Source organism: Callospermophilus lateralis, chromosome 1, assembly GCF_048772815.1.
Source record: "Callospermophilus lateralis isolate mCalLat2 chromosome 1, mCalLat2.hap1, whole genome shotgun sequence".
In the NCBI taxonomy this organism is placed as follows: Eukaryota; Metazoa; Chordata; class Mammalia; order Rodentia; family Sciuridae; genus Callospermophilus; species Callospermophilus lateralis.
The window spans coordinates 164,964,281-165,108,459 of record NC_135305.1 but is presented as its reverse complement, the minus strand read 5'-3'; the positions used below and the strand labels follow the sequence as shown (position 1 = coordinate 165,108,459).

The 144,179-nt window shown below is 36.8% G+C and overlaps 2 pseudogenes across 1 annotated transcript; one reads left to right on the top strand and one right to left on the bottom strand.

The window, feature by feature from the left end:
* Window positions 1-35,835: 35,835 nt before the first annotated feature.
* On the bottom strand, window positions 35,836-93,653 carry LOC143408192 (uncharacterized; annotated as a pseudogene). Its single transcript, XR_013155369.1, has 6 exons — window positions 93,526-93,653; window positions 86,541-86,592; window positions 85,985-86,040; window positions 46,697-46,823; window positions 41,558-41,636; window positions 35,836-37,703 (listed from the first exon to the last, which is right to left on the bottom strand). The product of XR_013155369.1 is annotated as an uncharacterized LOC143408192 (transcript).
* Window positions 93,654-120,920: 27,267 nt separating this feature from the next.
* LOC143642089 (serine/threonine-protein phosphatase 2A catalytic subunit beta isoform pseudogene) lies at window positions 120,921-122,521 on the top strand (annotated as a pseudogene).
* Window positions 122,522-144,179: the final 21,658 nt, after the last annotated feature.

The window sequence follows — 144,179 nt, the reverse complement described above, 5'->3', positions numbered from 1 at the left end:
ACCCAGAGAAAGCAGGATTAGCGCTCTCTCTCTCTCTCTCTCTCTCTCTCTCTCTCTGGAGATTTCTTAAATGGAACGACTCCTTGTCTCATTCCTTGTGCGGATGCCACTCATCCTTCAAGAATCCCTGGATCCACTAAGCCAGGACCTCATAATGAAATTATAAATATAGAGACCAATCTGCTTTATGGAACTCACTGTCCCTGAAAATTTGTCTTTTATAAACTTCTGTGAACTCAAAATAACTGTGTCATCCAGTCCACAGGATGTGAGCAGAAATTCTGCTTGCTTAAGAGAAATAAAGAACTCTCAAGGAACAATCATGCTATAATAAGACTTTCTACGGGCTGACGTTATGTTGGGTGAACTGCATGCCATATAGGCTATTGATAGAATTCTTCCATGGCAGAGCTGAAGCATAAACTCACACACATCTCCCATGTATGCATTGCCTTATACACCTGCCCCTTCTCCAGGGTCTCCTTGAACTCAACCACCAATTCATGAAGCTTATTGGATGACTCTTTTTTTTTTTATCCTAGAAGAACCTAGGCTGCTTCTGGCAGCCCACCATATTGTGACAAAGAATATATTAAAGTAAATCCAAGTGGCCCTTCCCCAATCCCAGCAGATGGAGTCCAGCACCAATGCTGCCCTCCCATAGGCAGCCTAATTTCAGGTCTGACACCTTTAAGTCAGGTTCCACATACTTGATAACCATCAATATTTCTGGCCCATCAAGTAGTGAGACAACTGTCCTGCTTCCCAGAGCCCCCTAAATCCTTCAGGCCACCCTTTCACACTGGCAGCAATTGTCAAAGAAAAGGAATGTAAACCCTAGGCCTGCAGAAAAGAGACAGAATGACCACAGGGCCAATAGTCTCAAGGGCAAACATACTGGATTGGGCAGATAAGCACTACAGAGGGAACTGGAAGAGCTTCTGCCATGGTGTTCTGCTAGTGACACCACAGAAGTCAGATTACAGGTTCTGCAGTTCTGTGCAAGAAACAAAGGATGAACAATCTTGTATATTTTCTATGTTGTAAGCAACACTGCCTAGAGACCAAGCTTTGTTACATCACCTAGTCTCTACACACCTGAGCATTACATCTAATTAGGCTTCTTTTTTAAAAAAAATTCTGCATTGACAGCATAAAGGAAATAATTTATGAATGTAGATATTTGAGTGTGAATAGAGCATTTTGCAGTAATAATTGCTAATAGCTTTACTTGTTAGTTCTGGTCATTATATTAGAGTTTAAACCACCTCTAGTTATCAGATGTGCTTACTAAAGCACTGAAAAATTACAGTGACTCTATTATCTTTAAGATACTTAAAGAATAAGAAAATATTGCAACTCACTTGTAGCCCTTGGAAAAGATGCTTGATGTCATCTACCTAAAATAATTAGCACACATCACTGGATCATATGCCACAGTTGAAAAATTATTCATGGTGACCACATTGGGATAAAATATCTGGGTCAAAGGGTTGGGCACATTTCAAAATCTTTGTTCATGCATGTACACTGGTGCATGAATGTAACCCCAGCAATTTGGTAGTCTGAGGAAAGAAGATTGCAAGTTTGAAGCCAGTCTTGGCAACATAGACCCATCTCAAAATGAAAAATAAAAAGGCTGGGGGGAACAGATCAGTTCAGAGCACTCCTGGGTTCAATTTCCAATACCATACATTCAAACATACCAATATGATACAAATTTAAAAGTCCCATTTTTCTCTTAATTACTTATCAAAAATTACACACTTTTGACTCTATTTCTACGTGACCATCAGTCCATCTATCCATCTATCCATCCATCCATCCATCCATCCATCCATCCATCCAAAGGATTCTTTACTAGTTTTCTTTTTCCTGAGAGCTCTACCTGAACTTCATCTTCCACTCCCGGCATTCTTATACCTAGGCAAAGAGTTCAATATCATGTATTCTCTGAACTCCTGCTTTCTATCACTGCTCCTCTACAAATAGGAGATACATATGAGATGAACACTGAAGTGTGTTTGAGCAGTGGTGGCAACGGGGCACTGAGGTTTGGTGTATCATCTATTCCTGGTTCTCTCTCTGCCTGAGGTTTGATCTTCCTTTTTTAGTATCTTGCATCTTCTCTAATCATGTAAAGGCTTCCTTAGTATAATTATTTGGAAATCAAGGCACCTCTGCCTTGAACTTACATAAGTACCTCTATCTCAGGACAGAGAAAATACTGTACTCAAAATGCACAGGTCTCATTGTGTTGTACTGCAGGAATAAAGAAACCACATTGGCACAACAGTGTAGGCATCCTCATGTCTTTTCCATGAACAAGTTGTTCTCATGATGATCATCACTGGGATCAAAGTATACAGCCCTCTACCAGAAGAAAGTGTTAACTGAGATGGAGATGCTCATTCCATGATGAGGACCCTGAGAAAAGGAAGTTGAGAGACACAGTTACTATTGCGTCGCCTTAAGCAACCTATTTATTTTTCCTCTGAGTCTTAGTTATACTTTTTGTGCAGTGACTGATCATGATTTTCAGAACCTTTTCAGTGACAGGAGACCCCAAATTTAATTTGTACTGAAGGTGAATGAATAAATAATGTAATCCCTGTGGTGAAGATAAAAGTGGTTATGACAAGCAAGTAGAATTTAGGATTTCATAAGTTTTAGGACTTAAGGATTATCTTCTACTTTTCATTAGTATTGAAAGTGGATAGTTGGGTACCTGTGATATTTGGGGATTACTCTATTTTTATTTATGTAATTAATTAATAGGGTTTTAAAAAGACATGCATTTAACACTAATGTCACCTTTCTCCACAGTCCTCTCAAGACCAACTCCCTGCTTTAAACCTAAATATCGAGTGGTTTACATGCTTCAAACATTTTCTCTTCCATTTATATTCATCTCTGCATATAAATATAGAATGTGTGTTGCACGAGGAGAGTCACATTTTGTGGAGATTTGTGTTTGTCAGCTAAAAAAATATATAAAATATTAGATTTGAAACTTGAAGTAAATTAGGGTGGACATGATTAACTCATAATCAGTATTAATCATGCTTTAACTAATTAGGTAAGCTGCTTCATCAAGATATAATTTGCTCACCCTGAAATTCAATGATTAAAGCTCTATAGTACAATAGTTTTAATATATTCACAGATTTGTGCAACCATCACCTATCTATTTAAAAATAATTTTATCATTTCAAAATAAACTTATTTTAGTTTTCTTCTCCCTAACAACAACCACCTCAATGTTAAGAAATTATTATGTGTGTGTGTGTGTGTGTGTGTGTGTGTGTGTGTGTATAGTGGATTATGGGGTCAAGGTGTTCTCAACAGCATTATGCCCAGGTATGCCAATCTTCATGGCAGTAGTGGGGTCTGGGTCTTACTTCTCCTATGCATGGACACATAGTTCTAGCAACAGGAACTCAGGGTCATGAGCAAAATGACACCTTCTTGTCAGGGCAGGGAAATTAGTTCTCCCACAGGCAGCTGGCAGGAGAGGGTGCCCAGTGCCTTTGGAGGCCCCAGTGTGGACTCTTCCCATCACAATGAGTTAGCAAATCAAGATATAAAGCAAGCCTAAATTTTAATATCACTTAATTTCAATGTTCTTACTGAATTATAGTAAATCTCCTTCATTTAACATTTCTTCATTTGCCATAAGTTTTTGAACTATTTCCAGAAAATTACTCTTCTGTTTATTTTTTGTTTATTTATTTATTTATTCTGTTCTTCTGGGGATTGAGGCCATGGCCTTCAGCATGTTATGCAAACCCTTTGACACTGAGCTGTGCTCCAAGTCTCTTCAGGGACTTTAAAGGGTTGTTTTTTTTTTTTTTTTTCAAAATATTTTTCATAAAATTTACCAGTGTGAGGGTTTGTGAAACTTCTTAAGATGTAAAATCAGCAGTCTCTCAAGAAAATGTACAATTGTAATGCCTCCATTCTCAGTGAAATTAAAATTGTTATTTTTAATTAGTAGTATTGACACATTAGAAAGAATTAAATTCTAGCATCAGTGTCCATTTAACAAGGAACACTATTATTCATGTACATTAGAGGCTTTGAAGATGTTAACATTAATTGTGCACTTATCATTTTTTAAAAATTTTAAAATTATGTAAGAGTCACACACATGTCAATTAAATATATAAAGTTATGCAAGTATTTAAAAATTAGCACCAACAAAAATTAGAGAAAGTATCAGAAATTACAAAAGATTGATATGAGAGTGGGAAGAAAACACCATGATTCTCTATAAAGCTAATTTAGTAGATAACAATAAAATATAAACATTAAATAAAATAGCTAATGCACTGTTGATAGATTTATGTTTTCTGGAAATCTGTCTTTCCTTTATGTCACACAGTCCTGAGTACAGTTTAGAGAAACATTTATATAAAATTTGCAAAAATTTTAGCAAAACAAAATTCATGTTGACAGGTCTGTATTGCTATGAGTTTTGTTTTGGCTTCTCGTTTTTGATGGTTTATCTTTAAAAAAAAATAAAAATATTAGATATCACACAAAATCTTATGGAAGTGCATTCTTTTTGTTTCATGATGACAATTTAAAAACTATAAAATCCCTCTTTTTTTCTATCGTAATTTTTAATGTTTTCTGGTTTTCATGTATGGATTCCTGATCTGACTGATTATTGATTTTGCCGGTATACTACACTCAGACAATTCCATTCTTGATTTTGTGTGTGTATTCATGCATTTGTGTGCACATACATGTGGTTGCACACATTAGACAGAGATAGTAACAAAAATAATACTTTGAGGAACTTCCTCATTTCAAGAACTAAGTTCTTCTCAAAGATGATTGCCTAGATAACACACACCAAAACTCTTTCTCCTTTTATGGACATAGTTGTGTCTCCCCAAAATTAATCTCTTGAAGTCCTAACCAGCAACGTGTAGAAATTTGGAGATGATGTCTTTAGAAATGTAAATGAAGTCACATGATATCATAAGGATGGACCCATGATCCAAATTCCTTGGTTCTTATAAGAAATAGAGACACCAGGGATATACATGGACAGAAGAAATATCATGTCAGAATGGAACAAGATGTATGGGAGCCAGGAAGAGAGGCCTCCGGGCAAACTAAAACTGCTAACACATTGACCTCAGACTCCCACATTCTAAATATGTAAGAATAAATTTCTGTGGTTTACATCACCCTGTCTGTTTTATTACGGTAATTCTATCCAACTTCCATGTTGCATACATACATTTCCTACAGCTATCTAGATGACTCACACCAAGAATTATCAGAAAAAAATAGAAACTAAAAACTGGCTTCAAGTGATAAAAGTACTAAAAGAGACTTCAAGTGATAAAAGTACTAAAAGAGAAAAAAAGAAAAATATTTGAGGCCATTAAAAACTCAGATACACAAATAAGGAAATTAACTATATATAAAAATATAATTATATATATATATATATATATATATATATATATATATATATATATTTTTTTTTTTTTTAAAGGTCCATAAATTTCCCTGAAGGTACAGCACTTGCTTAGTACATGTGAAACCCTGGGTTAAAGACCTAATACAACAAAGTAAATAATTCTGTTAAAAAATACCTTTAAACTTATATAAGAAAGTGACAAAAGAGAACTAATTTAACTTTATGACAGCACAGAATATATTTAAAAATATGTGTGTGTGTGTGTTAAAATGCACTAAGCTTTATAGCTTTAGTAAAATATACCTCTAATAATAATAATAATAATACAATGTGTCCCACTGTTGATCCAGCTGCTCCAGGTTGCAGCAAATGAGTAGAATATGGTCTCTGAGGAAGGATTACTCCAGTCCATGAAGCAGCATACTGGGATGAGAGAAGAGGGAAAGGCAGGAATCTGGTGAGTGCCTTGGGTGTGTGGTTGTGGTCCCTAGTAAGTCACAGATATTGTATGCATACAGGACTATAGCTGCTGGTCAGGCATTGGTGGAGAAACCTGGGATGTACTTCTAGGTTGACTTGTAGATGCCACTGTGTCTTGCAACTGCAGGACAAGGTAAGGTGTCCTGCCCTACCTGTTGGAAACCCCATGCCACAAGCCAGCAACACCCTCAGGGCCAGGGTAACAGGTCACTTAAATGCCAGGGACAATTGTTTTCCTGATCCAGAAAGGTTACAGGGTCTCAAGGATCAGTTTATTTGGGAATAAATGTGGAGTCTGGAAGTACACAAGGAGCACTTGGTTTCCATCTCCACCACTGACTATCATGGTGACTGGAATGAATTACCTCACTCCTATATTACTTAATGCCTAATGGTTATAAATTTATTTCTCTCTGAAAATTGTCTTTTTACACATCTTTATTTTTAATTACTACATACTATTGGTTTCTGTCAGTATTTATTTTATTGAAATTTATATATATAGATAATCACATATGGATGTGTGTATATGTGTGTGTGTATGTGTGAATGTGTGTGTGTATACATGTTTTTAATCTGCGTGATTTTTTCACCAAAGGTCATATTTAGAGATACTTTTCTATTAACATATTTAAATCATCTTTTTGTACTCAAGTTTGAGAGTGTGTTCCAATAATGTGTCCAGGCCACAGTTCTGCAACATCCTAGTTGGTGATAGTTATGATCTCTCTGAGCTGAAGCCAGATGCATTGAGCTTCACATGCCTTTGTAGATATGTTTTTAGGTGATGTTTCCACATGGAAGTTTTGGTGGGTCAGGTCTCACTATATGATATCCTAATATTTTCTTATTAAGTGCTTCAAATTCTCCATTTTTAGCATTGCTGTGACAAAGATGCATCTTCTCTTTGCAGTTTCTGTAGTGTGCTTTTTATCACCATGCCTGTGGATGCATTACACCTGTTTTCAAGTTCCTCCTGTGATGAACAAATAATATGTTGTTGATTCTGGGTTTCCTAAATTTATTCCTCCATCAGTTCTCCAAAAATTTCCAAGAACTTCCTAGAAGCTCCAGAAGCATTCACTTGAGGATATTCTTCCCACTGGAGAAGAGCACTAGATGTTGATGTAATGCTGATTTTCTGAATAAGTGTCACCACTCAAGACCTAAGAGAAGAAGAAAGGATGAATCCTATGGTTTAGTGGAGGCATTTTGACTTTGCATTCAGGCAGAGTGGATTTGAATCCAGCACAAGTGTTTAATACTCATGAAACTTTGAAACATTCCTTTACATTAAATAGTTACATAAGCATCATTTATAAGATAATGCAGAATGATAACAAGTGTCACAATGTAGGTAATTCTTCACTCTCACCTTTGCTGACAATCTTGATGGTGTGCTTTTGCTCCTACACCTGTCAACATGTAGAATCTCTTTCCCAAACCTTTAATCTGCACTTTTCTTACTTGCCATGGTCCATATAATGCTGTGATTATGACAGTGTGTTAGTTTGGTCCCTAGGAAAAAATTCCCTGAAAGATTTTGCTTTTACTTTTATAACCCTGTCATAGGAACAAGGCACATGAGCTTTTTGGAGGATGAGATATCATGGGGAGAGAATCCAACTGCTCAGTTGACAGTCAGCTCACTCTCTGAATCAGCTACCTTAGCAGCCATGAGTTAATCACATGCAGAATTAGGACCTCAGCTGAGCCAGTCTGAATTTATCACCAGCTTAATCATGAGCAAATAAATTTATGCAATGATCAATAATAAACATTCATTTTAGGCAGGATGTCAAGATTCAATCACTTTTGGCTTAGAAGTTATAGCACAAACAAGAGGTGCCTGACAGGTGTTGATTTTTTTCTATCCTAAGTAAATTTAAATTCAGACCTCTTATTAGATGGTGATTAATTACACAGAAATGCATGCAGACATATATGCATATGATTGGTACTATAGCTTTCACAGTAACCCTCACCACAGGAGAAAACAGACATCACAACTGGTCCATTACATTCAAGTCCAAATTACAAAATAAGATTTATTTTAATCTGTTTAAAATATAATTTAAACTGTTGAGAGAATTAAGTGCATGTGGTCCCTGCCTCCATGAACAACCACCTTCATTCAGGGATGGCTCTGTGCCCAGCATGGGTGAGAAACACTAGTTGACTTCTGGACACCTCCTGTTTGGAGTTCCTGCTCACTCTCTAGGCAGCATCTCTCCCAGTCTTTTGACCTGGGTAGAACTAGTAGAGAAGAAGTGCCCCGGCCCCAACTCCTGTCAGCACGAAAAGGAGGGCTTTAGGTCTGCCGTCTCCTGAAAGTCAGGGTAGTCAGAGTGCTTCAAGCTGGAGTATCTGCTGTGACCTGAGATGTGTTGGAGGCTTAGAGCAAAGTGAGTTTTCAAGATATACCTCCAAAAATATACATACTTCTTTAGGGAGTTTATATTGGTAACATAATAATATTTTGGATGTTTGGGTTAAGTTATTGCAATTGATTTCATGTTTTTTTTAAATATTTAATGTGAATGTTTGAAAATTTTAAATTATACTTGTGACACATTTTATCAGTATTGAAAGTTGCTGCCTTAGGGGGTTGTTTTCCCTGTTCAAAGCTCAAAATCCGTCCTGATAAGACCAGAAAGCAGAAAATTTAAATTAATTTTAAATGGTCATTGTGTCATTTATATTCATGAATAATGTATACACATGTAATAAAGAAATTTACATAACCAAGGTTTATATGAAACAAGGTTAATGCAAATATCCTCCTGAATGGGCCAGATCTCACTAGTCAGAGGAAGCCATGCCTTAACTTTCTAAAGCCTGAAGCTTTGTGTTCATTTTTCAGAACCTCAGAAAATAAAAATAAATATAAAAATAAAAAGACAGTGGGGTATGACTGACAATCCAGATACTCCAGAGGCAGCTGCATAAGGATTTCAAGTTGGTGGCCAGCCTGGGAAAACTAGAAAAAAATCTGTCTCATAATTAAAAAAAATGAAAAGAACTGGGGCTGTTTATCAGGGACAGACTTCCCAGGATTCAATCCCAAGTATTGAAAAAAGGAAAAAAAAGAAACAATAAGCAAAAAGAAAAATCAGGGATCAAGAACCACTGTCACTCAGTCCTCATTCACTCTATGGTGCCATTCTTTAGGAGGAGTTGTTGTGGTGAGGGCAGCAGGGCCCTGCCTCCAGGAGTTTGGACTCAGCAGGGTGTGAGTGTCCTACTGTGGGGGCTGAGCCTCGCTTGGTGTTGGAATAGAAAGGGATACTAGACCCATGTCACACAATTTTTACTTTGTGACAAGAGTGGGGTGGGAAGAGAGGGAGAGGGAGAGGGAGAGGGAGAGGGAGAGGGAGAGGGAGAGGGAGAGGGAGGGAAAGAGAGAGAGAGAGAGAGAGAGAGAGAGAGAGAGAGAGAGAGAGAGAGCGCATGTGCTAGGTCTGGTGTGTTCAGCATCAAGTTCTGTGGCAAATGGGGATGGAAAAGAAAGTGCTTAGTCATTAAATAGATCAGTCTTCTAAGGAAACATTCTGAAATTTATACACAGTAAATTCGGGGGATTTTCAGGAATTAGAATTAAAGAGGCTATGATGTAAAATCATACATCAGAGATCATCACATTTTTTAAGTATAATTTTTGTTTCAATATTTCAATATATTTAGATGTCTTCTGGAATTTAGTACATGGGCTCTCTCTCATCCAGTGAAGAGGACTATGGAATAGGATAGAGGAGAGTATGGCTGCAGAGTCACTAATCAAGACCTCTGGAGACCAAGCAGGAAGCAGGTCTGACTTTATTGTACAGTTACCATGTATATATATTCAGGAAGTAGCTAAGCAGATTATAGGCAGCCACCAATAAAATTTCTGGCCTGTTCTTGCAATGACCAATCGAGGAGTGGGCCATAGAGCAAGCACAGGTACTGCAACATGCGGCCTCATGCCCAGGGCTATGCCTGTGATGTAAGCTGTTTGTTGCTCACATGCCTAGCATGAGGGAGTGGTTTGCCACTCAGACACCCTTAATGTATGCCATATATTCAGTAGTTCATACACTTGTTCCCACAATTTAGTATGAAATGTATTTTTTTCTTATTGGCTGAATTCCAGATGTATCTGAAAGCCTCATTTTCCTCTTATCCTAGCTGTGATATGTCTTCAAGTTGCCTTTTGTTTATTATCTTATCCACACCTTCCTAAGAAGGTGAAGTGTTGGTCTTAATTAGTCTCCAATATTCCTATTGAAAGGTTAATAAAATAGGTACTTGTCACTCCGTTTTTCTGTATGCTTAACAAAACACTATTGAAATCTTAAGAACTGTTTGCTAATCTTGTCCCCAGAATGTGCTGTCCCCAACTGCCAAACTGCAGAATGTAACTTCCCTCCCTGCCCTCTCCAAGGAAAGAATATAAGCTCTGCTTAAGCTGTTCTCAGGGCTCTTTGCTCTATTCAAGTGAGCTCTAAGCCCCAGCATGCTGGACCCCCAATAAACCCCTTGCTGTTGCATGAGAGAGTCTCTTGGTGATCTCTTCCTCCGATGCTGGACCGACCTCTATGCTATGTGTGTTTTTGTTAGACATTTTCTTGGGTGTCTTGTAATGTTGTTGTCAACTATTCCATTGCCCTGTGGATGGCATAAAGATCTCCGTATGATGGTACTCATATACATTATTCAGATCAAATTGTTGGGAATGACATTACTGGGAATAAAGTTGACAGTGAGTTGATGCATACAATACATTCGTGAGTTGATGCATACAATACATTCCTGTTGCAGTGTAGCAAGGAATTAAGATATGGACACCAAGATCTGACAGCAATGTTTTTAGTGGTTCCATGGGCCAAAGAGATGGTTCCCAAAATCTGAGACCTTAGGACCACACTTATACATAAGCATGTTTGGGGTACATCAAGAAAATAGAGTTGCTGCAATTCTATTGCAGAGTGTAGTCTACTTTTCTTTCTGGCACAGACTTGTTAACAGCCTCGGACTCTTTGCTCAAGAAGCTTAGGGTCTTTTACTGCACTAAGCCTAAAGAAGGAATGTCGCCATAGCTTTGTCTTTTGCCTCTGCTACTGTGGTTTTCTTTTGCAACTACCTGTTAACCACCACATGCCTCTATGGGAAAATGTCAGTAATCAGAGCTGCTGTGTTAGCATACAAAACCAAAGCCTGTCACCTCTTAATCTGCTGAAGTTCCTATTTCTTAGATGCTATGTTTTATTCTATTTTTTTCTGATTACATTAGAATAATGGAGCTAAAATATCTGAATACTGAGAATGAGTAAGAGAAAAAAAGATGGTGGATTTGTGGGAAGTGGTGGTTCACACAGTTTCATGACTTGGGACACAATCAGAAAAAATTACTTCTTTGGGAGGTGAGTGAAGGGTGGGGGGAAAACAGTCCACTAATACTTAATATAAGAGAGAAAGTCCTGAACCTTGGAAAGTTGAAGTACACCAGACAAGGCTAAGGAGCTGTTTAGAAGCTGAACTCCTGGTGGGAATTTGGAGTGGGATGGGAGGAAAATGTATATGTGTGTGTGTGTGTGTGTGTGTGTGTGTGTGTATGGCCCACTCCTTGTGTGTGTTTGTATATGTATATATTTATTCCTTTTTTATAACCATTTTAGAGGGTACAATTTATATACACACACACACACACACACACACACACACAGAAGACCTAAAAATAGCTGTAAGTTCTGGGATATTTGGCATGGAAAACCCCAGGACTGGAGATGCAGATTGTCTTGGGTAGATCCGGAGGCTATTTGACCAAACAAACTGCTATTCGGACAGGCATGGTTAGTCAGTCAAACACAGGAAGCTTAGACTCAAATACCTCAATGTAAAAGTGGCACAAACTTAGACTGGGTGTTTTGATTCATGAATTAAAGGCAAAAACCAGCACATAAATTGAGCAGATGCAAACTGAGAGATCTAATCTGAGCCTAGAGAATCAGGAGAATCTGGCACAGAGACAAGGTCTTGCTGAGTTGCTTAGGACCTCACTACAATGCTGAGACTAGCTTTAAACTTGCTGTTCTCCTGGATCAGGCCCTGCAAACTGCTGGGATTACAGGATTGCACCATCTTCCCAGCACAAATATTGGATTTTAAGAGAGCAGAATTGGAAATAGAAGGAAATAAATATTAAGCCGATATAAGTTTGATCTTTGTTGTTGGCATGTTTTTGTAACACTCATAGCCAGTGTGTAAATGACTCATGCTGGGTCTTATTTTGTTCAGGTTCTTCATTCTAGAGTTTGTTTCATCTAGCAGTGAGTGCCATGTGACTCACTTCTTAGGCATCTGGCTGTCCCTTTCATCAGTTGCTTCTCTGTAAACAAACACAGTTGCTTCTCTATAAAAAGATGGATCCTCATTATTCCAACAAAGTCCTCTGTCTGGAGTGCTAGATGCAATCACACAACCTGCACTAGCACATGAAAGAGAGCTAAAGCAGGAGCCAGGAGGCCAAGGGGGCCAGGGAACTGAGCTCCTGGGGCGCTGGAGCACACTGGTGTGCGGGGACTGTAAGGTTAGACTCCAGGTGAAATACAGAGGAGCACATCCATTAACACATGAAGCCTGTGTGTGATTTCCATTCTGTCAAGGAAACAGCCACAGCAGCAGGGATCACCATCACAAAATGCCACTAGGATGTGACAAAGTTTTATTTCAACCATAAGAAATATACACACTAAAAAATAAAAAAAAAAATGTGGCATTAGATGACCTTTCATAAACAGACAACTTATCAGGACTAGAGATCAGATTCACTCCAAGTGTGGCTCATGGGTGAAAGGCTTGCCATACTTGTGCCTGGCCCTGTGCTTGATCCACAGCTCTGCAAAACAAAGAAACAATGCATATTTAAGTATACTGAATTATGTAAATATAGTAAAAACTTGGCAAGTTTCAAATGTTAGTCATGATAGAGATAATACTTTTATGTATTATAATAAAATAAGCACTGAGGAAAAGAACAATTAACTGACTCTCATACACATATAGCAACAGAATGTTCATGTAAATGTACTTAAATTCAGCTCATCCAGCTGCCATCATTTATGATTTATTGCCTTATTTTATGGGTTGGGGCCTTGACTACTTTATTCTTTAAAAACTGCATGATTTTTTTTTTTTTAAATTCTGGCAAAGTGCATTTAAAACTAAGTTTACTTTTGTAACCAACTTTAGAGGGTACGATTTTGCATCATTTTGTTTATTCTTTACATATTACTTTTTATATTTTACATGCAGATCCACCAGTTCCCACCAGCAGTTATTCCTTGTTTCTGCTCCACTTGGCTCCTGGCATTTTTCATCAATTGATTTTCTTATTCTCAAAGTAGAATATAATATCACATATAAAATACACATGGAACTTTTTTTTTCTCTGATTCATTTCCCTTAGTGTACTGTTCCACAGCTACATCTCCATTGTAATATTTTAGTGCTCTCACTAACCATGATTGCTGGGTGTGACTGAAGTTTTATCTCAGAGGTAAAGTGCATTCCTAGTAGGCACAAGACCCTGAGTTCAGTTCTAGAACTGCCAAATAATATTGCTGAATAATATTACAATGCAGACATACCGATTTTCTATTTTCCATTAATATTGTGTTGTTTTCACCATCGAGTCTCATTCAGTTATAAATATTCATGTGTTAATGAGAACTCATCTGAGCACATGCTTTCAGTTATTTATGGAACTTTTTAGGGGAGGGTTCTGCTTATTTTAGTATTTTATCAAGAAATCACCAATGTATTTTCCATAGTGAATGCAAGATTTTATATTGTTATCAAAGTGGTCTGGAAACTTTTCTATAATCTTCACATTTTTTTTCCTTCATTCCTTAGGTTTATTTAAAAAAAAATATTGGACAATTATTTGTTCTCAGGACCCAAGACAATGACATTTGTATAGACAAAAGTCACCCCTACTTGTAAGTTATGATATTGAACACACAAGATTTCTGCCAGGGGGTTTTAGCCAGTGACAGGGTAAAACAAATCAGATCTGTAGAGGAAATATAGTTTGTAGGAGGTCAGCTAGACAGTAGGGCTTGTTGTTGACTGATCAGTCTCAATAATTTTGTGTGTCCTGGGATGTATACAGTTTCCCTGTAGGTAGGGTTCCTTGCTCTGGGGTGATTCTGGAGGGCACAAAGTGGCAGTGCACTGTAAGAGCCAGAGAAAAGCGAAGGCTGGGCTTTGAACTCAACTGGCTTCTCAAAAACGTCAGTGAGTGCTAAAAAGTGACTATAAACAGATCTTCAAAACCACACAAATCAAAACACCTAATGTAATTGTCTTTACTTTCCTTTTTCTTTCTTCACAGAAAAAAAATGTGTATTGCCCTGATTTAATCATTACACAATGTATACTTATGCCAACATATCAAACTGTACACCATAAGCATGTTTGATTGTTATATTTCAATTAAAAAGAAAACATTTGAAAAACAGAAAAGCCTTAAAAGAACAGACCTGCTAATGATTCAATTATATTCTCTAAGTAATATCTAGTCATTTTGGACTCCAAATAAAATTGTAATGCTATTCCAATTTTCTACTGAATTGATTAAGAGAAAATAGCAGTTGAATCTTATGGAATATTAAGTGTCAAATTTTCCTATAAAATTATAATTGCAGTTTATATTTTATACAATGAACTGTGAGTAGGAACAATCTACAGTATCTTTAAATAGAGTAGGAAAAATCTACAGTATCTTTCAGAGAAGAGAATTATAGCAATTTGACAAATTGGGAACCTGAAGCAAGGAGATTACATAACTTATTCATTCTCTGAAATCTCAATGATGGTACCACAGGAACAACTATATTAATATCATTTAATCTGCAGCTATTTTGATTCATATCACTAATTTAAAATCTATGCATTCTATTGTTTAGTATAAAATTTCACAGAAAATTTTTAAAGTCAAATTTATTTATTTGTGTGTGTATATGTATTTTTGAAGCATATCTAAGGCTCCACTTGTCAGTCTAATTCGAGAACATTTGATTTAGTACTATTTTTATTTTTATTATTTTAAATAATTTTAGCTGTTATATTTAAGTCCAGAATGATTCTGAGTTAATTATTTATATAATCCCATGTAAAATACATTATCACTCTTTTGCATTAAATATGCAATTTTATTCCTATCTTATTTGTGGAAGATGCTATTCTCACTTGAATTAACTTGAGAACCTTGTAAAAAATAAATTTGCCAGAGCTGTACTTTGTGATGCATGCCTGTAATGCTAGTGGCTTGGGAGGCTGAAGCAGAAGGATTATGTGTTCAAAGCCAGTCTCAGCAACTTAGTGAGGCCCTAAGAAATTCAGTGAGTCCCTGTCTCTTAATAAAATATTAAAAGGGTCTAGGGATGTGACTCAGTGTTTAAGTTCCTCTGGGTTCAATCATCGGTATAAAAAAAATAACAGAGTTGGGCAGCTTATTTTTCCACTGCCCATTTTCTTCCACTGATACATTTCTAGATTTTTTTTTTTTTTTAAATCAGGGATTTAACCCAGAGGCACTTACTGGGGCCAAATTACCACTCTTTTTAATGTTTTATTTTGAGAGAAGTTCTTGCTAAGTTCCTTAGAGCCTCATTGTATTGCTGAGGCTGGTCTCAAACTTGCAATCTTTCTGTCCAGCCTCCTGAGTCTCTGGGATTAAAGGTGTGCATCACCACGTCTGGACAGGCAATTCTTTAAAACACTTACTGAGGGTTAAAATAACTATTGTGCTTAAGGTGATAAGATATGCTAATGTCACTAACGTGCACCATATGTTATAATTGTAGTTCAACTTTCATTGTTTTGTAAATAAACAATAATTAGCAAGAACAACTAAAAGTAAAATTTTTAAACATTTATAATGTTTCTATTGCCTATGTATGTGTATGTGTATGTATATATATATCCACATACATAGGCAATAGAAACATTATAAATATATATATCACTAAATTTTTCCCTAAGATTTTTTTCCTTAAGATTATTTTCAGTAGATTCTTCAAGTATATGACTAAATATCACTGCTATCGTTATGGCCTTCTTGGAAATTAATATGAGTTTCATATAAATATTTTACTGTGGTTAACATCAAATAATGATGAATTATGTCACTCATCTCTGAATCTTATTATTTATTTATTTTTGTTGTGCTAAAAGAGAAATTCAGGGCCTTGCACAGGCTAGGCAACTGATCTACCACTTAACTACACCCACAGCTTTATGAATCTTACTGTTCAAATATTGGTAAGTAAAAAATTATTCAAATGTACAATTAAAATAATTTGCTATGTTTATTTGTAAGTCATAAATATGTGTGTATATATACACACACACACACACACACACACATATAAATGCATGCATACATGAAATTCCTATATTTTCTTGTGGTAAAGTTTTTTGAGGGTATGTAAATAAAAAGTGGAATTGAATATTACATGACACGATTATATATAAAATATGATATGTACACATGTAATATTAGCAAAATATGTAATATATACTACATGTAGTATAATATAATCTAATAAATATCAATGAATTTTATACATTGCATATATGTTATATAGTATATCTATTATAAAGCATATATAATAAGTAATGTGGTATATGTTATAATACTGAATTGCATACATTTTAAACATTGACTCAAAGCTTTAATAGAATGAGAAAAAATGAAAAATAAATTTTATGAATGTAAACAACGGATTTTAGAAATCAAACAATTAGTTAGTAAAAGCAGCAATCTTTCTCCTCTGATGACAGTCGTTCAGTTAGTAGTACTTGATTAAACTTGGGCTTGATTAAACTCTTGAGAATTAAGAGCTATCTTCAAATAAGAATTTCAATCTACAAAGAGTCTCTAAGGTAGATTGCAGAAAATATAGCAAGGCAACCCACACTGTTAATTTGTGAACAAAATAGGCAAGTTTTCAGTGTGTTAAACACCAAAATAAAGTATCACAAAGGGAATTTTTTGAGATTAATTTTGAAAATTTACTATCATTCTCTCAAGGCTGTAAATGCTATGGCACACATTAAAAAAAAAAAAAGAAATCAAACTGGTCATAGTAGCACTGATTCAACAATTGTATGTGTCTGTCCTCACACTATTCAGCAACTTAACTCTAGGTTTCTATCAGTGGAAGCCTGGGGTTCAGCTGCCCTCTCTGTAGGAATAAGGAAATGAAATCCTCCTTCCCACTTCCTAATTTCTCTGTTATTCAAAATCCTAATTAGCTAACGTTGCTTTTTTTATCATTCAAGGTAATATTTGAGAAGATGCCAAACTGCCATAACTAGGACAACATTTGTATAAAATTTATTAAAGTTCAACAGAGTTATTATTTCCCATTCATCTATCAAGTAATAACTTTATGGAAATAGTGTTTTTGTCATTTTGAAGGAAGAATTAGGAAAACTATTTTTAAACAGGAAGAAGTTCTCCTCCCGAGTTACTGGAAATTATTCTCATTTATTAATCTAAGAAATGTCCTCAAACTATAATTGCATGCTTTGGTAAAGTCATCATATTTGCTTTATAAAATTCTGAGTTTAAAATATTAGTAAAATTAAATAATATGAAGAATTCAAGTGCATTTCCAATTCTTTCTGATATGAATCATATTTTTTAATCTAAAATACAAAGGGTAAAATAATTGTCAAATATACAGTATAATATTTTATTTCATCATAGAAAACTCAAAACAGATAAAAAGCCACCATGGTCATTGATTAAAATTCTACTATCTTAAAAAACAAAACAAAACAAAAAAAACATTTTAACATTTTTTTATTATATCCCTCTACTTCTATTTTCCACACATTCCTATGGTATGCTAATTATTATAATTTTAAAATAAATTTATTCTACTACATGCATGTCACAGAGAATGAGAATACATCAATGTGAAATATTCTCTAAGTGTGAACTCCTTCTCTCTGAGTCCCCTCAGTCATCCTCAGTACTTCACGTGTCTGCTTCTAAGGATCATATTCAGCTCTGTTTGCCCCCAGATTGATTTTGAGCTGAACTAGAGGCCTCCTAGAATCCACAGTTAGAAAAAATAGGAAACATTCACAACCACAAACAAACCTTTACTTCCTTTCCATGAAAATGTCCAAGGTCTCTGTCCAGCCAAGGCCAGCTCCATACCTTGCCAGTTCCCCTTGTTTTGAGGGTGTGGAAAGCTGTTTAGATCTGGGCAAAGCTGGACTGGGATTCTCCTTCTTTTGTGCGAAAGAGGGAGCTGGAACATGGGGCCCTTCAAGCTGCAGAGCTGGAACACGGGGACCACATGCTGAGGACATCCTTCTGGGCTTTGGGCGTGGTATCCATAGGAGACTGGATACCTAATAATCAGCTTTGTCACATGTCCTGCCTCACACTATCAGAGTCCTCGCATGGCTTAAAGTTTCTGCAAGCTGGTATTTATTCATTTAAAGCTCAAACATCTATGCATTTCTTCAATCAGTCCTCATCACAATTACTGATCTATTCATTTTAGCTTCATGTAACCTGATATACAAAAGCTTCAGGAGATTCAGCATATGAGTGCAAACTGCCATGTTAGTCCATGGCAGAGCTGGGCTGAACTGGCATCATCTTTTTTTATTATTTTTTTTCCTCTGATTTCTCTCTCCTCTCCATAATATTATCTTTGGGTGAAGCCTCAGGGGTCACAGACCTGTTGGATGGGTTGTTAGCATTTGCTTATCAACTGTTTTCCCCTTGGCCTCCTTTGTGTTGGATAATACAGGGAGCCTGAGCCAATGATTTGGGAAGAAGATTTGGGCTTCTTTACATACTGGCCCCTAAAATGTACTGTGTTATGTACACACTGCATATAGGGGATCCCAAAGGACATTAAGAGGACTCAATGACTGAAACAAATTTAAAAAAAAAAAAAAAATGTCTCACATAGGCCCAGACCACCTCCTCCAGAGTTAAGGGTTACTGTGGTGGGAAGATCTTCATGGTGGATACCTGGCCAAGGAGAAGAGTCAGGTGAGGACAGGGCCAGTAGCAGGACAAGGCTGGGTGAGAACAGAACTAGCAATGCTTCCATTGCTTGGAGAAGTCCCTTAGAAAATGTGACCAGGAGCTGGTGTACACAGATGCCTGGGAATCATATAGAAAGAACACCCTGTTGTGAGTTATGAGGAAGAGATGATGGCAGAGAAGAGATACATGTCCAGGATTCTGACAGCAGTCTTGAGAAGAACAAGATATTGCCCGAGGTCTTCAGGCTCTGCTGTCATTCACCATGGTAAATCATGACAACAAAGATTCCTCTAAGCACAGGGGCTCATGGTAGAGTTTGTCCCCAAGAATGATTTAGGTGCTGCTTTGTGGGATTGCCAGAGATTTCCAAGCATGAGCACAGAGGTAGAGTGTACTCAGTGTTTCATGGGAAAGTGGTCCCTGAGGATGGGGGTATAGACTTGGGGGAGAAATGAGAGAGAGGGAAAGAAAGTGCAACTAGACAATTTCACTGGAACCAGAAGTGTACTTAGCCTGAATTACTTGAAACACACAGTATGAGACAGAGAAACTGAAATGATAGGAAATGAGACACTTGAATATGTTGGGTCTGGAATTTAGATTTTTATATATCCATTTTTTTTCATAGTTATTGTATGTCTTCTAACAGATAGGGAAGAACCCAAGGTTTAAAATTAAAGTCTTCTCAGTCTCTCCTAAGATGGTGCTTTCTCCATGCATGCACAGTGATGTTCTAAATTTCACTATATATGCAAGTGGTCTGGAATGTTCTAGATATTAAAAGAGTGATGAGAAAATAGGAGAGGAGGAGAAAAAATGCAGAGTTAAAAAAAAAAAAGACATGAAGATTCCAAAAGGAATCTCTGTGAAGTGAAAATGATAACTACTTTGTCTGGGATGATCATTTATATATGTAAACAGACATATATGTGTATATATACACATATATGTGTGTGTGTATGTGTGTGTGTGTGTGTGTGTGTGTGTATATATATATCATTGCATTCCTTAAACACACATTAATGATATTTCAATAAAGAACAAAAACTAAAATGACACACAATATTTAAGTTTTATCAGCTTCAATATCTATCTATCCATCTATCTATATCTACATATATATAATATTATTATAAAAATAAAACAAAAAGACAAGCTAAAAGTGTAAGTCTAATCCACTGCCTCTGTTCTTTCTTTTTTTTTAAGAGAGAGGGAGAGAGGGAGAGAGGGAGAGAGGGAGAGAGAGAGAGAATTTTAATATTTATTTTTTAGTTATTGGCGGACACAACATCTTTGTTTGTATGTGGTACTGAGGATGGAACCTGGGCCGCACGCATGCCAGACGATCGCACTACCGCTTGAGCCATATCCCCAGCCCCGCTGTTCTTTCTTTTAGTAAATCATCACAGGGCTCATCTATGAGGGTTCTGTGTTTGGGATTGGGGTCTCTGATAAACTTCATGATTGTGGCATGCTTGCTGGGTAGAAAGTTTCTGTGCAAAGGCACAGAAAGCCTGGCTGCTAGGAAGTTTCTCTGTAAAGACACAAAATGCAAGCTGGAAAACTTTTTTGTAAAGCCATGGGATGCCTCTCTGCTGTAGCAATGTCCTTTATGAAGAAGCTCTGTGTTAGAGTCTTCTCAGTCTCAACCTTGATTTTAGGCATATAATTCCTGGGAATAAAGGAACTTGCTTGCTGGGATAACTACAATGTTTTAATAAGCTCCCTTGTTCCTGGATCTGCCTGCTTAAAAGTTACTTTAGATAATGAATTTCTTAAGAGCTGCACAAAGCTCCTGACTTTGCATATTGTAACTGTGGACTACAACTGCAGAATAAACAACGTTACCGGTACTCTAAGCAATAAAAATGTAATTATGGTCCTAATTACCTAATGTAACCTATTGGTGTAAATAAACATTGTCACTTGGAAAAGCAGCCATTTTTCTTCCTGCCTCTACATCTTGTTTCTGTGTCCTCTTTTTATTTTTCCTAATACTCATTAAGGGTAAATTTTTTGTAGGTATACTTACAATTTCTATGGTTTTTAAAATTCAAAAACGTGCCATAGAAAATTCCCAACCCCAGATATTATTGAAAAGCAAATTCACTTTGGACTGGAAATCAACTTCTTTTAGTCTGATGAAACAGAACATCCACACACCCTGGGTACACGAGACAGGTTTACTACTTATGGACAGGGAGCAAGGGCATGCAGATGCTGTGGATTCATTCCAAGCTTGTCCCTGGTAGTCAGGAAGGCTCCACACAGAGGATTCAGTTTCATCCAAGTATGCTCCACTTACACCAAAGCTGAGGGACCCCAGGAAGATGTCCACCTTGGGTTTTATGCCCTAGAACCACAACACTCTCTAAATCATTAAAGGACATACTGATTCTAGGAAAACTGGAATAGAAGTTATGTTGTTCCATTTAGTTTCTTCCTAGCTTGTGGTGTTACCTTCTCAGTATATTTTGCAGTTGTCCTGAGAACTACAAGGGATAACGTGGGACTGTGAACAGGGTTGTTCCAAGTCGACTTGGAGAATGCTCTTGCCATCACTCCTGAGGTTACATTGGGTTAACTGGGGTTTAAAGACGATGCTAAGACTACTAATTGGCAGATCATAAGAGAGGGAGATATTTTTCACTTATACATTGGCGTACACACTGATGTCTGATTGTCCTACTCTATTTACATGGGCCCTTAAAGCAGAAGACAGAGATGCAGCAGAGAACACAAATCAGAGATATAAGGTATGAGAGGTTCTTTTTACATTACTGCTGGAATTGAAGACAGTAAATATGTGTGCCAATGACACTATGAAACAAAAGGAAAGTTTTAATTGATTAATTTACTATTGTTATTACTAGTAACAAGGATTGACCCAGGAGCTGTTCACTACTGATCCACATCTGCAGGCCTTTTTATTTGTAGACAGGCTCTAGCTAAGTTGCTTAGGGCTTCACTTATTTTCTGAGACTAGTCTTAAACTTGCATCTTTCTAGCTCAGCCTCCCAAGCCACTGGGATTATAGGCATGCACCACTCTGGCCAGCCAAAGGTATTTATTATTAAATGATACTAAAAAAATGTACATATTCATAGAGTATCACAAGATATTTGAATACAATGTTCACATTAGCAATCTTCAAATCAGGTTAGGCATACTTGTCTCTCAAATAGCTTTAGGGCAAAACTTCTCAAAATATTTTCCCAGATGTTTTAAAATATAGAATATATGATGATAAATGAGAGAAAAAGCATCTACTGTACATTTTCAGAAAACATTGAAATTCATTGTTTACTTTTTAAAAAGACTTAAATAACTACCAAAACATATAAAAAGCTGTTTCTGAATGGTTTTCTGATGTAAATTTTTAAGTTATTAATTGATGTCTTTGAAGAAAATGAAGGGAAACTCCTCCCTATGCATATGTCTTACTATATGCATCTATGTTTAACAGAACCTATATTATTAACATTAAATAAAGACATATAAAAGTATTTCTATTAAAATAAGAGCTTCTACTTGGTTGAAACTCATACAAACATTTGATAAACTCAGTCAGTATATTTTAAAACCAAGGAGATGTAAGCCTACAATCAATGAATCAATCATCTTTACACACATAGCAGCAGAAACTCTTACAATTATCATTAAAAACACACTGTGAAACTACAGGTGAGTCCTCATCTGATACTTCAAACTAAAAAATGACCATGTCATGTTATCTTTTTCTGTTGCAATAACCAAATACCCAAGACTGAGTACTTGACAAAGAAATTTAGTGACCTACAGTTCTGGAGATTCAAGAGTATGGTGCCAGCATCTGCTCAACTCTTTGAGGAATTAAGAGTAGGGGAAATCACAATAGTGGGAGCACATACAGAATAGAACACAGGACAGGACAGGGAGCGAGAGAGCAGAGACACCACAACTCTCTGTTAGACAACCCATTTTCATGGGAACTGATATACTCCAGACATTACCATTTATCCCTTTAAGCATGACCTCCCAATGACCCAGCCACCTTGTACTTACATCCACATGTCAAAGTTTCCACCTCCTCCAAAACCTTCATTCTGGGTGCAAAGCTTCCAGCATATGGGACTTTTTTTTTTGAGGGGGGAGGACTTATGTGTCCAGAGAGGAAGGCATGAAGAAATTAATATTCCTGCAGTTGAATTCTATTACCAACCAAATATGAAAATACAAACTACAATGAAAATACAATTTTCTAAGTCAAATATAAAAGAGTTGAAGCTGATCATTTTCATTTATAGAAAGTACACAAATGAAAGTGATCTATGGTACTTAATGTCACATACTGGTCCCTGTTGAATATGATTATGGTAGAGGCACAAAGAGGAATCTTTGAGATGGACAAGATTGTATTTTGATGTAGAAGAAGCTGAAGGCAAAAGTGTATATACTTTATAAAATTTTACTTAGTAATTTATGACTGATTTGTACATAAAGCTGCTTTGATGGTTTATTGGTGATTTAAAAATCATTTGTAACAATAAAAAATTACACCTAATGTATATTATCAAGGTGGACATGAAATATATGAAACAGAGCAGGGGTTTTTAGTGGACAATTGCTTCCCATTCTGTCCATTTCTATATTGTAGGGATTCTGACCATGGAAATATTATAGAGGAACATTCCTCTGGTGAACAAACTCCTGGGGAGTAACAAACTACTTACTACTACCCTTAGAATGTCCTGCAGTTTTTTACTAGGAACTAGTAAGATAACTAATACATGTGAACCATCTAGCTGTAATGGCAATGCCCTGCTCTGTTCTATACTCTTATCAGCCTTGACTTTGATCTCAGGCACATAGCTCCTGTGAATAAAGGAACTTGCTTGCTAGATAACCACAATGTTTCACTAAGCTCTGCTGATCCTGGATCTGCCCACCTAACAGTAACTTCACACAATGGACTTTCTTGAGAGCTGCACAAAGCTCCTAACATTGCATATTGTAACTATAGAATGTAACTGCAGAATAAGCCACTTTACTGATACCATAAACTATAATGTAGTTATGGCAGTCCTAATGTAACCTATTGGTATAAATAAATGCAGCTACTTGGACGAGCAACCACCTTTCCACTGCATCTTGTCTCTGTTTCTTTTTACTTTCCCTATACTATATTAAAAATATAGTATATGCAGAAAATATGATGGGTGAACACAGTACAAAAACCCTTTCAATTATTATAAATCCGTCCAATCCTGCAAGGACACTATTTACAATATGTCACCTTAACCAATGCTGTGAGATTTATCATACAGGTGAAAACCTGTGGTATGAATGCAGGTATGTTTTGTGTAGTAACAGTAAACTGGTATTAGATTGAAGTGGTACTAAATGAGAACATGGGGAATAAGGGGATTGGGAAATTTGATTGTGCAAATCCTGTGATGTAGAGGACACAGACAAAGTTCATTAATATCCAGGAAAAGCTCATTGGCATGACTAGGTGTAGGCACATATGGGCAAAAAGCCAAGGAACATAAAGACATAGGGCTCAGAAGGTACAAGATACATGGGGTACATGGTTTCACAGGAATTAAGGTGGTCCTGAGGATGAAGAGTGAACATGAAAAATGTTGAAGCTCACCAGATTGTAAAATTTGTAGAAGATTCAATGCCTCAGAGGCATTCATACATATGTGTGGTGAGAAGTTGTGAATAAAGCTGGGGTAGCAGGTTGTGGACTAAGTACTTGTCCAAAACAGGCCCAGAATATGACAAAGAGGTGAATTTAGAGAGACAGAATGTTTCTTGGAAGAGACAAATGACACAAAGAGTATTGGGGGGGGGGGGGAAGGAACAATGTAGGTAGAGAGCTAAGGAGGCCATGATGGTCCAAAGTGCAAGAGAAACACCAGGAAAAGCAAACTAAAAGATGTACACTTCTAGATATTAAGACTAAGTATGAGTCTTTACAACCATGTGGTATAACTAAGGGACACAAAACAATACCAGTGGAAAAAAGGAAAAGTGTCTTGATTTAAAACCAGGCACACAGGAAAGAAGTGATATAAAGAGGCATGCAACCAGAAGAAAGGTGGAGGATGGTGGGGTTTGTGGCAATCAGTTTGAAGTTTGAACTGTGTGTTGAGAATGCCTGAGAGTTTATCTTGGATATTTGGTTGTATAGGACCCAGGAGCTATGGGGATAGACTGAGGTAATGGAATTGAAAGCAAATAAAAAAGAAGGAAGAGCACTGATGATGGGTCTTGGGGTAATGGGAAGAAGAAGGACTGTTCTGAGGTTCCTAGGATAGGCACCACAGAAGAATGAACATTAAATGTCAGGACACAGTTGTGCATGTGGGAGTTGGGATGTGGAATGTCTTCATGGCTGTGAGGGATGGGTGGAAGTTCAGTGTGAAGGCTGCAGCTCAGAATGAAGAACTAAGCATGCCTGAAAAATAGGGTATGTGCAGACTCAGTCCTGCTCTGCTGAGTTGTGACCGTTAAATACATTTGTACACATACATGGTGTACAACACATGAAGCGTTCATAAGTAGATATTGTAAACTGCTTACCAGAGCCTCTTAATTAACATATCTATCACTTAAGATGTATGTGTGGTGAGGATATTTAAGATCGCACAGCAAATATCAAGTATACAAAAATGTATTATTAACTTCATTCTCCATGTTATACAGCAGATCCCCCAAATTTATCAATGTTAGAATGGAATGTTGCGCACTTTTAACAACCTCCCTGTGTCCCTCACTACCCACCTCTTTACAACCACCATTCCACTCTATTTCTATGAAATTGACTTATTAGATGTCACATAAGAGAGATCAAACTGTAATTTTGTCTGATTTATGTCACAATACTGTCCTCAGAGTTCACTTACATCAGCACAGGGACAAAATTTACCTATTTAGAAGGCTCAATAACATTCCACTGAACATTAGTGGACGTTCCACATCATCTACACACAGTCATCCACTGGTGGACACTATGTCTTTCCTTGCTTCTGACTTGCTTGTTGTGAACAGTACTACAAGAAACATGGAGATGCAGATGTCTCTGTGAGAGATAAATTATTTTCTTTCAGATGCATTCCAGGGAGGGGGAATTGCTGTATCACATGTAAGTTTTACTCTCAATTTTCCAAGGCACCTTTATGCAGTTTTCCATGGTGGGTGTGCCGATTTACATAATCTCCCAAATAACCTGCCCAAGGTTCTCTTTGCTCCATATTACTGCCAATACTTGTTATCTCTGGTATTTTTAATATGAACCTGCCCAAAATAGCGAGGTAATATCTCCTCATATTTTTGAGCATTTTACTGATTAGTGTCAGTATGAGCATATTTAATGTATCTACTGAGCACTTTGTCTTTTTTGAAAATATATCTACTCAAGTACTTGACCAAATTTTTGAAAACAAATTTTACTGTGCATTTTAAGGGAGACAAAACAATACCATAAGATAGAGGGAAACTGTCACTAGAATTGAACAAACTCATTTATCTCTTATCTCACATAGATACATATATTCCCCCATGTCAAGAACAGTCATGATCTAATCATGCAACAAAACTCCTAACTGGAATACAGTACCTTTAACATAGTCAATATATCATATACAAGATTTTCTGAATTGTTCACCCTGAGTATTTACTATTTGGTGTGTTTTTACCTACAGCCATGGGTAGGTAGATTTTTATATGGATTTCATGTGGAGCCAATTTCTACGAAATTGATGTCTCCAGGAAAGTCAAGTCGTCCCGAGTTTATGTGCCAACTTGACTATTCCCAAAATGTGAATGTTTGAGCAGTACCCTAGGCAGCTCCATATGCCCAGGGAGTCATATGTGACCTGAAGGCAGGAATAAAAAAATGCATAGGGAGAGAAATCTCTAATAGTAAGAATGTTTGAAGAAGCACTCAAATCCCAGAGCTGGGATTAAGCTGTCACAAGACTTTCTATCACAAGAAAGTTTCTCCATGGTTTCTGCCTGGGTATGTTGTCCCCTGTTTGCAGTCTAAACCTACAACCTTATTTCTCCCCCTGCATTTGTCTAGTGACTTCCCATTCTCCTGAGTACCAGTATGCTGTGTTTATCAGAAATACTTGTATGAAGCAAATTTAGTCTATGCTGAGGTTGGTGTTTAGGTTTTCTGCAAAGGAATTTCTAGTTCTTTCTTTTCTGGGTCGAGTTCACTGCTGCCTATGCCTTTATGTCCATTTCCATAAAACTTTGAAAGTGTTGGCCCTGTTATAGAAATGCATTACCTTCCCATTGGATGTGGTGTGTCTCCCAAGGTTTTTCTAATGGAAACCTGATGTCCAGTGTTGCAGTGTTAAGAGGTGATGGGGCCCTTATGAGGCAAGGCCTGTTGGAGGTGATAGGCCTTTGAGAAGTTTGACAATTGAAGTGATCAAGATAATTCTTTTAGGCCCCTGACTAATTCTGAAAGGGGTGTTATAAAAAACAGAACTTCCCTTAGTCTACTCTTTACCTTCCAAACTCACATGTGATTTCTCTCACACACATTTCTACAATGATGCTATTTATCCCCTTATGACAGCACAGGGCCACTCAGGAATTGATCCCATGTGAGTGGCATACTTGTGAGGGCTCAAAACTATGAAATAATGTTCTTCTTTCTGTAAAGTACCCAGTCTCCTGGGTTTTGTCATAGAAGAAGACAACATGCTGATACACAAGCCTTTCTGCTATATTCAAGTGAGATGAGTAAACTCTTGCCTCTTGAGTAGGAGGTCCCAATTCCATACACCCTCCATGATTCTGATTTCAGCTTCCTCACATCATATTTTATTTCACTTTGATCTACATTCTTATTCTGTATTTTTAAACAATAAAGTTTGGGGCACAGCTGTCCCAATGTCAATATGAACACACACAGAACCTAGACCTTTTACCAATCCTACAGGCACAATCTGGAGATGAGGCAGTGATATCAGGGCACAATGACTGTGACATAGTCATTACAGTGCAACAAATTTCCTGGGCACAGTGGTGCACACCTGTAATCCCTACAACTCAGGAGGCTGAGGCAGAAGGATCATGAATTTGAACACAGGCTCAGCAACTCAGTGAGGCCCTAAGAAACTCAGTGAGACACTGTTTAAATAAAATACAAAATAGAGTTTGGTGTGTTGTTCAGTGGCTAAGTACCCCTGAGTTCAATCCATGGTTAAAAAAAAAAAAGCGGGGGGGGGGGACAAGTTTAGAGTTGGCTTTAGCTTTAAGTCATGATGATGTATTTCAGAAAAGAATTATCCAGGATGTTGGCAATCATATTCATCATGGATGAAGCATGGAATGATTAATGAAACCCCTCAATGGACCATCCATCACTTCTCTTTTGAAGTCTGTATAATTGGCTTTAAGGGCTTCTCTCCATGTAGGTTGAAGACTTCAGGCACAGTATTTTCCTTGGATCTCCAAAACCTTTGATGTTTTGGGTGTTGCTCTTCCCTTGCTGAAGTCTCAAATCCCTCTGCACTAAAATGTTTTCTTAAAGTTGATGTTATCCAAGGCTCTTCATTAGCATAAACCACCTTGAACCAACAGTCCATACCAAAAACAGCAAATTCATTCTCCTATGTTTGCATACATGGAAAATGAAGAGAATTATCTTTGAACAAAGTCCATCATTTTCTTTCAAAAGTAAAACGACACTAAAAAAAAAAAAATGTTCTTTGTTTGGGCCACTATTGTCCTGGAACATTTTTTAAAAATCCTTATGTGCCTTAATTCTGCCATAACAGCACCTACAAACCACACCCCCATCTTTAAAGTACAAGCCATGTGGTTGCTGTCATGTTTCGGGGCTGCAGCAAGAATATATTATGATTGGGGAGTGCCATTCCTGAGAGATGGATTCTGTTGGTTTATTGTTTATTCAGCCTTTGAATGTACCACATGTCCAGTTTCTTCGTACAAGTTTTGATAATTTTGGTTGAAAATTGGATCTATAAATATATTAATATGGCAGCCCTTCAGTCTCAGAATGAATTCCTACATCTCCAGGTTTCTGTTTATACTCACTTTTTTTTTTTTTGAGGGGTGTACCAGAAATTGAATTCATGGGCACTCAACCCCTGAGCCACATTCCCAGCCTTATTTATATTTCATTTAGAGGCAGGGTCTCACGGAGTTTCTTAGCCCCTCACCCTTGCTGAGGCTGGCTTTGAATCATTATCCTCCAGCCTCAGCCTCCCAAGACAATGGGGTTTCAGGTATGGCCACTGCACCTGGCTCTATTCATATTCTGAATGCCAGAATTCCCTCTTTGCTTTATCAACTATCTTTTCCCCATGTTACATTTTTAAATGGTTGCGGTATTTCTAACTTTTCTCCAAGAACTGGATGGCAGTTCCTAAAGATTTTGCTTTCACTATGTGATCATTTCACGAGAGAAGAAAGAAGTGCAACTTGACAAATAAAAAAATAACAACAAAGATGTAATTTAAGATTTGTAATAAATATATTCTTAGGTCTAAAATGTCTGTTATCACCATCTATCCTAGCTGGTGAGCTAATGCTGGCTTCACAAAATCTGACTATTAAAAAATTAAGAAACCAACAAAGAAAGCATACAAACACACAAAAGTACCATCTCAAAATCTGTGATGGCTCTCTGACCTTAAAGGTCCATGGGGAGAGAGGCACTGAAATTGTTTATTCTTATATAGGAGATATACAAGGGAAGATTCCACAAAACATTCTATACCCAAAAGGGCAAAGGAGTAAGATTATAAAGGAACAGATGAGTGTAACTCAACCTCAGTGGATAACACCTAATTCTGGAGTCACGCCTTGTTTTCCGAGCTAGGGTAATGCCCAAATTACTGTGACCTGGCACTACTGTGCCAGACTAAAGACAATATCTTCAGAACCTGGTGCATCAGGACTGAAAGGGATCTTGTATCCAGGGCAGGTCCTGACATATTTCCCTTTTCTTAAAATTAAAAAAAAAAAAAAAAAAAAAAAGGCAACTGGGAATTTATGTTGTAATCACTGGATTCTTGTTCTGAGAAGATCATGACCTACCCTTGAGATATAAATAAAATTAGTAGAAAACATATCATCTCAATAATATACTATATAGAATGTTTCGGTATATTTAGGATTAAGGTCATTTAATTAGCTTTGGAAGATCCAGGTTATTATGATTACTCTGCCAAAAACTCATCAGAAGATTCTTAATCTTTTCCCAATTTTATTTGGAAGCATTCTGTTTGGCCACAGTAACACAGACATTTTTATTTGGCACAGCATTTAAGCCTTTCCGCAAACCATAGAGCAGAGGGGTCATTTGCATTACTCATTACAGAGGCTTCTAGTTTCAATCCTTCCATTAGCACTTATTTGACTATGAAGGTTCTTGGAAGTAATTTAAGTCAAATTATTAAGAAAATTTACATGTTGTAAGTTTTAAAACATAGCCACAGAAACTGTAGTATAGAAACAATGAATAATATTTTAAGTAGTCACTTCATTGATCATGAGACCAAGAACTTGCCTAGGTCTCGTTAATTGCCATGCACCTGTTTCAAGGCCTGAATTTTAACTTCAGCATGCTAGCTGGCAATAGGACAAAGAGACATTGATGAGGATCAATGTCCTTTTTATCCTACTATAAAAAGTGATAAAATTAGGCAAGTTGTACCTTTTATAGGTTACAGAATATTTAACCATCTTTCCAATTCTCACATTTAAGGAGTCTTTTAGTTCTGTCAGTAAACACTCTGAAGGTAGAAGTCAAACATCAAAACATCCTTTTGAGTGCTGTCTCACTGAAAAATCAGGTTTTAAGAGTTATGTCATCTTCATGTAATTGTAGGAGACAATTTCTAGACACCTTATGTTATATTGACAATACATAGGCCAAACCTATCCATTTAGAAAATGTGCCAATTTCTATTACAGAATTATTTGGGCAATAATACATTGTTGAATATTTTATGTAAATAACTGGCCTATATAGAAAATTTCTATTTCAACTATCTTTCTATTTTGACAATTATCCATATATATAGTCTTAATTTGTAAGGATCAGCATAATTGGCTTGTTTTGGATTCTCATACACTGTCTTTTTCTCAAAAGATACTGCCAGACAGCCTGATAACAATAAAATCAACATATAGCTACAACTGACCATTACAGTCAGTAAAATTCATGTAGTTGCATGCGTAGACTTTCCAGTCTTTACTGCAAGGAACGTAAAAGGTGGACCTGAGAGGCTGTGTTTGTGGGTCAGCGGTAGAGCACTTGTTTAGCATGTACAAGGCATTGGGTTCAACTCTTAGCACCATATAAAGATAAATAAAACTATTGTGTCCTACTAGAGTGTGTGTGTGTGTGTGTGTGTGTGTGTGTGTGTGTATTTTTCTTTGAGGGTGGACTTGAGAAATGGGTTCATGGATGTTTGCTCATAATTTTTACTTACCTGACAATCCCATGAAGCTGCATGGCTGTAAACTATGCAGCTGGAAATTTATCTTCCTGTGTGAGGTTTTTCAACCTTTCCGCAATGACCAGTTTAAACTCTCTTGAAATTTGATTTAACTTACTAATCACGTTCAGTAGCAGTAAGACTCCCAGTATCACAATTAAGAAAAATTTTAAAAATATTTTGTAACATCTATTATGTGCCATGGGGTTCTCTTTTACCATCATTTTATTTAATAAAATTGAGTAGAGGCTTGGCATAAGCCATAGTATCATTAGTTTTAAGTTATACAGGCAATGTTTAATGTAGTACAAGTATTTAAATAATAAGAAAAGATTTATTATCTCTAGCTGGTTGTGAAACTTGACAGAAGTAATTTAATGGGAACAAGGTAAATAGAAACTTACCCTTTACTAAATGTATGACTTGATGTTGACTTTAACAGAATTACCAAAAATAAAGAATACAATAAGTTGTATATAAATATTTGCAGGCTGAAATTAGGTCTAGATTAACTTAAATATTTATCTTGATTTGGAAAGAAGCAAGAGACGGAGATATTAATGTAGTAGTAGTGGTGATCTTTACTAGGGGCATGAGAAATATATAGAAATCTATCCAAAATAGGAAGTACATATGTTAAATCAGCCTAGAGAATATATTTTGTTTATTACCATTAATAAAGAATGAAATAGAGAAATGAACAGTCTTTTATCTATGAATCCATGAAAAACTGGCATTATGGTTATCAACTTAGTGTTGACCTAAGTAGGGAAAATTAGTATCTCAAATGCTAAAAGGGAAAAAACAAGTCCACAGTGTGGTTTAAGACAGTGATCTAATTTAGACTTTATATGACATTGAGCTAACAATAACATTTTTAGGGATCTATTACAAACAATCTTTGTGCATTAAAAAAAATGTTGTATGAGCACCCTTAATAACTTATTTAATGTAGTAAAATTAGCTAGTAATTATATATAATTATGGTTTTATTAATTTTAAAATATCAATGTATGTAGGACATTGTCAGATATTATTAAAGTTGAGAAAAGGTCTATTATGTTAGTTTTTATTGAAATATGCTATTGACTATTGAGCTGATTTATTTATGGCTGTTTGTCTAATATTTTAGGCGTAACTATTTTCAGACTTTTTTTTCCCTTTCTTTTTCAGTAATAAACTGTTGCCAGATGCTTGAAGTAAGGCCCTGTTTTAATGTTAAGGGGGTTTCAAAATCTGTAACTTAGGAGCAAGCATTTTACCCAGGAAATTTATTTCTCTTGGAGCTATGACTAGCATTTTAATCTCTGTGTTTGCCTTTCTGTTTCTTCATTTGGGCTGCATTTAACTATGCTGTAACATCTAAACTTGGCTAGAATTATGTTAACCTTTGTAAATCCCTTGGAATGTCTAGGGATAACAGGAGATAAACACATCTTTTCAAATGGGTGATCCCCTATAATTTTAAGGTACTGTATTGTCTTTTTAAAGTCTCTCTATGAAAAATAGTAGAATTTTTCTAAAGACTTACTAAAATTATGATTTTTAAACTCTTTAAATTTTTTTTTAGTTGTAGTTGGACCCAATATTTTTATTTTTATGTGATGGCGAAGACTGAACCCAGTGCCTCACATGTGTGAGGCAGGCACTCTACCATTGAGCTACAGCCCCAGCCCCTAAAATTATACTTTAGGCATTTTGTTTATCTGTTAGATACCAATCTGTCCTGGGGAACTGTCTGCTCCAAACTGTCAGGCTTGTCCCTATTCTGTGTTAGTGGGACATGGTTAAGATAAATCTCCTTTAAAACTGTTTTAAAGATGGTTTTCTATTTCATAGTTTAGCCAAGTAATACCATAACATTTCTCTAGGTAAGATTAGACATCTGGCATACATTCTGAAACCCTACAGTACATTTATTTGGACCTTTTAAAAAATCTCTCTGAATTTGTTTTGGTCTATATTAAGTTTTAGAGGTTCCTTCGATCTTTCAATTTTTTAAGCCCTTCTTTGATGATAGTAGTTGAGGCTAGATATGAAAATTAGATACTTTTTATTGATTATTGTAATTTCCAAGAATACAGACTAGCTGATTCATCCTAACAATTTAAGTAGAACCCCCAATCTCTGAGAGAATGTCTTAAAATTTTATCTCTATATCTCAGAATAGGTGTCATGTACAACTTTAATTTGGAGAACACTAATCCTTATAACCTCTTAAAATTACTATAGTATCTCTGCAACTTTTCTTAATAAAACAGCTATAAAAAGTTTCTAAGAGAACCTGGTGAAGGATAAAAATCAGATTTTTTTTTTTTTTTTTTTTTTTTTTTTTTTTTTTAGCTTGAGAACACATTAGGATACAGGCAGGAACATAAAATTAAATTTTGCCTGAAAAGGATATCTTTTGGTAGTATTTACAGGTGGGCATTCTTAAGTAAAATGTAGGCTCTGTGTAGCTTCTGGAGCAGCCCTGTATGAAACAGAAAGTACCAGTTAATGGTTGCAAGCCAGGACCATAAAGCCCTGTTTGGGTGACAATGAAATGAACAATGGGAAGACTGCTAGAGGTAGGACTTATCTGCCAAATTTCTCTCTCCATGTGGTTACAGAATTTTTTGTGTAAAAGCATGTAACCACAATGTACCACGAGGCTCTGTTTGAAACCTTGTGTATCTGCATGTGCCATTACCAGCAGTCCTGGCCAAACCCCATGGTAGCTTGGCCTGTACTGTCTGCTTTTGCCAGTGGTTGTCATGGTGAGGAAACAGCATATGGCCAGTGGGCAAGGCCATTGCCAGCAGCTGTGGCTGCACCTGACACTGTGGCAGTGCAAGACATGGGTTCTCCCTACTGGGGCGGGCTTCGCATCCACATTCACCCTGTGGGGGCTGGGCTTGTTGCCCACCATAGGGTTCTACTCGGGGTAAGTGCCCCGGAAACTTCCCCAATGGTTCATACTTCCTTCAATCAGTCTGCCTTCCCCCACCTGTAGTCCCTCTGCGACCCACATCTTGCGGCACTTCGCCATTCCCCCAGGGTCTGGGAGGTTGAAGCGATGACCTTGTGTTCCCCTGGCTGATGGGCCAGTTGGCATGAGGCAGGAGAAGCGGGGCTGATGGTCATGGCTGCAGCTGCTGACTCCAGCTTGGGTTTGCCCTGTGACCCTGCCCTTGTGTTTGCTCCCCAAATTTCCCCAGATGTCCAGGTCTTACTTGGTTGGTTCCTGCTTGGGATACAGCCAGGGAAGTGCCAACAGTTTATGCTGGTGCTAGTGGGCCTGTGCTTGGATGGCCATGCCAAAATTTTGTCATTTCCCACTCTGAACTGCGGAGCCAGGGTAAGCGGATAGTCTACTCTCAAAGGACCATCTCCCTGCATTTTGTTTCCTTAGTGCTCACTCTCCTGGGAGCAACTCAAAAACTCTTTTAACATAAAAAATGGGCCCCTCAGCAGATGATGCCACCATTACCAAATTCTAAGGCAACGTGTGCCCAGTTAAACTAGGGTTTTCAAGAGGCAGAATTATCTGGCGGCTCCACAGGGGGCAGTGGTCAAAGCCCTGCATCTGCCCCAAAACAGCTGGGGGAAAAAAAAAAAAAACTGCCTCTTTAAAAGTAGAAAAATCCACCCCCCCACCTTGTAACAACCTTACCATTAAACAAACAAACAAAACCCAACAACAATAAAAAACAACTTTTCTTTTGTTTTCTCACTCTCCAACTGTGGATTCTTGACATATAACACAGAAAATCTTTACCTAGTATTTCAAAATATAAAAATTTGAAAAAAATCTATAAATCACTTTTCCCATGGAAGAGGGCAAAACTTAGCAAGATATTCCTTATCACCTTAATTTCTGTGGTACTTTGAATTTTCTAATTTCTCATTTTTTATGTCTATTTATTTTCCGAAGAGTTGCAGGAAATGTATGCTGTTTCTAAAGGAAAAAAAAAATCCAGATATTGTAAGTTTAATGTTACATTGTTTTTCTTCTAATTCACTTATTTTCTCCAACTTAACTGATAATACCCTGAAATCCTAAATGGGCTTAACTTCTGGAGAAAAATACCAAACCCACTAAATTTCTAAAATTTATTCTGGAATCCCAATGGGGCCTCCATTTATTGCCATCTACCCTAACTGGAGACCCAATTCTGGCTTCACAAAATTTGACTATTGCAATAACTTAAGAAAATGACAAGGGCTGGGGATGTGGCTCAAGCGGTAGCGCGCTCGCCTGGCATGCGTGTGGCCCGGGATCGATCCTCAGCACCACATACAAACAAAGATTTTGTATCTGCCGATAACTAAAATAAAATAAATATAAAAAAAAAGAAAATGACAAAAAAAATTACAAGCACACACAGTAGTAACTTCTCAGAGTCCGTGATGGCTCTCCAACCTTAACGGTCCATGGAAAGAGAGAGCCACTGGAATTATTTATTCTTATATAGGAGATACACAAGGAGAAGTTCCATGGAACATTCTATCCCCAAAGAACAAAGGGGTAGGATTACAAAGAAACAAGTGAGTGTAATTCAACCTCAGTGGGTAACACCTACTCTTGGAGGCATACCTTGTTATCCTAGCTGGGGTAACTCTGAAGTTACTGTGACCTGGGATTACCATGCCAGACTAAAGACAGTAATTGTTCAGAACCTGATGCATCAGGAATTGAAGGGATCTGCATCCAGGGCAGTTCCTGACAGTCTGTACCATGGTGTTATCTAAGAATTTCTTTATTTCTATCACATTAACTAGTTATGCCAATTAAATTTTAAGCTACTACAAAAGTAATATCACATTCTCTATTAATATATAATCTCCCTGAAAATTATTATATTCAGAAGCATATGCAATAACACCTTGTTATATTTCTCATATATCAAAATTTTCCTCAATAATGTATATTTTCCTGATATGCAAGGCATGCAAGTTACAGGGTTTTCGGCACACATTGTATGCATTAGGTTTTGATAGAGTATGCTTTTTAAAAAAATTTGACTAAAGCTCTGATGTATCATTGGCATTTATAGGGCTTCTCTTTAATACTCAATCTGTGGAGATTTTTTAAGACGTGAACCTTCATTAAAAGCTTTGTCACACTGTTTACGTTTGTAGGGTGTAATCACTACTATAATGTCTTTGATAATTTTTAAATGGTCAGTTTTGATTAAAACTTTGCCACATTTCTTTTTAGTATAGTAAGTTGCCTTTCTAGTATAAAATGTCTGGTGATCAATAAGGTGTGTGACTGTACATTGAATGACTTTTCATTTTATAGATTTCCAAAAATTCTCAACTATGAATTCTCTGATATGACTTGAAACATACTTAGAAACTCTGCCACATTCTTCACATTTGTATGGCTCTTCCCCAGTATAAATTTTCTGGTCAACATAGAGGCTGGAAATTTGACTAAAAGTTTTGCCACATTCTTTATATTTGTATGGGTTCCCTCCAGTATAAATTCTCTGGTGACCTATAAGGCTTTGCCAAGAATGTAGGAATATAAGAATCTTTACATTCTATGTCTTCTCCAGCATGAATTCTCTGGTGTTGTAGAAGACGTGATCTTTGATTAAATGCTTTGCCACATTCTTTACAATTGTGTGGCTTCTCTCCAGTATGAATACTCTGGTGTTTATTAAGATGTGATCCTCGATTAAAAGCTTTGCCACATTCTTTACATTTGTATGGCTTTTCTCCAGTATGAATTCTCTGGTGATCAGTAAGGGTTTTCTTGAGAGCAAAAGCTCTGCCGCATTCTGAACATTTGTATGGCTTCTCTCCAGTGTGAATTCTCTGGTGACGAGTAAGGGATGATGGTTGATTAAAAGCTTTGCCACACTCTTTACATTCATATGGCTTCTCTCCAGTATGGATTTTTTGGTGATGCATAAGGTGTGATTTTCGATTAAAATCTTTACCACATTCTTCACATTTGTACGGCCTCTCTCCAGTATGAATTCTTTGGTGACGAGAAAGGTGTGCTCTTTTATTAAAAGCTTTGCCACATTCTTTACATTCGTAGGGCTTCTCTCCAGTATGCATTATGTGATGTTCAGTAATGCTTTCAAGTTTATTTAAAGCTCTTTCACATTCCTTACATTGATAATTCTTTTCTTGGATATGAAAGTTTGGATGAATACATTTTGAGCCTTTATGAAAAACTTTCTCACTTTTATTGTGTTCATAAACCTTCTTTTTTAAATGGTCACACTGATGTTTTCTAGGACTTAAAAAAAGTATTAAATTTTGATGAGTTTCACAGAATTATACTGATTTACACAAAAATAAATATAGTGCTAATTACTTAGGGTACAGACCTGTCAAAAGATCTTGAATGATTTATCATAAACGTAGAGATCTAATTATCTATATCTGAATTTATTTTAAGCAATAGTAGGTAACTACAAATCTTCCCACATTCATTAAAATTCCATGTTTTAGCACAAGGAAAAACTACACATCAGTCTTTTTGTAAAATAAGAATGAGATTGATCACAGTCAGAAATATGTTCTTTATTTTTTAACCTCTTGTCTATAGAAATGTTTAAGTGAATGTTTAGTCAATGCTATATTTCAAAGTATTCCAGTAACTAAATGAAACATAAACCGGACTCAGTAGCAAATATTGTCATTTATTTAGAGAAAGGGTATAATTCTAAGTAACTCTGTGGAGAAATATTTAAAGATACACATTTATCCTCAAAAGTGACTAACATATTTTCAGCTGCCTTCTTGGGTTCAGGGGAAGTTTCAGGTTCCCACAGCACTGCCACACACACCTCACCCACTAGCACCTGAGCCTAGAACTCTAGGACAACCTGTACCTGAACATTCCTTAATGCTTTTGTTTTGTTATTGTCTACAGTAGATGCACTGTGAACTACTCAAGCTACTTGTCTTCCACCAAAGAGTGCTTTACAAATGAGAATCTGTGAAAACCACATTTAAACAGTGTTGCATGTTGTAATACCAAGTGGTAGTTCGTATTATACTGCCACTAAAAACGTGTCAGAGAAACTTTTATGAAACCTTTAGACAAATCAGGAAGAAAAACTGATTTTTGAGTTGGAACATGATTGCATGCCCTTCCTTTAGGGACTGAAGTATTGGAAAGCTGTGCATGACTGGGTTGCCCAATCAGGAAAATTAAAATACTGTTTTCTTGTAGGCATGAACACACACACACACACACACACACACACACACAGTGTTGGGTTTGGCCCCTGGAAAGAACAATCCCATATTACATTGGCTTTAAGAACAAAAACATCAGTAATTTTCAGAGTCTTTCTTACCACTGTGGATTATTATCTCTGAGTAACCAGGTTAAAGCCATCCCAATGACAGTTGTTGCTTTTGGACTTCAGTTGTTTGCAGTGATGGCACTCACTTCTGCCTTTTGTCAGACATTACACTAGTAACTGTTGAGTGCCTCCTGCCTTCAACCTCCTGGAACACAGCCAGGTCTGTGACGCACAATAGTCACAGAAACAGGTTATATGCTGCTATAACAAAAACAAACAAACAAACAAACAAAAAAACTGGTTCCCATAATTAAAGAATGTTTTGCAAGTATCTTGGTTACTTTCCTAAGGACTAAGCAGTTTTGCTATGTGGTAACCATGCTTTCCTGTCCTAGTCTGCAACCTGGAGAGAGGTTCTATTGGAAGGAAGTACCAGGCAATGCTTTTTTCCAAAGACAAGGTGAATATATGGGGAGGATTGTATGAACAGAGCTTCCTTTTTTTTGCAGTTGGAGTAAGACAAGATAAAGTCTTCTACTTGAAGAGAAATGTGATAAGAACTGAGGGCAGTAGTCAGATACCAGTGTCTTTGTATACATTTCTTTCCCCAGCAGGCTATGAGGCCATCCCAATGACAGTTGTTGCTTTTAGACTTCAGTTGTTTGCAGTGATGGCACTCTCTTCTGCCTTTTATCAGAGAGTAACACTAGTAACTGTTAAGTGCCTAAGGATTCAGTCAGTTTCAAAATTCTGGTGACTAGATCACAGGAAGCAGTAGTTTTCTAACCCTGGAGGATAAAATGCCTAAGATCTGGGTGGAAGGTGAAACACTCCATTTGCTGTGTCATGCTGACAAAATGTTAACCCCTTGAGCTATGCCCAGGAATATACTATTGTGTCTCAAGTCCACCCTTGTAAAGGCCAACTCCTCCCTAACTAGCCCCAGTGGTTGCCAATCCACATGTCCATCTGAATCAGGCTTTTTCCTTTACCAGAATGAGTACATGTGCTGCACACCTTGGCTCATGCCAAGTTCTGGCCCCTCCTGGTGGACAAGCCAGCTGGTGTCTTGGCCAAAACCTTTAGTAACCACAGTGCTTTTCTCTCAGTTGCCTTTCTGTGTTGGATTCTTAACTATCTACCAAAAATCACTATCACTATGACTCCTGCTAAAAATCCCTGTTTAACTAGCTAACCAAAATGAGAAAGAAGACACTTTGCATTTGTTGAAGGCACATTCCTTGGGATGGCCAGATAATTAGGGCTATGGACTCAGAAGAATCTCATAACAACAGTATTAAGCTTACTGGAGACATGGATGTGATCCAGGAAGTCTCTGGATTTGACGCTTCAAATGTTTTCCTTCCTATGTATAAGAGCAAACCCCATCCTACAAAACAAACAAACAAACAAACAACAACAACAAAAAAACCCCCCACAAAATACGCAAATCTTTTCAGATTCCAACTTGGAGTTCTACTGATGATGTTGTTGCTATGGAAAGTGAAGCAATCGAATGGAGGACTTTGCTAACTTATGAGCCTTTAAATAGCACTGAATGTACACCAAGATCATTTCCAGTGGAATTAAAATTAGAAATGAATTTATAGATGCCCTTGACTCAAATTATCAAAAGTCAGGGAGAGTCCCAGAATGGAGTGTCTTAAAAAAATGTGCTTCTGAAAGTGTAGAAACACTCATGATATGCCAAAGAGAGACTGGAACACTGTTCTCTACAGTGGAGATGGTTGATGGTGAGCCATGCCTCCTTCAAAGGTCACCTTACCTGCTAAGTATGGTGGTTTTAATTTTCTGCAGAATTTTCTGATTTACAACCTTTAGTCTTTCACCTCCCCTAATCTGCCCCAACACCCATCCTGCTACTCCTTACCCAGAAGTGTTTTCTACCTCTTCACTTGCACCCAGACTTATCTCAGAAGCCTTCCCAGTATTTTAATAAGGTCCCCAAGTCTGCTTTTGGGGCTTGATGCAGACCTGTAGGCCACAGGGACTCTGGATATTCTGGGAGCCTTGTGCCAAGAATTCCTTGAGTCTTTCCTTTGCTTGAATTGCCATCCATGACAGATAAGGAGTGCACTATTTGGTGTTTTCTAGAAAGACCTAGTTGCTTCTCCTCCTCCTCTTCTTCATTTTTTTTTTTTTTAAATTCTTGTTTCATTTAAAAAGCAATGATTATCAAACTTCCACCTAAAAAAATATTTAATTACTGAATAGTTCTTGTCAACTGAAATGAACTAGTGAAACTCGCTGTTATTCTTCCATTTTTCCATAATCTGAGTGTTTTCCATGTCTGTAAGTGGAAATACTATAGGTATGTTTAAAACAGAAAGAATTCACCTATACTGTGTAGAAAATTACTTTTTTATCACACCATAGTATTTTCAGATTGGAGTACTGCAGTATTATATTAATAATTTGCAGACATTAGTCTAATGTGCACTCATGTACAGATTAGTAATCATTTTTAAAAATAACTAATTAATCAGTATTTAATCATTGTTTTGATTTCTTTATTTAAATAAATATTTCTAATCATATTTTTGAAACTGAGAGAACTGGCTGAATGATTATTTTTTTGAAGGTATTTTGAAGATAGTTTCATAATGGCCTGAAATGTTGCTTATATACGTAGTTTGACACATATTGTCACTCTGAGGAGTCTTCTAAGATGTTATATAATAAATAAACTGACTTCATTTTAAATAATCATCATGCATTTGTTACATTCATTAAGATAAATTAGTGACCTTCCCTCTGTCCCACAATTTTCCATACCTTCTTTAAAAGTAAATTTTTATTGTCATAGTTTCCATACCTTCCATTTTTCATGGTTTGCCATAAATAGTTTATTCCTTGCTCTGCTGAAATTTCTAGCATTTGATGAGGAGACATTCCTGAAAGAAATTAAAATAACAAATTATTCCACTTATTAGACTGTGGTGAATATACTCTGCAAATATATAAAATTTTACCAAGGTCAGGAAAATATCCATAAGCAGTATAATCTAAGCCCATTATTACTAAAGAAATATACAAAATCCACCCTGAAATGGTGACAAACTTGTGAGCACTTCCAAAATGATCTTAAGATTTCACAGGAACACAACACTCAAACTTTCACTATGCTGTGACAACACTGTCACATTACAGCCTCTCAGTCCAACTTTTTCAGATTCCACATGTGACTCAAATGTTGCAGAAAACAACTTTCTCCTTTATTTCTTTTCTTTTATGTTTGGGGGAAATGTAACTTAAAATAAAACACAGGGGTGTTTTATCACTGAACTACATCCATAGACTTTCTATATATACATTTTTATATGTTTTGAGACAGGATGTCACAAAGATGCAGAAGCTCATTTTAAAGTTGCAATTCTATTGCCTCAGTCTCCAAATTATCTAAAATTACAGTTATGTATCATTGCATCTAACCAATTTTTGTTTATTCAGTAACTTTCAAACCTTTTGTAAAACGACTATAATCATGTATTTTTAAAGGGATTTTAAGTGGAAAAACATCAAGAAAACTAACAACACACAAACAAAAAGAGAAAATTGACTCAAGCAGAGACACTATATAACACTATAAATTGACACTTGGGAAATTGAGAGTTGTTAATTATCTAAAGAATGCCAAGTAACCAACTGATTCATAATTAAAGAACTAATTAACAATGAAGAAAAGTGACTGAAATTTAGTTTTAAAAAATTAGCAATAGAAAAATGGAAAATTGTGTATTAGAAATATTCTTTAAGAAACAATGTCTGATAAATTAGAAATGTGGGAGAAAAAAATATCAAATTTAACAATCTTAATTAAAAGCTTCAAGATAAAGCATTTATACTCAACTTTTTAAAACTCTTCAAGAAAAATTTTTGATAGAACCCAGAAAAATACAGAAAAATAAATGAGTCATCGGTAAAGATACTTCTATTTGTTAAATAGTTGAATTCTTAGCAGACATCTTCCAGAAAGGAATTGGAGCATTTAGTCATGTGTGTTTAAAGACAAAAGACACTAATCTAGAATTCTGTATACACAAATACTATTTTTTGAAGCTAAAGAAACATACATGTTATCAAGATATGTAAATGCTCAAAAATTTCCTCACTTTTAGACCTGTTCTAAGAGAAACACTAAAGGAAATTCTTTCAATAAAATAAAGTTACACAACAGTATAAATCATAAAAATTTGAAAGGGAGAAAAGCAAAGTATACACAAATGTAAATTCCATTCTACTGTCATGGTAGTGCATAAAACATTGAATTCTGCTACAGAATTTGAAAGACTAAAGCATAAAAATTATCATAAATCTTTGTTAATTGGTATAGATTATAAAAAAACAGCTATGATATCAATAACAAATCATGACAAGACATGTAAAGTCACCGATTTTTATAAGAAACCAAAGTCAGTTCAGTTTAGAATAAAGTGCAAACTAAGTAGTTTTATTTCTTATTTGTTCATTTTTGTTAATATGACAGTGTAATGTATCTTGACATATCATACATACATGAAGAATAAATTACCAATCTTTTGGCTGTACATGATGATGGTCATAATTCATACATCAACATGAAAACATTATGCTCAACTCATTCTACCATCTTTGAAGAACTTTTATGTGACTTCAAATTTATAAAGAAATTTGTCATAGATGATATAAAGAAAAATAGGGAGGTATCAAAACATTACTTAAAAAAATATATGAGCCACAAATTAAAGTGTTTTTTTAAAAGTAGGAAAAACTATAAGAAATAACCCAAACTTCAAAAGCTTAAAGTAGTAAGTTCTTCTTCATCAGTAATTTAAGTACAAATAATCTATTATAAAAAACTAATCAGAACACATAATGTAACCAATAAGATTAAACCTAAATATATGTACTTATGTCAGATCTAAGTCTACAGGAGTTTTCCTTTAGATATAAGGTCACAAATATACTAAAACCAAAAGGATGAAAAGAATATTACATTCAAAATTATGCAGATGATAATATAAGAAATAATTAGAGGCAAAGTAGAATATTATATAATGGTAAATGTGGTCAATTTCTAGAATACAATAGTAGTAAATACACATGTAGCACAAATCATATTTTCCAAATATAGAAGGCAAACACTGAAAGAATTCAACATGATTGAAAATAACCAAGTAATACTACGGGACATGCGTCCCCAATTAATGCAAAGGAACAAAATAGTATTGGAATAGTAAACAGGGAATAGAAAATTTAAAAAAGTATTATTTACATTAAGAGTCAATTACATTAAGAGTCAATCTTGCTGGGTGTGGTGGTGCATGCCTGTAATCCCAGTGGCTTAGGTGGGTAAGATAGGAGGACTGTGAGTCCAAAGCCAGCTTCAACCATAGTGAGGTGCTAAACAACTCAGTGAGACCTTGTTTCTAAATAAAGTACAAAATAGGGCTGGCAATATGCCTCAGTGTTTGAGTGCCCACAAGTTGAATTCACTATACCACCAAAAAAAAAAAAAAAAAAGAGAGAGAGAGAGAGAGAGAGAGAGAGAGAGAGAGAGAGAGAATCTTTTCAATAGTTTATGGAAATATAATCTCAAAGGAACCAGGTAAAAAGAACAAAAAAATTAATATTGACATTTTTTTCTATTATAATTAGTTGGGACTCTGAAGGAAATTTGTAACCAAAAATTCCTCAATGTGACTTCAAAGCCAGATTTAGAAACTTAGCAAGACTCTGACTCAAAAATAAAAATTAAAAAGGGTTGTGCATGTGACTCAGGTGTTAAGCATCCATGGTAGAAGAAAAAAGGCCCTATACCACACAAAGTGATTTAATAAGCTAAGAATAACACAAAACAACTATCAAACACTCAATATTATTTTAGCAGGAAAAAATAAGTTACTTTAAAAGTGGTATGGAGTATCCAGGGTACATAAATAACTAACCATTCAAAATAAAGAAAATGTATCCTGATATAAAAATAATGAAAGCTACAATATTCAATAGTTTTATTTCAACATGAAGTTAGATGAGTAAGACATACTTAACAAAACTGAGAGTAATTAGCCTTCAATTTTAGGGCAAGCAAGAAGGAATGGTGTCTGAGATGGAAGGGTGACAGATACATGAGCACTTGTTTTGGGGATAAACGAATTTTATTTTTGTGTAAAAATAAACTTTCTAGAAATATGTTACAAAACAATTTGAATGTAAGACTGTAGGTTTAAGTATAAGTAAGTTAGTTAATGGTTTTGATCAAAATTAAAATTTGAAAAATATATAAAAGATAAACAGAATTGTGGAAATCTTTGTAAGCTACCTTTGAAATGCTTAAGTTTTACTCCTACATAAAAGAACAAATTCATTTATGTAGAGGTGATGAATATGCTAGTAATTCTAGCTGCTGGGAAGGCTGAGGCAGGGAAATGGAAATGGAAATATAAAACCAGCTTCAGCAACTTAGCAAGAATCTGTTTCAAAATAAAACTATAAAACTGGAGATGTATCTCAGTATTATAGCAACCCTGATTTCAATCTGCAGTATCCATACACATTTATATGTATTTATATAATAAAATTTAGATAAATTATATGAATAGTCAAATAAACAAAGTACTACATATAAATCATAAACAAAACAGGGATAATATTTACACAAGTATGTAAAAGCATATATAACATAATTGAAAACAGGCACATGGATTACGTGTATTTTAATTTTACTTAATATTGTCCTGAAGCAAGAAGAAATGAATATTTCTATTCAGTTATAACATATGGGTATAAAAATGAAAAAAAAAATCACCAATGTAAGAAAATGTACTGAACAACACTGAAGCTACTTTAGAATGGAACTCAGAAAGAGACACAAGAATATAGAAAATTTAACCCACAAAATTTTTAATAACTATTACTTAAAAAAATCTCTTTAAATTACAATTCTCAGCTATACTTATACAGCCACAAGGAAAAGGCATTGTGAATCATTGCTATTAATAAAATGGCAAAAATATTTCAAAGAAAATGCAGTATAAGCCTGTATAAAAAGCTCTGATAAAAAAATTTGAATAGATAAACAATATTAGAGAAACTGTTCTACAATATTATGTATTACAATGGATTAACTTAGAATTATTCAGACATATGCACAGATTTTCTAGTGATACCCCCGTGCACACCCCCACCCTGGGAAGATCAATAAACTTCTGTCAGATTATGCAAATCCTCAAAGGCATTAGGGAGTACTTTGTTAATTTTAATGTAGTGATATTATTGGAGAACAAGAGGAGCTTCTAGAATTAGGAAGCATGGTAAATACAGGGCAGGGTATGCTCTTATCTGATTGCAAAAAATAAATAAATAAACTGAGGTTTGTATAAAGCATTTCTGTTGAATTTTAGCTTCTCAATTAACATTTTAAACTGTGGCTTCCTCTTTAACAGTTTATTATTTTTTTCATTGATTTCTACACACTTGGATATATTGTTAGTGTCAATTTTCTTTCAAATTCTACAGTTATTTCTTGGGACAGCACATTGACCAAGGCAGACTGAAATACAGCAAGATGGCTTTATTGGAAAATGGAATATGACACATTTTGGTAATCTCATTGTAACTATTGATGGTTCTTAATGTTGTCCTCATTAGGAATAAAAGAAAACAGGAGATTCCAGAAAATTATTTATTTATAATGTTTTTCCTGGGAGAAGCACTAATATACTTTGGAAGCATTTTCAGTCTCTAGATTGTGAGGACTGCTTTGAACTATCAAAACTGTAAAGAAAATATAGATTAAACATAAAAAAAAATCTTTAACATTTTCATTTCTACACCAATGCCTGATCTTTATTCTAAAAAGAAGGATCTGAAAATTTTATCATGTGGAATGGAAGCTGCCAAGATATATTCTACAAAGGAAGAAAAATACCTATTGATAATGAAATTAGGGATTCAGAAGGAAATTTATGCTCACCCAGAAAGACCAGGCTTCTATAAATCTCTAACATCACATCTCTATATAAATTCTGCTGAGCAGGATTCAGGTATTTCCATTCATCTTCAGAGAAATCAATGGCCACATCCCTAAATGTTAATGGCTCCTGAAATAAAAATGAATAAATACATATAACATCAACCTTATGATCATGGTTGGCAGAGTTTTAATTTGACAAAAGTTGTGATAAATTGACAGTTTTAACTTGTCACAAGTTGTAATAAATTGATGATTTTAATTTGATACAAGTTGTAATGAGAGTTAAAAGAACTGGCTCTAACATAGGAGAGTGACCTCAAAATTCAATATACTTTTCAACAGAGTGGTGTACTCTAATGTATTACCTATCTTTGAGGAAAGAAAATGCATTCAAAAGAGAATAAAATAAGTACAAAATAAATAAGCAACAAAAACATCAGTGTATATACTACACTTCCATGAAATAAAATGCAAAATTAAGGCAAACATCAGAATATATATCTTAATTGTTATGTTTATATTTTATAAGATAAATTATGCATATTTCTCAGAAGAGAATTTTATACTGAGTTAGAAGAGTGCTTCTCAATTTTAATGTGTATAACCATGAATTGAAGAATTTATTAAAGAACAGACTGTGATTCTGTATTTCTGGGGTGCAGTTTAGGTTTGAATATGCATCAAGCTTTCTAGTGATGCAAATGCCAATGGTCCAAAAAAAGCTGATGAATATTACTGAAGTAGAACACTAAAGAAAAAATATTGCTCATAAATTAAAATTTTTAAAGAATTTTTTCTGCATTCAAATATACAAATAACAATACAAGAGTTTTTCATACCTTCATGCGTAAAAACTCAAAATAATCAATGAAGCACATGCCTGTAATTCCAACATGGGAGGATGAGGCATCAAGATGGCAAGTTCAAAGCCATTCTCAGGAACTTAGTGAAGCATTAAGTAACTTAGCGAGATCCTGCTCTAGATAAAATATAAAAAAGGGCTGAGGATATGACTTAATATTTAAGCATCCCTGATTCAATCCCTGGTAAGAAAAAAAAAAAAAAAATCTATGAAACCAGGAATACTTTTAATTTTTGAGGACTTTTTTTTTCAAACCTCCAGTATATGGTAGTTCCTTGGGTTTGCCCAAGTTTATCTGATCTATATTTTATCAAAAAAGTAATACAAAGGTTAAAATAAAGTGTGAAATTAAAAGAAATTTCAGAGCAGGGTGGTCAGTTATTTTAACTAAGAAAGGAAATGGATACACATTAAAAAAAAAAAAAAACAGGAAATCAGATTGATTGAACTGATTAAACACATGTGGCAAATGACTACCACATTTCAAGTGTGTATCTGAGCATTCTGGTTCCCATGACCTCAGAAAATGAAATGAAACCTCCATTCCTATCAGAGGTGAGAAAACATGTCTTCCTTCCCAAATCCCCTTCGTTGAACCAAATTTTAAATAAATAATTTGTATTAGACACAGCAGGGTGCTATGAGATGAGAGTCCCCAATGGCAGGCAAAGTATCCCAACTGATGCCTGGTAAGATTCAACTCCTTCCACATATTAAACTATAAACAATGTATGATGTGAACCCAAGGGGAAGGACTCTCCTGTCTTTAGATCTGTCTGTGACTTGACACTAAAATTTAGATGTGAAAGAAGAGATTAAATTTCTTACTTTGCCATTGGGCCTTCACCCTAGATATGTGCTATGGTTGTCTGTTTTTTTATTTTTATTTTTTTGTTGTTGTTGCTGCTTGTTTGTTTGTTTTGTTTTGTTTTGGTATAGAGTATGATGTGAGTTTAAATACCAGTAACATATTTTCATGTATATATGCATGTCTACATAATTAAAAATCATTTAATAGGACTTTAAACATTAAATCAGGAAAAATAAAATTAGTATTTCTTGCATTCCTATTTCTACTCAGTTAATTTGAAATCAGCATGTATTAAATTCTGGCACCCTTTTTCCATTGGGTATATTTGTTGATGAGCTATCAAATATTAGAATTTATCCCAAATAGAATAATTCAGGATTAAAATGATTAGTAAGTGGGTAAACCCAATTTAGACTGGGTTTAGCTGGGCTATATTTCTGATTTCTTCTAGCCTCCTTTAGGAATATACTTTGCTACTTAATATGGTAGCCCTGTGGTCCACTGTGGCATTTTCATTCTCATTCACGTGAGATCTTCTCCTTCTTATGCCTAATCTGAGCTTCTTCACCTTGAGATGTTAGGCTTTACAATAAAAAATCAGGGAGAATTCAAGACATTTTAGGCATAGGCATTATACCAGCACATTTACATACTCGATCTATTTTGCTGGCTGAAATATATAAGCCATTCTAGATTCAAGTCTTGGCAAACATATACTTGTCAATAAGAACAAATACAAAAGAACATTGTCAATGGCCTGGATAAAGGGAAGGATGAAAAACTGGAGCTATTTTTGCAGTTCATATCTTTTTTCCTTTTCTTTTTTTTTTCTTGAGAGAGAGAGAGAGAGAGAGAGAGAGAGAGAGAGAGAGAGAATTTTTAATATTTATTTTTTAGTTTTCATCGGACACAATATCTTTATTTGTATGTGGTGCTGAGGATGGAACCTGGGCCACACACATGCCAGGCGAGCGCGCTACCGCTTGCTTGAGTCACATCCCCAGCCCTTTCCTTTTCTTTCAGATGACATTTATGTAACTATTCTAAATTCATAAAATTTTATAAGACCATATGTTCTAAGAAGCTAGCCAGGTTTGAGATTCAGAATCACTACAGCCTGACTCAAAAACTCAAAGATTTTGCTAGGCCACAATAATCATGCAACTTTTCTAGGAATTTGTGGAACTGAAGAAGGACAACTTTGTAATAGAAGCACAATTCTTTTTAGCTTCACATCCTTTACTACTTTTTACTATTAAAAAACTTTCAAGAGAACACTGAAGACTCTTTTAAAATAGGGAAAAGTTTAAATAGATTTGGGCTATGTTTAGGAAATGAAGGTAAATGATTCATTTGTTTATTTCTCATTATGGAATAATAGTTAAAATGTACATAGCAAACATAATATATCTGCATCTTCTTTCATTCTTTTTTTTTATTTGCAGTCTACTTATAATTTTTAAACTATGCTAAACCTACAAATTCTTTGATGGAATAATTTCTTAGTATGAAAACAAGAGATCAAGATAGATCTACTGAGAAGAAATTTCCTCCATCAGCCATTTGTTTTAATAGCTGGGTATGTAAGAAAATTGTCCTTTTATTTATTTATTTATTTTCCAAAATGGAAAACCCCTTTTTTAAGAACCACCACCTAAAAAGGCTAAAATGCGCAAATTTTCAATTGTGAACCAATGGTTCCTAGTCTGGTTGAAGTGTACAATCACCTGAAAGGCTCTTCAAATTCCCCTAATCCAAATTTCATTAAAATAATTTAATCTATATTCCTGGAGAGAGGGACTTAGGATTCAGTGGGATTTGTTTGTTTGTTTGTTTTTATTTTAATTTGGAAGAAATTAGCATGTGTAGCAAAACTAAAATCCAATTCTTTGAATGAACATCTTTTAATGAATGTGTTGCAAATACATGTAAGACTTTGGCCTTTCAGACTCACCCAATTTGTTAGTCAGGGTTTTCTAACTTTAAAATGTACCTGTGATATTCAACTAATAAAAAGAAAAATCTTATTTTGAATGAAAGTTCTGGAGATTTTTGTTGATAAGTAATTGGTATTTAAAAATTATGCCTGAGGTGAGGCAGCACATTATGGCAGGAGAACATGGAAAGACTAAACTTAAATACCACAAGGGATCCACAATTTCCTTCAAGTCCTTACTCTACAATGAACTAAACAACACTCTCTATGCCTTACCTGTAAATTTCCACCACATCCAACACCCTGTGGACCAAGCTATAATACATGAACCATTAGGGGTCAGTTATCCAAACCAAATGATCATCGGTGTCTAACTGATATCCTTTGCATAAATTGATCTTTGATAGTCATTTTTTTTTCTCATTAAACCCAGTTAAAACTTATTGAGGCTAAGCACAGAGGCATATGCCTATAATCCCAGTGGCTAGGGAGGATCATGATTTGAAAGCCAGCCTCAGCAACAGTGAAGCACTAAGCAACCTGGTGAGACCTTGTACCTAAATAAAATAAAAAATAAGGCTCGGGATATTACTCAAAGGTCAAGTGCATTGAGTTCAATCACTGGTACCAAAAGATAATGTGTTTGGGCGGGGTGAGAATACACCATGCACAGGATGCAGTCCTTAATGCCTTTCATGAACAATATCATTGCAGAAAAGAATTTTATTGGGGAAATTATTACAGAAAGTGTTTTAAGTGATGTGTTATGATGCATGCCAGTAATTCTGGAAACTGAGAAGGCTGATACAGGAGAATTGAAAGTTCAAGACAGGCTTGGTAACTTAATGAGACCCTGTCTCAAAATAAAATGAATAAATAAGTAAATAAAGCTATAACTCGGTGGTTAAAGCACCACTTGATTCCATTTCCAGTACGGAGAAGAATAAACAAACAAACAATCAAACAAACAAACAAATAAATAAATGAATAATAGAATGCATACCAAATTGTGACTGAAATAAAAAGACTTACATCCAAGTGTTAGAACATGGATTTATTAAAATATTAAAATCTAAAGTGAGGGCTGGGATTCTGGCTCAGTGGTAGAGTGCTTGCCTAACATGTGTGAGGCACTGGGTTCGATCCTCGGCACCAAATAAAAATAAATATATACAACTTGAGATTTGAACCAAATCACAAACTGTTGCTGTTATTCTCATATACCTAATTACTTCACAAATATAACGTTCAAAATTTTCACTGAAATATGACATATGTATAAAAAACATACAAAGCATTTATGTAAAGGTTCAGAAATTATCTAAAATTAAACAAATTTTGAAAAGACAGAATAAATCACTTTCCCCATCTATGATATCCAAAATCAAACAGGATCTTAAGAACCAGCACAGAAATGTTTTCTCACATAAATATAAAATGTATATAAATAAAGTGAATGTTATAACAGTTATCTAGATTCAACATCTGCTTATTACAATGACATATTTATTTCTTCTATGCTTCTAATCATTCCCCAACCTAGACCAGTCCCACTCCTTGTATATTCATTCTTTGGTGAGATCATATGTACATATCTTGAATGTCACAGATATCAACTGTACAGTTTTGACAAACACATTAATAAAAACCTTCACTGCTTTTTAGCACAGAATATTTACATCATCTCAAGAAAACTATATTCTTTCCCACAAAACTTTTTGTTCCCTAAAAGCAAGTTACTATAGTGGATATTTTACCATACCTTCATTCTGCCTGAAACCATGTAGTATAATTTTAAATCCAGCTGCTAAATTATACTGTATCTATAAGAATCAATCAGGGTGTGCGTTTCAATAATGTGTTCCTTTGTATTGATTACTACTATTATATTTTATGGATGCACTACAAATTGTTCATTTCAACATTCAAGAACATTTGAACTATTTCTTATTTTGGACCATTAGGACTACAGGGCCTATGAAAATTCTTAAACAAATAATTATCCTACTCAGTTCATTCTTTACTAGTCTTTCAATGACACTCTATTCTATTTTTAGTTGTTGCTATGAGGATTATAATTTGCATCTTAACATTTCAATCAATATTATATGAGTTTTCTAAATACAAAAAATAAAAAACCTTACCCCAGACTGTTTATTTTCTTGTATCCTTTGCGCAACTACTATAAATGTCTACAATTATCTATGCATTGTAAGTCCCAAAATACACTCTAAAATTTGTGTTCAAATTAATCATAGGTTATAAAAAAAAAATCCTAAGAGAAGGGCTAGGGTTACGGCTCAGTGGTAGAACACTTGCCTAGCATGCATGAGGCACTGGGTTTGATCCCCGGCACCACATGGAAATAAACAAAATAAAGGTATTTTGTCCATCTGCAACTAAAATATATATTTAAAAAATCTAAGAGGTAAAAGTATTAATCATAAGATTGCTAATAAATGTCAGGCATGGTGGCACATGTGTAAGATCCCAGTGACTAAGAGGGAGGAGGATCATGAGTATAAACCCAGCCTCAGTAACTTTGTGAAGCACTAAGAAACACAGCAAACCCTATCTTTAATAAAAATATAAAAAGGCCTGGGGATGTGGCATAGTGGTTAAGCATCCCTTGGTTCAATCCTTGGTATCAAAAAAGAAAAAAAAATGCTAACATATTATAAAACTTAGGCAGGGAAGTAAAACTGTGACAATGATATGCCAAGAACAAATTTAATAAATAATACTGAGAAATAACTATAAAAATGTATTAGTGATGTTTTGTTACAATATTAGATGGGTACTTTTGGGAAGATTTTCTATCATATATGCCACATATTCCTTAGAATAAATTTTAAATATCATTATTTACAGGGTTAGAAACCGTTTAAACAGTGGGATATATTATTTATTATACTGACTGTATTATGTTCTACTGAATATTTTGGTTACATCTTTTTAAAGTTACAGAAAAATTTTACTGTGGTTTCAATGTCACTGAACACTACACAGTAAAAAGTGCAGAGATCCATGAATACCCACGGTGACAATACTCAAACAAATTAGAAATAAAAAAACAGTTCTATCTGGACATAGACAAATTAATACTTGATTCAAGTTTTTATCTACACAAATGGCAGCTCACCTTAGAGATCAATCAAGTAGAAACTCACCACCTTATTCAATTGGCCACAAGACCAAGAACACACACTTGGGTGGCTTTTTCATTCCTTCCCATTTTTCCTACTTTTACACAGTTCATTTTTTTGTGACCTTGAAAACATCCACTTTTCAAACTATTATTTCTCATTTGGGAAAAGAAAAAAAATTAATACAGCAAGTGATAAGAAAGCTGAAGTACCCCTTACTTTGACCAAGTTAAAAACATTGGAGGAAATCTCAAATAGCAGTACCTACAATTTAGGAAACAAAAAGACAAAACCACCAAAACATACAAACACTTTCACTCATAACAAGAGGTGAAAGAAACATAAGCCAGCAAATTTTATGTTCTCGATCAAGTAGAACATGAAGCCAAAAAGAAATCTGCCAATCTAAAACAAATAAATAAATAAAAGTCTGATAAATTTCAATCAGGTCAGTCCTACTCTTTTGCTCACTTTAAATAATAAAATGTATTCCACTTAGTTTTAGAAAAAATGATTTCATAAAAACCTACCACCTTAGCATGATTCAGTTTGGTCATATGGTCAATTCAACTTACAAAACAACAACAACAATAAAAAAACAGAACAAAACAAAAAATACCTGGATTCTTATTGCTACTAAATAACAGCTTAAAACAATAGAAACGCATTCTTACATAATTATAGATATTTTCATTATCATGACAAAGGATAAATATCAAAGTATTAGCAAAACCACACTCCCTCCAGAGGCTCTTAAAAAGAATTATTCTATCTTCTGGTGGCTGCTGGTATTCCTTGCCTTGTGATCACAACTGTTTCTCTTCTAATGGTGATATAGCTTTCAAAAGCATAATGATAGACAAATTAACTTTTTATAGAACATGGTGATATTGCAACAGATTGTAAGTTCCAAACACCACAGAATCTGGGAACCATAGCACAAAAGATGGCCAATCCTCCAATGAGCTTATCCTTACACACTGTACTTGACAGAATCACAGAAAAGGAAATTTCATTCACAGAAGAATAAAGAAATAGAAGGGACCCTGGGCCAGATGAATAAAGGTTAAAGATTCACAAATGTGAGATGGATAAAGAATGGCATCATGCACTGTCTCCAAAATCCTGAAGAAACAAAATTTGTGGACAACCAAATGTAAGCAAGCTCATTAGACAGAGTCAAACCCAGCTGTGAGCCATGTCCAGAGAGCAGGTCTTATCTGGTTTTTGCCTCAAACCATGAAAACTATCCCAAGCCCATGGAGCTTTGGATTTTTCCAACTAATACTTCATTCAACCTTTGTGCATATCCTCCGTCATCCTCTTATAATACATATGGTTGTGCTTATCTGAATACTTTGAATGGGGAATCTACGAATGTCACTTATCTCATTTATTCAATTTCTAAGATATTTCTCTGTACGTTTTTTTTTGTACTGATATCTTTGAAGGCCACTTTTTAAAATTTTAGATCAATGTACATCCAGTGATCAAAGATGGATCATGATAGATCACAAAGATAGATCAATGAACATCCAGTGATCATGATAGATCATGCTACATATGTAGCAAAAGGTTTACAAGGCAGAATCAATGAAGTGTTATATTATTGAGGAAAAAGGACATACCAAAAGAATAAAGCACAGTCAATGTGTTTCTAAATCCACTTCACATGAGTAAATATTTAACTGCCACATAAATACATAAATAGAAGAATAAATCAATACAACTTAGATAAGTTAATTCTAAAGGCAGTACACTGTTGCATACTCATCAGGAAGAAAAACAGCAAATAAAAAGGCAAAATGTCTCAATTTTTAAAAAGATTAAAAATTACAAACATGTTTAGTGAATGAATTGTCAAACCCTTCTGTAGGCTATGCAAAATTCTTTAGCCACTTTGAAAATTGGTTTGGTACTATCTACTTACTTATACCTTATAAGCCATCAATTCTAATCTTTGATAGAATAGACATATACCATAATATTCTTAGAGTGCTCCAACAGGTAGCTGCCACTGCTGCTTTTACCACCAAACTAGACTACATTTGCCACCACCTTCCAAAATACAGGCCTCCTACATCAAGGTTCTGGTACCTAAGATTCCCACAAGCCTATGTCACTAAAAAGCATAGAAAAAAAGTGGCATACTTGAAAATCAAAAATCTGAAGGACACAGTGGAAGAATAGGCAAAATGGATAAAGTAGAAGAAAAACTGGTGAAGGAGAATGGATCTGAGGAGGAAGAAAAAACTGCTAAGGAAATATAAGATGCAGAGATGAGATAAAGATGGATCCCAAGTGAGAGAAGACAGGAAATATTGTGACAGCATAATACTTACACCACTGGTCTCATATTTAGAAATCCCTAAGAACCAAAAGTTAATGGTACAATCAAACAACTATGCCACACATTTGGCTCTCTACTCTTAGAGCTTTACCAGAGGTGCCACACTTTTTGTTTTTTTCTCCCAAGCATTGTAATTTCTTTCTCTCTAGGCACTTTTCTTATCTGTTCTATCTGAGCTCTCCAGCTTGTCACCAGTAACACATATCCACTCTTTTTTCTTTCAACCCATTCAACCAATCCTTTTTTCTCAGGTAACCTCTCATAAGTGCACTCTTAATACATCAACCCTGACATTCTGAGCTATCCCCTTTTTATTGTGAGCTATCTTCATTCTGATGCCTCAAATTTGCTTCACCAGCAAAGCATTAAGCAAGACTAGGGTCAGGTTTGGTTTCCCAAATAATGAGCTACTTTATTTTATCAACCCCCTTTTTTGTATAAATAAATAAATACATAAACAAACCCACTTCTGTTTTTTATTTGTTTTATTTTAAAAGAAATAATACTTTAAACAGAACAGTTATAGTTACCACTAGGGAGACAGGAGGCTAGTGCACTTTTCTGTAGCATCATTAATGTTCTATCTCTTGATAAAATTAGTAGTTATATAGTATATTCCCTTTGTAATAATTCATTGATCTGTATAGTTTTAATTCTGGTCCAGTATTAACATTGGTAAATAAGATCAAATTCATTAAATAAAAGGTGGTATAAAACAGCAGAAGATAGAAACATTAAAATGGTACTACAAAATACTTTGGGGCAATGGATATATTAATTGATTATTGAGCTAGTTTATGGATGTGTTCATATGTCAAAAGATAAAATTATGCACCTTAAATATGCATAGTAATTATATCAATAAATCTGAAAATGTGTTATGTGTTTAAGTTGAAGTTAAAAAGAAACCATAAACTATTAAATGATAATTTTAGAATGAAAATAAACTCTTCTGATAGCTAACACCTCTATTAATAATTCAGAATAATTTCCAGTAACTTGAATGAACAATATCTTCATCCTTAAAAATACATTAATTAGGGATAGAGATATAGTTCAGTTGATAGAGTGCTTGCCTTTCATGCTCAAGGTCTTGGGTTCAATACCCAGCACCTCAAACACACACAAAAAAAATACTTTAGCTAACTGATCACAGTGGCATAAATTTATAATTCCATTGGCTTAGGAAGTTCAAAGATAACCTCAGCAACTCTGTGAGGTCCTAAGAAACCCCAAGGCATTCTGTTTCTAAAGAAATATTAAAAAGGATTAAGAATGTGGATCAGTGGAGAAGTGTCCCTGGGTTCAATCAGGTTAAAAAACAAAACCCTCCCTTTTTTTTTTCATTAAAAATTTCATGTTTGTATTATTCTAACTGGTTGTTTTTTGTTTGTCTCATAAAATTTAGTAAAAAACTTTCTATTGTGACATAGAATATGTCAGTGATATTGACATATCCTATCACCTTAAGTATGATGATTATTTGAATATTCAGTTAGTGTATATGAGAATAAGATTTACCAATAGAACAATGGAAGAAAAGTGAAAGTATAAAAGTAAACCTCACCCTTTTGGTCAATTTAATTTTGACAAGTTTTTCAGAGAAATTAAATGAAGAATAAGTAGATTCTTGCACAAGAATAATAAGTAGACTCTTCCACAATAATAAGTAGTCTCTTCCACAATAAGATTGGTATAATTGCAAATTCATGTATAAAGAAGTGATATTAGTTATACATGAAATTATGTACAATAGTTAACATGAAATGAATATTACACAATAATATGAGAGCTAAAGTTGTAAATATTAAGAAGAAAACTAGAACACATTTATGAATAAGATTTACCAGTGGATTCTTAGTTATGCTTCAAAACACAGAAAAACACAGAAAAAAATCATACCTAATGCTTTATTGTATAAACAAGCAGCAAGAATTTATTTAAAGGAGAGTAAAAGATTCAGAGCCATAGATGGTGCTTTAGAGGGTCCCCAAAACCTAGGTTGGTTTACCATTGAAGCATCTGGATTACATTCAAAGTTGGACACTAGTACTATTCTTGCACTGAAAGTGATTTGTTGGTTATGAATATCATTCCTTCCCTGTCTCCAATAGTCTTGGAAATGTGAGGAATGGATGATATGTTTAGAATCATAATTTTCAACACACTTAGCATAGACCCATTTGATAACAGAAGACACTGATATTCTGAAAACAAAGAAAAAGACACCTCATCAAGCCCTAAAGAGCAGACAAAATAAACCCTTGAGGAAAACAAACAAACAAACAAACAAAAAAACAGCAGTCATTCATTAAATTGGTTTTTAAAAAACATTTTAGTTGGTAATGCATTACTACATTAGGAAAGAGTGATGTAAATGTGATTTCAATTTTTACAGCTGTGACTGATTGCTTTAAAGAGAATATAAAAAGCTGGGTACAGTGGTATATGCCTGTAGTCCTAGAGTCTTGAGAGGTTGTGGGTGGTGGAGGGTCACTAGTTCAAAGCCAACCAGCCTCAGCAGTTTAGTGAGGCTCTAAGAAACTCAGTAAAACCCTGTTTCTAAATTTATAAAATATTTTTTTTAATGTGGTGAAGATGTGTCTTAGTGGCAAAGCATTCCTGGGTTCAATCTGTAATACGAGAGAGAGAGAGAGAGAGAGAGAGAGAGAGAGAGAGAGAGAATAAAAGAAAAACAAGTTAATCAGTGACACTCTCAGTGTCAAGAATGTAAACAATTTAAAATCAGTAGTGAGTCTATGGAAAACTCATCGAGGTTTATTAACTGATGTTTGGAAAGTTAGTCTGCTCTCTAACATAGAAAAGAGAGACGCCTAACTTAAGGTGTCCCCTAAGACACAGAAGTTTCAACAGTGGTTATATTTGACCTAGAGGTCCACTTTAGTGGTTGATTGGGGTTATGCCAAAGTGATAGATTCTTGAGCTGTTTGAAATGATATGTTTCCATCAAATCTTCATAAACCAGGATTAAGACTTAATAAAGCAGGAATGTAAAATCAATGACACCTAAAGCAACAGTGAATTAAAAAAAAATGGAATGAATGAATGAATAACAAAATGAAATTGTCAAAGATAGCTTGTAGCCATGCAAAAGTGTAAAGGTACTTGGAAATGGTGTTTTACTACCTATTGAGGCATACCATATGAAGTATAAACTCTATTCCTAGGTGTGAAGAGATAAGCAAAGAACCCATTCACCTGGCTGTCTCAATTGGGAACTGTGCCACAGTTACATTTTTCTTTCTCCCTAAATCTTATTTCTACATCCAAAGACACTGCTAGTCTACCCTCATGCTGCCATTTTAGATTCATTGCATCTGAACTCTACTGCTCATGTTTTTCCTTTTTCCTTCATTACTCTTTTCCTCCTTCCTCCCATATATTCCACCAATAGTTTTTCAAGAACAGTGGTTCCTACATACTCACTATCCACTAGTCTTGCATCCTGCTCCATCCATTTCCTGTCTTGTGCATGGATCAGTTTGAGATCCCCTCCACTCATACATTAATAGTCCAGAGTGGTCAGGGTTGGGGGTTAAATATGCAGAATATTATAAGTCCATTACATAATAATAAATCTATAAAAGAATAATCCATCTAAAACTGAGGTTAAAAGTAAATCTACACACTTCACTAGTTAAACTAAAGCATCTAGAACTCATAAATTTCAATAATTTGGAAAAGGCAATTCTGTAAAAAAGAGTAAAGAACAGAGCATCCTAAGTTAAAGTGAAAATTTTCAAGACATACAAAATGTACATATACACAGAGTGTCATAGGTTGGTGCTTCTGAAGACTAATTAAATTGAAACAGATATGGTAAATTTGAGATGTACCAATCAAATTTTAATTGCACATAACAGTAATATATATGTATCTGTACAAAATGTCCCTCATTTAATGATGGGTATACGTTGTAAGAAATGTATACTCTATTTTTTTTTTTAATGCCATAGTGAATACTGATAACTTTTGTATTACAAAAAGCTTAGGCTGCATATTATAGTTACTTGAAGTTCATCACTGACCAACAGATAATTTTACCACACATTGCTGTATACTATGAAATTATAGAAATAAGTATATACCTAATAATAATATGAATAAATAGACCTGTATAAGTAACACAGAACATTTATATATATAAAAAAAAAAAAAAACACTTGCCATTTCAACAAACTATAGAGCTTGCACACTGTGTGGAAATAGAATAATTTGATTTTTGAATATTTCTTCTACCAAAACTGGTTATTCAAGTTTCTTCCTTTTCACTTGGTACCTCTATTATTTTCTTTTTATTAAAAGTGCTTAATTATATGTGAGGTTATTAATTGTCCCACCTTGTCACTTCTCTTTGTACCTTTTAATAGCATCGTTTAGAAATACAATTTTTATTTTAATGTTGCCCAATTTATAAATTGGAAAGAATGACATTCTTTCCAAAGAATAGTGCTGGGACAGAGGAATATTTGTGGAAAATATTATTATATGCCCCTTTTTTTTTTTTTTTGACCAGGGATTGAACTCAGGAGCACTCGTCAGGGTCTTTGTGAGTTGCTCAATACTTCACCATTGCTGAGGCTGGCTTTGAACTCTGGATCCTCAAGTTTCAGCCCCCCAAGTCTATAGGATTACAAGTGTACACCACCATATCCAGCTATATATTTTCTTAACATCAGATATAAATTATTTTCAGGAATAATATATTCTTCAATGGCTCAGTGGTAGAGCACTTGCCAAGCATGTGTGAGGCAGTGGGTTTGATTCTCATATAAAATATAAATATATGAGAATATAAATAAATGAATACAATAAAAGGTTCATCAATGTCAAATACATATATGCATATATATACTTACATACATATACATATGTGTGTTTGTGTGTATATATATATATATACATATATATGTATATATATATATGGGCTATGCTACTGGTTTAGGAATATCATATATATATATATATATATATATATATAGAGAGAGAGAGAGAGAGAGAGAGAGAGAGAGAGAGAGAGCGCAGAATGTAAGGTACTCAGTTCCAACTTTAGCAACACAATAAAAGGCCAATATTAAGGGGGAATGATGTTGAAAATAATACAGAATACTAAAATTATGGACTCTCCCTGAATCTATAAATATAGTTAATAAAAAGCTATTCATGTTATCAGTGTTTCTTTGACAAAGTCATAAATACATACAGAGACTTAGAGAGACTATATATATGATACTCCTCAACATAGATTATAGAAATTACTGTACTTTTGAGCCAAATTTCTACTATATGGACCTAAATTTCTACTACATGGACCAACATAACTGTAGCCTTATGCTGTCATATAACTGCTACAGTTATGTTGGTCCATGTAGTAGAAATTTGGGTGATAGGAGGAAAGTGTAGGTACATTCAAAATGAAATAAATACTCAATTTTGAAAAAAACTGGATTCTAAGGACCAGACATGTTTTTAGTTTCATTACATCTAGTTTAATAGAACAAAATATCAGATGAGTATTATATAGAATTGATATCTGTGTAATACATAACAGGCATAGAGGCTTTCCAAAAAATATGTAGAACTTATCACAAAATAAAAATTAACACAGAACGTAAAATACTTCATAATACACACCATATATGAATAAAATTCATAAAGTTTCAAAGACAACCATTTACCTCAGTTTAATGTATAATATTCCTGCATGAAAATTTTAGCATGCTAAAATAATTTTTTCTACAATTTTTTTTTAACTTGGGAAGCAATATATGTAAAATACCCTCAAACCTCTAATTTAGAAGGCCAAACACAGTAGTCATTTTTATGTGACATTTATATGTATTTTGAAACTATATGGCAATACTACAAACCAATGCATCATAACATGAACCAAATCTGAATCCATATGTATGTCAATTTTTTATATTTGAGCCATAAAAAAGCCTACATAAAAGCAATCATGAAAAATATAGTGGTGAAACTATGCAATCTAAACTTAGAATTTGGAACTAGTGGCACAGTTCACTGGTAGAGTGTGTGTGCAGAATATGCAATGTACTTGGTTCCAACCTTAACAACACAATAAAAGGGGAAATGATGTTGAAGATAATGCAGAAATCTAAAATTCTGGACTATCTCTCCATCTATAAATATAGTTAATATAAAGCTACTCATGAGTGTTTCTTTGACAAACTTATAAATAAGTAAAGAGACTTAGTTAGATATATTTGACAATTTAGAAAATAGTTACCTTCCATCAGCAGAAAAAAATGGGGTACAATGTCATTAGTCCTGTCTCGAGCAAAGTACCACATTTGGAACCAAATCCCTATGGCCTAACATCACCCACAGTAAACAAAAATGTGGGAGAAGTGATACACAAGTATCTAGATTTTTAGGGACCATGAAAGTCTTTGCAAGTGTTCCATCAGCTGGGATCAAGGCAGAGAAATAGTCAAATATCAAGGCTTTCAGTTTATCTGAAGAAGACATTTGCCAGCATATTTTCCCAGCTGCTGTTGCTGGCAAATGAGCTTCTCACTAGCTTGTAGTATGGGTGTAATAGACAGAAATACAGTAAACCACTAATATACTGAGTGAGATGTTACCAATTCCTGAGTACTGCCCCACATCTGCTCACCCCAGTAATAAGGCCAGAACTACCAATTGCTCCTAGAAGGAGTTTCTGCACTGAGCATCTCAACTATAACATATTTTTGTTCAAGTTACTATCTCCTGAAGTTCCAAGCTCTGGAAGCAAAGGTGACTTAGCGTGTGCAGATCTCCTCAGATTGCAAACAATGTGCTTTTCCAAAACTTTTATGAACTATGATACCCAACAGTGTTTCAGAAAAAAGATTAGAAACCACAGATCCCTGTTTATTCCAACAGATGTTTACATAACATTCCTACACTGGCTCCTTCATATAAACTTGCCTCTCAGATTTAATGCATTAGTCAAATAGATTTCCTGCAGACTGTGCAGTGCTTTTAGAATGCCTATTATAAAAAATTGAGAGCAAGGTCGGGTGGCACATGCCTGTAATCCCAGAGGCTTAGAACTGTGTTTTAAAAGACAGGCTCAAAACCTTAGCAAGTCTCTAAACAACTTAGTGAGATCCTATCTGAAAATAAAACATATAAAAAACTGGGGATGTGGCTCAGTGGTGAATACCACTGAGTTCATTTCCCAGTATCAATCCAACTAAAGCAATTAATATTTGAAAGATAATAGGAAATTATCTGAGTATATATATATATGAAAAACTGTAGGTAACATTATAAAATTAATAAATATATTTTGGAAAAAAAAAAGTGTTAAGGGTTTTCAAACTCAAAATAAAAATGACATATAATCCCCTAATAATAAGTCTGTACATGCCTGTGTTCCCAGTGGCTTAGAAGGAGGAGACAGCAGAATCTTAAAACTTCAAGACAAGTCTCAGCAAATTGGCAAGGTCCTAAAGAAATCAGTGAGACCTTCCCTGTCTCATAAAAAGAGTATGTATGCAGCTGGGGTGTAGCACAGTGGTAAAGTGCACATGGGTTCATCTCTAGTACCTAAGTAAATAAAAATAGATAAATAATAATTCTGGATAAGAAAAAAGTCATAAAATCCAGTAATATTATTTCTGGCTATAAATCTAAATGAATTGGAAAACTTTTGTCAAAAAAATTACTGCACTTCCATTTTCACTGTAGCTTTATTCACAGTATCTAATAAAAGAAAAAAAAAAAATAAACTGCCAGGTGGCAGTGGTGGCAGACGCCTGGAATCTCAGGGGCTAAGGAAGCTGAGGCAGGAGGAGGAATTCAAGGCCAGCCTAAGCTTCTAAGCAACTAAGTGAGATCTGTCTCTAAATAAAATACAAAATAAGGCTGGGGATGTGGCTAAGTGACCAAGTACCCCTGAGTTCAATTCCTGGTACCCTCCACCGCAATGAACTGCATTTTAAAAAATACTTTCTTAATTACAGAAGAACACAATATCTTTATTTTATTTATTTATTTTTATGCACTGCCTCCCCCAAACTGAGCCTAGTGCCTCACATTTAAGAGGCAAGTGCTCTGCCACTGAGCTATAATCCCAGTTAAACTACATTTTAGATGAAAGTTATATCAGAAGATTCCTTCCACCTGCAGAGCAAACAACTGTTCCCCTTACATGCTACGCACTAAGAGTTCAACTGTTCCCTAAGAGGCAAGGCTCAGATACTGATATTTTCTAAATATTCCAAGAAACTTTGATATCTGTGGGCACTTTGTGTCAGACTGTTCTGTGGAGACAAGTGCATGGAGTCTGCATACATGGCATATGTTAAGGGCACCTGAGTGGCAGGCCACTCCCCTCATGCTAGGGGTGTGAGCGGCAAACTGCTTACCCTGTAGGCACAGTCCTGGACGTGAGGCCATATGTTGTAGTCCTGGTGCTTGCTCCATGGCCCACTCCTCAATTTGTCACTAGCTACTGTCTGAATGAATATATATATATATGTGTGTGTATATGTGTGCGTGTGTGTGTGTGTGTGTGTGTGTGTGTATATAAACTTCACAATAAAGTCAGACCTGCTTCCAGACTGGTCTTTGGAGGTCTTGAGTAACAATTCTGCAGTCAAACTCCCCTCTACCCTGTTCTATGGACCTCCTCTCTGGATGAGAGAGAGAGTCCACATACTATTCTAAAAGTGAGGACTGGGTAATATGGAGGTTGGAATGAGAACACAACACACAGCAAATTCTTCAATGAAGAATCTTAACTCAGACATTGTGATAACTGAAACCAGAGTTGGATATAAAACTAGATTTTCTGCTTTACTGACTTCTGGGTTATTGACTTAATCCAAACAGATATTGGAAAAATGTTAAGACTACTGGTTAAAATCTATGTAAAACAAGTATTAAGACTGTACCAAGTTATTCAGTGGCTTTTGACATTCAGATTCACTATGTACTTTAGCCCTTGTGATTGAACTTCCATTAACTAATTAATGTCCAGTCTCTTTTTTTTTCCCCCTGCCACATCAGGACAAAGAAGTTTGCTAGAATGACTGGAATGTTTCTGTGGGTCATTTGAATAAAGTGGTCTTATATATGGGAAAAAACCACAAAAAACAAATCAACAATAACAAAAAAAAAAAAACTCAATTAAGGACCAATTACATTTAAAAAAAATCTTTAATTGGGAGACATTATACTACTTTATTTAGAAGACAGTCCTTTTTGTAAATGCCACCTAATTATTCCCTGCTTTCTTCTCATGTGAAAGACTCACAAAAATAAGACTCACAAAACTAAACCAAAGTCTTTTAAAACTGCACTCCAGTTCTTGGAGAAAAAAAAAAAAATTGCAATTATGTATCTGTTTGAAATGAAACATGAGGAAATAGTAATTGATGATGTTGAAACTGGAGTTTTGAGATAAAATCAAATTCCCCACTTTGCTAATTTTCTCTTGTCTCACAAATTTTGAAGAATAAAATTTAAGGACACTCAGGGAAGGTAAGAGTGAACATAATAGAATTTATTTAAGCAAGGGGAGCTAGAACTCTGACCATGTGGGAGAGGGCATGATAGCAAAAAAACACATTTTGGTGTGCCAGCTTCTGGGTTTATATATGGTTTGTAGAGCATAAAGCAAAATCTATTTAAAATAAGTATTGAGGGCTGAAGTTGTGGAGTGCTTGCCTGGCATATGTGAGGACTTGGGTTGAATCCTCAGCACTGTATATGAATAAATAAAAGATCTACTGACAACTAAAATATATTTTTTTAAAAAAATAAGTTTTAAGAAGGCATCCTGGGTACCATCTGGGTTCACTTTCATCTTTTCGGTATCCCAACCTCCTTCCTGTAACTTTCATCTGGGTTCACCTTTGGAAAAATAATTTGGTTGAAGGTGTTCCCAAAATTTAACCTCAAGGTTTTTTACATTTGAAATAAGCCTTAATTATGCTTATTAACATATAAATCCGTTAGCCTTCAGGTGTGGTTGAAAGCTGTCCATTATACTGCTGTCTGGTCATTTTACTATCCTATTTTATCCTCATTCAAAGTGAGCAGGGGACCCTGACTTTGGGAATATAAACAGAGAGCTGGAAATTTAGGGATTTACACTCAGAACTATGGAGAGCTAAGCTGGATTTCTGGATCTCAGGTATCAATTCAAATTTGAGATACTGCTTATCCTACATTTAAAAATCTCAGGAGGCATGAGGATGGCAAGTTCAAAGCTAGCCTCAGCAACTTAGTGGGGTCCAAAGCAACTCAGGTAGACCCTGGCTCTAAAAAAAAATAAAATAAAATATTATATATATATATATATATGCACGTATATATACGAATGAATGAGCTAGGGATGTAGATTAGTAAATAAACACACCTGGATTGAATTGCTGGTACAAAACCAAACAAAACAAATAAACAAAAAACCTGAGCAAGAGCTAGAACAGGGGTTCCTAAAAAACACAGCTTCTTTCATGCAGGAACATAACTAATGGAGCTGGGAATCTCTCCTGAAAATTACCCAGTCTTCACCACACAATCAGGGGACATGGTGAGCTAATGGCACATGGATGCCCACAAAGGGCTTCAGGAAGGGGGTGAAAAAAACATACAATGATGGAACAGAATGTCCAGGGTCTCATTTGCTGATCTAAGTTCCACTAGACTATTCAGAAAAGACTGAAGCCTGAGCTTCCATAGAGGGGTCCTCTGGTCAGCAGACTCTGGAGAGACATATGAGGAGTCCCTGGTCACCAGTTACAGTTCCTGCCACTGCCTGTCACACTGGCTTCAAACAGTCTCCCTAACAGAGTCTCAAGATAAGAACATACACTTACCACTTCCTGGCTTTCAGGGTGCTGAGTGTTCTCCCTATAGTTTTTTCAGCTCCTATGTAGCACAAAAATCTGGGGCTCTTGATGAAGGACTGGAAGCCTAGAAACAGATTCAAAGAATGGCAGGTTCCAGACACAAAAAGGAACAGAAGATTATAAAAGCCTGCCCTCATCATTGGCTGTGTGTGGAGTGGAGCATTCACCTAAGAGACTGATTAGAAATGGCTTCAGGAACTGCCTCCCCAAAACTGAGCCTACTGGGCCTACTCTTTGAGCATCAGTAGATTGCATCCAACCCAGAAATAAATAAGGTCAGAAAGACAGGTTCTTGGCTGCTTGCTCCCTTTTTGTTGACAAAAGACTGGGGATCAGACCTATAGACACTCACTATAGAGCCCCAGGACCACAGATACATAGATGAATGGATGGATAGATGGATGGATGGATAGATAGATAGATAGATAGATAGATAGATAGATAAATGAATTCATGGGACAGGGTCTCAAATTCTTCTGCGATGGCTTTTCAAGTAACTGATATTAAAGGCATGCTCCACAGCCCTGGAATTTGTTGTTGTTGTTTTAGTTGCTGTAAACTACAGCAAGTGTCTCAGAATGAAGTTATTTTATGACAGTTTCCTCCCAACACTGGGATCTAGCCCAGACAGAAGTGCATTTACATTTAGCACTGTAGATAAGGTTAAATCAAATTGCTATATGTTTGTGCGTGTGTATGTTTGTATGTATGTATATATACATATACATACACACACACACACACACACACACACACATATATATATGGACACAAATCTTTATTTTATTTTTTTTATGTGGTGCTGAGAATCGAACAAAGTGCCTCACATGTGCTAGGCGAGCACTCTACCACTGAACCAGAACCCCAGCCCATGTGTACACTTTTATTAAAAAAAAAAAAAAAGATATAACAATTACTTTAATATTTTATTTAACATTTTTGTTCCCTGGTGTTATGAGAAAAAACTTGAGGTTTTAACTCAAAAGCAATTCCTTGAGGCCGCAATATCCCCAGCCCCACACAAAAAATAAGGCACAAGTAAGATTTTAAAGTTACTAGTATTAACATTCAAAATGAAAAAGAAATGGAATGTGCCCGGTCTTTAGATCTGTCAGTAGCCCAGACTCTATAGAGTATAAAAACATAAAGAAGAACTTATTTGCAATTTTGCCTTGAGGCTAATGGCAGGGCTGTGATGTCTCTTTTCTTCTTTGTTATGGGATACTGTGGGAATATCAGAACAAATCACAGGCATTTATGTTTACACATATTTTTTCTATAATTAAATACAGCCCATCAAGAGAGTCAACTTTAAATTTAAAGAAAAATTAAATCACTATAAATAAGACACCAGCTGTTCTCCATATGACTTCTGTGGAACATGTGATCAAATTCTGGCATCCAGACTATAGTGAGTGGATTAGTTATTGGTTACTGGATAACAAGTCATTCCAAATCTTATTAGTTCACTTGACCCCTGAGCCACATTCCCAGTCCTATTTTATATTTTATTTAAAGAAAGACTCTAAGTTGCTTAGCACCTTGCCCTTGTTGAAGCTGGCTTTGAACTCATAATCCTCTTGCCTCAGCCTCCCAAAACACTGGGATTATAGGAGTGCACCACTGCTCTCTACTTTGTTCATTTTTAATGCCAGCATTTCCCTCTTTGCCTTATCAACTAACTATTTTTTTCCATGCTACCTTTCAAATGGAACCAGTATTTCTAATCTAATTTTTCTCCAAGAACTAAATGACAGTTTAAAATTTTTGTTTTCTCTTTGTATTTCATATGAGAGGAAAACAGACAAGTGTAACTTGACAATTTGAAAAATAACAACAATATATCTCTCTCTCCTGCTTTTGTCTTCCCAGGCACAGACACCTTATCATAATGTCCAATTTGAAAGTCCTCCTTGAAAACTTTACTGTGTGATGTGTCCTCATTATAACCTCCCATATTTGCCTAGTTCTGGGTTTCATAACCGCCTGATACAAGGTGTGAACAGATACCATGTCTAAAGTCTGCTGGAGTTTCTAGTGAATATTCTTCTCTGGGTCTGTTCCTTCCGGAGTACAGTATGAAGTATGGAGTGAAGGCATTCAGGAGGTCTCTGGAAGCACTTCAACTGGCACAGAACTTTTAGTGAGGGCTTAAAGCCCTCTGGGGAACTGAGGTAGTGTGGAGACCACCTCTCCCACTTAAAATGCAGATATTTTTCAATCAAAAAATAAAGTTTTCAAACTTACTGCTCAGAGTGGCAGGGAATGAGTTCATTAGAATTTTTGTGAAAGAGGGAAAAGGGGACAATCTGAAGGGAGAGTGAATCCTCTCTGAGAAGAACAGCATGGCTATCTTGCACTATAGTTTTATTGGGGATCTAAGAAAAAATTCCAAACAGTCCTGCCCAGGTACACTTCTTGACTTGGACTGACAGCAGGATAAAATCAAACTCTCAAGTATCCACTGCCATGACTACTTTAGGTTAATTAGGCTCATGCTCACCTTTTCTAATTGGTTTCTTAACCATAAACTCTTGTGAATTTTATGGTTAATATGGAATATCCTTATTCTGAGTTTTGGAATTTGGTCTGTAACAGTATCACAAAAGTCTCACCTTCAGGGTAACTTGGATTCCTCTTTTTGAACATTTTTGGATATTTTTTTGAAACTGCATTTCTCCAGTAGATAACAGTTTGTTAAGAAATGTGACATATCTTATCAGACAGTACGCCAGACAAGGTGCAGGTAAATTGCTTTTAGGAATAGAAAGCATGATAAGCATACCCTTGAAAATAGTGGTATTAATATAGGCTGTGTCCACACCAAGGCAGGCAGCAATCATGCACAGTCCCAGTAAGCAGATGACTGATACCTATGTGGTCAAGAAAAATTATGCTGCCGATAGGGCAACCAAAAGAACCAGAAAGAAAACAAGACAAGACAAAACTGTTTATCAGAGCCTTGACTATCTCAGCTTGAATCAAAGCAATTATAAACCTTTTCATACTGAGGACGATAAAAGAGGCAAATCATGGAGTTTTGACTTCTGGGATAACACTACCAAGTGCAGATAGAAATCACATGGACTCATTCTTCTGCCCGAAACATTTATGTGGTCTTGATGAAACACTTCCATGAGAGTGTTCACCATGTGAAAGGTGCATTGGTAAATTTCACCAAGCTCCCCTTGTGAGGGCCAGGCCTCAAATGCACTACTCAGCAAGTGATTCAGAACTGCTATTTACACTCAAAACAATCCAAATATTAAAAGGCAGTCTACCATAAAAAAAGATTTAATATGTAAAAATAAAGCTTTTTGATGTTAGATGACTGGATTTTACTCAAATGCCCTGAGTCATATAAATCTGCAGATATTTTCTTGTACTGACAGACACCTTCTCTGTGTACATCAAGCTTATTCACCAGAATGAAAAAGACTTCAGAAATAACCAGAGTCCTCTTGAAGGAACAGATCCCAAGATATGGGCTCACCTCTTCAAGGCAAAAAGCCAATGAATTCTTCCACTACAGAAATGGCCCATGAATTATAAGACAAAATAAAAACTCAAAACTATGTTTTGGTGGCCAAAGTTAAAGAGAAGAGAAAATGGACCCCCCAAAACCCTGATGTACAAGGAAGTAGAAAGTAAAATGTATAGAAATATATAGAGAGAAATTTATAGAAATGTGTGTGTGTGTGTGTGTGTGTGTGTGTGTGTGTATCCCCCCACCAGTACTGGGAATTAAACCCAGGACTTTATGTATCATAGACAAAGACTCTGCTACTGAGCTGCATCTCCAGCTCTTCATATATTTTTGAAATATCCATAATTTCATCCAATTGGAAGCCCAGAATTTTTTTAAAATCTTACATATTAGTCCACTAATTAAAATAACAATAACAATAGTGAAAGATCAGCAGAGTAGAGGAAGTGAATCAGGAAAATGGATAAGGAGAGGGAAAGAAAATGATGAAAAAGAAGATTAAAGTATTTCTACATATGTAGAAATAGTGCTTAATATATCTGACTATTGTATATTTTTATAATGCTCCAATAAAAGTCTTAAATAATTAGGTAGTGAAAAAATAAAAGGGCACATATTGCATCTTGTGATTGTACTGTATAACTTCTAAATTAACTTTATGTTTTTAATTGATTTTATTATTTTTTTAAATACACGACAACAGTGGAATTCATTACAATCCTTATTACACATATAGAGCACAATTTTTCATATCTCTGTATATAAAGTTTGTTCAGGACAATTTATGCCATTATACATGTACTTTTATATATATATGTGTATTAAGAATTGTAATTCTAAATTAATTTTATTATCTGCTGAACTGTAGCTATTAACAAAGCTTCACTGAGATAACCAAAATGTAACTCAAATAATTTCTACATTGGCATGTCCCACTAAAAATACATAGTAATGATATTACTAGAAACAGGGAGAGCAAGAAATGAAGGAAAAGGGAAAGTACTAGGGACCAAATTGAAGCAAATTATATTCCATGCTTATATAACTATATAAAAATGAACCATAAAATGTATACATCAAATGAGCTAATAAAAGTTAATAAATAAAATTACTAATATAATTTATTTATTGTATATACATCATTTTGCCTATAACCTCAATATAATAGCATTAGCATTATACCCATTGTACCCATTGCCCTAAAATAGCCCATAGAAGCATAAATGAATTAACACAATGAGTAACAAATTATAATTAAAGATTTTGGTGGTTATAAACTGGCAGTTAAAATGGGAATTCAGAGACTCTCAGCTGAAATAGATAACATGGCCTTCAATATAATTTGAAATTATACTTTCAAGAATTGAATCCTATTATGTAAGACCTAATTAAAAAAGGAGTGATTACTACCACCCTACCTCTGTTTGACATCCCAATTTTACCTATTCACAAACCTGGGAGTGAAAATGCTATTGCATGTAAGATCATAATTGTAACATTCTATCTTATCCATTAGGATACTCCATACACAATACCTATTAAAATACTGATCCCTTTTATAAATGAGTATATATTTTTTCTGTATCAAATTTGGTTAAAATGTTTCATTCAGTGCATATTTCAACAAACTCAGCTTGCCTTTACCTCAAAAAGATATAATCTGCCTCTTATGGGGTATACTCAATAGTTTTGCACACACAAAATTATTCTTGCCACACTCATAAATATCATGTAAACCTAAAAGCCTTTAGGTTTTTAGGGATAAGGTGGAAATCTGTGCCTCAAAATTGAAGCAAATTATATCCCATGCTTATATAACTATAAACAAAAAAGTTTGTTTGTGGTGCTGGGGATTGAACCAGGGCCTTATGCATTCGAGGCAAGCACTCTATCAACCGAGCTATATCCCCTGCCCTATTTACAAGTTTTAATTTCACTGATGCTGCATTTTAAAAATCTTACATATAGCCTGCTCAAACCAAAAGAATTTTTAGAATCTATTAAGATTAAAAACAATATACACTGCCCATTGTGACTTCAGGAAATTGTTCATTTTAGAGGCTCTGGAACAATCCTTTCTGTCTTCTTGGAAACTCTGGACAAATGATGATGTACATAAGTTTCTTAAGAGATGACAAACACAAAACACATATGCAGAGGGAAGGAAGAGATGGAAAAGGAAAGTACTGGGTTCTGAGTTCCAGCAAATGATATCCATAAATGTTAAAATACACCGGAGATTATATATAAAATTATGTATAACTTCATTCAGGCCATAGTGAGGCCTAAGGATGCTTCTCTGCTCAGAGAAGAGAAGTCTCTCAAGTAGGATCAGTGAACATTGTTTTTTTTTTTTGTTTGTTTTTTGTTTTTTTTTTTTGGTACTGGGATTGAACTCGGAAGTGCTTAACACTGAGCAACATCTTCAGCCTTTTTTCATATTTTATTAGAGACAGGATCTTGCTGAGTTGCTGAGGGCATCATTAAGTTGCTTTGAATTACTTTGAACTCGAGATCCTCCTTCATCAGCCTCCTGAGCTGATGGGATGATAGGTATGTGCCACTATGCCTGGCTAATGAATACTTTTTTTAATGCAACTATGAACCTAGCTCTGGGAATTCAGAGATGAACAAGACATAACCCCACAATTCATACTGTGTGTAGTTATTAAGTTAACTGACAACACACTATTCCTTTTGGGAATGAGGAAACTCAGTGGGAGACCACAGAACATCCTCGACACTTTGTTTCTCTCCACCCTGAACAGGGTCCAGTCCTCATTTCTCCTTTTCTGTTTTGAGTTTCATTTATTTTGTTGTCTTAGAATGATTATTTTGAAAAACTTCTTGTTGTGCTTTATTTTTTTTTAGATGTAAATGATCAGAATACCTTTATTTATTTTTATATGTGGTACTGAGGGTCAAACACAGTGCCTCACAAATGCTAGGCAAGTGCTTTACCACTGAGCCACAACCCCAGCCCACCTCATTCTGCTTTCTTTTTTTTTTTTTTTTTTAAGTTGTAAATGGACACAATACCTTTATTTATTTATACGTGGTGCTGAGGATCAAACCCAGTGCCTCACACATGGTAGGTGAGTGCTGTACCTCCGAGCCACAACCCCAGACCCTCATTCTCCTTTTTGGCCTGTGAAGATTTTCTAGCTTACTATTCATAATAGATATATGTGTGTGTACATATATAATATTAAAGTTTATACTATTTTATATTAACATATTCTGACTTAATGAATTGTAAGATAATGAATTACCTGAAATAAGTATTAATTTATAATGTGGAAATAACTGCATCCACATTAATTTATAAGGCTCTTTTTATGTTATTCTCTCAATTTTTATAAAGAGAATGTTAAAAAAAAAAAAACCTGTTTTGCCTATACCTGGGTAGCTTATGACAAAATTATCAATGACACTGACACAGGCAAGCTTTTTCTCTTCAAACTTTGATATCAATACTGGGAGTTGAATATAATAAGCAAAGAGTTCACCAATGACTCAACAAACTTGTATGTCATCCATGGCTGAGAGAAGTAACAGTGGCCTTTTGTGATGATAACCACACAATTAGATTTCTGAGAGTTATACAGCAGTTGCACTATTTAAAAATCACTCATATCACCTCTATCTTTAAAAAAACATTAATTTTTCTTCTTCATTTTTAATGTATATCCACATTAAAGCACAAATTTGGTGGTTACACCCATCTTTAGACACAATATTTTTTGCTTTTATACCTAACTTTATTTTATGCATATTTTAGCATGACAGTCTTCAAACTTTCACAAAACTGTACTTTCTGGTGGCTAGCTGACTGATAAGTAAATGTACTCTGAGTTCTTGGAGAGTATGAGAGTGCAAGACATCTTGCAAGGTGCTCAGAACATAAAACCTCAAGAAACTTAAAAAGTTAATGAGGCATCAAATCAACAGAGAGAGACAACAAATATGATAGAAGAATGTGGGCGAAAGAGGGATGCACTAAGAAAGGAACAACCTTTATAACCAGAAATAATCATATTGAACATATACTGGAATGCATCATTGAGTGCATCAGTCAATGCAGTAAACCCTTTATATATCCCCATTTAATTTCTATCCTATATAATATATATTATTATCATCCCCACTGTACCAACAAGGAAACTGAGTCTCAAAGAAGTTAAGTGACTTATCCAAGACCACAGTGCTATTAAAGGGAAGAATAGAAATTCAAACTCAGATCTGTCTGCCTCCAGAGCCCAAACCACCAAAAACAGGGTATACAGTGTTCTTCCTCATTAATTTTTAATTCACCCATGTTTTACCACATTCCAAGGCCAATGAATGACATCTCCTTTAGGTTTGGCACTCACCTCTCAGATCAGCTCTTTCTTCACTGCCTGCTTTCGTGTAATGGGGAGATCAGAAATCACTGACACTCTCTTTTCCCATATCCTCTGAAATTTGTTGAGGGCCACAACCAAGTTAAGATGGCGCCTGGCAGTTTGCAGGAGGAGTGGTTTGTGAGCCAACGCCACGGAGCCATTAAGATGGTGGAGATTCCTTATTGGCTGACTGCTGTATCAAGATGATACTAATTGAATCAAGCTGTGTGTAATCAGTTAGGTATATATACCTCTGCTGTCTCGAAATAAAGCGGCTCTCTCGCTACCTTGAGTGCCTGCTCAGTTCCCACTGAGTTTCCCTGCAATAAAGCAGTTCCCGCATCAACCTTCAAGTTGCTTGTCACCTCCCGGCTATTTCACCCAGCCAGACTGTGGCAGAAACTGAGTTTATATTTCCTATGAGTTCTATAGTATTAATTCCTTCATTTAGGACTTTGATCCATTTTCAGCTTGTGAATATGGATTGAAATGAAGTTCCAAATTAATTATTTGCATGTAGATATCTAATATTCCAGCACCACTTGTTCAAGTACTATTTATTCAAATTAGTTTACAAATGGGCTTATTTGTAGACTCTCAGCTCTATTCCATCATTCCACATTTTTATCCTTCTGCCAGTCTTGATTAATAGCAAGTTTGGAAGCATGAGTCCTCCAAGTTATTTTTTTTCTCTTCCCATTCAAGATTGTTTAGGGTTATTTTGGGGCCCTTATGATTTCATGTGAATTTTAAAATCAGACTGTCAATTCCCAAAAAGAATTTTGCATTGGAATTTTAGATCAATATTGAAATGATGACATCTTAACAATCTTTGACTTCCCAATCCATGAATATTAGATTTTTCACATTTGTTCAGATCTTTATTTTTTTTTGAGAGAGAGAGAGAGAGAGAGAGAGAGAGAGAGAGAGAGAGAATGAATCATTTTTGTAGATGGACACAACACAATGCCTTTATTTTTATGTGGTGCTGAGATCAAACCCAGGTCCCGCCTGTGCTAGGCAAGCACTCTACTGCTGAGCCATAATCTCAGTCCCAGATCTTTAATTTTTAAAAAATGTTTCATAATTTTCATCATGTAACTTTTTCACTTGTTTAGTTAAATTTACTCTTAAACATTTTATTGTATTTTTAGGTGGACGTCACTCTATGTTATTAGGCTGGTCTTGAACTCATGGGCTCAAGAGATTCTCCCATATTAACCTCTCAAATAGCTGGAACTATAGAATGTGCTGCAATGAGCAAGTAATATTTTATTGTTTTGATATTACTGTAAACACAATTTTATTTCGGAAAACACTTGGACACTCTTGCTAGAAATATAAACTAGTACAGACACCATGATAGGGCGAGGGGGCTGGGATTGTGGCTCAGTGGTAGAGCACTTGCCTAGCTTGTGTGAGTCACTGGGTTCAATTCTCAATACCACATATAGATAAGTTAATAAATAAAAGTCTGTCAATGATTTTTTTAAAAATTCAAAAAAGAACAATAAAAAACAATATATTTTTTTAAAGAATTATAAGTAGAAATACCATATGACTCAGATATTTTTCTAAGAATATGCCTTAATTATTCAGGGTCCTTAAGAAAAACAGAATTGATAGAATACACAGATGCATATAGAAGGGGACTTATTAAATCGACTCACATGATCATGGGATGAATAGTCCCCAAAACCGTTGGCTGGGAAAATAGGGAAACTCAAAACAACCATAACCAAGAACCAGGAAGCCTCATAAATCAAGGAATTCAATGAAGCAGCTATGGTAAAAGACTGAAGGCTTCAAAGACCACTGGAGAAGCAATGGTATATGTCCATATTCAAAGACTGAAGAATCTGATGGCAAATGTCCACAGGTGACACCATCAGAGAAAAGGAACTCATTCAAGGAGCCTGGAGCACAAGTCAGTATCAGCTTTCCCTTCTGCATTTTTTCAAATCAAATCTATTGGATGGTCCTGTGTACAATCATGACAGCTCTTCCCTACTGCTTTATGACCCAACCTCTGGAAAGACACTCAGAAACACCAAGAGGTATTGCATACCAATTTTCTAGGCATACCTCAATCCATTCAGATTGACCACCCAAAGTAACCATTATAATAATGACAGAAAATAAAATCCACTTTTAGGAATATCTGCACTCCCATGTTAACTGCAACACTATCCTCCATAATAGCCATTTCATGAAAACATAAATGTCCATCAAAAAAAAAAACGGATATAAAAAACTAAATTCATATATAAAATCCATATGTACACATTTGTTATATATAAGTATAGACATATTTGCATAAATACATACAAATATATAAACAGATTTTTTTGTTTATTTTTAAAAATTATCTTAAGAAAGGATCATTTATGTTGAAGAGGTTGTAACTATGAAGCTGAGGCAGCCACCATACCTAGATTTTAAAAGAAAGATGCTGTAGGTGTAAGTGCTGGCAGATTTTCAAGGCCAGGCTCAGTAGTTTAGCAAGCTGTCTTAAAAATGAAAACTACCAAGGATATACCTCAGTGAAAAAGCAATCCTGGATTCAAACCCCCAAAATTTTATTTATTTATTTATTTTTTTATTGCCATTTACAATAACATGGATGAAGCTGGAGAACTTCATGTTAAGTGAAATTATCAAAGACACAGAAAGAAATACATTGTATACTCTGTGTGTGGAACCCAACCCCCAACCAAAAAGATAGATGAATGCATAGAAAGAGAATGGTATGTATTAAAGGACTATAGTTAATAGTATTGCCTCACATCCCGAAAATACCAAAGACAACATAATTTTAGATGTGAAGTAATTATTTGAGATGATGGACTTTATTAACACATCAAAAGTACATATTAATGGGATTCAGTGTGATATCTTCATTCTTACATTTGCAGGTATTAATAATGTCTATATGCCCTTATTCCATCCTTGATGCCCCAGCACCCTCCCAAGCCATAGTAATCAATATTCTATTTTCACATAAATCTTATTTTAGTTATTATATATAAGAGATGAGGGCTGGGAATATAGCTCAGTTGGTAGAGTGTTTGCCTCGCAGGCACAAGACCCTGGGTTCAATCCCCGGCACCACACACACAAAAAAAAGAGGTGATATGTTTCTTTCTGTGTCATTTTTTACTTAGCATCACATCATCCAATTTCATCTATTTTCCTTAACATTAAAAGGATTTTACTTCTATTCATGTCTGGGTAATACAACCAGTACCACTGACATACACAGTATGAATATATAATATACTTTTTCATTATTAAGTTGCTCTGCTATATCACTGATATTTCTCTTTATATGTAATATTAAGCACAGTTATACAACTTAAATTTATACAACAAAGGAACGAAGCAACAGCAATAAAATATAAGAAACTGTCCTTTGGCCCAATTTTGTCAAACTGAAAAGAAGCAATCGAAAGTATGGGAAAAAAAATACATGTCTCTTTTAAATTTATTAGTAAACAACAAGATAAAAATGTTAATCCTCTTTGTACCTGTAACACACTAAACTAATTTTGCAGTGTTCAGTACATTATATTACATTACACAGAAAGAAACTGCTTTTGTGAAAATAATGAAATAAAACATCAGTGTGATAGGAAATGTGTCATTCATACTCTTTCTGCACATGTATACATTCAAAATTCCAATTATTTGGCCCAATACTCCCAAGTTCATGTCATCCATCAAAATATTTATAATTAATATCTTCAGTTATTTGTGTGTGAGAGAGAGAGAGAGAGGGCGGGGGAGATGCAAAGACAAAGATGGTCCTGAACTTTGTGATCCATTCTGATTTCTACCACAGGCTAGGCAAAGAGTTCTGCCCATGGTGAACAGCAGAGTACCACTAACACACACATTTCTCTTCAAGCAAGGTGATGTAAGTGAGGTGAAAGGGGTGTGATGTTTGTGGGTATGTGGATGGGGTGGGAGAGTGAGTACAACTGACCAAGTTCTATCCATGATCATCTTTTAAAAATGTATCAACTGTATTGTTTACATTCTTATATATGTTCTGTGGCTTCTACAATTAAATCTCAGGGACTCTATTCTTCATAACCCGGTAGCTCAGCACTGTTTCTTAGAGTACTCTTCCAGACACTTTGAAATACTGGTTCCCCTTCCTCACAGCCCTTGATCTTTCTCAAACAATTCTGAAGTGTCTGTGGAAACTTTAAATGTTGTGTAAGGGGAAGAGGGTGAATTAATACTTAGTATTCCTGTTCCAAAGATGTGGAAAGCCATATTCTCTCTCTGTGACCTCCATTTTCTGCCATAAAAATGGCAAAAGAACTACCTAAATTTTATTCTGAGCCAATGTGTTATAATTTTAAAGTCAAGAACAAAATCCCTGCCATGTTTGTGGCACACATACATAATCCCAGTTACTTGGGAGGCTGAGTCTGAAGGATCACAATTTAGAGTCCCTTCTCAGTAACTTAGCAAGACCCTACCTCAAAATAAAATAATAAGTGATGGTGATATAGTTCACGAGTAAAGATTACTTAAGACCACTCCTTAGTACCACAGAAATAAAACACAAGTTCTGTTCTTTTTCTATAAATTTAAAACCCTCAAAAAGAAGGAAGGGACTTAGGAATGATACTAGATCTTCTAAAAACAAGCCATATATTCTATATTTTAATGTTAAAGTTTTCACAACTTTCTAAAAAACATTCCTAAGTATTTTTCTTTTGTCATAATTGTCACTAGAATTGTTTTTAATTTCCAATTTGAATATTTATTTTCTTTTGTACATAAACAACTGATAAATCTTGAATATTGTTAGTTTTCTGAGCACACACCTGTAATCCCAGCAGCTTACAAGGCTGAGGCAGGAGGATCATGAGTTGGAGGCCAGCCTTCAGAAATAGCAAGGGGCTAAGCAACTCGGTCAGACCCTCTCTCTACATAAAATACAAATGAGGGCTGGGAATGGGGCTTGGTGGTCAAGGGCCCCTGAGTTTAATCCCCAGGACCAAAAGAAAAAAAAAAACTAAAAAATTACTTTTGTCATTTTAAGTCAGTGTGTCTCCAAAGTTGAAAGTCAAAGATGTTTTAGTTAACATTTTTAGTAAAGTGTTTATAGTGCAGAATATATGAAGTGTTATTCATTTTTTAGGGGGAAGAAAGACATGCCAACAGAGTACAGCACAGATGAGAAGTTTCAAAAATAGATTTCACAAAGGAGAACATATTCAAATGACAAATAAATATATATGTGACTAACGGCCACAGAGATGATAATTGATAGGAATTACCAAGCCTGCCATGGCAAGGTAAAAGGTAAAGCCACCTGGAACATGGTGTGGTGCTATCTATTCACGAGTACACTATGAACCATTAATTCTACCCCTAAAGAGAAGTGGGAAACAAGATTCTGGGACAATGCTCTAACTGCCCCTATCACTGCTGCCTTTATCACTGGGAAAGGTCCCTCCAACTGCCACCATACTCTGAAGTGCAGGACCTTTCAGTCTGGACACTGGGACCCAGTTTTCACACCTGTCCCAACTTTGTCCCAGTACCATCTCAGAGAAGACCAGGAGGCAGTGAGACCACATTTAGTGCCAATACTCTGAAAAATAAAAAGAAGAAAGAGAAGTATAAGGCAAGCTGGAAAGAGCAAAATAAAGACGTGGAAGAGGAGGATGAGAGAGGGCTGAGGGGGAAAAAGAACTTGCTAAGGATGGAGAGTGAATAAACAGGATGCAGAAGATGAGGAAGAAGATAAAGTGAACCCCAATTGGAAGAAGACAGAAATTGGGGTGACAGAAGGAAAATCTTTCCAATGAACTTGGGATGGGATGTCACTTGGGAAGTGAGAGTGGGAGGGAAAAACTAGGGTGTGAACCTTTTACCTGCTTGTAGCCTGGAGAACTGCACCAAGGATGTCACTCTCTTTTTTCACCCCTGCCTTCATATTTTCACCTCTCCAGATGCTAACACTCCCCCCTCACTGTGCCATTGTTACACCTTCTTTTCTGCTTCATCTGAGCTTACTACTGGTCCCCATTTGCCCCCTCCTCTTCATTTCTCTTTTCTTCCCTCCTCCCTCTTGCACTCTGGTAACCTCTCTTAGCAGCCCCCAGCCTCACATCCTGCCTCAGCCCTCTCCTTCATCTCTGGATTTGCCTCACATCCCCTCCAATCAGAGAGAAGCAGGCTGGGGTTGGGTCAATGTTGGCACCACGACCCTCAGTTGCTCCTTGTCCTCCCTTTTTTGGATTAATGAGTAAAGAGGGAATCACACTTCTGTTTTTTTATAAGTTTGCTCATTTTTTTTAATGCTTTAAAGTATTAGATAGAAAAAAAATACTTACCATTGGGGATCATGGAGGAGTAATAAGAGGAAGAGGGCATGAAGGGGTTATTGGAGTACCATTAATGTTCTTTTTCTTGTAAGCAATAGAACATGGAATTTTTTTTTTAATGATAATTCAAGAATCTATATAATTTCAATATCCTCTTCTTTTGTGCTAAGTAAGATCAAGTTTATTATGTAAAAGGTTGTGGGGAAGAGCAGAAAAAAAAAAGAATGTAAAAGGGAACTAGGTAACAGTTTGCAGTAATGGATATGATAATTTTTTGATTGTAGTATTGGTTTCTTGGATATGTACATAAGCTAAAAGATAGATATATTCCTAAGATGTATACAGGTTAATGTGTGTCTATCAAACCTCCATAAATGTAAAAAAGGGAGATGCATCTAAAGGTGAGGTTAAAAAGAAAACATGCAGTCTTAGATCAGTAAGCCATAATAGTTTGGAAAAAAAGTATACTTTATAAAAATAAGACTAGAGAAAAAAAATCCTAAGAAAAAGAGAAAATTTAACAAATATTGAAAACAAACATACCACAAAAACGAATCACCAATGTCAATGCTGGTGCTTTTAAAAAGCAAATAAAATTGAAAGAAAACTGGTAAACTTGACAAGTAAAAATCATGTCCATTATATACTATATAATGACATATATATGTATGTATACAATGATGTCTCCCTTGATGGGAATACATTATAGAAAATTCACTCTAAGATAATTCCGTCATTTTCCAAACAACTGAGTATAATGATAAAAATCTAGATGGCACAGACTACTACATGGCTAGGCTATTTGCTATAGGCTTTGTTGTAAATGAAGTCTACCACTGACCAAAACACCATAATACCAACATAACTGATGTTATGGTTTGTAACAATCAGTGTCATACTCACAATGAAATGCATAAACTGTGGAACTCACTCAAGAAAAAACACTTAATAAGTCCATCCCTTGCTATTTAGACAATAATAAATAAATGATAGAGATTGCAATGCAGAGAAGAAAAATGGCTTTCTTTCCAAAGAAAGATTTCAGGATAAAGGGAAATTTGTGTGATAATAAAAATGCTATGGTACTCTTCACTCAAACCATATAACACCTCATTTTCACATACTAAATACTGAATATAAAAATAATGAATAAATAATACTAAAATATAAAATAAAACATAAAGCATTCAAATGTTGATGTAAGAAAGGGTGAGTCAGGGTGCATGTGGTGGTGCACACCTGAAATATCTAATAGTCTGGAGTCTGAGGCAGGAGGAGCACAATTTTGAGACTAATCCTATCAACTGAGCAAAACTGTCTCAAATAACTTTTAATTGAGAGGCTGAGGCAGGAGGATTGTGAGTTCAAAGGCAGCCTCAGCAATGGCACGGTGTTAAGTAACTCAATAAGACCCTGTCTCTAAATACAAAAATGGGGCTGGTGGTGTGGCTCTGTGGTTAAGCGCCCCGAAGTTCAATCCCTTGTAAAAAAAATAAATAAATAAAAATAATAATAATAATAAATAACATTTAAAAAAGGGTGAAGATATAGCTAAGCAATAGGACATCCTGCTTTCAATTCCCAGAATCACAAAAGGGAAAAAGAACAAAAAATTATACAGTTATTTATTTTCAAAGTTACACAAAATATTTTTAAATTAATGAATTACATAGTATTAAAATGAAAATTCTGTTGATCCAATACCATTAAAGGGTGCAAAATGAAGTGAAAGAGCAAAAGTAACTAATTTTCCTCACATATGATCAAACTATCAGTGGGAAAAAATACTACCAGTGGAGGGGGGGGAAAGAATGCAAAGAAAATGCATGCAAGAAAATGAATAGCCAATTTCCATGAGATATCTAAGTGTTAAATAATCATAAAAAACCCAACATAGGTAATGTAAAATAAAATGATATACCCCAAATAAAAGATTATGGATGAACATATGGAATAAATGAATAATCATGAAGGGAAGATGGAGTTTGAGTTGTTGCTATCCACGTGTGCAAACTGTTTTGCTATTGAAGATATCTGATATATCCACACCAGAAATAAACTAAAACTATAGCACATGTATATATAAGAATACAGCAGTATTTCTTGATTAAAGAGAATGAACATTAGAAATTGATAAATAATAAACTGTGGGAAATAATGGTTTCTAGAAGAAGTCACATTTTTTTCATATTAAATCTAGTGGAAAAAAATAGTATAAAGCACCATGTAACTTTTTATATGTGTCACATGAATGTTACATGACATTTATAAGGTTATAAGTGACATGTTATATGCTATGTTACTTATAAGGTAAGCATATTTTAAAAGAAAACCTTTAGAATTTGAGAAAATAAAAATACATAGAAGCACAGAGCCTCAGTTACACACCCCATTTGTAGATGACAAAACCTGTCATTATAAAGATGACCATTTCCCCCAGGTTATTCTATAATAATACCTCATAAAAATTTCAACATGCTTTACTTTAAATTGAATAAGAGACAAAATGAAAAAGTTCTAAAATTCTGCTGGAAGGTTAAATATATAAGAAATTAGCCCTGAACTCTGAACATAAGAGAAAAAGCAGCAGCTCTCATTACCTGACACTAATGTACATTATAAAACTCTAATATTGCAATAATTTGAAGACCAAGAAATTATAATGCAGAAAATTTCATAAACTCATATGTATGTACAAATCATTGTTACTGTTAAGTGCAATAAAAGAGTCTGTACAAATGCAACCATATGACAAAAAAATATTTGATATAAGTGAATGATACAACCCAACAAAAATATAGATGTTAGAACCGGAGGCACAGATCATTGGTAGGGTTTGTGTGCAGATTACGTTTGGTACTAGAATTATACCCCAGCCCCCCAAAAAAGCAGATGTTAAGAGGGATGATTTTCAAAATATAGTAGAAAAGGAGGCTCCTGACTCTCCCTCCATTCATGGATACACCAAATAAACACTTACTCCTGTTTTAAGTCACTCTCAAATAAAGGCATAAATAAATTGAGAGACTTGTGTACATTGGACAACTGAGAAAATATCTACCATCAGATGAGTAGAAAAAGTTGATGGACACCTGGACACTAGTCCTGCCTTAAGAAATGTGCCACACAATTTGGACATTAAATCCTGTCACTCTGAGTAGAGGAAGACTGACTGGGATGATAAATATAACATATTTAATGCTAGATTTCTTATAGGTTGAATCTTAGTTTATCTGGTTCATAGAGAGGAAAGGACTATATATATACAAGTATCAAGACCAGAGGAAAGGAAAATGGTGTCTTTCCATGGCCATGCAAGATCAATGAATGGGCTACATTCCCTGGGACCAGAGCAGAGGAGGACTGAAATCTCAAGGGTCCCACTTCATCCCTGGAATGAATTTGCCAGCATACTCTGCAAAATGCTAATGCTAACAGTTGAGCCTCTATCCTGCCAGTACCAAAGAGTTAATAGGGAAAACACAGTCCACCACTGGCAACCCAAGTGGGAATTCAGCACTGCCTGAGCCCTCTCTCCTATCTCACTTCATTAATAACTCCAATCCTAACCAATTGTTCATACAGGAATTTGCTCTTGCACTGAGAGTTAAAGTTAAAAACTGTAACTTTTTTCATTCAATGCACTATATCCTAAACCTCCACATTTCTGGAGCAATGGCAAATGTGCATGTGCAAATCTCCCTAGATAACAAAGGAAGGGCTTCACATTGATGTATGAGTATTTCCATGGGCTACAATCCCCACCAGGAGTAAAGAAAAAGGGCTAAAAATCACAGATCTCTGTTTCTTTCTTAGAATAGGTTCATACCACCTTCTTCCAGTAAGTACATAGCAGCCTAGATTCTAACAAACTTGCATCAGGAATTTAGTCACCAGCCAAGTATGAGAACTTCTGCATCCTGAGCACAGCTATTAGAATGGCTACTATCAAAGAGTTGAAGGATAACTAGTACTCCAATTATACGGATATGGAAGAAAGAAACACTTTCACACTGGGCTAGAATATAAATTCAATAACAGTCATTTAAAAAAAAATAGCATTAGAGTTCTTTAAAAGCTACACACTATTTCCAATGGAATTGGAATCAGTATGTTAAAAAATGGCTACATTGTCATATTCATTATAGCAGTATTCATAGAAGCCAAGATAAGGAAACAACTGAAGTGCCTTTTGGATTAAGGACACAACAGGAAATTCAGGAGACTCCTTTCAGCAGGAGGCCACTCAGCTACTTCCTTAATAAATTGTACTTCCTAAACTTCGACTGCTGTTTAACAAGATAGGACCCAAATACTGACATTCACTAGTCACTCTAAGAGACCTCAGTTGTACCAGGTGTGGGATCCTCATGTCAGGCAGTTCTGAAACACAGCACCAGGAAAATAACAAAGACATAAATTCCATAAGGGGACTTTCAGCCCAAAGACATCCTGTCAAGGTTTCTGGCCTGGGAGAGACAAAGATAGATTACACATATGCACATTTTTACAAAGGTCAAGTGATTCTTCTCTACTTTTCTCTTATGTGAAATGCTCATAAACAGAAAACAAATCTTTTGCTTTTTATTTTTCTGTGGTACTGGGGATTTAACACAAGACCATGTTAAATATGAGCTATATCCCCAGTCCTTGTTTAAATATTTTGAGACAGGTCTTGCTCACTTGCCCACAGTCTACCTAAAATTTCGAGGTTGTCATTGAAATTACAATCTCCCTGCCTTAACCACCAGTCTATGGAAATATAGGCATGTACTACTGCATATAGCCAGGAAAAAAAAAAAAAAAAATCCCTTAAAAAGGTCCATCCAGTTCTTGGTAAAACAATTAAAAAATACTGTACCCATTTGAAATGTAGCCTGGGGAAAAATAATTGACAGTACTGTGGAGAAAGGAACACTGTAATTGAGAATATGGACAGGAAGCTGGCAGTTTAGGAATGTACTGACAGATGTACAGAGGGTTAGGCTGGGAGACGGGGTTCTGGATTTGATACTTTGCTTCCCATAAATTTAGAATATTCAGGGGAATCCAGGCAGGATGGCACACACCTGTAATTCCAGAAACTCAGGAAACTGAAGAACAAGTTCAAGGCCAGACTCAGCATCTGTCTCAAAATAAAAATAATAATAATGACAAGTAAAAAGGATATAGCTCAGTGATACAGGACCTCTGGGTTTAATCCACAGTACCCCCACCCTCACAAAAAAAAAGAAAGAATAGAAAGCTCAAGAGGAAGGAAGAACTGAGACTCCTGCAGAACCATAGCCCCCCTCATGCAAGAAGACACACATGGAGCTGTGACTGATGATCATCCCACTGCTCAATTCAATTCAATACACATTCTGGGAAGGTGCTGGAATGCAGCACCTTCAGATAGGATTTCTCTGCAGGAATAAGACAGGACTCTCAGGTTCCTCATTGCTGATACATGCCCCACTTGACTGGCCAGTAAGGACTCAGGGCTAACCTGGCCCAGGGAGGACCCAGGCCTGAGATTCAAGGAACTACCAAAGGAATTCCAGTCCACAATCATCAGTTCCCACTATAATCCAGCCAATTTCAAGTAGCAATGCCCCTTGTCTCAGGAAGTCACTGCACACTCACCACTTAATGGTTTTTGAGGTGCCCAGTGTTCTCTCAGCAGATCTTTCAGTACCTGCACAGCAGAGCAAACATGAAAAAGGAACATAAATAAGAAGACTCGAGATGAATAACAATGCTGACAGGCTCAAGAGACAAAAGCCACACCAGATGGTCAAAGCCTGCTCTTAGTCATTGGCCATGTGCTTGATTTGACCTAAGGACTCCTAAGTGGACAGGGCTTATATCTTTACCCTCTCAGGCTGAGCATAGTGAGTCTTATGTTTGAGTTACAGGAGGTGACACCAAATGCTGAAAAGAATGAGGTCAGAATGACCTCTTGGCTGCAGTTCTTTTTTTTTTTTTTTAGGTATTGGGAATTGAAATCCAGAGCCTCAAGATGCAGCTGATTTAAGGCAAGGTTTCCTTGTAGTAGTGGGACCCAGCCCAGTCAAGAGGGCATTTGCATTTAACCTTTCACAGAAGATCGTTTCAATCTGTGGGTATATATGCCCGTATATTATTTATAAATGTAAATAATAAAATGACAATCCTGTAAAATTTCATTTAACTTTCCTGCTCTCTCCTCTTCTGAGGAAACAGACTGAACATTGAACTGGGAAGCAATCCCATAAGGCAGCACTTCCCAATAATAAGAATATGTGAGTCACAAGCCTAATCAAAATTTTTCTAGTATTCACATAAAAAAATAAATTGTAGGACTAGAGTTGTGGCTCAGTGGTAGAGCACTTACCAGCACTGAGTTCAATTCTCAGCACTGCATAAAATAACAAATAAAATAAAGGTCCATTGACAACGTTTAAAAATAATAAATTGTAGAAATTGATTTTAATAACACAACCCAATATATTCATTATGGTAATATTACAGTTATGGAACCAATAAAATATTACTAAAGAAATGTATGTATTTTGGGGACTACATCCTCAAAACTGATATGTCAAACCTCCAGAATATCTCAGTTCACAGAACCATATTTCAGATTTCAGAGCTATAATTCTTCTGACCTCAAGGAGATGAAGGTCCTTACCGCTCCTTTTTATGCTACAGGTGAGGGATTCAATTCCTCAACAATATTTCTCCTCAAGTCCAAAAAAATAGAAGAGACACTGCCCTGGGTGAGAGCAGAAAACATTAACCAGAATATTTCCAAAAGTAGATTTTTTTTCTCACCAAATGTTGGCCATAGTCCCTTCCATTCCAGACATCAGATAGCAAGCAAAAGGTGAAGTTCCAGAAGGTGGGGCCCATGTCTTCAGATCTATCCACAGCCTTGAGTCTATTATTTAAATACATTAAAGGTAAACTCCTTGGGGCTGGAGCTGTGGCTCAGCCGAAGCACTCGCCTAGCACATGCGACCCTAGGTTCAATCCTCAGCACCATATAAAAATAAATAAATAAAATTAAAAAAAAAAAGTATTGTGTCCAACTACATTAGACCTAATGGCCAGTCTGTGACATTCTTTTTTCCTCCAATGACCAAAGCCCCTTCAATTAATAAGCAAGTATCACCAGGTGTGGTGGCATATGCTTGAAACCTCAGTTAACAAGAAAGTTTCTAGAAGTAGACTTTTTTCCTCCAGAGGCTGAGGCAGGAGAAACACAAGTTCAAAGTAAGCCTCAGAAATGCAATGAGGCCCTAAGCAATGTAATTGAGACCCTGTCATTAAATAAAATACAAACAAGGGTTGAGGATGTATCCGAGTGCCGCTGGGTTCATTCGGTGGTACCTCAAAATAAATTAGAAATAGAAATGAATTGTATTTAATTTGAAAGCCCAAATACCTCCACCACATTACATAACTCATATAACTTTTTCTTTTTTAATTTTAGGACTTGGTTAGTGATATATATTCAAAAAAACCAAGATTTCTATGTGTGTGTATGTGTGTGTGCATATATAACGTAATGTGTGTACGTATATAATGTAAAATATCTATCAATCTATGTATATCTTTTACAATATATTTACACTACATATTAAATATATTATTTACACATGTGTGTGTTTATGTTTTTGCTTGCTGTCTGATATCTTTTTTTAATATTTATTTTTTAGTTTTAGGTTGACACAATATCTTTATTTTACATTTATGTGGTGCTGAGGATCGAACCCAATACCTCCTGTGTGCTAGGCGAGCACTCTACCACTGAGTCTCAACCCCAGCCCTGTCTGATATCTTAAGTCTTTTTGTGTATGTGAGTGTGGTGCTAGATATTGAACCCAGGGCCTTCTGCATGTAAGGCAAGCACTCTACCAACTGAGTTATATCTCCAGCCCTGATATCTGGAGTGGAAAAGACCATGGTCAGAATTTGGTGGAAAAAGTCTACTTCTAGAAACTTTCTTGTTAAAAAGTTCCCTACTCTCACTCAGGACAGTGTCTCTACTGTTTTTTGCATCTGAGAAGAAATATTGGTATGGAACTGTATCCCTCACTTCTAGCATTATATAACATCTATGCTATTATATACACAAATATATTTTATGACAAACATTCTCATAGCTAATTTGTCATGGGGCTCCCATTGCAGGACCCAGAGAAATTCCAGTTCAGACATAATCTCAGTCCTCCTTTAAAATCAGAAAATGATCCAGGTTTCTGTCATTTTCTAAACATAGGTGAACATACTCAAAACAGCAAGATTTCTGTATGTGTGTACGTGTTTGTGTGTATTACTATGTATTATATATGTATGTATACTAGTATATATAATATACACATATAATTCATAGTATATACACACATATTCTATACATAGTATATATGTACTATGCATACACATATACATAGTATATATTTTTATATACTAAGTATATATGTTTATATACTATGTATTATATATATTATTTTATGCCTCTAAGCATAAAAATCTTTTATGGAGGACATAGAGCAAATGGAGGGCAAGGAGAAACATGCAATTAGTTGCACCACCTTGAATCACCTGAGAAATGGAATCTGGAATTGCTGCGCCCCTCCCCTGACTCAGGCAATGGCAAGGCCCTACTGAGGTGGATGGCGCAAGGCGTCCATCCTCTGGAGGAGCGCAGTATGTTTCTGGGAATGGGCTAATTTGTTTTTGTATTCCTTTAATAAGTATAGTTGTGACTTCTCATATGACCATTAAGTATGAAGGAAAAAACTTGACTTTCCCAATTAATACAACTACTTCTAAAGAATGGATCTGTTTGCTCTAAATGCAATGATTCAGCTGTGGAGTGTAAATTGTTAATGTCTAATGAAAAACTCCCTGTATTCCTGTCAAGGAAGTTTTTGAGAAATTAAATTAAAATCTAGAGAAGAAAAATTAATGTTAAGAAGACAGATTAGTGCTTAGTACTGGGCAACTTGTTCTTGTTCCTGTGCACAATGGTTTGTGCTCTTACTCTTGTTTGATTAAAATTAATAACAAGTCAACCACTTGCCATAACCATGGCACCGGTTCCAGTCAGTAAGTCAAGAAAGAATAGTCAAGGTATAGGCCAATAGTTTGGGACATTTGTAATTATTATTAAAAGTTAACTAAGCAGAAACAGCTCAAAGCAAAACACGAACTGAAAGTACAAATGTTTGCTTATGCATAAGCCAAGATACATTCTTCTATTCTGATTGTAGCTAGGTAATATTTTGTTTCTTTAAATAATGATTCCTGTTTTGTAACCACAAAGTACTGTGAGCCTGCCAAAATGAAAAGTATATATGATCAAGTTCACAAGTAAAGATTGGGATCAACACCTGCATTTTGGTGTCTGTGTTGTTTCTCCACCCCTCTTTCGCCGACTCCTCACCATCCGTTCGTCTCCTGAGACCCCCTGTTGGAGCTGGTCTCCGACATGGAATTCAGATGAGGAGGACTCAACATTTTATATTTGGTCATGTGGATGACACGGGGGCTTATAATGAAAAGGTTACCACAATCTTTTAAAAGAAAATCCACATGACTGGCAGATGCTGGTTAAACTGTTAGTATCTGCAAAGTGTCTTCCAGATGCTTTGTCAGCTCTGGGCCATGGCATACACATGTATTAGTAGGCTCCATGAAGTGCATAATCCATCTGTGTCTTCTAAAATTATTCCCATTGTAGACATGAGAGAACATAAGTTTCTGGACATCTAATGGCAACTCAGCACCACATAGAGAACTACCCACAAACAGAACTATATGAAATGCCTTCAAAGCTCCACAAAGACTAGTTTGCTCCTGATATAGGGGAAGTTAGTCCCCCATTTTGAAGAGAGTGCCTAGAGAAAATGTCCCAAGAGCGACACAACTGTATTATCTTCCTTCCTGTTAAAGGGACTTTTGAGAAACAAGACCTATCAACCCAGACTCCTGATGGGGGCAAATGCTTAGAGATTACAGGGTACAAAAAAGCACACTGAAGTCCCAGAGTCTGAGTAAGACACAAGGAAGAAAATAATCTAAAGGGCTTATAAGATATTGGGGGAAAAAAATGTAACTATTTCTAAAAATAAAATCATGTCTGAATATTTCTAGGATTGGCCAAATCTTATCCCATATGATTTGTATTAAACTCCAAAATCAAGGTAATAGGATACATGATTCACTGTCAAAAATATTCAAGAAAAAAAAAACCTTCAAGGAAGAAGAGTGGATGTTTTGGTGACTGTGTCATTCAAAAATTTACTTACCAGGTGTTTTTGGGAAAATATATTCATTTTTCTGCAGTCATAGGGAAGAGAGATTTGCCTTATTTCTTTTTCTTGTTAGAATTTCCAAAGAAAAGCCCTGAAATTCCATCTGAAATAACCTCTAAAAATAAAAACAAGAAACCTACAATACATACACAAGATAAGGAAAACGTGGAAATAAAAATTTTTAATAATTAAAAGTAAATTCATTTTTTTTCCTGAAATCAAACTCCAGCTGCCTCTTTCAATCTATTTTCTTATCTTTTTAAACCAGAAATCACAAAGGAAATGCAAGCAAGAAACAAACTGCCAATTTATACAGGAGACATCCAAGTATTCAGTAAACATAAAAAATTCAACATTTTTAGAAATTAGAGAAATGTAAAATGAAATCCCATCCTAGACAAAATTAGTACTGATGAAGATATGAAACAAATTTATTCCCCTAAACTTCTTTAGAATTATTATCTATTGGTGGAAACTCTTGCTAATAAAGATACATAATACTCCCCGACAGAAACATACTGAAATTATAGTACATCTGACCATGATAACATGTAGGAAAACAGTACACATTCAAACACTTGAAACCCAGAGTGATGATTCAAAAGAATGGAAGTGATGAGTAATAAACTGTGGGGAAAGTGGTCACTAGGGGCAAGTCACATTTTTGGTCACAGTACATCCATTAAAAAATAAAATAGTATAACACACCATGTTTAGGTTTTACATAGGCTCCATATGCATGTGGTGATTCCCATGTAAACAGGTTTAAAAAGAAAGTATATACCACTTATGAAAAAAAAATGAATCATCAGAAGTACATAAAAGACTCAATTACACACCCCATGTGTAGATTATAAAACTCATCACTACAAAGATGATAATTTTTCCAAAATTAACTTACAATATTTTCCCATGAAAATTTCTATGTACATATATGAATATATCAAAGTGAATTTTACATTTATGTGCATCTATAAAGCAGTAATTTTAAAAACTCTACAAATAAATTGAAAACAGGGGAAGATAGGAGAGGGAAAAGGGAAGTACTGGGTACTGAAGAGGAACAAATTATATTTCACGCTTGTATAATTATACCAAAATGAACCTAAATATTATGTATAGCTATAATGCACTAATTTCTTTAAAAAAAAAAAAAAAAAAAAAAAAAAAAGCATGCTGGGCTGGGGCTGTAGCTCAATGGTAGAGTGCTTGCCTAGCATGCATCAGACACTGGGTTGGATCCTCAACACCCCATAAAAATGAACAAATAAAATAAAGGCATTCTGTCCATCTACAACTATTAAATTTAAAAAACAAGTCAGCATTCTTTACTTTTAATTAAAGACAGAATCAAAACAAACAGTTCCAAAATCCATCCACAAAGTTAAATATACGCAAACTTAGCAAAGAAACTTTTCAATTATAAGAAAAAAAGAAGTAGTTATCATCACCTGACACATATATATTATGAAACTTTACTATTATAATAATCAAGGAATCACAATATAGAGCTGGAGTTGTAGCTCAGTAGTAGAGCACTTGCCTAGTATGTGAGAAGCACTGGGTTCCAACCTCAGCAGCACATTAAGAAATAAATAAATAAAATAAGGTATTATGTCCACGTAAAACTTACATATACAGAATCACAATACAAACAAAATCCATAGGTGAATCCATGTGTAAAAATGATATACTTGATTACAAATAGGAACGTCGATATACATCAAACCATAACAAGGCCAATCTCAGCAACTTAGCTGCAATCTGTATCAAAATTAAAAAAATAAAAATAAAAGATACCAGAGATTTGGCTCAGTGGTAAAGCACCCTTCTGTTCAACCTCCAGTACCAAAACAAAACAACAACAAAAACAAAAACTGAAAAGTACCTAGCTTAGGAATAATCAAGGACCCTGTACACCACAGCTCTCCTCCTAGAGAAAAACAGCATTTGAAGATAGGATTCTGACGCTCTTCACACGTGTCAAGCACCACAGCCCCAGGGCAGACGCTGGGCTGCGGCAAGCCTCAGCGCTCCTCAGCCACCGAGCTCCTCCGCCACACAGGACTTGAGCTGGGGCTGAGGATGCCCGGAGCGGGTGGGAGGCTGCGGGGGGGGGGGGGGGGGTCTCCGCCACTGACACGTTCCCCATCTGGCTAGCCAGTGGGACTGAGAGGCGATGCCCAAAAGGAGGGCTAAGGCCTTCGGACCGCAGAAGCTGCCCGGAGTCCGGTTCTACCAGCTCCGGTTCCCGCCACAGCCAGTCCTGCCTGAAGGCTCCTTCCCCAGCCTCCCTGCCAAGACTCCAGGTACCGCAGCACACTCACCATTTCCTGGTGCTCAGCAGTCAGACATGCTCCCTGGGGACCTTCAGCACCTGCACCGCAGAACAACCCGGGATCCTAAGTACCGGACCAAAACCTGGAGCTGAATGGTAGGAATGGCGGACTCCTGAGGAAAAGCCTGTACCGGAAGCGCAGAAGCCCGCCCCCTCCTCGCTGGCTGCGCTCTGGATTGGACAATGCTCAGCAAGACTCCTGATTGGAGGAGGCTTCAGTCAGTTTCCTGCTCCCCAGCCTGAGCCGGTGAGCCTTCTTTTTGAGTGCCAGGGTATGATATCCACTTAGGGCAAGAATAAAGCCAGAATGACAGGTTTTCTTTTCTTTTCTTTTCTTTTTTCTTTTTCATTTTAGACTTGGGAATTGCACCCCAGAGCCTCAGGTTGCTGCTATTTTAAGGCAAGATTTTTCTATCAGAAGTGGGATCTAGCCCAACTACAGAACATTTGCATCTAACTTTGTATATAAGGTAATTTCAGTTTATGGGTTATATACGCCTGTATATTATTTGTAAATGAAAAAATGACAATTACTGTAAAGGTTTTCATTTAATTTTTCTGTTCTTTGGTCTTCTTGGGAGACAGACTGAACTTTGAGCTGGGAAGCAACCTCTAAAGCAACAAAGTCAATAAAACAAATTAATAAAAAAATAAATAAAGCAACAATGTCCAATGAAACAATACATAAGGCAAGAGTAATTTAAAATTTTCTAGTATGCACATTAAAAAATGAAAATATTATATATATATATATATATATATATATATATATATATATATATATATATTTCACTTGGTAGAGTGCTTGCCACGTATACACAAAGCCCTGGGTTCGATCCCCAGCAACACACAAATACACACACACACACAAAAGAAGTTGAAAATTTTTTTTAATAACATAACCCAATATATACATAATATTACCTTTACATGACTATAGTAATGAAGTATATGTATTTTTGGAATGATACCTTCAAATCTTTTCTCTCCAGCATATGGAAGCACAGCAGCCAAGTTCCAAATTTGTGATCTGTGGAAGCCCTTACATCAAAGAGGTAAGGAACCTGGTCTAACCTTTTATGTGCTAGAGTAGAGGACTACAGTTCCTTGCTAATATTTCTCCTCAGGCTCAACTAGCAGTAGAGACAATGCCCTGAGTGAGAGAAGGGGGCTTTAACAAGGAAAGGCTTTCCCACTTGGTGCTGGTCAGAGGCTCTTTCCCATTGCAGATATCAGCAAATAAAAGAAGATGGGTTCCCAGGCTTTTAGGGACACATACCTTGTAATCTGTCCACAGCCTTGACTTTATTGTTTAGATACATTAAAGGCAAACAGGTTATTTGACAATTTGGCCTTAGACCTAATAGCCAGATTGTAATATCTGTTTCCTTCAGTGGACAAAGCCCCACAACTAATAAGCAGCTGGGCTGGGACTTAGGATGTGCTGTGTCTGATTCCAAAACATCTTCACCAGATCACAAGACACAACATTTCTTATTCTCTTCCAATTTGGAAACTGAAAAGCAGGATTTGTGATATATATATTCCAGTCCAGTGAATTACTTAGTATAATATGAACAGAACATTCTCATACATCTGAGTCATCTCATTTCAGGATCCAGGGAATCCTGGTTCAGTTTACACAAGGGCAAAAAAACAACTCTAATTCATCATGTCCCCTTTTTACACATCAAAAATATATTTGATATCAAAAATGAGGTCAGTTTAATCAGGGTTTATCAATTATAGAAACAGGCTGATTTATATAAAGGACCACTAAGTCCTATGTTTTCAAAATAAAGATGGACATGGGCTAAAAAGGGAAGTAGCAGAAAATTGTATTATTGAAGACATAGAGAAAAAGGAGGCCAAATAGAAATAAATAATTTTTGATAGTAACATGAATCATCAGGTAATTTGCATTTGGATTTCAAACAAGGAAGAGGTGACATAGTGTATTTGGCATGTGAATAACATGAGTGTCCATGGTGTCAAGGTTACAATCTTCTGAAAATTGTTGTGGAATGCCAGATAGTGGTAAAGCAGTAACTTCAGAGTATCTTCAAGTTGTTCTGTCAGCTGTGGAAGCACAGAATCTATATATATATATATATATATATATATATATATATATCAAGAGAACTCATGAATCCATTATCCACCTGAGTCCTCCAAAAGCATCCAATTGTAGGTGTGAGAAAACACAGGCTTCTAGATACCAAATGGCTTCTCAACAGCATGTGTCACAACTGTTACACAGGACAGAACTGTGTAAAATTCCTTCAAAGCTCCTCAAAGTCTGGGTTGTTCCTAATATATAGAGGATGCCCATGTGGAGAAATATGATTTCTTCCCCATTTTAAAGTCAGAGCCTAGAGAAGACAACCCAGGAAGTCCCTTTGACTTGAAGACTATTGGTTATCCTTCTTTCATGTGAGAGAAGTCTTCAGAAAAAGGTGTCTGTGATGATGAGAGAAATGGATATGGGATTAGGTGAGAGAAGAGATCCAGGGAGCAGGAAAGGAATGAAACATATTGAGACCAAAGCCACACCTTTCCCCCATGAAGTGTAGGTGAATGGGAACCAGACTGTGTCCTTAGATCTTGGTAAGAGGGATGGGCATTTCCCTAAAGGCCAATTCCCTAGCTAAGCAAGGTTTTGACTGGTACCAGTGTGCCCAAGATGCTCCCAGCTATGGTGTGCCATGTGTCTGTGGGAGTCACAACTTGAGATCAGTACACTCTTGGATTATGGAGGTTAAATTAATGCAGCTGTCCCTTTGGGCATAGAGGAGCAGATACTGTGCTTAATATTGGCACTGACTCTTTCATGGCAGACATGGCCCATGTTCTACTAGGATTTTCTGGCCAGTGCAGGTAGCAGCCAAAACAAGGAAGTGGACCAGGGCTCTAGTTTCATCCTAGTGTTAACAAGCAGCATGTCAACATATGGCCTTAAGCAGTGCTGATGAAGGATCTCCTCTTATAGGATCCTGCTGATGAGGGGTGGGCAGAAGGGAGAGAGACAAAGAAAGAGACATAGAGACCTGTAACCATTGCTGGTGGAAGAGTCTGGTGACTATGAGTTTCCTTACAATACTAGAGGAGGAACAAGATGTAAAGACTTCACTTATGAATATTTACCCTAAATTTTAAATTCCCTGAGGTCAGGGTGAGGTCTCAATAACCCAGGCAACATTGACACATTCAGTCCAATATTAATATCCATTACAAGCCTTAAAATTTAGGGGAAAAAATTCCTTAAGACCGCACGCATTCTGTAAAATTCAGTGCTATTCCTCTCATGTGCACCTCCCATGAAGCAGGAATGGCTGGTGTAAAGAATTATAATAAAGAGGAAACACAGACAAGGTACAGGGGCAGGGAAGGTGGCAGAGTGACTCTTTGTCCAAGTAGAAATGTCATATAATTATACGAATAGGTTACATTAGGATATTAGTACCATAACCACATTATTGTTTATCAGCAAAGTTGCTTATGCTGCAGTTACATTTCACAGTTACAATATGGAGTTCTCAATGTGGAGTTCTCAAAAAAAAAAGTCCATTGTCTGAAGTTACTATTAGGCAGGCAGCTCCAGGAGCACTGGAGCTTGATGAAACATTGTAGTTATCTGTCAAACAAATTCTTCTATTTCCAGGAGCTTTGTGCCTAAGATCAAGGTTGAAACCCTTGTGAAGAGCACTGCTACAGTGGTCAGGCATCCCATGTCTTTTACACGGGAGTTTCCCTGTAACCAAGCATTCTGCACCTTTTCACAGAAACATCCCAGCAGCCAGACATTCTGTACCTTTGCACAGAAACTTCCTAACCACAAACATGCCACAATCACGAAGACTATCAAAGACCCAATCCTAAATACAGAACTCCTACAGGCTAGGCATACCTGGATGAGCTTCCTAACCTGACATTGCAGGGACAGCTATGTAGGGCATGCAGGCCAGAGATGGGTGTCCCAGGCAACTCTGAGACTCTGCATGGGGACAGAGAGTGTATTTGGGCATTTATTTATTTATTATTACATACATGACAATAGTGAAATGTCTTACATTCATCATGACCCATTTACAGTATAAGTTTTTATAACTCTGCATATAAAGTATGTTCACGCCAAAATTATTCCATTATACATGTACTCTTTTTTTGCATTACAATTCTTAATACACATATATACTACAATTTTTCATATCTCTGTTTGTATATAAGGTATGCTGACACCAAATTCAAATCTTCATACATATATTTTGTATAATGATGACCATCATATACCCCCATCCTTACTATTTCTACACACTGCCCCAGAAGTTCACTAGCACCTCTAGAGTTGTATATGGGTTGAAACAGTTTGCTCAGGAAATGCAGCATCACATAGCACACTCGTAATCTCATCACACATGCAATTTACTATTTTTTTTTAATTTAAGAATTATCTGTATTTAATATTCAGGTGTTGTTTGTTACCATTTTTGGAACAAAAACATTGCATGTTTTAAATCATTATTCTTAAGACTGCATAACAGCTGTACCATGGTGACCCAGCCACTTTGCTCCTTTTGAATATTTGCATTCCTACCAGTCTTTAGCTATTATAAAAATAATCTGTAAAACATAAATGTCTTACCCAGCTGGATGCAGTGGCCCATGCCTATAATGCCACAGTGGCTCAGGAGGCTGAAACAGGAGGATTGTGCATTCAAAGCCAGTCTCAGCAATGGTGAGGTTTGCTAAGCAACTCAGTGATACCCTGTCTCTAAATTAAATACAAAATAGGGCTGGGGATGTGGCTCAGTGGTTGAGTGCCCCTGAGTTCAACCCCGAGGACCCTCAGCACACACACACACACAAAAAGAAAACACCACCACCAGGTTTCCCTAAGTTAGTTTGAGTTGGTTTTGTCACTTGGAACCAAGAGTACTGTACTCTGACCTATTGTTTTTCTCAATTTCCTTTATTTTGTAGTTGTGGTGTGACAGAAAATGGTAACAAGCAACACCTGAATATTAAATCTCCAAAAATGTCAAACAATCCAATTTATAATGGGACAATGAGTTAAACAGACCCTTCTCAAAAGAAGAAATACAAATGGCCAACAAATATATGAAAAAAAGTTCAACATCATTACCAATTAGGGAAATAAAAATCAAAACTGCACTGAGATTTCATTTTACACCAGTCAGAATGGCAGTAATCAAGAATACAAATAATAATAATATATGCTGGAGAGGATGTGGAGAAAAAGAAGGAACACTTTTACACTGTTGGTGTGAATGTAATTTAGTACAACTGCTGTGGAAATCAATATGAAGACTTGTCAAAACACTAGGCATGGAACCACCACATCATCCAACTATACAACTCCTCAATATATATTCTGAAGGATGAAAGTTATCATATTTCAGGGATACGTCCATACCCATGTTTATAGCAGCATAATTAGAAATCACTGAACTATGGAACCAGCCTAGGTGTCCATCAAAGGATGAATGGATAAAGAAAATATGGTAGAGATATGCAAGGGAATTGTATTCAGCCATAAAGAAAAAAGAAATTGTGTTATTTGCAGAAAATTAATGGAACTAGAGACCATCAGGTAAGGGAAATTAGTCAAACTTACAGGGTTAATAGTTGCAGGTCATGTATGGAGCTAGAGAGGAAAACAAAGCTGAAGGTAGATCTCCTAAAAATCAAAAAGATCAGTAGAGGGATCAAAGGGTGGAAGGTGGGGAGGAAGGGGGGAATGCTGGGGATGATACTGGCCAAAATATATTGCTATATTGTGCATATTGTATATATCTGTGATTATGTAACAACAAATCCCAGAATTATGTACAACTCTAATGTATCAATAAAAAACATGGAGAAAAAAATTAAGTCCATACAAGCCTTGAGAATGACTTAATTGTGGCCAAAATTTAGAGCATGACTTTTGAGAGGCCTGGAGAGTTGATTTTGCCTTCATGGGACCATTGCTATGAAAAGAAGTTTGAAAGTTACATTTTGCTCCTGGGTTGGTATGAAGATGAAGGTACTCTAGGATAGATTGTATTTATTTATTTTTCTTAGGATTCCAAAGTAAAACATTTCCATGAGAAAAAAGACACTCTGTCTATCGTGTCCAATGGATGAATTAACTCTGAAATTTCTTGCTTTTTTGCTGTATTATATAAACATTTTTGTCAGTTGACATGCATTTGTAACCAATAATTTGTTTATAGATGCAAGCAAATTATTTTTTACTAGATCTACAATGCTTGTTATGAACCACATCAACTGAGGTATATATTCCTTGAATGAGTATAACAAGTAGAGCCAGGTTGTGGATTCCAGTTGATGGATTATCAAAGCAGGATCACTTTTGATTGGCTAATGTACTTGTGGTTTTATTAGGCTGAACAGGATAGGAGGGAGGAGGGAGGAGCACTGTTCATTTCTAATTGGCTAATCTAAGAGTGGTCTTATCGGGCCAAGCATATACCAAAATCCTGGAGACTGTAGGCTGGAAATGATCCTCTTATGAAATCCTACTGTTTGTCCAGTACAAAGGCTTTCAATTTGTGTTGGTAAGTCTCTAGTATGAAACACACCACAAGTTTTTGTGTAAAAGTGATGGAAATTTACATCTATCCTGTGGAGACATTTAAGACCTGGCTTCACCGACTGTGGATGATGACCATCCTGACCTCTTTGACCATTTGGATGCTGCAGTAGGAACCAAGGGTCTTTGCTGCTCAGGAACCAGATACGACTTTATCTCCTAGTGGACCTACCCACTAGAGCGTGAGGAGAATGACATTTGCAGTGTTTAGATCTATTTTGGCTTATCTTAGCTCTATATATTGGCTTGTCCTGAAAGAGCTGGAGAGAAAGGCCCTCCGAATATGGACAGTGTAGCTGGAGCAAACTCAATGTAGATCACAAGAACATTTCAAATGTTTAGTGACACAGGGCTTGTGCTTTCTGGAAAAATGAGACAGCAAGAAAACTTCTCACTTCAAACTCCAATTCTTGGAATCAAGTCAGAAAGACTTCAGACGTGTCACTCAGAGTAATAGGCAGGAGTTTATTGACAGAATAAACAGGGAAAGGGGACACTCTCAAAGTAAATAATGGGTCCTCACATAGAAAAAAGAAACAGTGTGCCTTTCCTGCACTGTACTTTCACTGGGGATCCCAGAGAAGATTCCAGAGATTCCAGTTCTACCATTTAATATGAACTGACACCTGGATGACATCAGACTATCAAGTCCCCACTGCCATTATAACTCTAGGTCACTTTGACTCTTAATGACTGGTTCTCATTGGATTGTTAACAATAAATTATTACAGATTTTATGGTTAGAAAAAATTATTTTTTGTCCCAGAGTTTTAGAATCTGGTGCATGGAAAGAGTCACAAAATCTCCCTCTTCAGTGTAACTTGGATTTCTCTTAGCAGCATTATTTAAGGCCTGCTTTTCTCCTGCAGATAACAGATAGTTTGGTGAGGTATGAGACATACCCTGTCCACTAAATCCAGGCAGAGCTGTACATAAATTGTTTCTTGGAAAAAAACACAAAGTGGGCTCACATTATAGAATTATTCCCTGAACCTCATGCTCCCACCACTCACATCTGTCCCCTATCATTTAGGAAAAAGCCATCCAGCCTAAGTCATACTATTGCTGAGCCTGGGTTCCAAAGAGTGTGCCCCTGACCAACACCAGTTTCACTAGAGAATTGGACAGCAATACAGATTCACAGGCCACACCCCAGACCTTCAATATTAGGCTCAGAGTGGCTCAGGAAACTTAATTTTAACGATACCTTCAAGTGCATGCTTGGGGCTGATCACCGATGCCCTGGTTTGGTCTCTCCACCAAGAATAAGATCTTTTTCACAACTTTACAAAAATTCCTTCTATGATGACCTCACTGATTGACACCCACAGCATACAGGAATCCAGAATTAACCAATTCCAGCCCAGATGGAAAGACCCTGAGATCCAAGAGGCTGGGACACCACATTTCTTAGTACTCAGGAGCTCAGTGAATCCTGTTGCAATGTCCCCTTTAAGACCCTCAACCACAACAACCTATAGCTAATAGTCAAAACCTGTAAATCTTTTGATCTTTATTTGTCTTCTGGAGATGGAAGCAATACCCAATCTATTATTTAAGAAGCTCTGAAACCCATATCACATGAGTCTCGATCACTGTTCTGAGGACCATAAATTTCTTTTATGAAATTCTGGATCATGGGTGTGCAGATCCCCGAAGTTGCCGGGTAAGACTACAAAGGGTGAGCATGCTTTTGATGATTTAAAGTGTTCTTTGGGTAGATATCTGGAAAGGTGGGACAAGAACAAGTATTTGAATCTTGGGCCCAAGTCTAGCTCTACTTTTGACTATTGTGGGCTTTTGTCTGCTCCTGGGTCTCTTCTGTGATTCACATTTACAGCCATGGCATAAGAGAGTGTGTGCAACTGGAATAGTGCTTGCACACTTTCTACTTCCCAAGTTCAGCAGACTTCCTCCCATACCTCCTCTGACAGCCCTTTTCTTTCCTCAGCATTAGGATGCAGATGGTCTATCAGAAAGCAGAGGGATGGTTTCATCCTCATAACCCAGGCCCAGGGGTGCAGGCGATGGATCCAGTTGCCCTGGCCCTTTTGAGAAGCTTTACAGGTTTTGTGTTGTTGTAAGAGTGTCTTGGGTTTGTTTTAATCAGGTATGGAAGGCTCACAGAAACAGATTTTCAGAGAGAGCTATGGTTTTCTATAACCAGTAGTGCAGGACCATGTGGGAAGCAAAGGGCTGGTCAGGAGGCCTAGGGTATAAAAGGTCAGGGAGAACATGGGAAAGAGGCTTTACTGTATTTATACAGAAAGAAAAAGATGAGGCAGCATAAGCAGGGTCAGCATTAGTATTTTTTAATCATTTCAGTGGGCTCTACGGGACAGGGGCTATCCCTGATTCTCTGGTACCCCTTCTTGCTGTAATTAGAGCAGGCAGAGAATAGACTGAGAGGGTGGGAGCCCAAGAAGGAGGGGATTGGTAGTATGGGAACTAGATTGGTTAATTTACATAATGTGAACATGATGGGGAGATGGCTAAATACCTGTAGGAGTTAGCTGTTTCCAGGAGGGCATGCCTGGGTGCAGAGATACATGCCTGTAATCCAAGTGACTCAAGGGCTGAGGCAGGAAGATTGCAAGTTTAAGGTCAGCCTCGGCAATTTAGTGAGACCCTGTCACACAATAAAATTCAAAAAGGAGCTAGAGATCTTGTTTAGGTGTAGATCAGCTTTAGAATACTCCTGAGTTCAATCACCAGTACCTCCCCCCACCCAACACACACACACACACACACACACACACACACACACACAGCCTAGGAAGTCATGCACTTCAGGGTCAGTAAAGCACCATTGTCTTTATTCTCTCTGATGGTACCTTGAAAGAAGAAACATGAAGCATGGCACAGAACACTCTGGAATGCAAAGGACCAGAAGTCAACAGGTTTTCATTGCAGCTGGAATGAGACCTTTCCAGGCCAGCAGCTTTGTCATGGGGCCATGGATTTTGATGCCTGCATGTTAGTTTGTGTGTGTGTGTGTGTGTGTGTGTGTGTGTGTGTGTGTGTACATGTGCATGAAGTGTCAAGTGCTCAGTAACTAATTGTGCATGCTTGGGACAAAGAAGGAGAAAATAATACTTTCTGAATTATGGGGTGCTTCTTGGGAGGAATCTTGCTTGATATTCAAGGAGCAGCATCTGGCTTGACATCCACAACTGACCTTGAGCTGGAGAATTTGGGGAAGGATGGTAGAACTCTTGACAGAGAGAATGTAGCACCACAATCATGCCCAAATTAATAATTCTCCTCCCTGCAGGTTTTAGCTTTCTTCTAATAATATGCTGTGTGTCTCCCTCTTCCCTTTTTTTTTGTTTCTTTCCTCCCTTACTCATTTAGTATGAGATAATCAATGTGCTTAAAGCACATTGGGGACAAAGGGATGAACTAGAAAATACCCAGTGCTTTCCTATGCAGCATATATTATCTAGCCCAGGATTCCTGTGCCTCAACATAAGCAACACAAGGGACCAAATGCTGGTTTGGGTTGTGGGGCTTGTCCATCAAGATGATGTATAGCCATCCTGTATCCTACCTACTAGATGTTCTAGGACCACTCCCTGCATTTTTTGACAATCAAAAATGCTTCTAGAGAGGCCCAGTGTCTCCTGATCATGACCATTTTTCTGGCTGAAAATGCTGAGCAGAGAAGCAGATAAGTAAGTCCATGCCTGTAGTGGAGTTTGCATGGATATCTCTTTGCCTGCTTGGCATTTTCTCAGGGTCTGCTACTGCTCACAGAATCTGAGGTAGTGGGACTTTCAGGGGCTGTTAATACATGCCTGTTGTGAGCATGTATTGTGAGCAATTGACCAGACACTACCAAATAAAACCCTGGTTAAGAGAGGCACCATTTTAATATGTTGGGATTATCATGGAGTTATTTCAGTGACAGCAAAAATTAGCAATAGTCAGGGGAGGTATCTGCAAATAAAGATTAAAATGGCCTTCTCTGTTACTCCCTTTCAGCCCTTTTTTCACCTTGAGATAACTTCAGCATGGGAGAATAAGTGGGTTTGGCGGCAGGTCTGCATCCTGAAGTTTTTCTTCTTTTCAAATAAAACTCCAATCACCTTTGTGTCTTTGTGGCCCCTTAAAGATGAGGCAAAGTAAATAGTGTGAATGGCTTTCTTTGTGCCTGATACTTGGGACAGCCTCAGCTTTTGCCAAATGTTTGATCTTTCCTGACACTTGAATGCATATACGTGTGTTTCTATGAAAACTGAAGACACATACCATCCCACTACAGAATCCAGTATAATTTTATTTTCCCTAAAAAAATTCAGTTTGTGGCTGGCTGGTTATATCTGTGGATGCAGGACTAGTGATATCAATGATCAATTATAATATGAATATAGTTGACCATTAAAGAGAACAGGAGGAAATTTGAGATTCTCATGCTTTGTTACGTTCAAAGCAAAGCTGTCTTCTGAAGTGACCTCTCTTGTATTCTGAGCCATTAGAACTTGCGGTGTGACTTCTTTACTTTTTCTTCATTCTCATGGCCACTGTTTTCCCAGGATGCTTTGCATAGAGCTTCCTGGATGTCTCTTTGTCTAGTGGTGTTGGCTGACCTTTCTTCTCATTCTGGTCAAAAAGTGGAATTGCATTTTCAGGCTCCCTCATGATTGGGTGGTGCTAACTGATAAGGTCAGGCAGTCACTATGCCTGGACCATCTCACCAACACAATGGCCATTTCACCACCAATAATAAAACATTTCCCCATGCCGCTGGTGTTTGGTGCCATTCAAGATGAACATTGTTCAGCTAACCAGAATCTCTCAGTGAAGTCCCCTGCTGACCATCAAATGGCATGTAACATGCTTTTCAGCCCTTGGAGATTTGGGAGTTGCTTGTTTCTACAGCATCACCTGGCATACCTGGTGGTGTCATTTTTTTGTAGCTTAATATTTACCATAATGTTACTTACTCAGAAGCAAAGAAATTGCCTTACATGAGTAATCATTCCACTTTCCTTGAGAAATTTTTTATTACTATTAGTTTTGTGATAGTAGAAGCAAATGTGACTCCATTTTGTTTTATGACTTTATCCTGTAAAACAACCATGCCAAGTAGAAGGGTCATGACTGGGGCAAGATGTTCTTTTTCTTTTGCTATAGAAACCTTTAAGAACACGGAGCTATCTAATGGGGCATTGTTTCTATAACTAGGGTAACGGGGCTCTATCTCTGTAACTAGGGTAATTGGACTAACTGTGATTGGTTAGGCTTCTTGCTGCTTGACTGCACTCTCCCGCTTCTGTAACCTGGCTCGCTTGCATTGGCTAGACCCCCGAACATCCCTTTGGTGGTTTTCAGGCTTATAAGGAGAGCCCTTGCAATTGTTCAGGGCTGATCAGGGGAACAGCTTTATGCTCTGGTCAGTGGCCACTAGTGTGCTTCAATAATGGCTTGATTTGATTATATGTGAGTGGTCTGGAAGTTAGTTTATGAAACCCCAGGATGAAGCTTTAACTATAACAGTTTAATGAGGGGACAGAATGCATTTTTAATGTCAATGTTGGGATGAGTGCAGTTGTGGTCCAATAGTTTTGGCAGCTTAGTCCAGTTTTCGGATATCTGAGAATGACATGGTAAACTTAGTGAAATCAATGCTTCCTGCCTTGAAAATGGGTGCCTAATCTTGGACCACAGTGTTTAGTTTCAGGACTTGGAAAATATTGGTAATAGCCACAACATTACTGAGCACCAACTATGTGCCAGAAATTGAGTATACCCTAATTTTGATAATGACTATAACTCTATAGGGTTAGCTATATATATTTCTATTTTCAGAGGATAAAACTGAGGCACAAAGAGCTAAATTGCCTAAAGTCACCTTGCAAGTGGAGCCAAGTTTTGAACTCAAATCTAGATTGCAAAATTCCATGTTATTTCTATTGATCCAAACTAATTCTCCATTGCAAATTTCTAGGAATGGGACAAAATTTCCCTACAGGATATTATCCTTGAAACTGTTAGAAACTAGATATTCTGTGTTTGGTTAGATTTCACACTTTTATTCATTCATTTCATTATTCCAAAATGCACTCATTCTTATAGTCATTCAGTCCTTCAGAAGGCCTTGTTGAAAATCAATTAAATTCTGAATTTTGTTTGGCACTGTATTTAGATGTGAACATGTTATGATTCCTGCTTTCATCTTTAATAGATTTATAACATTGAGGGGTGAAGCAACACACACAGACACTCACACACACGTTAAGTGTATTTCTAGGGAAATATTGCATACTGAGGAGGTAGCTCCTGCCGAATACAGGATGTGGAATGGTAGTAGATAGAGTGAGTTCTAGAGTTTTCTTCCTTCTATTTCTTATTGAGAATCTTAAACACAACCCCCTTCCCCCACCCCACTAAACCCACAGTCTGGAGGTAAATGCCATTATACCTGCCATGGTTCTTCTTTCTTAAGGTAAGTGTCATGGCTTCAATATTCTATCCTCTTTCCTATAGGGTACTCCCTTGTTTTTGTTCTCCTCTGTCCCTGTGAAGTCATCTTTCCAATTTTTCTTACCCATCAGATTAGTGGCCCCTCCTAAAAATAATGAGATAAAATCCTAGGTCTTTGAAGGGCATAATCAGAATTCCTCAAATTTGGGCCTGTTACTTGCTCTTCAGAACCTGGGGTTGTTTACAGAACTGTACAGCAGGGAAATGATGAAAAGAATCCTTTGATTATCTGCTCCTAAGATGGCTAATTTGAGTGGAAACAGCTCTGCAGCTCTGGGGAGTAAAATAAGCACATGTCTTATGTGTGAAAAGGTGTAAGCCAGAGTTGCTGTAGTCACTCGTTTTCAACAAGCCATTGTATGAGTCAGAGTGTCTATTGAGTATCTGTCAGGCCTGAGGGTAGGTGATTAACCCTACTAACCTACAGGAAAGGGGCCTCCAATGAAGGAACCCCATGATATTCACCATCCAGTTCTATGGTCTATAAGCCTTCTATGAGGAAGCCAAAGTCAACTAGACCCACAGGTTCCCCAAATGCTTACAGTGCTTCTACAAGCCAAGTCTTTGGAAATGTCTATCTTGAAAGGAAACAAAGGCAGATTTTCCATGGTTTCTCTCAGCCTTGAAAGTGGGACATGCAAGAGGGCAAAGAAAAGATAGGAAAGGGGTGTTATGATAAGAGATTTCCTGAGGAATAGAGCAAACAATTTTGTCAGGTGGTCTTAAGGATCATAACCTTGACCTGATATTAATGTTTAATCAGGTGCTTAGAGCAGAGCACTTGAGAAAAATTCTGAGAATCCACATGAATGATAAAAGTTCTCATAATGTAGGAGGCTGGTGTTGCCCAGATGGATCTTCTTATGAAGCTCCCCTTATGAACCTCTTTCTACAGAGCTATCACACTGTGTTTGCTACCTTCTACTTGTATCTGCTTGTGTGAAGTTTGCATTAGCAACAGTGGCTGTCTTGAGAGCTGCATTAGCTCCTGGGGACATCAATGCAGTATCCAGTTGCCCTTCCTTTTTTTTTAAAGAACCTGATTTTTGTAAATTCTCCAATGGTTCAACTCTGGGAGGCAGAAAATATAACTAGAAAAATCTGCACATTGCAGTTTGTGCTAAACTGAGTCCAGGGTGAGCATATTATCTACTCAGGTGCAATCAGAAAGGTCCTGAAAGTCTCTGGATGTGGGTGGGGTTCTATGTTCTTCAAGGTGAGAGTAGTTTATCTGCTTGCCCAACTGGATGGTGCAGCACACATGTTAGATGTGAGGCTGCTTCTGACAACTCTTGTTGGACCTCCAGGGCACCAGAATTATTGCAAAGTTAAGACAATTGTTGGCAGAATACTATCCTTTGAGACTGAGACAATGTTGCTTTGACAGATCAATACCCTCCTGGGATGCCTTGTAATGGTGGTAATCAAATTCTGTATTTAAAACCAGATGTTATTGGGTTTTCTGTTCCTTATAAACTATACCCCTGAGACACAGCTTATATGCTTCTGTCTCATTAAATCATATCCTAGAATACTATTTGAAAAGTTAATTGCCCTCCCTGTGAGAAAGGGATTGTTGTGCAAACAAAATATTTGTTGTGCCTACAATGTAATCCTGGGGCATTATGCCTGAGGCAGAACCTTGGTCTTCCCTCCTAAGAGGATAGTATGTGATATTTCATGTTAATAGCATCTGAGGCCCCTATCTAGTGAGTGGCTGCTTCTACATAAATTCTCTCAACATTCCCACCATGCTTTCCTTGTATGCACCAGCAGATTCAGGGAATGTTCATAGATGCTGGAGTTAGATAGCCTGGCACTGAAGTGTGGCCTTAGGCATGAAACTTGACTTCTCTCAGCCCCTGCTCATTTTTGATCTTCAGAAGGTAACCATGAGGAATACATAGCCAACAGAGAGTCTAACCAATCATAAGCACTCCTTAAATGCCAGCCAGTTTTCTTCACTGTCCTCCAGATTATAGTCATAAGGTTAAGAGAAAAAAATTACCTGATTTGAGAGATTCACACACATTGAACATTGTCACTCTGGCTAGTCTATCTCCCCCTCACATTATCCAGAAGGTTGGGCTGTCTCAAAAAGTAGTCATGGGACTTCTGTGTATCACTTCTAATTACATTATTCAGGAGTGCAATGAGGTCCCAGGTGACTAAATCTTGTGGCATTGGAAGCATACATATAATCCCAAGTCTGGTTGGTTGACATCTCAACATCTATCACCCAGTTTTAAGACCTGCATGAGTTTTATCCTGCCAAGAAAATAGTACTAATTATTGTCCATGAGTTCAATGTCATTTGGATCAGGTTAAACCAGTGTTTTGGACTGGCATACTTACCAATTTTACAGTTGGCCAGGAAGCAGCTTTTGCACGGTTTATAAAGAACTTGTTTCTCCTTCAAAATGTCCTCATGGCCACCCACTGGAAACAAGGCTCCATCTCAACATATGTGGGACATACTGTCAAGTGAGGAAAGCACCAACAACCCAGAAAACACCAGGGCATCTAGTAGAAGCTACGGCTGACCTAATGCAAACATCTGGGGTCCAGAGCACCAAAGAATTTCCGTTGGATCGTAATTAACACCTAGGCTCTCCTCCTTGCCCTTGTAACCATCAGCCCCCTGCTGGACAGCCCATTTCCTACCCAATGCAGTTCTGTTTTTTTTAGAGCTTGGGTCCATTCATGTAGTAGAACACTATGATGAGTAATAGAATTATTATATGATTAGACTCAATTAACTTCAACTAACCCTTGAAATTTCCCTAATATTAGCCATTGACCTTCTTTGAACTGCTAAATAGTGTTCTTTGAATTTTTCCTGGAATGAACTGATTTTGGTGTGTTACTTTGTATTCTGTGGGGGCAGGTGTTATATCTGGGAATTCAGGGCAGAAAATGATGACCAGTACTGGGGTTCTGGGAACTGATAGGGGTTGTTTGGGGAGACACTGGCAATTGATTCAGACAGCCTATGACTCTCATGTGAATTAGTCCATGAAGTGCTGGTGAGAGCATTGAGAGTAATTTTTATCTGGGCTCAGGCAAGTTTGGTCATGTCTTCAACTTTGAACTTGGAGTCTGTTGTGAGCACTGAATTGTATACTCTTAAAATTAATATGTTGTATGCCAGGTAAAGTGGGGCATGCCTGTAATCCCAGTGGCTTGGGAAGTTGACACAGGAGGATATTGAGTTCAAACCAATCTCAGCAATTTAGTAAGGTCCTCATCAATTTAATGTGATTGGGTCCTACCCCAGTAGGAATTCAGGGAGTCCTGAAGGATTAGTGATATCAGGACAGAAGAAATGAACAACAGGTTGCAAGTTTTTTTGCAGCCTTCAAAAGGGTCTGCTGAACCTTGGGAGGGCCTTTATTTTTATACATTTTTTGCAGGTGTTTTTTGAGGTGGTTAATGGATAGCCTCAAAGCCTGGAAATTCTATGTTTTGCATAATTTTCAAGAATTACAATCTTTTCTAACATATATTGATTAATTAATATATTGAGTACATTGTTTAAAATATTTTTCTCTAACTTTTGTCAATCATGATTAACCTTTTACATTTTTACCTCAATCACTAGGTGCTAGACTATGCCACTAGAATATATATCTTCTTCATATCTATTATTAACTTTTAACTTTAAAGCATATCTCTGGTTATTTCATTAACCTTTAACTTTAAAGCATACCTATGACTACTGGTAAGCTTTCTTGCTTCTAATCTAAGTCCCACTACAACACACTTAAAATACTGAAAGCCTGTTACTCTGAAGTGCCTCTAAAACATATCTTTGTTAATTTTACATTATTCTGTTTTTAATCTCCAAGGTAATTTCCTTTTTTTTATATAACCTATACTGCTTTCTTAAAGAACTTCTTTGATCTATGGTTAAAGAACCCCAAGTCTTATATCTTTGTAATCTTTAACTAAAGGGCAGGCTCTACATCTCAACCCATTTGCCATTAATATGAACTATGTATTTTCCATTTTCATCATAAATTTCTGTGTAATGCAAAAAAGGATCTGTTAGTGTGGGGGGGGGCATGTATTTTTATTAGCCTCTTGTCCTTGAGGGGGATACCATAATCTTCTTTTAAGTATGCAACTACATACCGTGGTCCTTGTACTGTTGGCACAGCAATTGCTTTTCTGTAACTAGGCTGTTGCATAGGTTGTGGCTTTAGAATGGGGGGCTTAATGTAAATTGTTAAGCTTGGGATAAAAATTTCTTGTTGCTTAGGCTTTTCTCAGGAACCTTGATTTGCAGTCTTTCCCCTGTGAATTTCTTGAGGAATAACACTGCAGTTTGTATCTTGAGAGACATTGAAACACACCTTGGGGCATGTCTTAATCATGTCCTTATTCTCATTCTGGGAATTTTTCTACAGTCACAGGCAACATTTACTTTTATTATAGACCAACATATGCCCTGTTATACATATCATGAGTATCATAAGTAAAACACTTAACATTCCCCATGTTGTTGGTTTCCAGATGGTGTGGTCCTGCTGCAGCATCCCCCTCACTGTGACCCTGTCAGTGCAGGAACACTTTCATCATTGGTGAGATCCTGTCTCTAAATAAAAACAAACACAAAAAAGGGCTGAGGATATGGCTCAGTTTTTAAGTGCCCCTGGGTTCAATCCTTAAATATATAGGTTGAGCCTGGTGCAGTAGCACATGCCTTTAATTCAAGTGTATCAAGAGGCTGAGGCAGGAGAATTGAGTTCAAAACCAGGCTCAATGATTTAGTGTTATATATATATATATATATATATATATATATATATATATATATATATATATATATATATCTCCACACACATACATACACACACACACACACACACACACACACACACACATATATATATATATATGTTGGAAAAAATTGCTCAGTGGTTAGTGCCCCTAGGTTTATTCCCTGGTTTAAAAAAATGTCTTACTTTGACTTCTGAACACTCATCATCTCAAAAGATAGTTGTGTTGAGGGTGAGGGCTTTAAAATATTAATGCTAAATAGTTGAACTCTACTCCAATATGACTCGTGTCCTTCTAACAAGAGAGAGTTTGGGCACAGACATGTACAGAAGACATGAAGACACAGGGAGAAGTAAAAAAGGGCCATGGTGAAGCCAGGGAAATGCCTCTCTGCTAAATTCTTGGCTTTGGAGTCCAAGCTTTTAGAAGAGTAAGAAAATAAATTTTAGTTGCTTGAACAGCTCAAATTGTAGTGATTTCTTAAGGCAGTCCTAGTTCATAAGTAAAATATACCTCCCTCTTTATCTCTCTGTGAACCTTAAAGGATAGGCTGAGTGTTTATGGCAGAGGAGGGAGGAAGGAACCCTCAGACTGATTTTGAACAGAAAGATGAACTGTGACCAAAGTGGCCCTTGGCTTATAGCAGGGAGGCCAGCCCCTAATGTCCACTAATGATTAGAAAAAATGGCTAAGGACTAGCAAGGTGGTCAATGACTCCTCTTGCTCCCTCACAGTATGCCAGAAATGATCAGAGTGTGCCTTCAAAGGGTTGTGAGAAGCAATTAAGTTCACTGAACTTGCAGCTGCCTGGAAAAAGGCAGCACCAAGTATGATCAGTTTTATTCATTGACTGTGGCTGTATGAAGATGGGCACACACTTGGTGGTTTCAAATGACCCATTTATGTCACCCATCATATAAGGGGTTGATCATCGATGGATTCAAACAACCTACCATGTGTCACAAATATTTGAAAAAAAATTGCCTCTCTGCTAAACATATACCCACTTTTTTTCTTGTCAGTATCCCATAAACCATATAGTATAAAACTATTTGCATGTAATATATGTCATTTTATTTATTATAAGGAGTTCAGAAATGATTTAAAATATATGGGAGGACCTAAGTAAATATTATGTAAACACTATGTCACTTTATATAAGCAACTTGAGCATCTGTGAATTTTGGTGACTTAGGTCAGTACTAAAATCAATTTCCTGAGGATTCTGAGGGGGCACGATGCTGTAGCTCAGAAGTCTGGGTGTGGCATGGAGGGCATTTTGCACTTTGCCAGGCAGCCTCCATACATCTGGGAAGAGTCACCTTCTGTGCTCTGTATCTAGTGTTTGATGATTTTCAGCTGGGGAGTGCACTTATCTCCTGAAGAACACCCACATTTCTTGCCACATGTGGCCCCCTCCATCTTCAAAGCTCTGAATCTCTTCATACTTGGAATATTTTTTGCTGAGAAGAGCACAAAAGAAGAGCACAGTCCCCTCAAATGTCTAGAGAAATAGGCCAGTCTTACATTGGACAATTTTCTTCCTTAAGGTCAGCTGTTCAGGGACCTTAATACTTCTGTGAAATTTCTTCCTCATAGCACCTAGATCAGTGTTGGATTAATTTTGTGGGAGAAAAAGTGAAACCAGGGCAAAGGAAGCTCAAGATGATTTGTCTCTTCATTGTCACAGCAGTTTCTGTCCTATGGCACCCACTCTGCTGTTTGGGGAGCTCATCTCAGCAGAGTGCTGCTTACCTCTGAATATTTTTCCCGCAACAAGGTTTGTGGTGACACAAACCATAAGGGAGTTAGTCTCTTTAGCTCTTGTCTTAGTCTCTTTTACATTGCTATGACTGAATTTCAGAGATAGACAAGGAAATTTATAAAGAATAGAGGTTTTCTTAGTTCATAGGACAAGAGGATGGAAAGCCCAAGGTCCAAGGGTCAGCAAATGGTGAGGCTTTCATGCTGTTTCATGCCACAGCAAAAGGACAGGAAGTGCAGAGAAAAGAGAAAGTGAGAGGGACAGGAATTGCTTTATAAGGAATGACTCTCAAGATAATGAAACCACAATGCAGCCACCTCTACACACTGTCACACTGACAACCAAATTTCACATAAGTTTTTCAGTGGATACTGTAGCTGGCATTTGTGCCAACTTAATGGGAAAAGGTTTATATATTACCTTATTTTAATACCAGCCATTCACCCCTCTCTTGATTATATTGTCCATTCCTGGTAGATTATGTCACCTCTCTCTCCTTTAATACCCCATGCTGAGTGATTTCAATTACCAAATTTGGCCCCTAGTATCCTGCAATTGGATCAGCCATGGGTGTCACCTCAGGAATAAGTTCTGTGGTGTAGGAAGGAGCCCTGGGCTGGGAGTCATTGGCCACAGACTGCCATTCTCATTAGCTCCCAGGTATTAACCCCTTGACCTCACTATTATAAAGAGGATACAATGAACAAAAATTTTACAACTGCTGTAAGAACTTAAAAAAAAGGACAAAAACACATTTTGTGCATTGTAGAACATCAAACAGTTGTTAAATAATAGTTTCAACCATGTGCCCTTTTAGTCATCTAATAAATATATTTTACAGTTTGGATTAGAGGAATTCAGGCAACTTAAAAGTCCTGAAATAGACTTCATACTTGCTGCATCAGTCAATGTCTCTTTGCTAGGAAGACCCAATAATCTGCATAAATTTTAACAATCTTCCAGATTATTTTCTTTCCTGTACTGAGAAAAGTCTGCAATCTTCCCTAAATTGATGCTGAAGGATCAAATTGGCTTACAGATGAAATTGAAAAATTTTTCAAGACTCCATCTTATGGATGGGAGAGTGTGCTGCATGTTGGGTCTGCTCCAGCTTCTCTCCTTCAGATAGTTTAGGCACTGGTTAGAAATAGTCCACTGAGTGCTAAAACGCAAGGGCCCTAAACAGGCTTCTCACTGATCTGTTTGATGCCCCACTTTGAGGGAAAGCTTTGCAAGCTGATCATGGAAGTCAGCCCCTGTTGTAATGCCCTATTTCTTGGGGAACTCCAGGACACCTCCTGGCTCTGGCCAGGCAGGATCCACAGGTTCTCACTCATTTCTGCCTCCACCTTTTTTAAAAAATATTTATTTTATTCTATTTTTTTTTTAGTTCTCAGTGAACACAACATCTTTATTTTATTTTTATTTTTTGTTTCTTTTTTATTAGTTGTTCAAATCATTACAAAGCTCTTGACATATCATATTTCATACATTTGATTCAAATGGGTTATGAACTCCCATTTTAACCCCATATACAGATTGCAGAATCTGCCTCCACCTTCTGTTCTCTACAAGCTGATTACATATGGCCCCAGGCTTCTGTGTTGACCCCATCTCCATTTTATGTCTGGTGAGTCAACTTGTCATAAATATTTCCACAGGGTTTTCCCCCACTTCAGAAAGGTTATATTACACCAGTGATGTGTTTTTTGCCATTTTGAGTATAGCTATATGGCCAGGGCCATAACTGTACCCTGTCCCTGCTTGGAGAAGAGAGAAGTACATACATTTTTTAATGGCCTGGATGTTCAGCCCATGAATTTACATGAAATAGGAACTAAGCTCAACAGTAATAAGAATACATCTCTGTCTTAAGAAAAGCTCAGATTTGACTTCCTTTTCTACAACCCACAGCACATCACAGCCTGATTTATATAATAGAGGAGTTTAATAAATTTGCTGACAGATTCACTGGGGAAAAGATAGTCTAGGTGTGCTTTCTGCAATTGTACAATAAGCCCCATTATTCCTATCTGGACTCAATTAGCATGCAATGAATACTTTGGCATTAATCCTGAAAGTGCATTTGACAGAGGGCTTTTCCATTGTCTTGTCTCTGATCCTTCATCACATATATCTTTGCCTCATTTCCTCTTAGTTATCCCTGGTGCAGCTGGATCTCTGATCCTTCATCACATATATCTTTGCCTCATTTCCTCTTGGTATACCCCTGGTGCAGCTGGTGGATCTTTCTAACAGTCCCTGGATCTCCATTTTGAAAAATGACATTTGGGGGCTGGGGATGTGGCTCAAGCGGTAGTGCGCTCGCCTAGCATGCATGCCGCCTGGGTTCGATCCTCAGCACCACATGTGAATGGAGATGTTGTGTCTGCCAAAAACTAAAACTAAAAATAAATATTAAAATTCTCTCTCTCTCTCTCTTTCTCTAAAAAAAAGAAAAGAAAAATAACATTTGTTCCCAGAAGAATTAATTCCAGTGGGGACACAAAGGGTGTGTGTAGAACACTTTATAACATTTTTTTGTGTGTGTGAGAAAGGAAAATAAAGAACTTTTTGATGATATGAGATCAGGACACACAAATCATCAGTGCTATTTTTGTGTACTAATGCTTCAGTGTTTATGTCCTGGGGGAGAAATAGACTGGTATTTGTCTTTCTGTTGGCTTATTTCACTTAACATGTCCTCCAGTTCCATCCAGTTTGCTGCAAATGACAGGATTTTATTTCTCTTTCTCCTCCTCCTTCTTCTTCTTCTTCTTCTTCTTCTTCTTCTTCTTCCTTCTTTCTTCTTTCTTCTTTCTTCTTTTTTTCGTGTGGTGCTGGGCATTGAACCCAGGGACTTGTCCATGCAAGGTAATCACTCTACCAATTGAGCTATATCTCCAGCACTTCATTTTTCTTTCTAGGTGAATAATTTATTACCATGTTTGCTTCTTCTACTCATTCATGTATGGGTGGCTAGATGGATTCCATAACCTAGGTGTTTTGAATAATGCTGTAAATATTGGGTGTGTAAGAACATCTTTTTAAAAAAATATTTATTTATTTATGTATCTTTAATTTTAGGCAGACACATTATTTTGTTTTTATGTGGTGCTGAGGATCAAACCCAGTGCTTCATGCATGCTAGGTGAGCACTCTACCACTGAGCCACAACCCCAGCACAAGAACATGTTTGATATGCTGATTTTATTTCCTTTTTTGTACTGGAGATGGACCCCAGGGCCTTAAGTGAGGTAAGCAAGTGCTTTATTGCTGAGCTATATCCACAGCCAATTCTATTTCTTTTGGATTTATAACCAGATGTGGAACTGCTAAATCATATAATGGATCTATTTTTAGTTTTTGGAGAAATTTCCATATTCTTCAACACAATGTTTGATTTTATTCTGACCACCAGCATATGACACTTATTTTATTTACACCACCTCACCAGCATTTGTTACTTTTTGTTTTTTTAAATAATATTCATTCCAACTGGGATTAGATATTTCATTTTAGTTTTGATTCAGATTTTCCTGAACTAGGTGGCTAGTGATAGTAATAAGCATTTTTCCACATAATTTATTGATCATGCATTTCTTCTTTTGATAAGTGATTATTAAAATCATTTTCCCATTTGTCAATCGGATTACATATTTATGTTGTAAAGCATTTTGGAGTGTGTGTGTGTGTGTGTGTGTGTGTGTGTGTACAAATATGGATATATGTGTTCATATATAGATATTTTGGATATTAAATCTTTTTTTGAATCACTAGTTGACTAACACTGTCTCCCATTCTGTAGGTTGCCTCTTAACTCTGTTAAATGTATCTTTTGCTGTGCAGAAACTTTTTAGTGTGATATAATACTATTTGTCTGTTTTTGCTTTTAGTATATTCCCCCATACATCTTGAAGCCTCACCCTCAATTTTGCCTGCCTGCAGCTTCCCCAATGTAGATAAATGGACATTCCTTTGAAGGAGCAGTATAGAGCAATCCCTCAGAAAAGGAGGTGTTACTCCATCCATGTGAACTGTGCTGATGCTTAGGACTGCGTGGGCACTGGTTGGGCTCCAGGCCTCAAAGAACAAAAGACCAGGGTTCCCTGGAGAGTTCTGGTCAGTGAGGTTTCAGCTGTTTGCATTTTGAGCTTCACACCCAGAGATCTCAATTGGCCTGGCACTGTGACCCCTTGCCCATGAGTCCTGGAGCGGTAGTTCTCTGAGAATTAACAGCACAGCATCTCCCCAATTCATGCCTTTACACATGGAGAAGAAACTTTCATTACACTGATGAATCAGAACATCTTAATTATTATTAACCCAAACACCACAGTTAAGCAGGTAAGATTTAGGAAATTCCTCTCTCATGTTCAAGATTGCTCTTTGACTAGCTATAGTCTACAGAGGTAACTAGAGATAATTCTATAAAATGGAACTTTTTTACTAACTCTGTCAAACACACACATTAATCAGTTAAATTGGCTATGCAATTAGAATAAGATTTTTTTAAAGTCTCTTCCTTTTTATTAGGTGTACTCACAGAACAAATTAGAAAGAAATATTAAGGCTGTGGATACTGATTACAGGTATGCCATTTTCCTAGGATGTGCAAAGTGTTGAAAAAATGATAAATAAATAAACTTAAGTCAGAATATAAAACACAACAGAACCACATACACAAACTTATACTTTAAACAGGGAATGATATGGCTTAAAGCAAAATTCTGGATATGAATTTCCACTTTGAATTTGTGGGTATGATGCCAAGATATTGGGTATTTGAACAACTACAGATAAACAGTTTATAATCCAGAGAAAGTTTAATCACTCAATTCCTAAGAATCTTAAATGATGAAATGTAATATGCCATTTTTTTTAAATTGACATAATAATTTTTTAAATTGACATACTAATTATACACATTTATGAGTTACAATGTGAGGTTTTGATTCATTTGTATTTTTAGTCGTGATCAACCTGGATAATTAGCATATCCATCATCTTAAAATTTTATCCTTAATTTATGCCGTTTACGTTCAAAATCCCCTCTTCTAGCTACTTTGAAATATAAAATGCATTATGATTAATTATAATTTGCAGAGTAACAGCAGGCAATTTTGAAAAGAATTCTCTCTAGAAAGTTATTTTATTATTCATTTTTTGTATATATGCCCTTGAAAAAGTTTTGAGCCTGAGATAACCAGACAGATGATTGTCCCAGCCTGAACTCTTTCAAAGTGAAAGGGAAAAATAATAATAATTAAGCTGAGGCCATAGTCTTCAACTGGCAATTAGGGGTGAACTTTCTGGAAACTAAATGTCAGCATCATTGTGGCCTTTTCTGTATTGGTTTCACCTACATTGCTCTGGTGCTTCCTTTTGGTGCTCTCTGAACTATTCATAGAGATTTAAAATATGCAAAGTAACACTGAGGAGGTATCTTTATAAAGAAGCCCTTAGAAGAGTAGGAAACTGGGGTAGGGATATAGCTCAGTTGGTAGAGTACTTGCCTCACGAGAACAAAGCCCTGAATCAAGTTTTCTACCACCACCACCACCAAAAACAAACAAACAAACAAACAACAACAACAACAAAACCTCAGTGGTTTTGAAGAGAGGCAGAACTGTGATATTTGTACCCTTATTAACTGTGGGAAATAAAAGCAAGATTTTTGACCTCATCTGCCTTGTTTTCCTCCGTTTTCACTAGGGTTTGCTCTAAAGTATAAAGAGCATAGTAAAGCATTTACTACGTTGTAGCATTTTGGTAAGCAATCAATAACTATACCAATTATCATCTTAAAAAATTTTTAAATGATGCAATTGTTCAGACTTACACACAGCAAAAATTAAGTCTGAGTGACCCCAAGCCCTAGTTTATTTTTCTTCTTCTGTTTCTCCTCCTTCTCCTTGTCCTTCTCCTTGTCCTTCTTCTTCTTCTTATAATGGGGATTAAACTAAGGGTCCACGTCCCCAAATATTTTCATTTTGAGTCAGGATATTGCTAAGTTACTTAAAGCCTTGCTAAGTTGTTGAGTCTGGTTTTGAACCTGTGATCCTCCTGCTTCAGCCTCCCCAGTCACTGGAACGACAGGTGTGCACCACTATGACCAGCTGAAGACTCAGTCTTGCAGAAGCCTGGGAGAACCAGAAGTGCCAAAGTAAGATCTTCTCATACTCTATGAACTGTTAAAACCATCATTCCTGGGGAAGAAGCACCTTGAAAAGAGAGCTGAGGAAAGGTCTAGGGAAAGATTTAACTTCCTGAGCTTTCATAGTGTGGCTATGGACTGGCCTGCCTTTTCCTTGGTGACACCACTGTATTTTTGTAAGATGCTGGCAAGATGGACTCTTTAGTTTGCATGCTTTGAATTGAAACCATTCTTATTCTTGGTTTTTCAAATGTAGCAAATCAGGATGTTACAAAATCATTGATTTGAAAAATGTGCAGTGCTGAAAACTCTTTTAAGAGAAAGAAGAGCAACTCTGTTTCATTAGGTACTGGCTCAGCATTCTCTAATACAAATGTCGTATACATGCAAATGGAGCCACACATTGGTACAAAAGACACACAGTGCTTCCTATCTAATAAGTGAAATAGTGTGTTTATGGGGTTAGGGCTGTGTGCTGCATTCTCACTTGTGCAGTCCCACTGGAGACTCAGGGGCTCAAGATCATGGATGGTGGCTCAGAGGCTCAAGGTCATGGATGGCCATCTAACTGTCTATTCAGTGTGAGCAGCCACATCCATCCACATTTGTGGGTTAAACAACATGTGGTGCATTATGCCATTCTAAGACCGTTTTCTCAGCCACCTGGTTTCAAACTTGTGAACTCTGCATTTGATGTTGAAAACTAAGTGTGTATCATACAGGACATTTTAAAACCCAGAATCTGATTTGACTAAAACATCTTTTGAATACTTATGTGGACACCAATCCTGAGAAAATTTTTCTTAACTAACTACAGAGTAAAAGACATTGATAGCTGGGCACAGTGGTGCAGCCTGTAATCCCAGAAACTCCTGAAACTGAGGCAAGAGGATCACGTGTTCAAAGCCAGCCTCAGCAAACCTGAGGTACTAAACAACTGAATGAGACTCTATCTCTAAATATAATACAAAATAAGGCTGGGGATGGGTCTCAGTGGTAGAGTGCCCCTAAGTTTAATCCCTGCTAAACTCCCCAAACAAACAAAAAACTTTGACAAGTGACAGTGTTATCCATCTGAGGTTATGGGGAAAACTTTGAAGGGATCCTACACTTGAGCCATAAGAGAGTTTCATTTAAGTGTTAGTTCGGTAGGAAAGTGGCACTGAACGTGTAAAGATAGGAATTATCATTTGAAAAAATGATGGTTCAAATTCAATTAATACAAAAGAATTGGGGAAGGGGTGAGAGATCCTGGAGCAGCCGGCAAGATGGAGGAGAGCCAAGGCCAGGACCATGCTTCCTGCTAACTTCCCACATGTTCCACGGGCTCCCTGGGCATGGCCAGCAGGGCATGGGTCAGGGTCTCCTGGAGTCCACCTTGGGAGTTGCCCCAAGACTCACAGCAGCCCTCCTCCTTCCCTTGTGTCCTGCTAACAGCATGACTGTAGCAGGCCAGGGAGGGAGGGGAATGGGAGGAGGAGGGGCTGCCAATGATGACTAGGCATCATCAGGGAGCTAGTTCTGTGCTTCCAGTAGCTGTATCAGTGTCAGAGAGCTTAAGGAGAACCAAGTGCACTGTGTGAAAAAGCGGTAAGCAAATTATTTAATTAATTAATTAATTAATTTGTTCTAAGTAGTTTACATGTAGCAGAATGCATTTCAGTTCATAGTACCCATGTGGAGCACAATTTTTCATTTCTCTGGTTGTACACAAAGTAGAGTTACACCATTCCTGTCTTTATACATGTGATTAGGGTAATGATGTCCATCTAATTCCACCATCTTTCCTACCCCCATGAAGTTTCCCTTTCCCGCCTTCTTTTTTTTAAATTTTCTAGTTGTAGATTACATAATATGTTTATTTTATTTATTTATTTTTATGGGGGTGCTGAGGATTGAACCCAGGGCCAGAGCTCTTCCACTGAACTACAACCTCATCCCCCTCCTTCGCTCCTCTTTGCCCCATCAAAGTTTCTCCATTATTCCAATGCTCCCCACCCATTATGGGTCAGCATCCATTTTTAAGAGACAGAACATTTGCCCTTTGTTTGGGGGTTATTGGATTTCTTGACTTAGCACGATATTTGCCAAGTCCATTCAGTTTCCTGCAAATGCCAGAATTTTATTCTCTTTTAATGCTGAATAATATCCTATTGTGTATATGTACCATAGTTTCTTTATCCATTCATCTATTGAAGGACATCTAGGTTGGTTCCTCAGTTTGGCTATTGTGAATTGTGCTGCGATAATCAGTGATGTGTCTGCCTCACTGTAGTATGCTGATTTTAAGTCCTTTGGGTATAAACCCAGGAGTAGGATTGCTGGGTCAAATGGTGGTTTTACTTCAGATTTTCTAAATAATTCCATACTGCTGGAAAGGCTAAGAAAATTTTAATAAAATAATCAAATGTGCAAAATAATCAAATGTGGTAGATGTACATGGCCAATTCCATGACCTTATGGAACTCTTTAGGATTTGTGGAAAATCACCAGATACAAACTGTCTATTCATGGGTGACTATGGAGGCAAAGGTTATAATTCTGTGTAGACTGTGACTCTTCTTGTAGCATCAAAGTTGCATTATCCAGAACACATGACAATATTGTGGGAAAATCACAAAAACCAACAAATTTCCCACATATATGTTTTTTATGATGAATGTCTACTAAAGTATGGAAATGCCAATGTTTGGAAATATTTTACAGGTGTATTTGATTGTCTTCCACTTACAGCTTTATTATATGGACTGATATTCTGCCTCCATGGTTGCCTCTCTTCATCCATTAGATATGCTGGATCATATAAGAATCCTGGATTATTTACAAGAAGTTCTGCATAAGCGCCCTGTATGTGATCTGTTATGGTCAGATCCAGATGATGTGGTGGCTAGGGTATTTCACCACGAGGAGGTGGCTACATGTATGGACAAGACATTTCTAAAACATTTAACCATGTCAATAGTTTCACACTGGTTTCTCATACTCACCACCTTGTAATGGAAAGATATAATTGTTGCCATGATTGGAAAATGGTTACCATTTTCAGTGCACCCAATTACTATTATGGTTGTGGGAACCATGCTGCTATCATGGAACTATAGGACACTTAAAAATATTCCTTTCTTCAGTTTGACCCAGCACCTTATGTTACCATGGGACACCCTCACTACTCTCTGTAAATTTCTCCAGGGAAAACTTCCTTTGTATGTTGAAATACACACACACACACACACACACACACACACACAGAGAGAGAGAGAGAGAGAGAGAGAGAGAGAGAGAGAAATGCCTTCTTTTTGGGTTCTAGGTAGCCCCTCTGACCCAGCTCCCACAAAGGAGTCAAGGTAGGCAAGAAGAAAGAGAAAAAGCACACTTTGAACCAAGTTTGATTTGGAGGAACCATTCAAATTAGGCAAGAGGTAGGATTACAAAGGTTGAGGGTAACTCAAACCCACCAGTAACACCTACTCCTGAAGCCATGCCTCATTATCTAAGTGTAGAAAAGCCTAAGTTATTTGGGGGCACAATAATTGTTCAGCATCTCTTGCTGAGGACTTAGGGGTGTGTATTTTCAGAGCTGTATATATACACATACAGTTTTTTTAGAAAAATGGAAAAAGCAACAGTATTGTATGTGTTTCTGTAATACAGTGTGATCTCTCTTGGCATTAAACCACATCATGGACCAAAATGTGTCATACTAATAATAAGAATTTAACATGATTTAAGACTGAAATTTAGTACACTATGTGCTAGATTATTCAGAATAACAGTATGTCTGCTGTATTTGTAGTAACCATTTTCCTACGTACTGTTCAAGGAAAAAAAGGTAACTAACTTCATCTTCTCTGCACTGACTTGGAAATTTTAGTTGTAGTGTTTAACTGGCATGGATTAATAAGAAATGGAGTTTCATTTTTTAGAAAAACTTTACACACTAACTTTCACTTAATTCATTACCCTTTGCTGCAGTCTGGCTGGGCACAATTCAGGAGCCACTTGTCAAAAGAAACTGACTTTATTTTTAGAACCACACACGCCAAACAAAACAGCTCCTCAGGAAAAAACCCTCAGAGCCCAACTGCCACCACCGGCTTCCCACAAGCCACACTCCCCAACCACCAGCCTTCACACCTCCCACAATCCTGTTCCTCTTGAGGCTGATTGGCTGGGTTGCATGGGCGGAGCCAAAAAGTCCCCCAATGAGCAGCTCCGTGGCCTGAAAGGGCAGGGAAACAGCCCAATGAGCTTCACCGCAGAGGAGCCAATCAGCTAGATGTTGCTGGGGCCGCTGTGAGCCAATCATCAGCTGGCAGCCTGAAAGTTTGCTGGGGCCCCTTCGGCTGTGGCTCTCAACACCCTTTATGTTATTAAAATGTATAATTAACAAAGAAGTCTTCTTGGAAGTATGTTGTCATGACATTTATAGACATTTCCCTTCTTTTAAACTAAAATACTGCTTCATGTTGTTCTGCATGTTTCTATATATTTGTCACGACAGTGCTTGCATCCTATTTGGTGTTCTGAACAAATAAACTTTCCATTTGAAACAAAACAAAATTAAAAAAAAATTAAAAATGGATTTTAAGTTTTATTTTTTTAGTTTTACATGCACACCAATTTAGTTATTTATTCCATATGTTATTGATGCATTATAATTACACATAATGTTAGGATTCATTGTTACATATTCATACATGCACATGACATAGCAATATAATTTTTTCAATACCATTTTCTTTTATTTCCTCTTTCCCATCTCTTCTCTCTTCCCCTGACTAAATTTGAATTTTCTAAGTATGTATTTATGGTATGCAGGTTTTGAGACTTATAAAGCAAAATAATACAAAGATCAGCTTGGCCTAATGCCTCTTTACTGTAATCCCAGGGATTTGGGAGGCTGAGGCTGGAGGATCACAAGTTCATATCAGCCTCACAAATTAATGAGGCCCTAAGCAACTTCATGAGACCCTGTCTCACTAAAATAAAAAATAAAAAAGGGCTGGGGATGTGACTCAGTGTTAAGCACCCCTGGGTTTAATTTCTGTTACAAAAACAAAAAGGATAAGAGAATTACAGAGATGTTTGGGTTGCCACGTGGAAATGATTATGGTTGGTTCTCAGTTCAGCACCCAACCCAAGATGGAAAATATTGAGTCTGTATTGAATATACAAATTTTCCTTGTTCTTCTTCCCTTAACACTTCTGTAGAACAACTATTTACATAGCATTTATTTTGTATTAGGTGTCCTAAGTAATCTACAAATTATTTAAAGTATGTGGGAGGAAATGTGTAGGTTCTTTTCAAATACCATGCCATTTTATATAAGGGACAGACTTTTTTGAGAGGTTTAGGGGTACCCTGGAAGCAATCCCTACAGGTACCAAGAGATGCCATTCAAGTTTATTTGAACTATACCTTAGTCTACCAGTGAAATTCTTAGAGGTAATTGCTTATGCCAGGCTCTTTCTTTCCAGTCTTTTTCTTTGTTCTTTTTTCCACCTGGTGAAGATGCATCATAAGCTGAAGGACCCACTCTGGTCCTTACCCTATTCTTATTCTTTTTTTCAGAAAGTCAAGGGCTATATATAAATCTCTTGTATGTTTCCAGAGGAACCACCTGACACACATCCTCATCAGTCATCTTGCTAAAATGCAAATTCTGATTCACTATGTCTGTGGTGGGCATGTGATTCTCCATTTCCAGCCAACTCCTTTGTATATTTCCAATCAAAATGAAGGCACTAAGGAGAAAAGGACTTATTTTATTTCATGTTGTTTCTTCTCAAGTATCCTGCCTTTCTCATGGAAGAGCTAAAAGAAGTAAGTTTAAGAAAGAATCCTAATTTTCTATAATCTCACAGAAAATAAATTCTGTATTCTCAGAGCCAAAACTGGTCCCATTGTGGACTCAAATCCAAAGATGGTTTTACAGAGATAGCATAGCTCAGAAAATAAATTAGTGTCCCCTATTGAGTAGGAGATGTTGGCCGCAGTGTCAGCTGAGGCCTCATGAGGAGGCTGTGATATAGTAAAGATGGCAGGAACTTACAGGCATCTTCCCTAGTTCTCAAACCTTCTAGAGTTCAATTACCATCAAAACTTGATGGGATAAAGGCCAGTGTGTTGCTCATTTTTCATTGATATGACAAAATACCTCAGATGATCAACTTAAAAAGAAAGATCCATTTTGTCTCAGCAGTTCAGAGGTTTCAGTGCACAGTTTCTTGGCCCCATTGCTTCTGGGCCTGTGATGTGGCAGAACATCATGGCAAGCCTATGTGGCAGAAGAGCTAGCTGCTCACCTCATTGCAGCCAGAAAACAAAACCAAGAGACAGGAAAGGGATCAGGACCAAGTACCTCCCACAAGGAAATACCCCAATAGCCCAAGTTCCTCCCACTAGACCTCACATTTTAAAGTTTCTGCCACCTCCCAGAGGTGCCACAGGCTGGGACCATGACTTCAACACCTGGGCTTTGTTAGAACATTTATCCTAACTACAACACAGGGGTTTGATGGGGCATGATCTGTGGCCTCTCTGTTCTGATTTCTCCCTCTAGAATAGAAGTTGGCAAATGGTCACAAAGGGCCAGGATGCTCATATTTTAGATTTTGAGGGTTATAAGATCTGTGTGACCTTTTTCAACTTTGCTTTTGAGAAATAGCGTCTATATACAAGAAATGAATGGACATGGCTTGTTCCAATAAAACTTCAAGTACAAAACTGGATGGTGAAAGAGTTTGGTCCATGGCTTGCTGAATGCTGCTCTGGAACTCTCTGTGAAGGGTAGGCAGACAGGGAAGAAGTTTCTGGAAGTCCTTTTGAGGAGGGCCAATTTCTCTTGGTCTTTTGTTTGATACTGCATGGAGGGAGGTAGCCTTGTCCCATTTATCAAATGAGAACACTGAGACTCTGTCAGCAGCCAAATTGCCCACTATAGCCCAGCTGCTAAAGATGTAGGTAGAAATTGAATCCAGATCTACTGACTCAGAATCCAGCATTCTTTTCACAATTCAGTTCATTTGTTCTTGTCTTGGTGTTGGACTATCAAAAAACAGTATTCTCTGCCATGCTCCAGCTGATCTCACTCCACCCAGCTCTAGGGGACTTGCCTCTGGTCGCAGCCAGCTCATACTGCAGGAAGCTGCCTCTTTCCCAGAGCTATGCTCATGAAGAGGCCAAGTGTAGATGAGAGTTTCCTTTGAAACATACAGAACCTGGGCTGAAATTTCTACAGCAGGCTTTGTGCACAAGCCAGTGAAATACCAATAGGAAAAAAAATCTAATAACAAACTAAAAGAATAACTTTTTAAAAAAATAGCTAAAAAGTTAGGTTAATTGGAGCCAAAAATGTCATATTAATGCAGCAAAGCCCTAGAGAGCCTGCCCTGGTCTTTGTGTATACAGGGAGGCTAACAGGAAATGATATGACACATGCTTACAGAATTCCTTGTTGTGTTGGGCAGACATTGCAGTTAATGTCCTATTGTAATGTTATTTTTATTGGCAAGCACTTTCTTGGACCTCTCAGGTTCTTTAAGCTACCATTTCAGGACCAGTGGGATTTAGGACTGAAAAAAAACGTTTGTTTTTTTTTTAAACATCCACAAAACTGTTTTGACTTTCCTTCAGTGCAACTATACTTCCCTAAGAGATCTTAAAAGAACACATTTTGCTTTGGAGGAAACCCCACTGTGCTACAGGCTCTGATCAACGTCTTTGCTTTAAGGTCAAAATGACTCTGTGCCTCTCTTGAGCATTTCTCTTTTTCTCTCTTCCTTCCAGAACCTAATATTTGGTACTGAAATCTGGGAGAGGCACCTGAAACAGGTTACCCTATGGGACTCTCCCTTGTTGCAGCTTTTTCTCCCCAAACCCTAGACCACTGTCATAATCTGTTGAATCTCCATTAAATCTTAGCATGAGGTCATCAATTCTGGTTTATGTCTGTTCTCTCATCCCAACCTCCTGAATCCAGAGATGCCTGTATTCAGTCTCATTCTATATCCTCTCTCCATTAGGGAACCTGAGGGACATGAGGGGACTTGTGGTTCTCACTCCTGTTCCTCCAGTTCCTCCAGACCCACCTGACTCACCCAGGCTCATTAACAGGTACCTCTTAATCTTACCCATTCAAAGACTTTTTCTTGAGTTGTCTTCTCGCCAATCTTAAAATTCTTGACCCTGGGGGTGAAATTAAACCTCAAAAATTCAATATTCTTTGGTCAAAGGGAAGCTGATAGTTTTTAGAGGTCTGAAATTGGTACCTTTGATATGGAAATCCTAAGAGAGTTAGATAACTGCATTCAGAGCTATGCATGTGCTCAGAAGCCTCTTACATTCAAATTTTTTCTTTATCCATAATTATCTCTCTCACTTTCAACCCCATACCACATTCCAAATTCTATTAAAACACACACACACACACACACACACACACACACACACACCAAAAAACAGATATCACACCAAATACCAATTAATTGTAGCCTCTAAAATTATCACTGACTATTCCAATAATTTTCTAGTTACTTTCTCCATTAAGTCTTTCCTGAACATCTATTCTATTCCCCCACCTTACCTTCTCAGTAACGAGAGGAAAAAATCCTGAGCTAATTGATTTTTTTTTTGCTAAAGCACTCTAGTAAAAACTTGAAGATCTCTTGATTTTATCTCAGATTTCACAGCTATAAGAGATAAGAATTGAGGCTTTTATCCTTGTTCCTTGTCCACTGATAATTGAAATATTATTGGCAAAGGCAACATTGCTGTAGAACCCAAAAGCCAGTGATGATAGGATTTTGAAAACTAGTAGGTTAAATAAACTTGCATTCCTTTTATTCTCTTATCTTTACCTCTGAACTAACAGAATACCATGGGACCTCACTCACACAAATTCATTAAACTCTAATATACACCTAAGATGAAGGGGTGCCCTCCATCACCTTAGGGCAGGATGCTCCATTTAATTTTCTTTGTCTCTCATGCTGAAAATGGCAGCTTTCCTTACTCCTGAGGTTTTTGCCTGACATCTGTCTCTCTAAGGCTTCCTTCTGGAATATAAGCTGCATGATCTATTTTCTAAAATGGATTCTAGAAAAGAAAAAAAAAGTTTTAACTTTAAATCTAAGCTACAGTGAAACATAAATTATTGTTTTCTTGAGAACCTTTTTCCTGAAGTCTTTCCTCCCAGATCCTATCGGGTCTCATATTCTCTAAATGTCTGGTCTGATGCTAATCTGATCCAAAAGTACAGTAGATGTAGATGTAGACCTTTCATGTTCTGATTTACTAGAGTCATTACAGCCATGGCACTTTTTAAAAAACTCTGTATTCTTCAAGAATGAAAAAACCTTGTTAAATCATAAGTTATTAGATAACTTAAAGAAAAAAGAACATTACTGTGTCTAGTATTAGCAAAAAGTTTTCTAAAGGAACTACAATTAACCTGCATCCCAAGATAGCTGATATTAAAGAAGAAATAAAATACATTAGCGCATCAATCAGAATTTAGAAGCTGCCTGTTTAAGCTATTGCTGACACTGAACAGTCAGTGGAACTTCAGTTTTTTTTTTTCATTTTTGATCACTGCTTTGACAGGTACCATTTAATATAGATTGGATTTTCATGATGTAAATTTATTTCCATAGATTATTATTATTTCTAGTTCAGGGTTCTGGCTCAGTGGTAAAGTGCCTGCCTAGCATGCTTGAAACTCTGGGTTTGATCCCCAGCAACACATCAAATAAAATAAAGGCATTGTGTCCATCTACAACTAAAAAAATAATAAATAAATAAATAATTCTGGTTTTTCTATTACTGCTAAAAAAGATTAAATTTTAATGGGATAGGTGGGTGCTTTTGTATAAGCCTCCAATCTCAGCAACTGGGAAGCTGAGGCAGGAGGCTCACATGTTCAAAGCCAGATTCAAGAACTTAGTGAGGGAATAAGCAACTCAATAAGATCCTTTTTGTAAATAAAATATTTTTAAAAAGTCTGGAGATTTGCTCAGTGGTTAGGCACCCCTGAGTTCAAATCCCAGTACAAAAATAAATAAATGGGATAAAATAGTATAAAATTATTTTCTCATAGTTATGAAAAGTTTAAGTCCAAGATCTTAAGTGTATGTTTTGTGTGAACAGACCAATATCAACGTGGTGGCAGGACTCCACTAACTTCAAAGTCTCTGATAGAATTATTCCTTATATCTTTTCAATTATTATGGGTGCGAATATTCTGTACTTTATGGTCACAAATGTAGTTCTTTCCCATGTGTCCCTGAAGCCCTCAAAGGTAAGACAGACAAGTCCATTCACTCAGAAAGTGATGACAATAAAGCAGGAAGCTACCCTCAAAGCCCACAGGGTCTGGACCCATATGGCAGGAGATGGAAGAGGCTTCACTGAGCTTGTTTCCCTAAATGATACCTGCCATGGTGGATAAATGTCAACTCCATGCACAGAATGGGTGAAGTGAGTCTTTAGCTCTGAAGACTGGAACAAGTGGGGAAAAAAAGGCACAAAAGTGGGTGTGAAGCTCAGACCGAAAGCCAGGGATCTAGTTAAAAGAATCTGGTCTTCTTATCATTGCATTTGAAAAAACAATTTCCTTGAAAAACCATTACATTTTGGCATATATATATATATATATATATATATATATATATATATATATATATATATATATATATAATATTTGTGAAAAACTAGTAAAAAGGTGTTAAACACCTTGAATATTGATCTCTTTCAGACCAGTGGCCAGGTAAGATATAGAAAGAGGAAATAGGAAGTTTAAATACATTGAACTCTTTTGTACAGATTCTTTTGCTGATAGTCTTAAAATCAATTATAATGAAGATTTCTGAAGAAGCTTAATTAAGATTTTCTGTGGAGAAGAGTGTGTCACTACAGTTAAGCACCCCGAGTTCAATCACCAGCATCACACACAAAAAAAGAGGTCTCCCCTTTCAAGTGATAATTCTTGGGATCAAGTCAGAAAGATTTCAGACATGTTGCTCAGAGTAATAGTAATGAGTTTATTGAAAAGAAAATTAGACACTCAAGGGAGAGAAGGGGTCCTTTTGGAGAGGAGAGTGACAATGTGCCTCTTCTACACTCCAGTAGTATTGAGAGATCCCAGGAAAGTTTCCAGACTCCTGCCCATGTCCACATTTTGACTTTTGGATAACAGCAATATTACATCCAACTTACAAGTCTCAACTACCATGGCAACACTTGGTAACCTTGGCCCATGCTGACTGGCTCTAATTAAATTCTTTACCATGCATGCTTACAGATTTTATGATTAGGAGAAATTATTGTGATTTCTCTGACTTTCACAATTTGGTTTATAAAAATGGTCACGAAAGTCTTCCCTTGCAGGGTAACTTTTATTTCTCTTATCCACATTATTTTATGCCTGCAGAAAATAGGTAGTGTGCTGAGGAATGTGAAATATCCCACTCACTTAGGCTAGGAAAAGGTAAAGGTAAATTGTTTCTTGGACTAGAGGACATGTGAGGTTCAGCATGCTGTGCCCATTTTATATGTTTATTCTCTTAATCTCATGTACACACCATTTGCATCTGTTTGTCCCCTAATCACTGCTGGGGATTGAATCCAGGGTTTTGTACGTACAGACAAGTAATCTAACCTGAGCTATATACCCATCCCCAATCTCTTGATATCTTACATGAAATGCACAATTATTGCAAATCCACCTAAGCTGAAGCATGAGTTGAGTTTGTTAAGCCAACTCAGTAATTCCTGATCTCTTAGAATCCAGCAATAGTGATGTTAGAATAGTATGTGTCGCTGATGTGTCTCCACCACTGACCTCCAGTGCAAACTTGGAAATCACAGGCAGGTCTACAACTTTTTACACTCCCTTTCCCTTACGCAGTTATTTATATTTTCAGAATGCAGATGAGATGGGAGGATTTAGTTGTAATGTGAGAAAGAAGTTCTTTGGCTCTGCCAGCCAGATGAGTAATGGACAATTCACCATGTCTCAGTGGCATAAGCATCAACTTGCAGTTAAACAGTTGCTTATGTATCTAATTGTCTAAGCAAAAGTATTCCTGAGAAACAAAAATATGATTGAGCCTACAAAATAAACTGGCATCCAACGTGCATTTATATTTTAAACTATCACAAACCTTGGTGCTGAAGATCCAATTATACTAGTTTTTTTTTTTTAACCTCCCATGTTTGTGCATAATTTTTTGAAAATCTCTGTCATGCTTAGATTGCTACTGTAAGATTTTCAGAACCAAAGATTCTGATGGTGTATTTATAACATTTGAATTACCAGTTAAAAACAAATCCAGTTATTATATGGTTTATTGTATTTTCCCAATCTTTGTTGGAAAGCTGGTTTGACAAAAAAGTCTCCTAAACACACTTGGTATTACTACCTGAGAGTATGGAGTAAGTCAGTCATTCAGGCTACATAGATGGATTGGAGAACAATATTAGTGACTCAGACTTTGACCCATGAACAAAGTCTGTCATCAGTCATGCCAAATGCCTGTCATGTTCCTGGCTTTGTATTGGAGCAGTGACCTATTTGCTAATGTTTGGAAGTGATAGTGCTGATCGTGTTTGGGAGAAATAATCTTTCACCCTGCTTGGGGAGACAGATGAGCTCAGAGCCCAGAGATGAACCAGTAGAAGGCAACTTGCTGTGACAACAGAGACCAAATGGTCCAGAGTTAAAAAACAAACAAACAAACAAACAAAAAAACTGTGAACCACAGAGGAGAAAGAAGAGAGCAGATGTGTTCTCTAGCAGACATGTTCTATAGAAGATAAAGGAACACAGAGGGCAGTAGTGTATTAGTGCATTCTGTGTTCTATAATAATATATCTGTATTGAGTACTTTATAAAGAAAAATGGTTTATTTAGCTCACAATTCTGGCAGCTAAAAAGTTCAAACAACATGGTACCTCTGTCCTGGAGAGTATTACAAATAATAGAATGCTGCAAAAAATCAAGCACATGCTTGGAAGGGCAAGGCAAAACTTTATATTTCAGTCAGAAGGGTGTCTTCCAGAAACTGGCTAGCAAGCACAGCTGGGTGGGCAGTTCACTGGTATATGTCTAATGCAGTGCTGCCCTTCACCCTGAATGGAGTACTCAGTGGTACAATATTCACAATTGGCTAATTTTAGAATTAGGGCTTGCAAAGGGAAAGGGCTGCAATTGAAAATGGCCACAATTGGATCTAATTAAGGTTGAATACTATATTCTGAAAATAGACCACCAAACTATTTCTCACCTAGAGCAGACCCTGGCTATGTTGCAACATGGTGGAGAAGCAGAAAGGGAATTAGCAGCATGCAAATGAGGCCAAGTACATGGGGTGACCTCATTTTATACCAACCCACTCTCTTTGGAACTGACTCCATGAGACCAAATTTAATCCTTTGGAGGCCATACCTCTATGAATTTATTACTTCTCCTAGGCCCCACCTCTTAATGGTACCATTGTTTCCCAACATGGCCACACAGGAGAATAAGCTTCCAGAATATGAAACACTTTTTTGGGGCATTAAAACCATAGTCAAATCATAGCAAGTGAGAATGAGGATAATGAGAAAATGAGGATATAAAACCATGAAAGATCTTGGGACCTGAGCTATGATTTGGACCCCAACCTGAAGGACTTCCAACTGTGTGGAAATGCCTGTGGTGACAACCCAGCCTCCCTGTAACTCAAAAGCTACAGTAGCCACACTGGGGATATTTTACTAACTGCCCAAAGTCTTTTTTGTTTTGTTTTTCAGTACTATAGATTGTACCATGGACATTTCACCACTGAGATGCATTCCTTGTTCTTTTAAGACAGGGCCTTGCTAAGTTGCCCAGGCTGGCCTTAAATATGTGATCCTTCTGCCACATTCTGCTGAGACAAAATCCTATTTAAAACACTGTGATGTAGAGGCTGGTTTTATGCCTCAGTAGTAGAGTACTTGCCTAGCATGTGTCAGGCACTGCGTTCGATTGTCAGTACCACATATAAGTAAACAAAGGTTCAACAACAACTACTAAAATATTTAGAAAGAAAAAGCACAGTGCTCTATTTCCCAGAACCATTCCTCATCTTTGACATCTTGTTCGTACAAAGATTATGATATTAAGCAGAACTTGAGCACAGTACTGTAAATTAGAACTCAAAAGAAATATCAATTAAATGCTTACTCACTGGTGGCAATCTTTCTTTCTTTCTTTCTAACAATTATTTAGCTCAGTGATTTTCAAACCAGGCAATATCTGGGGACATTTTTTGGTTGTCACAACAACAATGCAGGTGCTTGTGACATATATGGGGGGAAGCCAGGGATTTTGTTAAACTTCCTAAGTGTGTAGGGCAAACCCTACCACAAAGAACCATCTGGCCCAAAGTGTCACTGGTGCTGAGGATAAGAGACCCAGATTCAGAGTTTAGCAAGTCTTGACAGAGTACCAGTGCGTGGGAACACAGAAACCACTTAGACTTGACTCATGACACCAAGAAACTGATGTCCAGCAAGTGGAAGGCTTGGAAGTGAGAAACAAGGTGCCTGAGACTAGAGGGCTGTGTATTTCCAGGAGCAAGAACAGTCTATGCATATATTTATCAAACCCAGTATGCTGCTGGAATGGGCATTGTTTTGCTTTATTTTCTTTGAAAAACAAGCCATGTCCTTCTTTCAGGGCTGAATTCAGCTTTTGTCCTGCATAGAAGTAAGGACAGTAGGAGGAGTAGAAAGAGAAAAAAGCATCACTAGGAGAAAAGGGCAGAGGAAAAGAGGGGCTCAGTATAGAAGACTGTACTGTACTTTAAGTTTATTTTGGAATCCGGCTGGTTAACAAAGTCCCATCTTCTTGTGTACCATCCCACAGTGGGGAAGGTGAGCTGCAGCTGAGAGCCAGTCTGAATACTGACAGTATCTCAGATGTCTGTGATTCAGGGATGTTACTCCCTCCTCAGCCTGAGGGAGGAGGACTGATCCAAGGCTCCTGGCAACCCAAGCTTGCAGTCATACTTCTGGTACTCCATTGGCTTCAGAGAGTCATTTGCCGGCATTCAGGGTCACAGCAGCAGGCAACAGTACAAAGAATGGCAGCTGAATTCAACACCCATACTGAAGCAGATAGCATTAAATTGTTTATTCACTGAGTTCCTTCTGAACATGGTTGTAGTTAAAATGTACTCTTTGCTAGGTTTATTGAGCCCTGAAGCAACTTGTAACTAAAGTGGTCACTTAATCTATTGTATTACTAATAGTTGAAGGATTTCCTTTCACTGAAAACTCCAGGTAGCATGATCAAATGTCCAAGGCTCAAGGAAAGCTTCCCTCTCTTTCTGAAAAACCTCATCGAACAGCTAAAGGAGTAAGTTGTTGCTCTCTCCCCTACAGATGGCAATTTGGTGTTCTGGAAACAAAAGTAGGATTTATTCTGCTTGTAGATGAGCACAGAGAATCTACCATGAAACCAATTACTCAAATGCAGAACCTTGAATTCTTGGAAATAACGCCATTGAATTTTCCTGCTGAGAGACAAACCATTTCTATTTTTAAAACTTGCTTTTCTTTGAAATTATTTCCAATGTAGCAGTAATTAAGAATATCATAAAGTTAAGAAAGACCTGCTTGAATCCCCAGCTTCATGCATGACATTGGATTAAAAACATTCAATTTGTTGAAGAAATGAATAATTATGTGTCAAGCACACATTTTGAGCTATTGGAGTGGGCTAGGCTGGTGCTCTGAGCCTAGTCTTGCTCTGTGAATTTGTGTAATCATGGTCCCCTTCACCTTTTGAATATTGGTCCTGTTGCTTAAAGTAGTATATTTCCTCCTCTTCTTCCTCTCTTTCTCCCTGGGGGCAAAAAAAATAGTTTGAGTTATCTGTCCAAGAGAAGAAGATGTCACCTAGAACTAGGAAGTGACTATCTCAAAAATTAATAAGTGAAATTCAACACACCATCAGGGCTCACCTGGGACCCCCTTCCAGGGCACACCTGGAATGTAGTCTTTGATTAGCTTCTTCTAAAGCCCTCTGTTTTATATGTCAAAGTACATTCTACTATTGTATAACAAAAAAGAACAAATACAATAATTAGAAAAAAAGCCCTCTGTTTCTCCTTTTAGGCAGATTCATAGGCTCTGGAATAGGAGTCCCCTGTGTTTCTCCTTTGCTAGCAAAGCAATAAAACTTCTTGTCCTTTTTCTCAAAACCATGTTCTGATTATTGGATTGACATTTGGTACAAGGAACAAGTTTTGGTAACACAATGACCAAGATTTCAGTAACATTTGGTGAAGCTGAAGTGTCAGAAAAGGTTGATAAGTGGCATCAAATATACCTTAGTCCTACTCCACATTTCACTTTATTTTAATGAAGTTTTCTCAGCCTTATTGCACATGCTGTAGCCAGCTCTCTGGGTTGCTTACCTAATTTTCATTTTTCTATTTTCACTAGAAGCACTTATTTTAAGGGAGACAATATATAGACCAAAGAATGTCTAGACATTGGAGGGGGATTTGTTACAGTGTTCCAGAACTGGGGCTGTTACTGAAAGCTCAGTCCTGGTTCCCAATTTTTTAGAAAAAGGAAAAAGGATTATTGCTTTGCTAGGAAAGGAGAAACACAGGGGACTTCTGTCCCAAAGGCTGTGATTCTGTTTATCCACAAAAGCAGGAGCCTTTAAAGAGGGGACTCAAAGGCTACATTCCTCTTGATTTTTACTGGAGTTGACATTCACTTGTTAATTTGGAAGACAGTAATTTCTGGGACCTTCTAGTGCCATGCTGAAAGTCTGCAAGACTTTGTTCCAACATTTGGGTTGGAATGGGTTACAACCAATATTTGGGTTGGAATGGGATGGGTTACTTTGCCTAGGATGGGGAGGAAACATGATCCTGTTTCCCCTGAGATTAAGAGAGAGAAAGAGGAAGAAACTTGTCAATTAAAAAAAAAAAGTTGCAGTGGCAGAGCAACAAGGGTTATATTCAAAGCATAAAATGGACAACTGTTACAGGGACTTCTGGGAAAATGAGGCAGTGTTACAGGACTTCACTCGATGCTTTGACTATATCCCTTGTTGATTTGAAACGTAACATTTTCTTTTCTTTTTTCCCAATCATCTCCTCCCTGATCTTTTTTTCCTTCTTCTTCCTGATATTTTTCTTGGAAGAACCCTTATCTTCTCCTTCCTCATATCTATTTCTTAATCTTATTTCTCTGAATCACTTCTTTAGCACTCCCTCCCCCCATTCCCCATGATTGACAGAAACACAGACTCTGGGAAAGAAGTCTCTGTGTTTTCGTTTTTTCCCCTTTGTCTCAAAACCTTGTCTTCATTATTGGATTGACATCAAAGAGTGGGCTTCCCATTACAGCCGCATGAATTCACACTTCAAATCACAATTATTTTGATCTAGTCAGAAAGATTTCAGACATGTTGCTCAGAGTAACAGGTAGATGTTCTGATAACAAGGAACACGGTGAGCTTGCATGTGGATTTTCTTACTACACATTTTCTTTCTTTTGCCTGAAAGAACAATAAAAAAATCTGAAAGTTGGTCGATTATTTTGTACTCATTGGGATGTGATCTGTCTCAAAGATGAAGAATCAGCAGCAACAAGGAGCCTAGATTCTTTATAATTTCCTTAGACAAATAAATGGAAGAACAAAGCTCTGCAATCAGGCATTTTGAGAGTTGAGTCCTAAGCCAAGAAGTTTAGATTAAAAAATAATAAAAAAAGACTTTTCTTGATTTTATGCATAAAGTTAAGAGAGATACCATTGGAAGCATGGGATGTCATCTGGGATGACTTGGTATGAGTCTACCCCAGCTTCCCTGGAGAAAACAGGTCAGCTCCTGACACTAAGAGGGTGAACTTGTCCAACAGTGACACATTTTCGGAGCTTAGAAAGAATTAAAGGAGCTGTCAATGGCCTTCTCTAACATGAAATTTTTCAGGATTCTCTTTCTGCAGATTCCATTCCAGCAGAAAAAGTCCTTCCCTGGAGATGGGCATCTCAGTGCATCCCTTCCTCATGATGAGTATGTAAATGGCTCAGGAGAAAGATATGGACTGCAAATAAGTGGAATAGGAACCTGAAAAGAGAGACCCTTACAGAGATGGAAAGGTAGAGGTTGGTGAGGGAGTTGCAGAGAGAGATTATGAGCATCAAAGAAGCAGCCAGAAAGCAGCAGGAGGTAAAGCAAATGAAGAAATGTGGAATCTCAGTCTCCAGGAGTTAAAGGACAGCCACATAGGGAAGGAGCAAAAAAGGGGAGAAATCTCAGGAAGAGATAGGGAGGAGAGAATGTGTTACCTGCAGGCATAGCACAGAGCAACTGTGGTGTTAGTACAAGAAGAGGGGTAGCAGATAACCAGAGGAGCCCAGGGAGGAGTACTTCAGGTATGGAGCTTAGGAATGTAGGTTTCCAGAGCATGGGGCTAGGAGCCCACAACAGGTAGGGCAGACAGGAGTGTGGATGGGGAAAAAAGAGGCAGAAATATATGGAGACTGAGGACAATCAGGAGACTGGGGTGAAACACTGACAAGGAGTGAAAGGAGTTGCAGAAATGAGGAAGATCAAGTGGAGAGATGTGTAAGAGGAAAAAGGGGAAAAAAAGCAGGAGAGAAGAGGGCAGAAAAATGAGCAGAAACCCAGGTCATGTAAAGAAACAGAATAGAGAAAAGGAAGAAAATTGCAAAACTACTGTCTATAAGGCTTGTATATTTTTAAGTTATTGGGTTAAAAAGATAGTTCTCTTATTCAGTAGTGCATTTACTCCCTTTGGCAGTGACTAAACTCATTGTATTGAGTGTCACTCTCCTTCCTTTTCCAGAATTGTGGTGTCATGTAGGGAGTGTATGAGATAAAACGAACAATCAAAATGTTTTTTCTTTTGTCACACTGGATGAAAGAGTAGTTACTCAGCAAAAAATTCTTCACCCCCAGTCATGTAAAAGTGTGTGGATTACTCCCCATCTACAAAAGCAGTCTGTGTCGCCTGAAAAATTAGCATTCTATAGTTACATTTACGTCTGGCAGTCATTACCTAGAGATATAAACAGATGCCACAGACTCAGAGCATTCTCTTATAATGCTGTCCCCAGTTGTTATGCCAGTCCCATGAGGCACATGGAACCCCCTACTTGGGCCCTGTTAACTTGATAGAGTGGTTCACAACTGTCAGGAAAATATTGTACTTTTTTTTGTATGGTTATTATGAAGGAAAAAAAAAAAAACACAGGTTACCAGGAAAGAGGTAGATGGAAGAGCCATGCTAAAGATGAATTGAACCCATGAAGGGGGTTTGGGAACCATGAGATATCGGGGAGGAATCTGTCAGAGAACTGGTCATAACTGAAAAAAAACCACACATGCATTTTGGTTAGAGAGGACATATTTTGTGTTGAATATCAGAACTGTTGAAAGAGGGGGATTGTTCCTGCATCAGTAAAGGAAAGAGATTCTTTTTTCGGGGGGGGGGTATTTATTTATTTATTTATTTATTTTTATTCATTGCTCATGACAATACAATGATCTGGACATATCATATATTTGATACAAATGGGGTATGAATTCTCAGTTTTCCAAATGTACAGATTGCAGGATCACCTTGGTTATATAGCCACGTATATACAGCAATACTAGTGTCTTTGTATTCTGCTGCCATCCCTATCCCCCCTCCCCTCCCCCCTCCCATCACCTCTCTCTACCCAATCTACTGTGACACATTTCTCTCTCTCTTTTTTTCTCCTTCCCCCTCATGCCATCATATATGTATTTTGTATAACCATGAGGGTGTCCTTCCATCTTCCGTACAATTCCACTTCTCCTTCCCATTCCATCCCACCTCTCTTCCCTGTTTAGTGGTAATATTCTTCTCATGCTCTTCCCCCTATTCTGTTTTGAGTCACCCCCCTTATATCAGAGAAGACATTTTGGCATTTGTTTTTTAGGGATTGGCTAACTTCACTTAGCATAATCAGCTCTAATGCCATCCATTTCCCTGCAAATCCCATGAACTTGTTATTTTTTAGTGCTGAGTAATATTCCATTGTGTATAAATGCCACATTTTTTTTTGTCCATTCATCTATTGAAAGGCATCTAGGTTGGTTCCATAGTCTAGCTAATGAGAATTGTGCTGCTATGAACATTGATGTAGATGTGTCCCTGTAGTATGCTGTTGAGAGCCACAGCCCAAGGGGCCCCAGCAAACTTCCAGTTGCCAGCAAACTTCCAGCTGTCAGCTGATGATTGGCTCACACCAGCCCCAGCAAACTTTTAGCTGCCAACTGATTGGCTCCTCTGCGGTGATGCTCATTGGGCTGTTTCCCTACTCTTTAAGACCACGGAGCTGCTCATTGGGGAACTTTTTTTGGCTCTGCACATGCGACCCAGCCAATCGGCCTCAAGAGAAGGAGGGGTGGGGGAGGTTCAGAGGCTTGTGGGAAGCCGGTGGTGGCAGTTGGGCTCTCAGGATTTTCCTGAAGAGCTGTGTGGTGTGGTGTGTGTTCATATCTTTTGACAAGTGGCTCCTGAATTGGGCCCAGCCAGACTGTGGCATTTGGTGGCCCACAAGGGGAAGGACTGAGGGTAAGTGATAAGGTAAACTGCTCACCCCTGAGGGCAGGGCGAGAGGATGGGTAGCCATTTTAAGATTCTCCTTTTGTTTTGCTTCAATTTTGTTTTAAGTTGCTTGTCCCTGGAGATGTGTAAGATGGAAGAAAAACTGCTCACATCTGAGAAACAGATAGGGAGAAAGGATGGATGGACATTTCAGGAGGATAGAAAGGCTGATATAATAATTTTTTGTTGTTCCAATTTTGTTTCACTCTGTTTCAGTTTTGTTTGGCATTATCTTGTTGGGTTGTATTATAGTTATAATAGAAAAATTCAAGTAAAAGAGAAGGCCTCTCAAGCTAGTCAGACAGAGAAAAAAATTCAAGTAAAAAAAAAGGTCACTAAAGCTAGTCAGAGGAAAAAATTCAAGTAAAAGAGAAGGTCTCTCGAACTAGTCAGACAGAGGAAAAAATTCAAGTAAAAAAGAAGGTCTCTTGAGCTAGTCAGACAGAGGAAGAAAGTTTAGAGCAGAAAAAGCCATCAGGGGGAAAGTTACAACAGGAGACTGCTACTAACACCTTTTTATCACCAGAGGGCGTAAGTGTCCAACCAACAGTGTCACCTCTACAGGAGACTGCTACTAACACCTTTCTATCACCAGAGGGTGTAAGTGTCCAACCAACAATGCCACCTACATATGCTGGGAGGCCCCCAACCCCCGCAGTTGATAGATGGGATCCTGAGACAGGATCTCAAATATTAACATGCCCTGTATTTGAGCAGGCAGGAGGACAGCGAATTCACAATGCTTTAAATTTCAAAACAGTGAAGCAGCTAAAAGAGGCTGTAACAACCTATGGTCCTCAAGCACCCTTCACTGTAAGCATGGTTGAATCCATTACCAACTTGAATATGATGCCAGCAGATTGGGCTAATATGGTAAAGCTGTGCTAAATGGAGGACAATACCTATTATGGAAGGTTGCCAATGAGGAATTTTGCAAGGAGATGGCTAGGCAAAATGCAGCAGCTAGTTATCCTCAGAGAAATCTAGATATGTTGTTAGGAAAGGGACCTTATGAGGATCAGTAGCAACAAATTGCATATGATCCTGGCATATACTCACAAATTGCTACAGGTGCAGTTAGGGCATGGAAGACTTTACAAGGATATGGAGGTTTACAAGGTCAATTATCTAAGGGAATACAAGGAGCTAATAAACCTTATGCTGAATTTGTAGATAGGCTTATTCAAACAGCTACCAGAGTTTTTGGGAATGCAGAACAAGCAATGCCATTAATAAAACAACTGGCTTATGAGCAAGTGAATTGTTGGTGCATAGAAGTCATTAGACAATGGAAACATGAAGATTTAAACACATATATTAAATTATGTAGAGACATTAATGAACAAGGGCAAGTCATGGCAGCTGCAGTACAACGGGTTTTAGATGCCAGGCCAAAAACATACTACAATTGTGAACAAACAGGACATTTTAAAAGGAATTGCCCCATAGGAGGGGGGTTTAACAAAACTAGGTATCAAAGGAGTAGAATACCGGGTATTTGCCCACGATGCCATAGAGGGAGACATTGGGCTAATGAATGCCATTCTCAAACCACCATAGAGGGTACTCCATTATCTAAAAATGAACAAGGACCAGGTGTCTATTCACGATATTGTGGAGAAAGGCATCAGGCTCCATTGCCAAAAAATGGACAGGGGGGCCCAATGCTCTGGGGCCCAAGACCACAAATATACAAAGCACTTTAGGAACCCAGAAACCCCATCAGGGTAGTGCCCAGGACACATTATCCATTAAATCCCTCACTAGACAAACCAGAGGAAGCACAGGATTGGAAATCTGCACCTCCCCCAGAACAGTACTAACTCCAGAGATGGGAGTTCAAATCATTCCCACAGGGGTAAAAGGACCTCTTCCCAATTATTATTATTGGGATGCAATTCTTCTACTATAAAAGGACTTATGATAAGTCCTAGGGTAATTGTTCCTGATTATGAAGGTGAAATAAAAATTATAAAAAAAATATCAGCCTACATGATAAATTTTCCAGTTGTACTGTAGAAAGAAGTTCCAAGGGATTAGGCTCCACAGGTGTAGATTGGGCTATGCTTTCTTTAAATTTAGATTCTCTCCCCATGCAAAAACTAAATTATTCAAGGACATGAGTTTAATTGGCTACTGGATACAGGTGCAGATCTTAGCATCATCTCTTGTCAAGAATGGCCAAAATATTGGCCATTACAACAAGCCACTCAAACGCTTCGAGGCCTAGGAGTGGCGACTAATCCCCATAGAAGTGCAATGGTATTAGATTGGAAGGATCCTAAAAGATGTGAAGGAACTATACAGCCATATGTATTGGATCATCTTCCCGTAAATTTATGGGGACGAGATGTCCTAGATCAATTAGGTTTGACATTAACAAATAACATCAATCAAAATGCACCCACTATTAGGACTAGACAAGGTTTTAGGAAAGGAAAAAGAGTAGAAGAACAAGAACAAGGTACAGCAGCACCAATACAAATAGACCAAGGAACAGACAGAAATGGGTTGGATTTTCAGGACGGGTCACTGAGACAATAAAAATTACTTGGAAATCAGAAAGACCAGTATGGGTTCCTCAGTGGCCCCTGACTAAAGAAAAGATCCAAGCAGCCCATGACCTGGTCAAACAACAATTAGCGGAAGGACATATACAACCTTCTGTATCTCTCCATAATACTCCAATTTTTGTCATCAAAAAGAAATCTGGTAAATGGGAATTATTGCAATATTTAAGAGCCATTAATAATGAGATGGTTATTATGGGACCTGATCAATCGGGGATTCCTCAATTGTCTGCTTTGCCAAAAACTTGGTATGTTTTAGTTATAGATATTAAAGATTGTTTTTTTTTTTTTAATTCCAATTCATCCTGAGGATAGTCCACGTTTTGCATTTACTATCCCTGCACTGAATCATGAAGGTCCTGATCAGAGATATGAATGGAAAGTACTCCCTCAGGGATGGCTAACAGCCCAATTGTATGTCAAATTTATGTTAACAAAGTAATCCAGCCACTTAGAAATCAAAATCCTGAACTACAAATATTTCACTATATGGATAATGTATTATTAGCACACAAAGATAAACACACATTGCTAGAATGTTATGCCACACTTACAAACTTATTAAAAAGTTATAATCTAGAGATAGCAATAGATAAAGTACAATTAAATTTTCCAATTAATTATTTAGGAGTTCTATTATCCTCTACCATTGTCCGTCCACCAAAAATTCAAATACAAGTAGATCAACTCAAATCATTTAACAAATTTCAAAAGTTATTAGGAGACATATATTGGATAAGGCCCTATGTAGGTTTACCAACAGGAGAATTGGGACCTTTATTTGATATCCTAAAAGGTCCATCAGAACCAAATTCACCCTGAATATTAATGCCTGAAGCAAGAAATACATTAAAAATCATTGAAACATATATGGAAAATATGCATTTGGATAGAATTGATATGTTTGCCTTTATTATTTATTGTGCTACCAACAAAAAATATTCCTACAGGAATATTTTGGCAAGAAGGTACATTTATCTTATTCTCCTAACACTATTCTTACTAGGTATCCAGAGGCTGTAGGACAATTAATACTCAAAGGAATAAAAGCAGCAAAGAGAGTGTTTGGAATTTCTCCCAATAAAATTATTAATCCATATACTATGAATTAAATTGATGAGTTAGCTAATTAGTTAAATACTTGCATAGTAATCATGTGTAAATCTCATGTTTCATTTGATAAACACTTACCATCTAATCCTTTGTTGTCTTTTTGGTCTTCACATCCTGTAATTTTTCCAAAAATGACAAGAAAAACACCTATCATGAATGCTCCAAATATATTTACTGATGGGTCAAATAATGGTACAGCAAAAATAATTATACCTGATCTAACTTTTACATTTTTAGTACCCAAAAAATCAGCTCAAAAGGTAGAGCTTAATGCAGTATTACAAGGTTTTGTGATGTTTAATGATTCTGTATTTAATTTATTTTCTGATAGTCAGTATATAGTAAATGCTATAGTATCCCTTGAAGATGCTGGTAGAATTTCCCCTTCCTCTACTGTTTTCTCTTTGCTTTCCACTATACAAAGTCTAATGTGGGACAGAAAAGATCCATTATTTATAGGACATATCAGGGCACATACAGGATTGCCTGGATCCCTTAGTTTGG